At 35.6% G+C, this 144,179-nt stretch overlaps 4 protein-coding genes across 5 annotated transcripts; 2 read left to right on the forward strand and 2 right to left on the reverse strand.

Moving 5' to 3' along the window:
- Window positions 1-7,447: 7,447 nt before the first annotated feature.
- Window positions 7,448-50,001, forward strand: LOC131145933 (ER membrane protein complex subunit 7 homolog). The gene is made up of 7 exons (XM_058095106.1): window positions 7,448-7,695; window positions 33,664-33,732; window positions 34,560-34,617; window positions 47,465-47,527; window positions 47,608-47,724; window positions 47,818-47,926; window positions 49,675-50,001. Exons 1-7 carry the CDS (start codon window positions 7,448-7,450, stop codon window positions 49,764-49,766), a joined length of 756 nt encoding a protein of 251 aa, XP_057951089.1. The 3' UTR covers window positions 49,767-50,001.
- Window positions 50,002-62,511: 12,510 nt separating this feature from the next.
- LOC131146124 (probable calcium-binding protein CML15) lies at window positions 62,512-62,985 on the forward strand. Its single transcript, XM_058095477.1, has one exon. It carries the CDS (start codon window positions 62,512-62,514, stop codon window positions 62,983-62,985), a length of 474 nt encoding a protein of 157 aa, XP_057951460.1.
- Window positions 62,986-66,271: 3,286 nt separating this feature from the next.
- On the reverse strand, window positions 66,272-74,950 carry LOC131146125 (putative phospholipid-transporting ATPase 9). Of its 2 annotated transcripts, none has more exons than XM_058095478.1 (12): window positions 74,757-74,950; window positions 74,169-74,570; window positions 72,619-73,973; window positions 72,296-72,406; window positions 71,656-71,932; window positions 71,141-71,229; window positions 70,948-71,056; window positions 68,552-68,758; window positions 68,180-68,305; window positions 67,988-68,086; window positions 67,454-67,645; window positions 66,272-67,313 (listed from the first exon to the last, which is right to left on the reverse strand). In XM_058095478.1, exons 1-12 carry the CDS (start codon window positions 74,838-74,840, stop codon window positions 66,690-66,692), a joined length of 3,675 nt encoding a protein of 1,224 aa, XP_057951461.1. In that variant the 5' UTR covers window positions 74,841-74,950; the 3' UTR covers window positions 66,272-66,689. The 2 variants fall into 2 exon arrangements, with proteins under 2 accessions (XP_057951461.1, XP_057951462.1); XM_058095479.1 differs by lacking the exon at window positions 74,757-74,950 and having other exon boundaries at window positions 74,169-74,247; window positions 74,371-74,648.
- Window positions 74,951-87,751: 12,801 nt separating this feature from the next.
- Window positions 87,752-131,101, reverse strand: LOC131146126 (G patch domain-containing protein TGH). The gene is made up of 17 exons (XM_058095480.1): window positions 130,600-131,101; window positions 129,522-129,612; window positions 129,328-129,422; window positions 122,059-122,162; window positions 109,495-109,556; window positions 109,304-109,378; window positions 107,980-108,131; window positions 106,627-106,702; window positions 106,452-106,538; window positions 106,228-106,305; window positions 98,026-98,170; window positions 94,429-94,918; window positions 93,913-94,197; window positions 93,736-93,807; window positions 92,991-93,119; window positions 92,321-92,521; window positions 87,752-89,068 (listed from the first exon to the last, which is right to left on the reverse strand). Exons 1-17 carry the CDS (start codon window positions 130,732-130,734, stop codon window positions 88,295-88,297), a joined length of 3,051 nt encoding a protein of 1,016 aa, XP_057951463.1. The 5' UTR covers window positions 130,735-131,101; the 3' UTR covers window positions 87,752-88,294.
- Window positions 131,102-144,179: the final 13,078 nt, after the last annotated feature.

The following is a 144,179-nucleotide window of genomic DNA, read 5'->3' on the forward strand; positions in this document are numbered from 1 at the left end:
CTAAGTCAGACATATGGACACTACATGTTGATGGATCGTCCAACACTGCTAGAGGGGGAGCTGGATTCATCCTTTCAGCCCCGGACGGCAGTGAAACTCTTTTCGCACTAAAACTAGAGTTCACGGCAACCAACAACGATGCGGAGTATGAAGCTTTGTTAGCAGGTCTATGCTTGGCAGATCATTAGGGGTGACACAGATCAAGGTATTGAGTGTTTTCCAACTGGTGGTAGAGCAGCTGAAAGGAGAATTTGAGGCTAGAGATCAAAGAATGAAGAAATATCTCGCTAAGGCCCAAGAATAGGTGAAAAAGTTTGTTCAATTCAATATAAAACACGTACCAAAGGAAGAAAACAAAAAGGCCGATGCACTAGAGAAATTGGCCTCAACAATCGGTTTGGAATGGAAGGACGCTATTTATCTAGAGCGGATAGGGAAACCCTCATATGAGGAGGACAAAATTAACTCACTAGAATCTGAAATCTGCAAGGATGATTGGAGGGTACCTCCATTCCTATACCTTTAGGACGGATCCCTACCAAAGGACAACAAGGAAGCTCTGAAAGTGAGAAGGAAAGTAGCAAGACATATGCTGATAGGTCGGGAGCTATACGAATGATCCCTAACACTGCCCTACCTTCGTTGTCTAAACAATGAGGAAGGGAAATACGTACTAAGGGAAATCCATGAAGGAGTGTGCGGAAACCACCTTGCCAGTAGGGCCCTAGCCCACAAGGCCATGCGGTAGGGATTTTACTGACCCACAATGAAGAAAGACTCGATCAAACTCACCAAACAATGCGATAGGTGTCAAAGATGCGTAGTAGTACCACACGTACCCTCTAATCTACTCTCCCCTCTAACCAGTCCCTGCCTTTTCTCCCAGTGGGGAATAGACATCCTAGGACCTTTACCGCAGGCGACTAGTCAAAGAAAGTTTTTGTTGGTAGCAATTGACTATTTCACTAAGTGGGTAGAGGTCGAACCCCTAGCCACCATAACAGAGCAGAACATTACGCGCTTCATGTGGACATCAGTGGTTTGCCGTTTCGCAATCCCTTGGGTAATAGTTATAGACCATGGGAGGCAGTTCGACAACGAGCGCTTCAAAAAGTTATGTTTGGACCTATCTATTAAGCTCGTCTTCGCGTCAGTGGCGAACCCCCCGAGTAATGGATAGGTAGAGAACATGAATCGGATGATACTGCGTGGATTGAGGATGCGACTCGAATCTATGCAAGGTAGATGGGCAGAGGAACTCCCGCCCCTCATATGGGTATACCACACCACCAAGAGAGCGGCAATAGGGGAAACCCTTTTCATGCTTGTCTTTGGCACAGAAGCGGTCATCCCAGCAAAGGTAGGGATACCCTCCTGGTGAAGGCAATACTTTAACAAGCAGACCAACGACAAAGAGCTCAGATCAGAAATAGACCTGCTAGAAGAGAGACAGGATCAGGCGAGTCTAAAATTTGCAGCATACCAATAGAGAGTAGTAAAGTACTACAACAATCGCATCAGAGTACGGAATTTCCCGCCCGAAGACTTAGTCCTAAGGAAGACGTGGAACAACCCAACAGAGTCGGGGTCGCACAAGTTAAATCCAAACTAGGAGGGTTATACAGAGTCACAACAGAGATAAAGCCAGGGACATACAAGTTGGAGGATGTAGAGGGGGAAAAGATTAATAACACATGGAACTCGGATATGTTAAAAAAATACTATTCTTGAAAGTGCTTCTTACAGTGCAGTAATAAAGTACTAATTACAATAATTATACTACATCAATAAATTTTGAAAAATTTATATTACAAGTAAAGTTCCTACGAACTAGTTTGCTTTACTCCCCTCTCCAGCTTCCTCCTCCTCCCCTTCCTCATCCTCGTCTAGATCTTCCACGGATTCAGGACTCTCGTTCCCATACCCGTGTGAGCTCACACCGTCCAGCAGAAGGTTAAGGTGTTTGGTTTTGACCTGATCTCGACACCTCCTAAACCCCACCCGATAAGCCTTGGAGGTACCGATGACGAACTGGTTGGAGTCCTTGTACTCCTTTACTACGGTTCGGGAGGCAGTAGCAGCAGCGACAGCTTCTCTAGCAGGTAACTCCTCCCTACTTAGGCCACTCAACCTCAGCTTGCAGAGCCCGATCACGGATCTCAGCCTCATGAAGTTTGTTATGAGCAACAACGTACTTCTCCCTGGCATCCAAGGTCTGCCGGTACATCTTAGCAACCTTCTCCTCTTGGGCTAAACCCATCGTCGCCAGCTGAGGAGGAGGACAAAATACAGAACAGATAACAAAACAATGTATAAGGAGAAAAATAAACCAGTTGAAGAGTATACTTGGTATGAGGTGTGGCGGATCTTCACTGAAAGAGCATTCGGAAGAGTGCACTGAGCCTGCACAAAATCTTCAATGTGTATCGCCCAACGGAGAGAAGTGGCAGAACAAATCGGCTCATGAAAAAATGCTTCATTATGAGTCTAGGTGATCGGAGGAGAAGCAGCATTGATCTCATCAGTAAGGGCACTAGAATCACCTACAGCAGGTGCATCCCTTTAGGGGATTCCCCCTCAATCTCCCTTCTCTTCTTCCTACTCCTACTCACCCTTTGCTTCCTGGCTTCCCCCGTGAGAGATTCATATCTGTTGAAGTCCATATCTGCAAAGACAGGGAAATAAGAAGTAAAAACACCAAAAATAGAGATAATATCCGAACACATGTATAGAAATCAGAGGCGAGGTAAGACTTGGGGAAACGAGGCTAATCCCCCACTGCACGAGGACATGCTCTTGGAGCAACCCCTCGTGAGGGACAATCCCCTACTCACCAAGGGCTCATAGCTCTTTCAGGATGGCCTGCTCTTTGGGGGAAAGTCTTGTAAGAAGGTGGTGCATCTGAACTACAAAAGGAAAAGGGAAGAGAGGAAAAAAAGGTGAGTCAGCAGATAACCTCCTTGTAGCCCTGCAAAAGAAGGTGGATAAGGGATAGACAACGTTACCATCCAGAGGAGCAAACCAAACCAGAGAGCCTGTGTAGTTTAACTCCCCCGAGGCAAAGAAGTACCGGGACTTCTAGTTATGTATGGAAGAACTGCCCGACGAAAAAAGTTTATAACTTGGTAAAGAGTTGAAATAGTACAGCTCCTTCTTTACAGAATGCGTTCGTATTTGGAAACAACTCCTAAAGAAAGCAACTGTAGGCTGGTGGCCCAGGCGGAGCAGAAGGACGACAAAATAGGTGAGCGAGAGATAGGAGTTCGGAACAAGTTGGGAGGGTGCTCTTTGGTAAAAACCCAGTGCATTAGAGACAAAGGGGGGGGGAGACTAAGACCCAAATCTAAGTAATCTGTATGCAGGTAGAGCTCCTCTGAGCCCGGATCAAGGGCTGACTCAGAGACAGAGGGTAACCTAACAGTAGTACTCTGTGGTATAGAAAAAAAATAATGAACATTCTGTAGATCGAAGGGGGTGAGTTTGCAACGAGCATTCCTCACTGTAATAGGAACCCTCAAAGGTTGCGAAGAAGACTCCATCGGGAAAACAAAGCGTGAACCAAACAATACCTTTACAAACAGATCAAATGAGTAAGCACCCAGCAAAAACAAAGAGGGAAAGATGCCGAAGCAGATCAAAACAGAAAAATTTTGTACACAAACAACAAAGTCATCATATAAGAAAAGATCAAGCAGAAAAAGTGAAAGCAAGAACAGTGAAGAACATGAAGAATAACAAAACAAACATGTAATTGAAAGGAAGAGCGTACTTAATGACAAATAGGGGACCCTTTGGATTGAAGAAGAGAAGAGAATGAGGGAGTCCTTTGGACTGAAGATGAGTAGAGAATAAGGGAGTCTTCTTGCCTTATAAAGAGAGGATGGCACGAATCCCCAAGGCGGGAATCTCAAAAACTCTCATCTGGAGAAAAAAGATTGCGTTTCGAGGGAGAGAAAGGACACAGAGAATCCATGAACGTACAAAAAATCTCTGACATCTACACTACCGCAGCTTCTCGAGGACAAACGACACCTCGGAAGGACCACATCACTTCAGATGCAACGTCAGATCGACAACCCATAAATGAGAACATTTCATCTAAGCCACTTCTCAAGGTACGACGCATTTGAACATGCATTTATCAAACTTTAGCAGGATAGAAAGGATGGTGACGACCCCTCAAAAAAAGGAGTAGATAAAACCCCTAATAAATGAGCACGACTCATTAAGAATCAAGGGTCCAAAGAATGAGCACGACTCGGAAGGCAACTGCCTAGCAGATGAGCACGACTCATTAGGCAACAAAGGCCAAAAGGGCGAGCACAGCTCATAAGGTCAAAAATAGCCCAGCGGATGAGCACGACTCATCAGTCACAAATGCCAAACTGCCGAGCACAAATTGGAAGGCAACAGCCCAGCAGATGAGCACGACTCATTATGCAACAAAGGCCAAAAGGGCAAGCATGGCTCATAAGGCCAAAAACAGCCCAGCAGATGAGCACGACTCATTAAGCAATGAAGGCCAAAATGGTGAGCATGACTCGTAAGGCCAAAAACTGCTAAGCAGTGGAGCACGAATCACTAATCAAAAAGGCCCAGAGCCATGAATATCAGCCCGAAAAGTTCGACAAAATTCCCCGCGTGGAGCAGCTCGGACAGTTCGGCAAAATTCCCTCCATGGAGCAACTCGGACAACTCGGCAAAATTTCCCGCATGGAGCAGCTCAGACAGTTCGGCAAAATTCCCCACATGGAGCAGCTTGGACAGTTCGACAAAATTCCCTCCATGGAGCAGCTCGGACAACTCGGCAAAACAGCTCGACACAAGCTGCTCGGCAACTCGTTCAGTAAACCATGCCTAAAAAAAAAAAAAGAGGGAGCATTAAACCTTCTAAGACGAAAAATGTAGACAAAGCAATTATTTAAAATTCCGTCTAGAAATTTGAAACTGAGGGGGGGACAACTGATACGCCTAAAATAATCGCCAATGAGAACAGGTCAACACCTGTCTTACGCCTTCTTCGAGTCAAACATTCTAACGAGTGATCAGCTCCAACCTAATAAAGAGGAGGAGAGATCCACGCTAGCGGCTTAAATAGCCGAGTAATAGGCACAAGCACTTTATAACTGGGGAGTGATTCATGCCCCGCGCAATAAAGACGAACCAACCTACAGTCAACTCGAGCCCCTATAAGAAAGGATCTGGAGAAGAGGCCAAGGTAAGTCATTCAACACTATTCTACTATTGCATTCAACCTCTCTAAAAGCATTCCTCTTACTTAGGTATCGGAGTGATCTCCCGGAGTACACCTTGGGTCCTCCAAGCCTTTCTTTTCTTCCTCTTTTAGGTCAACGGAAGTCGAAGGAGCATCCCTGCAAATTTTACCCTACAACAGTCCTAATGCAATGTTTTTCTTTTACTTTTTTTTTTTCCTAAGGTAAGAAAAGATTTATTTAAAAATAAATAAATTTATTAAAGGAGCGATAAGCAAAAAATTTTAATCCTCCCAAGCGAAAAAGAAATACATAAGATGGGAAAGAATAAATTTAATCACTCTCCCAAATCTTGGAAGATATATAAAAACTCTTCGCAATCCAGATGCGATAATAAACAATTGGATCTAGTACAAAGGTACAAATTTGATAAACATTTATCAAACACCTTTGTGCCGGTGGAGTAATTATTTTCAAAGCATTCGTCATTACCATATGACTACATGTTCTCTGACACACCTTAGCCTATATCTACTTGCTAAAATGATAGTGCAAACAAATATGGTCCATGTTTTCACTTTTCTTTTTTACACAAGACACACATAGAAGTTATCCTCCAACCTCTTTTTTACAAATTATCCAAAGGATTTTGTTGGTTATTGCAAGCCAACCAAAAACACTAGCTTTGATGGAATGGAGGAATTTGAAAGAGCAAAACGCTTTCTCAACTTTTGAACTCAACCTCCACAACATGCATAGTGGAAGGCATGCGCACATAATTTTGTATCATTGCCAAAAATTACGAAATAAATTAAAATAGAAATTAGCAATCTATTTGTCAATATGTATTTTTAAAAGTAAAGCAAATTATAAGATAAATTAAGAAAATGTTCATTCTTTGTATTTTGTGTCAATAACAATTAAAAAAAATTAATAAACATGACAAAAATTCAAAAAAAATACAAATTAAAGTATTACAAAAAAAAAAAACTTATTGTAAAGAACATTATAATGAATTTTACTATTTTTAATAATTTTTAAAAATTTTAAAATTTTATTTTAGTTACATTTTAAATTCAAGTGGTCAATTTATTAAATTTTAATTAAAGATATAAATACCAAATTATTTAATCTAGTTGCGTGGCTTGCTTGCTTTTAAAAATTTCTCTTGATGATTGGCGGAATAACTTTACATGTCATAAGATGCTAATATTCACTTTCTTATAAGATTAATTGAGATTGTATATATTGTGTACATATTGTAGGGTTCATAAAATTTTTTTTTTTGGGTCTATTGAGGCCATTGATATCATGAAATGAAAACCAAAAGCCAACTAAAACTAAAAAAGACTAGCGAGTTCTTGTGAGCCTCCGTCACCGGACCCAAACAACGAATCTGAGAGAGGCCATGAAGCTTCGAATGAAAAATCTAAGAAATCACATAGAGCCTCAACAATAAAGGCTTCGGACCCTTTCCGTCTAAGTGGAAAGGACGCTATCAGAAGTTCTTCGCCAACGATGCTCGTTGCAACAATTTTGTGCCCCAGTTTTCGCTCGAGAATGCAAGCCTTCGTCGTCGGACCTGAACGGCGAATCTGATAGAGGCAACCTCCGGCGAATCTGTGCCCTAACTTTCCTCATGAGCAAAGGTACAGATTTCTTCCCCCATTTTTCTTCTTCTTTCTCTCTCTATTAGCATTTTGGGGATCTCACGAATTCCTCAAATATATATATATATATATATATAATTATTCATTTCTTCATGCTTACGTATATTATCTTGATTTTATTGTTAAAATAATTACATATATATATATATATATATATATATATAAAAGATAAGCATGAAGAAATGAATAATTACATATATATATATATATATAATTAAACTTTGCCTGGTTAGCTTGAATTCTTTTATATATATTGAGAATAGAGCCGAAACGGACGGTATGGGGAGAGGTGTAGAGAGAGTTGAAGGATGCGGAGGAAAAAGTGAAGGAATACTTAAAAACCTTGAAGGATGTAAAGAAAAACTTGAAGGATGCAAAGGAAAACGTGAAAAAAATGAAGGCCGAGGAGAAAGAGTTGAAGGTGAATATATTGAAGCTTGTGGAGGAAAATTTGAAAGTTGTGGAAAAAAAAATTGAAGGATGTGGGAAAAAATTTGGAAAACTTGAAGAATGTGAGAGAAAACTTGGAAAAATTGAAGAATATGGGAAAAAAAATTGGAAGACATGAAGAATGTGGGGGAAAAGTTGAAAAACTTGTATGTGGTTGTAGTCTTGGCAAACTCGAGGGTTGTGGAGAAAAACTTGAAGGATGCTGAGAAGAACTTGGAGAATACAAAGGAAAACTCAAAGGATGCGGAGAAAAACTTGAAGAATGCGGAGAAAAACTTGAAGAATGTGGATAAAAACTTGTTCAAATGCATGACGGTGGGGAAATGGGATGAAGTGGAGAAAATATACCGTGAAGAGCCTTTGTCTCCTTAGGCGAGAATCAACCAAAGTAGTGAAATCATGTTGCACATGTCGATATCAGGTGGCAAAGAAAGAGTGGCGCAAGAACTGCTTGAAATTGTAGCAAGGAGGGATAGTGGGGTATGGATCGAGTCGAACTTACGGTTGAGGAATGAGAAAGGGAATAACCCTCTCCATTTGGTGGCAATTAGGGGGAGTCTGAACTTGTGTCGCTGCACCAACAAGAATTTGAAATCCCAAGATCTATATATGGGTCTCCACAACAACAAAGGCGAAACCCCCTTCTTCCTGGCAGCCTCATATGGCCATAAAAATGCTTTTCTTTACCTCTAGTCATTGATTATTACCAATGACGAAAGCACTAGAAAGTCGATAGTCCTCCGCTATTCCTTTAAGGCTAACGGTGACACCATTAATTCTCCAATGTACTATTGTTGAAGACCACTTTGGTAATTTATATTTAATTCCTTTAATTTGACTTCAATGTTATTTCTTTTCTTTCTTTCTTTTTTATTATTGAAAAAAAAATCTTTAATTAGCTTGATCATATGATTCAAATTAATTAGTTTATATGTAGAATACTAAAATAGTTAGTGTTTTGATTCATTTATGGACAAATTTGGCATTTGAAATAATTCATTTGTACGATAAACTTGCTTTTTCTATGAATGAAAAAGAAGAGACTCCGCTTCATATTCTCGCCAAAAAGCCAAAGGCATTCAAAAGTAGTACTCCTCCCCATGGCCTTCTATTCAAAATATTTTATTCTTGTAAGAACCTCTCTCTCCTCACAATGCATGCATACTCATCATATTATTGTCAATATTAATTGTAAACTCAAATAAATGAGAGAAGGTCGAACAATCACTAGGTTAGTGTGTGTGCAGTGCGTGAGTTAGTGTGAGAATCACTCCTCTCATAGCTAAAATTCCATATTTGGAAATGATTTGCAGTGCATGCATTGTTAATGGGAGCGGCGGGTAGTTGCAATTTACAAAAGAAAAAGATATATTCTTACGAAATTTGGATTTGGATGATAAAAGCAACTTTGAAGCATTCAATCCAAACCCAATCGTTGCAGAGTATAATGTGCCTCGGATCACTTTTCCCCTTTGGAATCCTTCTAAAAGAGACGCTTACAAAAACATTGCAAGATATCCTCATTTCCCCTTTTGAGTGCCTAAGTGTTGGTGAAAAAGTGAGAAGGGTGGGGGGTTCACTTGTTTCAGCATATAATTGTTGTGAGATGAGGCAATCAGAAGATTTGGAGCATGTGTTAAATAAGGGAGACCTTGCTTCTGAGGTTTGGAGGAAGGTTTCAGTGGAGGTAGGTGTTCCTTTCCTTAGGCAATAAAGTTGGAAAGAAAGAGTCCAAATGTGGTTTAATAGGGCTTCCAGGTTCTCTCAACTGGGTTCATTGATGGGTTTGATTCCTTGTTTAGTAGTTTGGAGGCTATGGAGAAGGAGATGTGTGGTTAGAATGGGAGGAAAACTAGAGAGTAGTACTGATGTGTGGCTCTCCATTAAGTATTGGGTGGAGGTTTTGAGTAGGAACATGACAGAATTGGTTCAGTTAAAGGATGCTGATTTTTGGGTTTTGCAAAATCTAGAAGTGCAAATTGTTAATAAAGGAATTAAGACTATGCAAAGTGTGAGATGGCTAAAACCAAGGCAAGGAAGGTTGAAACTAAATTTAGATGGGTGCAGCCTAGGGAACCTAGGCTAGCGGGTGGTGGTGGCATCCTTAGAGACCATACATGTTCTTTTGTGATTGGTTTTTCAAATATTTTGATTCTTGTTCAAATAATGAAGCTGAATTAAGAGCTATGTTGGAAGGAATTAAGATTTGCAAACATTTGGGTTATACCTGTATCGATATTGAATGTGATTCGAATTTTGTAGTTAATTGGATAAGGGCCAGGAAGTGCTCCTTCTGGTATTTGTGGAATTTTTTAGAGCAGCTTATTGGTTTATTGGAGGGAGTAGATTTTTTGATAAATCATTGGTATAGAGAAGGGTACAAAGTGGAGATGTCTTGGCTTGACAAGGTGCTATGGGGAGGAATAGGTTGTTTACAAATAGTAGTCAACTCCCTAGAGTTAGCAATGATTTGTATAAATTAGAGAAGATGGGTACGACTTATATGAGGTATGTTTAGCTGATTTCCTTTTATTTTTTGTTTATGCTTTATGTTGTTTATCTTTTGTTTTGATTTGTTGTGTCAGGTTTGTTTTGTAGGTCCTGTTTTGTTTTGTTTTGTTTGGACTTGTAACTCAGTTTTTGGCTAGATGTTGGTGTTGTTCTTTGGGAGGTTTTTAACGTGTTGTCTTTTGTTATCTCTCATTGATTGTCTTGTAACCACAATATTCCTCCTCCAAAAGTGAGGGGTTATCAATAAACAAATGGAGGTGCCGCCCTTCTTTAAAAAAAAAAAAATGCTTGTCCAAAATAAAATAGGAAAAGAAATAAAAGAATACTTTTCAAAGAATAATATATATATATATAATAAAATATTAAAGAAATTTGGGTTTTAATTTCCCTCGAAACTGATAGATTACCTGGCCTTTACACATGTATTTTGGAGTTTTTTATTATTATCTTTTTTTTGTATTTATATTTAACATTTTTTGTTATAATTGGACTCCACAAAATAAGGTGTCAATAGTCTATATAAGATGCTATACTCTAACACTTCAGCACGCACTTATACTTTGCAAATTTCTACTATTAGCGCTATCCACTTGCCGCCAATAAAAGTCAGATCTGGTTCTAATAAATTTTGATTCAAAGAATTGCAAATGATTTCAATTAGTAGTACTCTTGGCCTCGTCTTAAATTTTTAATTCATGCCTTTTTGTTCTCACTGGTCTCTCCGCTTGCTTGCTCTTATTTGCTACTAAATTAACTCTTGATCTTTAAATTACATTGGATTTCTTCAATTTTGCTCGTTCTAATTTTTTTTTCCCACTAATTGCTCTTTTCTAATGACACTTCAAAACAAAATTTTAATGTGCGTAATTGAATCATGAGACTTGCCAAAAGATTAAAACACAATTTAAAAATTTGTGGACTTGCAATTCAATTCGTGTAATAAGATATTCAATAATATAATATACAGTTTTATTAATCTTAATATGAAGAAAATGATAGATTTGATAGTTGATAATATTTAGAACATCTTTCTATGCCATTTGGAAAGTTGAAATATGTTTAGCATGATTAAATGTTGATTTGCCGAAAAGTCAAAATGCAGACAAGAAATTGCCAATTTGCCATAGACCTCTTCTAACAATTTTATTATAATAATTAATGAGAAAATAATGTCATTTATATTTTTCTTTGTCCATATCTCAATTTTCAAAAATTCAAATTTAATGTTTAAAAGATACATCATTCATGGTGTATTTTTTCAAAAATTACACTTTTAATGCTCAAAATGTATGCGTGTAATACATTTTGTGCAAAATACCTAATTAATAAAAACTCAATTCTACCTAGTGAGGTTGAGAGAATAAAAATATGAAAGACCCTATTTAGGTGAATTGTTACTTTTAGACTTCCCAGCCTCAGGATTATATAATCTAGAGGGGGGGGGGGGTGAATAGACTCTTTTCACGGAATGTTTAGCGGCTTTCCTATTGGTTTTGGTCTATGCTTTATGTTGTTTATCTTTTATTTGTTTTGTTGCGTGATATTTGTTTTGTAGGTCCTTGTTTTGTTTTGACTTGTAATCCTATTTTGACTAGATGTTGGTGTTGTTATTTGGAAGGCCTTTAAAGTTTTTTCTTTTGTTTCCCACTTTGATTATCTTGTAACCACGGTATTCTTCCGTCAAAAGTGAGGGTTTATCAATAAATAAATGGAGGTGCCGCCCTTCTTTAAAGACAAAAAAAAAAAAGACTCTTTTCATGGAATTCGTATTTTTATACAAAATAGAATGTTTGCAAGATATAAGTAATTATATCACAATATATGAAATATAAATCACGCACAAGACATAAATAAAAGAGTGAAGGGAGATTATACTTAACATCGAAGATTTAATGTGGTTCGGCACCAAGCCTACGTCCATGCCTTAGCATCAAGCTAAGGATTCCACAATTTACTATAAGTACTCCTTCACCGGTGGAGCAAGCATTACAACTCGAGTACCAAATCCTAGACTCGAGAACAAATCCTTACTGTGCTCACTAAGAGCCTTCACTTTGGTTCATAACAAACTTTCACCAAACAGTTCACAAAGAACCTTACAAGAAGATGGAAATACAATACAATGCTCCTCAAATGAGCAAAATATAAATTACAACTCAAACCGCGCACTATTCTCTTAAGAATTGAATCAAACACAATAAGTGAGCAAGAGAGAATGGGCACATGTAATGAAAAACTAATATGCAATGTGATAGGTTTTGTATAAAATGATGTTTTTCACTAAGAATGATTAAAGACCTTCCAAACCATGTTAATACAAGTCTAATAGCTTGTATCTATACCCTAAGAGCCAAAGAAGTCATTAATTAGCCGTTGGGGGGAAGAAAAAATATTTTATTTGGTAAACTAGCCATTTTTCACCCGTTGGAGGAGTTTTACCCGTTAAACTCATTGACTAGTCCCCTACTCTCGTCAACCAGTCACACACTGCCACTCATCAACAAATCCCTTGTTTGCCCTAAATCAGAAAAAGTCATCAACATAAAAGTTGTGAGATTTTTTTCTTAATTTTCCAAGGACACCAAGATCGTCCTTTTTGGACTTTTCTAAGATTTTGTTAAATAAAGCTTGTCATGCCCTGAACCTTAAAATGGGACCCAGGGGTGAATTAAGTAACCTAACCTGTCTCTGTATCAATATAAACATACATGATACCATATACAAGAGGGTCCGACCCCATGGGGTAACGGATGCCCTATTTACATACATATAATACGTGTCCATACTCATCAATATACGCAGCGGAATACGGTCTTTCTATACATCAAACTATATCATACCAGAGTCTATACCATACAAGGTTATACATTCCCACAAGACTATACATACTACGGGTGTCTACAAAATCCATCATGACAACCTAGTTACAAAACTCGTACCTATCAGGTACTAGTAGTAGCTAAACACATCCCCCGCTTCCGAATTCTAGGATGCTAGTTTCGACTACCCGAAGGACCTGAAAAATATATGTATATATTCGGGGTGAGACACCTCTCAGTAAAGGAGAAAACTGGTTATATCAGTGTGTAGCATACCAGTGTCATTTTCATACTTCATAACACATACATACGATACAGTTTGAAACACATACGTACAGTTTCATAACAAGTTCCATACATTCCCATACAATTCCATACAGTTCCAGTATTTTCACAAAATCCATTCCAGTTTATACGGTACTCAAATACATACATACATACATATGGTCAGTGTCCTCACACTACTCACAACTGCACAAGTCACCTAGTCTCACAGCGGTTACGTTCCAACACATTAAACTACGAAGGTTTCCGACTCAGGCCCAATAGTGAATCCATTGCTACATATGCAACTACACAAGGTCACCTAGTCTAACCCCGATTACGTTACCATGTGCAAACTACGCTGCGTCAACCTAGGCCCACTATGGTCCGTCGCTACATTCGGTGACCAACCGAATCATACTGGTGATATTTCGCACCCCGGATATAGAGTCGGCCACTCTTGGTGATATTTCGCATTCTGGATATAGAGCCAGCCACTCTCGATGATATTTCGCACCTTGGATATAAAGCCAGCCACTTTCGGCGTATGGTAATTAGCCGCCCCTAGCCAATTCACAAAACCTAGAATCACTTTGGAACGCACGTCCCTATACATTTTAGCGTACGATAATAAACCGTCACATAGCTGTTTTTCACAAATAATTTGGAACAACATACATACAGACACATATACCACACTTATTTGGTTTACGGCAAATCATATCATGTACAATTTCAAGTATACAGTTTATGCAAATATTGATTACGGTCACCTCAATAATACAGTTTAAATAACATAAACGGTTTTCCACTCAAATAAGAGATGATACCCAAAATCCCCAATTTTTCCGAAAACTATAACCCAAAAATCCCGTTTTTTTACTTGATAGATTTCCCCAAATAAGTAGCCAAAACATACATATGATCGTAGCCTACAGACTTACCAATCCCAACTTCAAAAATGAACTGATATAAACAGAATCCCTTTACCTCAACCCAAAACCAAACCACGAACTTTACGGCCCTTAAAACTACAAACTGAGACTCCGAAATCTACAAATCACAATACTAAACATGCTTACGATCCATACTACTACACATATACCGAATTAGGAATGAAAATCGAGCCTTACCTCAATTTTGGCCCGAAACCTGAAAATGCTCGAACCGGGATTCCGATCCACAGAAGTTGTAGAGAATCCTTCCATGATCCTCGTGGTAACCTCGGATTTTCGATTCTATGAACGACCGGCGAGGAAATCTAGAGAGAGTTTAGAGAGAGAGAGAGAGAGAGAGAGAGAGAGAGAGAGAGAGAGACTTAGTGAAGAAGAAACCAAATATCCCCTTTTTAAGCCTTTGACCCGCCCGGTTTTCGTTGACGATAAGTACCTTCGTCGATGAAAAGTACAGGATTTCATCGCGGTTGTCAGCAGCCTCGTCGACGAAGTCTGATATTTAAACTTTTCCAGACCTCTCGGCTTCTCCTCGTCAACGAGCCTCTGAATTATGTCGACGAAAAGTCTACTGCTTTCGTCGACGAAATATGCAAAAATCCATTTTATATTTTTCCGGGTTCTTACAAAGCTCCTAACAAAATGAAGCATCTATATATATATATTTTGGTAGTACCACTACCAACCAAGTCTTCAATTTTATTAGAATACATTAATTTCTTTAATTTTTTTAGTTTTGAAATTAAGAGTTGGAAGATAGAAAATGCATATGATTTTATTTTCACATGTATAATTTAGAAAAAATAGAATATTCAAAACCTAAGGGTCTGTGTAGTTTTATAAAATAATTTTTATTTTTTTCATTTTAGTTTTCTAAAATTTACAAAAAAAAAAAAAACTAATTTTAATTTCTACAACATTTGTTTGAAATAATTTTGGCACTATTTCTCTATGAAAATATTTTTATTTTTTGTTTTTTATTTTTCAAATAATTACAAAAATGCTTCATTATTTTTAAATTTTTAAAATTTATATTAAAATTTTTAAAAATATAGCATCAAAATTTAGAACATAGACTTTAATTTATGTGTATCATTTACAAATTTTCTTCTAAATCCACACAAATCTAAACTCAAATTCCAAAATTCCATAATTTTAAATATTACCTTATATAAAATTCAAAAATTAGAAAACAAGTTGTCTATTAATTTAAAATGTGAAAATAAAAATTAAAAATTAATTTACAAACCCTTTGTTTTCTATATTTTTAATAATTTTTAAAAATTAAAAATAAATTAAAATTTTTAATTTTTAAAATGACCAAAAATTGAAGAAGGAAATTTCTGCCCTGGATGTAGGCCAATTTTTAGGCCGAACCACGTAAATGTGTTCTTGTGATTGTGTGATTGACATGTTTATATTTTGCTGGATTTATTGAGGCTTTGCTGAATATTGAATTGGTGAACATATATTTTTCTTGATCAAGCTTAGCACACACACACACGCGCGTTAAAATAAATAGGTTTAAGTGTGATTGTAGTTGATGCTTGGACAAAATAAAATTGTTATTGTGGTTTTTTTGAAATTAATTAAAATCTGAAAATAGAATTAGCAATCAGTTGAATTACACACAACAAGTGGTATCAGAGTCTGACTATATGATGGGGACCACTAGGTTAGAAATAGGAAAATTCACCGGAAAAAATGACTTTGGTTTGTGGAGGATTAAGATGCGTGCCATCTTGGTACAGCAGGGGCTTGAGGAGCCTCTTCTTGGAGAAAAGAAGGGAGCCTCCACTTCACAAGAGGGGAAACTAGGTTTACCCTCCGCTGACAAAGTGAAGCCCAAAATCCTCCAAAAGGCACATAGTGCCATTATCTTGTCCTTAGGAGACAAAGTGCTTAGAGAAGTTGCCAATGAGGATACAACAGCTAGAGTTTGGTCAAAACTAGAAAGTTTGTATATGACAAAATCCCTAGCAAATAGACTCCATAAGAAGACTAGACTCTACACCTTTAGAATGACCCCCGGAACATCGATTGATGAACATTTAGATGAATTTAATAAATTTTTTTTGGATCTTGCTAATATTGATATTAGTATATATTAAGAATACCAGACAATTCTTTTATTGAGTTCTCTTGACTCCACATATGAACATATTAAAGAAACTATGATGTATGGGAGAGAGAGGCTGACTTTAGAAGATGTGCAAGTCATTTTGCACTCTAGGGAATTGCACACTACGTTTGAGTCTAAATCAGGGTCAAGGGAAGGGTTAAATGTGAGAGGTAGGTCTAAAAAGAGGAATAAGAAAGGAAAAGACAAGAGGTCTAGATCAAAATCTAAGAGCAAGATACTAAAATGTTTTGCATGTCACAAGGAAGGACATTTTAAGAGGGACTGCCCTGAGAGGAAAAATGATGCAGATGCCACCACCTATGAATCAAAGGGTAAGGCAGCTATAGTTTTAGATGGGTATGATAGTGCGGAAGTGCTGAATGTCTCTGATAGAGATTCAGGAAAAGAATGGATATTAGATTCAGGATGTTCCTTCCACATGTGTCTATTGAAAAACTGGTTTGAGTCCTTTACATGCTTAGAAGGAGGTCATGTTATCCTAGGAAACAATAAGTCATGTAAAATACAGGGTATTGGGACTATGAGACTTCTAATGCATGATGGGATGGAAAGAGTAGTAAGAGTTGTGAGGTACATACCTGAGATAAAGAGAAACTTGATTTCTCTGGGTAGCTTAGATAAGAAAGGGTACACGTTTAAGTCTAAAGAAGGTAGCCTAAAAGTATGTAGAGGTTCACTAGTAGTGATGAAAGGGGTGCTAAAGAATGGGTTGTACACCTTAGTAGGAAAGACAGTGATTGGTGAGGCTTCACTTATCAATCATAGGATAGAAAATCAGGTTTCCCTGTAGCATAAGAGGTTAGGACATGTTAGCCAACAAGGCCTAAAGGAGCTAGAGAAACAGGGGCTCCTTGGAGATAGGAAACTTAAGGAATTGTCATTCTGTGAGGAGTGTGTCTTGGGTAAGTCTACTAGGGTTAGTTTTAAGAAGTCCACTCACACCACAAAACAGACTCTTGATTACATACATTCAGACTTGTGGGGGCCTGCTACGATTAGTTCTCATGGTGGTTCTAGGTATTTTTTGTCAATTATAGATGACTTTTTTAGGAAAGTATGAGTTTATATTTTAAAACATAAAAGTGATACTTTTGAAAAGTTTAAAGAATGGAAAACCTTAGTTGAAAATCAAGTTGGCAAACAAGTTAAAACACTGAGAACAGACAATGGATTAGAAAACTTGTCAAATAAATTTTTTGAATTTTGTAAAGCTAAGGGCATAGCTAGACATAGAACTGTTAGGGATACTCCCCAATAGAATGGATTAGCTAAAAGGATGAATATGACTATTATGAAAAGGGTAAGATGCATGTTAGCCACTTCAGGTTTGCCTAAGACCTTTTGGGCAGAGGTGGTGATCACTGTTGTATACCTTATTTATAGGTGTCCTTCCACAACTTTAAATTTTAAAACCCCTCAAGAAATTTGGTCAGGTAAGCCTACTGATTATCAGGGTTTAAAAGTTTTTGGGTGTGTAGCCTATGCCCACATTAGAACTGATAAATTAGAGCCTAAGGCTATGAAATGCATTTTTGTGGGATACTCAGAGGGGGTTAAAGGCTATAAGCTCTGGGTTATAGAACCTAAAAAAAAAATGTATTTTTAGCAGGGATGTAGTTTTTAATGAAACTAAAATTGGGGAAAAACCAAAAAATTCAGATGAAAGTGTTAGGCACTCTAATACTAGTGACCCGCGGCTTGAGGTGGGGCAACCCTCCACTTCTCATAGCCATTTAGAAACAGATGCTGTAGTTTTTTAAGAGCAAAACTTAGAAACAAAAACCTCTGAATTAAGTAAAACTTACCTTCTAGCACGGGATAGGGAGAGGAGGGTCATAAGACCTCCTCAAAGGTATGGGAAAGCTGATATGACAGCTTTTGCTCTTTCTGTTACTGAAACAGAAATTGAGGTAGAGTCTAGGACTTTTAGAGAGGTCATGGATAGAAAAGAGGTTGAAAAATGAATTCTTGCAATGCAAGAAGAAATGAAGTTTCTAAACAAGAATAAGACATAGGTGATGGTACCTAGACTGGAAAAACAGATACTCATAGGATCCAAGTGGATCTTTAAAAGGAAAGAGGGAATCCCTAGAGTTGAACCACCTAGGTATAAAGTTAGGTTAGTGGCTAAGGGATTTACACAAATGGAATGGGTAGACTATAATGAAATATTTTCCCCTGTTGTGAGGCATAGTTCTATTAGAATTCTATTATCCTTTGTTGTTGTACAGGACTTGCATTTGGAACAACTTGATGTTAAAACTGCTTTCTTGCATGGTACTTTAGAAGAAACAGTTTATATGCAACCTCCTAAGGGCTTTGATACGGAAAAGAAATCTTTATATGGGTTGAAACAATCACCTAGACAATGGTATAAACGATTTGATTCTTATATGATTCAAAATGATTTTTGTAGAAGCAATTATGATGGCTGTGTTTATTTTAAATTATGTGATAAATGTCATATATATTTGCTATTACATGTTGATGACATGTTGGTTGCTTGTCAAGACATGGATATGTTAAATCAAGTGAAGTGCATGCTTAAATATGAATTTGAAATGAAAGACTTAGGACCTGTTAAAAGGATACTTGGTATGGAAATAACTAGAGAAAGGAATAAAAAGTTTCTCTACTTGTCTCAAAAGTCTTATATTTCAAAGGTATTAAAAAGATTTGGAATGAGTCATATTAAATCTACTTCCATTCCTGTTGCACAACATGTTAAATTTTCTAGAAAATAGTGTCCTGAAACTGAAAATGAGTCACTATTTATGAATAGAATACCTTATGCTAGTATGGTTGGTAGTGTAATGTATGCTATGGTATGTTCTAGAGCTGATCTATCTTATGGTGGAAGTCAAATGAGTAGATTTATGAGCAAACCTAGAAAACCTAAAATCAAGTGAATAGAATACCTTATGCTAGTCACCTGATTGCATAATGTGTTAGGGCAGAGGGAAGTTACCTGTATGGGCGGGTAATCTTCCCTATTCTTAGGAATTTCACGGGTAAATATGTGTTGGAAATCATTGAATTTGAGAAATGGTTTTAAAGCCCATAAAAACTTATGTTGTATATCTATATGATTATGAAAATGCGTATATCAGTGTATTTTCTCAGATAAAATGATGATTTGAAAAGTAAAGTGTATTATAACTGAACTCATATGGTCATACACTATAAATAATCTATTCCTTCTTACCGAAATGTGTCTCACCCAAATTATCTAAATTTTTCAGGGAATAGGCATAGGACAGGTGATAGAGCTCCGTGATAATAGGGAGCTGGGACCCGGACTCATAGGGTAAGTTTTTGGACTAGGGGAGGTGTAATTTCCCCTAGAGTTGAGTTGTTTTTGAGTCGGTTATGGTGATATATATATATATATATATGTATGTATGTATGTTGATACTCTAAGTATTGTATTCTAACTGATATGTATATATTGCCTTCCGCTATTAGGTCGTATAATGAAATAACTTTTAACCTAGTACCCAATGCGGGTCGGGTCATATGAATGGTAATAAGGAGGTTGACGTGGCCGATTTATGGATGTTGTTGATGCCTAGTGAATATTTAATTTTTATTATTGTTAAAAAAAATTGGTGCAAAAATCGGGGCGCCACAGAATCAAACATAAGAGGAGAATCTGACATTTCATTTTTGATTCCATTGTACTCTAGATCTACTTTTGATTTTGATTCTAGCTGTGAACCAAACTGTACCTAATGTGTTTTTCACTAGCTTTATAGCTAATGGTTAGAATTTAATCTTTTAACATTTGTTTCACAATTACTACATTTTCTTAATTTAACTAAGTATGAAATAATCCCACATTTTTGTGTCACTCTCAAATAATAACTCAATTGGATTGTTAAACTAGTTAGTCAATGAACAAATAATAATTTCAATTGGATTACTATCATGTGTCTATTATTTATAATAGACAATAATGCACCACACATTTCCAAATTTTTTGTAATTATAATTAACATGGTACAATTTTTTTTTCTCATTCCCATCCTATGGTTGGGAGACTCCAACATCACAGTGTGAAAAGATTATACCATAATGCTCATCTCCAATTAAACTAGTATTTTCACACATTATGTCTCTTTTGCACAATTTAATTTTCTTTAGAAGACAAAAACCTATCAATAGTAATTAGAAATGTATACACCCACAACAATAGCAACAACAACAACAACAACAATAATAAAAAACCAAGCCTTAAGTTCCATTAGGTAGGATTAGATACATAAATTATTTTTCGTCAATTTACATGATCATAGGTGGTTTCCTCCAAGAATTGTACGGTTATTAAATTCTTACTTATTATCTCATTTCAAGATATCTTAGGTTTGTCCCTATCCATTTTATTGTCCCTTATCTTATATTATACAATACTATATAAATAAATACATGCATATACACGCACGCGCACACACACACATAGATATATATATTCACACACACACACACACACCCAAGGCCTAAAATTCATGTTTTGGATTTTGTTTTGTTTCTATGCTTCGAACATGTTTTGTTATAGCATAAATTTATTTTATGTTGTATTTTGTCCAAATCCAATACCTAAAGTCCATACTCCCAAATAGAAGATATGTAACGACCTGAAAATTCATACCATTTTATTTTTAATATACTACAAAATAATATACTCTGATACCCCTATAATATCTGCTATGACATCTCAAGCCCCAAGTGGACACTGAGGAAATTCCTATTCATAAAATAACATACCTATATAGCGGAAAACATAAAGTCATACATCCATATTTACAATACCAGAATCTAGTATTTTCACAAAATAATCATACATGATTACATCATCCCAGCATCATTTACCCAAAAACTTCTGAATGCTACTCAAAATACAATCTCTTGATAACACTTACCCAACAAACAGGGTAGTGTAGACGTCCTTTATACTTGTGAGCCTGATCTGCTCGCTTAATTGGATCACCTCAGTAAGACGAAATATGCTATTATTAGTGTGTGATAATTGAGTTTGTAAAAATAATTTACTGATAAATAACTGACCTGAGATATCATATAAAATATAATACTGCGTAACTCACACCTATGTGGCTTAAAATACATCTCTAATATCTAAGTTTTCTATTTAATCATACTACTAGTATTATAATATATTTGTTATGATCCTGTAAATATGTGTATATATATATATATATATATATATATATATAAATAATTGTGAAAACTACCCTAAAAATCTGTATGTCATGATTTAACCCCTCATGATAGGGTTATGCGGCTCGTAGGCAAGACTTAACTCTGGTTGGCCCACCAGGATAAGTCAGCTGATACTCTATCAATCCTCAGTCCAGCTTTACTGCAATCCATCCAAAGGCTCGATATTAGAATCTACCTTGTCAAACTGACCACCTCTACCTTGAATACTGGGAAGCCTGCAATCCTTCCAAAGGCTCGGTTGATGGAATCCATACACTATTTAAGATATGTGGTTGTACTCTGATCTGAAATAGTTATGGTACCGTGCTCTGAATAATGACTTGCATCTGATCCATCAGGGTCTGATACTGTATAATACTTATATATATAATTATCTTACTATTTTACCATGATTCTGATATAATTGAAATAACCATAATGTTGTATAAACTGATCTAAATAAATTGTAATAACTTAATATATGAGATATCTGAATAATTGAATTATCTGAATAACTGAAATATCTAATTAACTGAAATAACTGAATGTTATGGTTCTTAAATCTATATATCATGGTATTCTGAAAATGTTGAAAATATGGATTTTTGTACGTATACTGTAAATCATGGTATTCTAAAAACTGTATAAACTCTATATTGATCTAATATTAACTCATGCCACACAACTAAATAAATGAAAACCCCTGTACTGAAATCATGTATTTACTAATAATAAAAGTAATTTATAATTTGTAGAATTTTCCCTAAAACATATATATTTTACTAATAAAATTCCTAAAATTACTAGCATAGCATATTTCCCTTACATGGCTAACTGAACTCGCCTACTGATTCTAACTCACGTCCATGACGTTTATAATTACAAAATCTTAAAATTATACACACATATATTTTCCTATCAATCAACTGAATACCCAAAATAATTTTCATACTCATATTTCCTAAATCATAAACAATTCATCATCTTACCTGGATTCCTCGCAACACCCACTAGGTTCCTACAGTAAAAGCCCCAATACCCCGAATTCACAACACCCACATAAATCATCCCAAACACCAGTATAACAACATCTACTACTAAATATGGATTCAGAAAAACCTACAAACCAAATAACTCTTAAATAATCTACTTACCCTGATTTTAGGATGGTTTTCAAACTTCTCAAATCGAAATTCTACTCTGGTTAAGTTGTAGACAATCTCCCCAGGATCATTGTGGTTACTTTTGATTGTTGAACCGATGAAAAACGGAGCCGAAAATCTAGAAAGAAGTGAGAGAAATCGAAATCTAGTGTGTGTGTGTGTGTGTGAGAGAGAGAGAGAGAGAGAGAGAGAGAGAGAGAGAGAGGGAGAGGGAGAGAGAGAGAGAGAGAGAGAGAGAGAGAGAGAAAGAGAGAGAAAGAGAGAGAGAGAGAGAAAGAGAATAAGCTGAATTTTACATCAAAATTATGATTTTTGCGCTTATATAAAAGGTTGGCCACGTGGCCTCGTCGATGAGACACGTTGACTTGTCAACGAACAGAATAAGAGAATTTGTCGACGAAAGTGAAGAGCTCGTCGCTAAACCAAAAGGGTCTGAATTACCCCTCTCAATAACTCTTCGTCCACGAGGCTCTGTAACTCATCAACGAATCGCATATGGGAGTACGTCAACAAAACCAAGGCATTTGTCGACGATCCCTGCTTTACCTCCTTAAATTTTTCCTCTTTCCTCTTTATTTAACTACTATTATTTTCCAGGTCTTTACAAGATAAGTCATTTTCTTGTGAACTCCGAAATCCTTTTTGGTTTGGTGGCAATTGGGGTGCCCTTTATCTTCAATGCTTAAGTCAACCAGAGCATTAAAGATGAAGTTAGTTAATGCTTCAAGTTGTTCTTGGTTAGACTTATCTTCTTTTGGAGTTAATTCTCTACTTTTATAATAGATTCTCTTAAGTCATTTTTTTTAGTGACCCGAATAATTATAATAATTAAATAATATTAGAGAGGGAGGAAATAGAAATTGGAAGGGATAAAGAAAGGGGCAACAGGCATCGTCGACGAGGGTACATTTCGTCGACAAGAAAATACCGAGAGAGGGTTTTTGGTGATTCTGAATTTCATTGACGAGGAGAGAGTTCGTCGACGAGTCTTCTTCTTGGCCTCGTCGACGAGATAACGTGGCTCGTCAACGAAGGCCAGTGTATAAATAGTGGTTAAATGTGATTTTTTAGTCCATTTGTGCATAGGAATATCTCTCTCTCCCATCCTTCTGTTTTCCTCTCTTCTCTCTAAATTTTTGGGCCGGATTTATGCTAGTTTGACGATCTGAAGCCATCACGACACTCTTAGGAGAGTTCTCTTCAAATCTACTGGAGTTGATCGTCGGTGGGTTGAGTTCGGAATTCATCCCAGATCTAGGGTAAGACTTTCTACTCAATAGTTAACTTCTTGTCAGTTGTAGAAAGCGTAGTATGCATAGAAATACTGAAGTTTAGTTTTAGGAAATGTCATTTTCAGGGTGTCGAGCAGGGAACGCTACGAGTGTAAGAGTATTTCTCTTATGGGCTTTTCAGGAATCAAGTAAGGGGATAAACTAAGCTAGATGTTTTTATGAAAATTTTAAGTATGATTTTATAGCAATTGATTTTAGAGAAACATATATATATATGCATTATGTTAGGAAATACTATTGAAAACGATACTATGTTCTGATTATACAAAATACCCATTTTGTGTGGTATGAGTAGAAATTATTATGAAATACTATTTTCTGTGAATATGATAAAGATATGGATTGTTATAATGAAAAACTGGTGTATGGGCCGATATTTTTATATGGCGTACGGCCGAGCTATGTATAAAATTTTTCAGCGTACAAGCCGAGCTACGTATATGATTTGTTGGCGTACGGGCTATGTGTATAATTTACCAGCGTACGGGCTGAGCTATGATTTTGATTTGCCGGTGTACAAGCCGAGCCATGGATATGATTTGTTGGCGTATGGGCCGAGTTATGGTAAAATGTGAAATACCGGCATTCGGGCCGATGATTTTCATGATATACATATATATATATATATATATATATATATATATATGCAAAATGATATAATTGACTTGATAATTAATAGTATGAAATATCCATGTATCATAGTTTCAGTATATGATATATGTTATCAGAATCTGGTTGGCTTAGTTTAGGCTAGCATTTGCACGGTACCGATGCTATGTGTTCATGATTTATCATGATATTTGTGTTAATGTCGCTGTACGGAATGGTGTGAGATTGGATGCTCGATGTGGTTTTAAGAAGTGTGTGAGCGCCCCTAGTGTATAGACCAGGTCTGGCAAACCCATCAAACTTACATACTGTACTTTTGACTTGGCAGTGGTCGGCCAATCATTGTCAAGTCCCGCCTTCGGGCCACACAACCCAGTCATATGGGGGTAATACATGACAATAGCCAACTAACCTACCAGAATTGTTTTTGTATTATTATTTATATGAGATGAATTATGCTATGGAAACCATTATGTTCTACCATGTTTTGATTATACATGTTTTCCTAGAAATGATATATATATAGTTTGAAATTAGGATAGCTTCCCGAGAGAGGGGGGGTGAATTGGAATTTTAAAATTATTTCAATTTTAATTCTTTGTTTTATATCAACAAATACAAAAAGAAATTCAACCACAACCAATCAACAAGATAATCAAAATTTTGATCTTTGTGTCAATAGCCCTGTAATAAATTTTAAAGCACGCTGAATTTATATAAGCCCTGTGTTTATTCCAAACTCACAATTTTTCTTTGTGTTTAGCTTTTAAACAAACTTTCAGATTAATAAGTTTAGGATGATCAACCAACATAGTCCCTTTTGATTTCCGCAATCAATGTTGATCAAACCAAAACAAATTATCCTTTGGTCTATTTAACAACCATACACTCAGAATTAAAAATTTAAAGCATAGATGCAAGTTGCAAGTATTGCTAAAAAATAAAGAGCAAGGAAGAAAAGAGAGACACAAGGTTTTACGAGGTTCGACTTATACCCAGCCTACGTCCTCGCCTTTGGCAAACCACCAAAGGATTCACTAGTTTAGTTCCGTTGACGGGTGGAACAATACCGATTACAATCACTCCTTCTATTAGGCTAGAGCCTGCCTCTCCAAACGATATTCCATCATTTGGTCCAACGATTCTACAACCTTGAATTGTCTATAAACAAGAACCAATATAGAGAAGAATTTGTGTACAAGAAAACACTCTCACAGCAGAGTAGGTTAGTACAACATTTAGCACTATAATACTTCAAGGTAATTCAAATATAAAAGAATTTGAAGCTCAATACTGAATTTAAATCACCAAATATCTTTCAAGTATTGAAAGATTTAGACTTTGAACGCTTTACTTCGAAGTTTATATCAGCAGTAACTCAGTGGATGAAGATGGATGAACACAAGAGAATTTGAGAGCTTTTTAGAGAACTTTGATTGCTGGAATTTTCTTGGTGTCTAAAATCTTTGAAGTTTGGGGCTATTAAATAGAAGTTTAAAAGTAATTCCTTACCCCCAAAGTTTCCCTGAAGTAGTTTCCAAGTTTTTCAAAATAATAGTGTCCAAAAAATCCATTTATAAAATCTTCCCGTTGAGAGTTTTTAAGCCAACGTTCGAGTGACAGTCGCCTGTCATAGTAGAAACTCACAACACAGAACAATGACAGTCGCTTGGCATGACCACCCAGGCGCCTGGTTATATTCAGGTAGTCACCTAGCATGCTACTGTCTCTTTGAAAAAAATCTTTCATTTAATTTGGTAGGCACCTGCCACAATGAGGCAGTCGCCTGGCCTTTTTGTTAAAAAACTTTTCTTTTATTTTTAAAAACCCTTCTTTTCTATGATTTGAAAAACATATTTTAGGATTTTTCCAAAAATATATTTTTGAGTTTCTTTTGATTTTATGTGAGCTTCAATTCAGTTTATACTTGAAATTAACTTGAAGTACTTACATACAAATATCCTTAAAACTTTATTCCTTTGATCTTCAAGTACGTCCTTGTTCTTCCATCATCTTTGAGTTTCTGATCTTTTCTTTGAGCTTTCATCAAATTATCTTTAATTCTTATGCTCTTCAAGACTTTTCTTAATCCATAAACTCTATCATCCTTTTAAGTTTTGTTACTACCTTTAAGCTTTGTCTTTTTTCCTGAAAAACTTTCACTTAAACCATATTAAACACATCATGATTTGTTATCATCAAAATAAGAATTGTAAGCCTTGTTAGGCCAACATAGTTTTACTAGTTATGTTTATGATTATATGTTACCACAGAAATGTTCATGTTGCTACACACTAGTGTTAGTTTATTTCCCTTACTGAGAGGTGTCTCACCCCGAATTTCATAAACATTTCAGGAGCCCCTGATAGGAGAGCAGGTAAAGCTCCGCTGATATAGTTCTGTTGATCTGCCTTTTCTAAAGGGTAAGTTTTGGTGGGGACGGTTGAATTTTTGTGAAAAATGTCCCTAGGTCTTTCTTTTTGGGATGTATAAACTTATCTGGTATTGTGATGGATGGTTTTGTGTTTATGATATGATGATTTTATGTTTCCTGCTACTTAGGCTTCCATTATGTATTTTTGATATATCCCTGGTACCCACGGGCCCAGGTGGACTATGATCTGCTAGATTATTATATTATGGAAACATATATATATATATATATATATTATGGAAACTAAGCAGGTCGTTACAATTTTCCTACGAACTTTGGAGTCCTTTTCGATTAGAGGTTAGGTGGCAATTGTGAAAGCTCATTACTCCCTCTTCTATAGTTTATTGCACCTGCTATAACAAAAGATCACTTTTTGGATAGTGTTGGCATATTGTATGAATTGTATAGATGCTTTTTAAACTCTCTCATTTCTCATGTTAACATAGGTTGTCAAGAGCGGAACACTTCACACCTTATGCAGGGTCATGCAACACTAACTAAAGCACTCTTACTTAACTAGTCAGTTAAAGTATATTGTGGTTTACCACAAGAACACATTCACAATAATTGAATGCAAAATAAACGAAAAACAACAATCAATTCATGTAAGCAAATGAAAATAAACAGTAAACATTGAAGTGATGTATTCAATTAGTAACACCTCTGTAGGCAATGTGTGTTTAGCAAGGAAGGCAAGTAGGTTAAACACGTTTACAAATTCTAGTGAATTTTACAAGGTGGATGAACACTTAACTTCCCCTAAAGAGCTTTATATGCTATTTTAACTCTGGCAGTAGAAAACATAAATATAACTAAGACATACTCATACTTTACACTAAGACATAAATATACTCAAAGTATAAAACATATATTACTATTTACATGATCGTAACTCATCCCACATGTACAAGGTAAGTGATCATATATAAGCATAACACCCAAAACAAGCTTGGTTCATGACATTCTCCCCCACTTATAGGGTTGATGTCCTTATGGACTTTGAAACTAGGTATTCCTCAACTTTGATGTTGACATCTAGCTAATTTCTTCATCTCCAAGCAATTTCCACTTCACCAAGAACTCACGTCGCTTCTTCCTTGATGATGTTTGCTATTCGTTTATAAGGATTACTTCAACTTCTTTTATACCAAGTTTTGTTGTCCTTATTAAAGCTCTAGTTAACTGACTTTTTCTTGGATCCTCGGTCTAATTCCACATGTGACCCTTCTTTAGCAATTCCATTAATAAGGCAATTCTCCTCGAACATCCCTCTATGAACTTCCAACAGTATTTGATGAGTCCAAGAAAGGAACACAACTCTTTCATTGTCGTTAGGATCTTCAATCTTAAATAGTTATCACCTTCTCCATATTCATATGGATACAACTTTACTTGATTGTATAACTAAGGAATTTGATGATCTGCAAAGCAAAATAGCTTATTTCTTTCTTCACATAAAGGTTATTCTCCTTATGCCTATCAAACACCTTCCATAGATTCTCTTTATGTTCCTTTAAAGGGGAATTGTAGACAACAATGTCATCTATGTATACCATGACAAACTTATCGACATAGTAATGAAACATCTAATTCATCAAGGTGCAAAAATGTCACTAGCCCATTCATCAACCCAAAGGGCATCATCAAGAATTCATACACCCCATGCTCGTCATGCAAGTACTCTTCAACTTATCACCATATGTTATCCTCACTTAATAGTAGCCTAACCGCAAGTCACTTAAAAGTAACAACTCAATCTTATGCTCCATGCCCGATTATAAAGACAAGTTGTGAGGTAGTTCCTCTTGCATCACAACTTAATACTCATTCAATATAATTTGGATCATAGTAGGACCCACTCTTAGCCTAATTTCCCATGTACGACTAGTGTTGCAAGAAATTTCTACTCGCCCCTTCTCAAATTCTTCTTGAGTTGCATGGCTAAGATAAACTTCCCATCATCCACTTTCTTCGTAACAACTTGCACCATGCAAGGGTGTTCTCCTATAAGACAATAAAAACTAGCAAAATACATTGGTAATGCCTTAGTCTCTCTTAAGAGTTTCATCCCACACTTCTGCGAAACAAAGTTATAGGTAGCCCTAGCATCCACCAAACCATAGGTGCTCTTCCCATTGATTCGTAGATCCACAAATAGTAACCCTTTAACTTGTGAAACTTTAAGTTCTTTTTTCAACATCTCTAATGCTTTGAGTAATTGCATTGCACCCATTGGGTTTTCTTCCTCATCCTCATCAGATCCTTGTGCCCTCTCCCCCTTGCAAAGGGATGACTTATGAAGGCAATTATTGGCTTTTTGAGTCCGATCTCTGTTTTAATGTTGACAAACACAAGTGTCTCATGTGTGTGCCTAGTGTTTTGAACAGGTTTACAATTCAGAATGCACACACAAAAGAGGAAGATGGAATCCAGAAAGGACTTAAAGCTCGCACATACTGGCGTATTCCATGAAGAAAAGAGCACATAAGAAAGAAGACATTTGTTTATTTCAATTGTAATTGTATTTGGTTTTCATACTTTGGTCTGTAATAATGCATGCATCTGCATGATATGAATTGAATGCTTATATGACCTTAGACTGACCTTAGGGCTCCTACACTATACAAAACCTTTTCATAAAATGTTAAAATCTTAAAAAAGTTTTAACATAACTTTAGGGTCAAATTAGGGCTTACAAAGACTTTGGTTGACTGAAGATTTTTGGGTTTAATTTAAAAATTTGGTCAACCAAACCCCTCTAGTTATAATCAGCTCAATGGACTGAACACATCGTAGGCCGAAAGTCAAATGTTTGACTAAGCCTTGGATAACCGACCTTTGGTGTTATAAATGACTCAATCAACTGACCAAATAGGAAATCAAATCTTTGACTTGCCTTGGACGATTGACCCAAATTTGAGCTAATCTTCCACGATCGATCGAACCTTAAAACTGAATTTTTCTACCTACCTCAGCTGACCAAACTATCAGTTCAAAATACCCTCGGTCAATCGAACATATCATCTCAGCAAACTAAACCCCTAACTGGGCGACCGAAACCACGAAGCCCTGGGAAATCATCTGGTTCAGCCGACCGTCCATTGGCCACGATCGACCGAACTAGAAAGTTGCCTCTGAGCCATTATAAGTGTTTGGGTGACCGACCCTAGGCATCGAGTGACTGAACCTCTCGAGTTGCCAAATTTTTACCACATTTAATTAAGGTTATTTTTTAATTAAACAACATTAATCTTTTTCCAAAATGACTTTCGTGTCTCCAACGGTCATATTTTCCTAAAATTCTATAAATACCCCTTCATTTGCTTAGATTAGCAATTTTGATTAGCCATAATTTTCTCTCAAATTTATTTTAGATTTTCCTAATCAAGGTTCCCCCAAACCTATTTTTATTGCAAAAATCTTTTCATTGGGGGCAAATCTTTTCATAATCTCCAAACTCTCTTTGATTCCTTCTTTAAAAACATTTTTGAAGAGAGTATTTTTATTAGGCATTTATTTTTAGAGTGTGTGTATTGTAAAAACCTTTTCATGCATAAATCATAACTTCTCCAAATATCTTTTATTGCAAATTTTTGTTCAAGAAAACTTTTATTACATTTTGATCTTTGGATTTTTTATTGCATATTTAGTTCACATCAAAGATCATATATGTATTGTTTTTGAAAAAATATTTTTAGAGCAAAACCCTAAGGTCTCCTATAGTTTTTATTGAAATAAATTTTAGGAGAAAACTTTTATTAGGGGCCAAATCTTTGAAGCATTTTATCATATATATCTTTCTTCAAAGATTGGATTATTTGTTTTGAAAAAACACCCTTTCTTTACTGAGCATTATTTCATATCATATTAGTGCATTTTAGAGCTTTAATGTTATACATTTCTGCTTGTATTCGGAAGCATATTTATATGTACAAAAATATTTTTATTGTACCGGTTGGGTTTAGCTTGTAAATTGAACTAGGAAGTCTCAGCCCCGTAAGTGAGACCAGTTCGGTTCAACCCGAAAATTGAACTGGGATGTCTCCGCCCCATAAGAAAGACCAGTTGAGCTCAACTTGGTAATTGAGCTCGGGTTTACCTTGCCTCGTAAAGAGAGGTTGTAACATCTTCTACTCCACCTGTTTAAGTGAGTAAGGTTAGCGTGATCCTTTGGGGGTATGCCCAAAACGAGGACGTATGTTGGTTTGGTCGAACCTTGAAAATAAATATCATGTGTGTGTGTGTGTCTCTCTCTCTCTCTCTCCCCCCCCCTCCTATCTCATTTATTTTATGCACTTTAATTTTCATATGTGTATGTCTGTTCATTTATAGTTATAACTATTTGCATGCTCACATTTAAATTGAATAAGATACGTAGCACTTGTGTATGTTTGCGTTAATTGGTAAATCATTTTTCATACACACTTTAAATTAAAATGGGATATGTTGTGATGCACGTATGCAAATATATAATTTATAGTGAATGCCATATTTGCTTACTTGATTGATTAGGGGAATTGATAATTCTTAAACGGACCTGCATAATTCTATTATCATCTGGTTTAACCTAGGAAGAAATTTTTTATACCCAATTCACCCCCCCTCTTTGGATCACACCAAAGTTAACAGCAATCAACAACTCTGTGAGGGTCTCGACATAAGAAGCATGTTATCTTACCATTACTACTGGATGTGTCAAACCAACAAGACAATGAAGCTACTTTTGAAGTTGATGTCTTGATGTCAACTCCCCCACTTTTGGATGTGCCTTTCTAGAAAGACTTTCCATTATATCGACCTATGTCACTCTCTTTAGACATCGTGGAACTCTTTTCAGTGTAGTTAGTTAAACATTTTGTTATAGCTTGTATGGTACGCAAGTCTTGAACTCTTTGTTGATGAAGTTCGACCTTTGTCCACAATTCCAACCTTCAAGAAAGTAGCACAAGTTGTCTTTCGCTAACATGTCTCGGATATCCAATATCAAAGTAAAAAATTGTTTCACTAATCCCTAATTGTTCTAATGTGCTTAAGGTCTTACAGTTTTCGTTGAATATTGTACTCAAAATTCTCAACAAAGAATTGAGCCTTGAGATCTCTTTTCAAGTATGTCTAACAGTCAATTACACAATATCCATTTTCTATCTCATTGTATTTGGCACACCATCACAGTTTAGTGTCACCAATTAAGTACATTGTTGCCATGGATACTTTTGCCTCCTCTCGTCGCACGAAAGTATTGCTCCATGTAAAATAAGAACTTCTCAAATTACTTAGCACCACAAGCACCCCCATATGTTCAGGGTTCTAGCATCTTTGTTATTTCATACTCCATCCCTATAGAGCTAGAATTTCTTATAACATGAACCATTAGGTTCATCTTGACATTCATATCACTTATCTAAATCTGCAAAGCTTCTATTGTAGCATAAAAGTTCTCTAACATCTCCACTATAGAATCTTGCTAATGTTTTTGTGATCCCTCCAATGAATCAATGCGGTCTACAAGTTTATCGATCGCTATGGACATATTCTTGGCTATCTTAGCCTGTGCCTCTAGCACCTTAATTCTTTCGTTATTGGTTTTCTTGATCTCTTCTTAATAATGTTTCACACAATTTCACTATGATGACAACTGAATTCACGTAACAGTTAACTAAGCTTTGATGCCAATTGTCATGAGACAAACAGTTCACACCTTGTGAAGGGTCGTGCAACACTAGTTAGAGCATCCTTAGTTTTTACTAGTTAGTCAAAGCATACCGTGTTTTACCATATGAAGACATTCACAACAGTTGACTACAAAGTAAACAAAAGCAGTAAGCAATTTATGTAAGCAAATGACCAATATGTGCTAAATATTGAATCAGTATAATTCATTGACACCTTCGTAGGTAACATATGTTTAGTAAGGGAGAAAAGTAGGTTAAACACGTTTACAAAACTAGTTTAATAAGATTGATTAACACTCATCTTTTCCTTAAGAGCTTTATATGTTATTTTAAATCTCACATAAACATCAAAATGATCGAAAAGTCATTCTCCACTTTTACTAAAATATAAACATACTCAAATTATAGAACCTATATTATTTTTACATGATTATTACTCATCCGTTACACACAAGACAAACAGTCACATGCAAATATAATGTCCTGAACAAGCTTGACTTATGACATGTGGACATGTGTTTGCCTCTACTAAGCTTTTGCCACTTTATCTATCATATTTTAAACTCAATGCATTCTATTTTAGCATTTTAATTTTTTTAATTTTTCTTACAAATTTACAATGACCATATTACCCCAAACATCCCATTTATTTCTGAACCGTCCTACCCCGAGAACTCGTAAATTTTGAACCGCAACCTTGTTTACGGGCCGGCCCGTGCCCATTCACTCGTTGATTCGGACTCCCAAACGAAAGCAACAATTAACGAGCGCAGATAGAGAGAGTTCTTGAGGTTTCCAATATTTGATTCTGCCAATTCGTTTCCATGGCAACAATCAACGGAGCAAAACAGATCCTTTTCGCCTCACTTCTGCATTTCTTCTGCTTTTTTCTTCCTTCGGTTCTGGTAGTTTCATCTCCGTACGCTTTCTATTTCCCTCTCCCTATACATGGTTGTTCCAAAAACTTAATCATGTATTTCAAATCTATGTTTGTCGATGATTATTTGTTTGGATAGTGAGAAAATGCAGGAAAAAACAAAAAAAAATTAGAAGTTTGAGCGTTTGATATTTCATTAACTGGCGGAATTTTGAGTTTTCTTTAAACAGTTCAATGAGTTGAGATTCTACGTTTGATGCCCAATAATGTTCAAATTTTATTTTACTCTTTCCCTCTGTTCCCTATGCAATTCGATGGACGGTTACAGGAGTTTTGACATCATTTTTTTAATTTATTTTTAATTTTACTTCTGCAGGAATAGTGATGGTTATGCTATAAATGGTCGGGTGAAGATCGGGAGTATGTCTTTGTTGCTTTTCTCATTGTATTTTTTAGTTTAATTTTTATACTTAAACATAATTCATTCTTAAAATGCTGTAGTTTGGGGTGCGTGAATACATGTTACGGTGTTTGTACTTGAAACTTGATTAATTTTTTTCCTTTCTTTTATGTGAGGTTATTTTATTCTTAGGTTCTTAATTTGTATTTTTTAGGGAGGCGTATTGACTATTATCCAATCTGTATCTGTACCCAAATTTGGTTGAAATTCATTTTTAAAAAGGCTTAATTCATATATGAATTTAGCTTGCATTTAATTCAACTACTTAATTGTGTTCATAGTTAATTCAACTGAGTTTTGTGAGAAGGTGTATAGCTTATGTTAGTAGGTTTGAATCAATCCATTTGTCATCTTATGAGATTGAGGCACTTTGTTTTGGTTTTCGTGGAAATATGGCTCATAGAATGAAGCTTGCTTTATTTTTCTTCTTTTATTATAAATGTGTGTGTGTGTGTGTGTGTGTGTGTGTGTGTGTGTGAGAGAGAGAGAGAGAGAGAGAGAGAGAGAGAGAGAGAGAGAGAGAATTGAGACAGGGAGAGAGCTGGAAACTTGTCTTCTTTGTTAGGTAGTCATTCTTCAGTGGCTGAAACTTTTAATGTTGTGTCTTGTTGTGATGTACAAGTGTACAACTATTCATTGCATGTTTCTTTGCAAATTTATTGCTCCTAGCTTGTCTTTCTTCATACTGAACTTCAGTGAAATGAAGTTAGAACTTGTTACTTATTCACTATTTCTTTATTATTGATGACTTGATTTGGCAGGTACTGGGGAAAAAGGGTTTGGTTTTCCTGCAAAACTATCAAATGCTAAAGTTATACTCAATGGTGGCCAAAGGGTCACCTTTCTCCGGCCAGATGGATATTTTTCATTGTATCCTACTATTGTTTCCTTTTGCATTAGATTTCTTTGAAACTGATTCATTTCTCATTTGACATACTTCCCTTGAATGGTAAAACTCCGCCAGCCTCTACTCATTTTCTGATTCTTTACTTATTTGTACTTCCTTTTTTTTCCTCTCGGGCAAAAGAAAGGTAGGAGTGGAGATGAGTTTATGGAAAACCTCCTAGGCATGGCTATAGGAGCCCTTATTTGCTTGGAAACATTGCTATGCGAGGCTTAGACAAACATGTCTAGGCTAGACCTAGCCCCACCAAAGTCATTATTGTATGTAGTTGGAGGCATGAGACTGTAATTGTGTTTATTATAAAAATATTGGATTTCTAGCCATGTTATTCTTGAATTGAGACACATTAATTATAATCCTCTATGAAATCTAGGACTTAATCTCAACTTGTTTGACTTTTTATTAGACTATCTTCTCTAACATCCCTAAAATATGATTTGCTTTTTTTTTTTGACAATGAGTAATCATCCACATAGAACTTTGGGGTTAGGTAGGAATGTAGTTTATGCTATCTTGAAGAAATTTGCAATAAAGGAAGAGAGAGATAAATCTATGGATTGCTATATATGCACGTGTTTTACCAAAAGGTGTATCTTGCACTGTATAAATTTTGAACATTCACAATATGAATATTGATGAGGTGAAATTATTTGTCACTTGATCTTGGATCATGCTAAATCCCACGTGTAGAAGAGTTCACATTGAGGTGCTAAAGTTGAGCCTCTTAGCCTTAGAGTAACTTTATTTGTGATCTAATAGCTACCCTTTGAATCTAGAAAGCATACAAAATAGAATAAGGGTTTAGGTTTGAATGAATAGATGTATTTATTATTGTTTCCAATTCTAGATAGCCTAACTAATCAAATTAGAAGCCATTGCCTACTTCCGATGAATGTTTGAAAGTGCTACTTGGAGTGATGTGTCTTGAGCTAAATCTAGTCATGGTACAATTTGTAGGATTCATGACCTTCTATCTGCCAAACCACATGGCCACGAACAAATCCAAGGTTTTCTTTTAGAGGGGTTCACTTAGAATATATTTAATTATTTTTAAAATGCATAACGTTCATTTATATCACAATATAATTAAACTCATATCATATTATTAACCGAAATAATAAGCATTTAAAACAAATATGAATACTGAAGTTCTTTTACAATGCCTTTGACATTCAAGTGATGCTCGCTATTTCAAATCTCTTTCTTTCATTTAGTTTTCATTAACTAGCATTGGGGCACCTTGAAGTAAAAATAATTTTATCATACAAAACCATTTTTATACTTGTATACGACCTCTTAGTTGGGAAGTGATCGTCAATATAAAAAATATTTTTATTGAAATCATTAATAACTTTCCTCATAAAATGGTCCTAGGTTTAAAATCAATCATGAATTATGAGGATGTGACTTCCCAACCAAGTTGTTGAAGATTGTCTTGCAACTAATATTATACTAGAAAGAAAAAAAAAATTCAAATGTGTCCCAAAAGGATGCTTAGTATTTCAATAAAAGAGCGAAAAATTTAATAATTGTGAGAGACAAGAAATTCGGGATTTTGAGGCAAAATTGCAATAGATTAGGAAGGATTAGTTTGACACTAAGAGAGGAGGCCATTAGAGAAATAGATGATTTGAGGACCATTCTTTAATGCTTTGTAGTAGTATTTGGTTTGAAGGTTAATTTTGGGAGAGACAAGCTTATTCCCATTGGAGAGGAAGCAGATAAGAAACTTTTAGTCGGTGCTTTAGGGTGCGTGGTTGGAAGGCTTCTGTTGTATATTAGTCTTCTACTAGGCGCAAAATTCAAGAATGAAGGCATCTAGCACTTTGTTGTGGAGAGTTTAGAAAAAACTAATGGGATGGGAAGGGAATTACTTATCCAAGGGAGGTAGGTTCACTCTCTTCAAGGGTACTCCTTCTAACCTCTGTGTATTTTTTGCTTGGTGGCAAGAAAATTAGAGAATATCCATACAATATTTCTTTGGGTAGCACCAAGGAGACATTTGAATTCCACCTATTGAAGTGGGAAGTGGTGAAATAACCTTGCGATGAGCAATCTAACCAATCTTAAAGAAGAAGGGTTCTACCCATTGGTCTTTTGTAGAGAACATACAATGCAATCTTCTTGTGAAGGCCTTTTGTTTTGTTGTGCAGACCTTTCATTTTCAAAACTCCTTTCATCACTAGAGCTGTCAATTTCATCCTTAGATTGCTGATTGATTTTAATCTCTTGCTCCTCTAACATGATCAAATCTATTATCACCGTTTTGGTGGTCTTGATTACCCTTAGCTTGTGTAGCAAGCTGAATAATTGAGTAAGTTATTTAGCTTGTTCCTGCAACTCTCCAAACTGCTCAATAGTCACATATCTGCCTCTATTTCCTTTTCCACCCCTTCTTGCCAGGAACCCACGAGATCAAACTTGCTTTAATACCAATTTGGTGCAAATAGGTGTTGAAATAAAAGAAAAATTCACAAAGAAAGACGGAGGTTTGAGAATAGTACTTTAACAACCTTGGTTGACTCAAATAACAACTAAAACAACAACAATAAACCAAGTCTTAAGTCCCACCAGGTGAGGGTAGCTAAATGAATCCTTTTTTTCCAATTTACATGGTTGTGGACAATTTTCTAAAACTACCCTTGTGCATTTGGGCGCTGACATGGTGAGCCACTTCTAGCAGTTGCAACCCTCCTTTACTCGGAGTTGGACCAACTATATGTGAAAAGCTTTAAGACATTGAGTGCATCATAGATAGAGTTGACTCAAATAACAACTGAATCCTCAAAAGTGTTGTTTGGGAATTAGGTATCAACTCTATGAATCAGAATCAAAATGGTTGATTTTGACGATTCTAATTCCTAGCATTTTTTTTTATTTTTACCAAAATTTCATTCTGATTCCCATTCATGGAGGAATCAGATTGTCCCTTTAGCCCTCTTTTTGATTCGCACGTCTTACTCTATAATCAAAATTTTATTCCTATTGGAATTATAAAAAAATTTATAAATACAATATCAACCCCCTATATATATATGACACACACACAGACACACGCACACACACATTTATGAATTGAGATTTATGTACACATATGCATATATATATGACACACACACAGACACACGCACACACACATTTATGAATTTAGATTTATGTACATATGCATAAATATACAAGTATTTACATATTCATATATGTACATACATATTATAACACAATATGTTTTATTATAATTTAAAATTATATGATATTATTATGTATTTATAATGTATATTGCACAAATTGAAAAAATAATATATGAATATTATGATATTAAATATATTTTAAATATAAAAATATACTAATAAAATTTAATTTTAATCATCATCATTATTGTTAGATTACCACTTTACCTAAAAGTTTAGGCTATTAGGTTGTGAGCGAATAATGTATATTAAGCTTTAACAATCCCCCGCACATGCAGCCCAACAACACGTGGAGAGACAAACAATAGATAAATAACACCCATTACAAGAAATAAAATAACTTTTAAACACCAAAAAATAAATGTGGGCAACAAGACTAGAATTTTGGATCTCCTAGTAACCAGCTCTGATAGGATGTTAGATTACCACTTACCTAAAAGCTTAAGTTGTTGGGTTGTGAGTCAATAATGTATATCAAGCTTTTGAAAATTATAAATATAAAATATCATCATCCTCCTCGTCCTCCTCATCGTTATGATTATTATTAATTTTGGTAAATTATCAAATGAACCTTAAAATTAAAATAAAATATTATGCATTATTATTACTATAATTAATTGTAAATATATAATAAATATTAATAATATGTATTGTATTGCATCATAAAAAATATAGTGCTAATATTATGGCATGGTTCTTTTCATTATATTATTATTTTAAATTAAATAATATGTTGCATTATAATAATATAATATTGTGTATTATTATTCGTATATTTGATAAATTACATAATAATAAATTCTTCTTATTATTAAATATAAGAAAAAAGTTAATATTAACATATTTATAGAAAAATAGAATGATAAAAAAAAATATAAATGTAACATGCAAAGTATAACAAATAAAATAATGATAATGATATTAATATTAATTAATTATTATATAATAATTATTAATTTATGATATTATTATTTTATATTAAATTACATAAGGTTTTATATTATACAGTGTTTTAACTAACAAATTAGATCGAGTCCAATTCTAATGTTTGCATGTGTTGAACACTATAACTCAATTCTTATTTTGCTTTTATGTCAAACCACACGTAAGAGAGGAATTTTTCATTCCATTTTTTATTCTAGTGCATTCTAATTTCGATTCTAGTTGTGAACCATTTTTTCAAGGTGTTGACCTAGCCGACCCTCTTCCATTTTTCATTACACCTAGATGGTATAAGTGCTACATGTCGCTTGTTGGGGATGCCCCAACACATAACTGGTAAGGATACATATCATAGAAATTTGTCAAGTTTTATGCTGGCTGTTAGCTACGCAATGTAATCCTTGCTCTTTACTCAGGCTTGGGACCTACTAGGTGTGACAAGATTTAGGACATTGAGTGCCTCATAGGTGGAGCTTACTCAAATAACAACTGAATCTTCAAAAATAATAAAATATAATTGTTCTGAATTTTGAAGGGGAGCTTAGGCACAACATAAAATTGTCGCTGTGTAACTTGGAGGTTTCGGGCTCGAGGCGTGGAAACAGCCTTTTGCTACTATGGACCCATCATGGTCTGCCCCTTCCCTGAACCCTGTATACGTGGGAACTCTGGGAACCAGGCTGCCCTTTTATTATTGTTGTGAATTTTAGTCCAGCAAATAGGGCTATTTCTAGGCACAACCCCACTTTATCCTTAGTGTAGTACCCAATACAAGATGACACTATGCAGGGAATTAAGAAAACGAATGGGAAATATCAAGCCCAAGGCTAAATCAACATCTATTTTAAGTTACAGATGTAAGCACCTCATGTCTATGCTAGATCTAAACAACTACTTGATTTTGGCAATGATTTGTACTGGAATCAAAGAGTAATGGTGGCTTTTTCATGGCCTCTTGCTTTTAGCAGCTATAGAGGGATTGAAAGCCATTGCAGGGTTGAATCCTGAAAAGTCAAAGCCCAAGCACCTCCAAATCTTCAGAACCTTAGTTGAAGGCTCGTACTCATACCAACTTTGAGGCTTCCAAGAGAAGCCAACTCCGATTTTGCACATAATCCCTTTTAAAAACTACTTATCATTTAAAGCCCCTCCCATGACGGAAGTACCCTTGAATATTACAAAATAAACCCCAAAAGCAAATTTGACCCAAATAAACCCCAAAATTCAGAAATTACAGGAAGGCCCCTAGTACCCTTAAATAACAACACTTGATCACAGAAAATTACATAAACATTGCAAAGTTGCATTATTTGAACCACCCCCTTTTTTTAAATATCTTAGATGTTCATGCTGTATAGTTGTATGTTGATATTTTGTGTTTAAAAAATATGTTTTATTTTTTCTTCTATAAGTATTTATTCCTTTTCCATTATGAGCCATTTGGTTTAGGAATGCTACAATTTGATCCTTCTAGTTACATGAGGGCTCTAGCATATAAGCTACATTGCAGAGTGGCATTATTTGTTCGCCCCCTTCCCTCCCACCTGGGTCTTTTTAAAAAATATCTTAAATGTTCATGCTGTATAGTTGTTTGTTTGTTGATATTTTGTGTTAAAAAAATATGTTTCTTTTGTTTCTATATGTATTTAGTCCTTTTTCATTTTGAGCTTGGTTTAGGAATGCTACAATTTGAACACTTTTAGTTACATGAGGGCTCTAGCACATAAGCTACTTGTTGTTTTAGTAGTCTTGGACACTATTAGTTACTTGAAAATTTAAATTTATGAAAATAGCATATTGATGCTTTTTTATATTGATTATCTATTGCTCGTATCATTTGTTATTGAATTTATTTTTCTATCAAAAAAATATTGATTTTCTATTGTTAGTAGGATTGAATCTTATGATCCTTGATTGGATCCTGGCATCCTGCTAACACTTCTAGCAGTCCCATGTAGGATCTAGATTTTAAAAACCTTGGACCAGAGGAGGACCACTATTTTCAACCCTTTCATTAGATGTCATGATAGGTCTTGTAAGCTAGAGGTCAATGCAGTTGTGGATGTAGTGGTATAAATGATGTGTCTTTAGGTTGTTTTGGTTAGGTTGAACATTAAACTAGAACCACATCCCTAGGCCTCTAGCGTAGCATGAGTTAACAGATCCACTTTGCGAGTCAAAGAGATGTTTGGTGCCCATCCAGTTAGGGGACTATAGGGATAAGGTCTACTGTGATGTGTATGTCCAAGGGAACGAACACATTCTAAGTTCACACTGAAGTACTCTGGGAACAAGAAGTCACCGGAGGAGCCCATTCTCCATCCTTCTTTGACCTAATGCGTACTTGCTTCATTTGGTTGATCATATGAACATTAGCCCTATTTCCAATGTGGTGGATGCTTTGTATGCTACATAGCTTACTGTGGATGATGTTCGTGTGAGTGTTCCCCAGCTGCTAGAGTGGTATTTACAGTCACGCTCTCTGGGGTCAAGTTCCCTTTATTTGGGGGAGTATGATGGAGAACTGTCGTCGCCGTTTTCTTATTTGGCATACGTAATTCAGGCCTAGATTTAGGGAATTAAGATGCATGTATTAGACTTTGTTTGTAGTGTATTTTTATGTTATGTTAGGCTTAATTTGTAATTTTAGATCTAGTTAACTATAGGTATACATGCATTTTGTAGTTGTATTCCGGGATTAATTATCAACAGAATTTCCTTGCATTTTCTCCTCTCCCTATAACGTACAACAACTTCTTTTCTTCTTCCTCCTCTCCTCTCCTCTCCTCTTTCATGTCCTTTCTTTATTCTCTCTCTTCCTTTATTTGTACTGTCCAGCATCACAATCAAAGATTGTTGGTTCAACTTTATTTTTGGCTCAATGGGCAGCACTTTGTTAATGCCTGAATTGCTATTGACTATGTTGATCCCTACCACAAGTAATCTCAAGTACTTGTGCTGGCCTCCTTGTGGTTCCCTTAGCAAGTCTTTTGTGTACTTCTCATTTCTCAATAAAAAAAAAAGTGTTGTGTTAGATATTATTTAGATTGAATATTTAAGTAAAATCACAAGTAGAAAAGAAGAATGGGGGCAGAATTTTGGAAGATAAAAATAAATTGAAAATTTTAGGAGACTTTAATTTTTGTATATTTTGAAAATAACATGACACTTGAAATTGATAGAAGAAAATTGAAAATTTTAGGAGACTATAATTTTTATAATTTTGAAAATAACATGACACTTAAAATTTATTTATCTGACAAACATAAATTGGAAGGGCGAATGGAGGCAAGACGCACACATGCACGAGCAAACACGTATACTAGGTGGGACAGTGGGGCAAGTACCATTATTGCCTGCCCTCACCCTAGACCTGCCCCTACATGGAAGTAAGCCCTTAAAGTAGGTTTGAGAACAATGGATTCTAGCAGCTATGCATCATGAGCCACCATATTCTGTGGATATCCCTATGGTCAACAATCCTACAAGAAGCTCCATCACAGTATCGTTCTGATGGATCGAAGATAGCTTTTTTGAAATTTAAGTCTCTTGTCAGTGTAACATTTTCATTGTCATGGGAGCTATTCTAAAGTATGAAGTTCACAAGCTCTTTGGGAATGTTTTTTGGATGGAAAAAGAAATATATTAAGGTTAAAGAATATACATAGAGGATGGAAAATTCTCTAGGAAAATACAATATGAAAAGATAAAAATCAGGCTAAAGAGAGGTTCAAGCAATGAGGCTTCCATAGCACGGCAATGGCAATGAGAGAGAGCTTCGAGCACTAGTCAAGGGATTGTTTGGGATATTCCCATGACTAGGAATGCTTTTGATTGGGAACTTGATAACTCTTACATATTTTTTCAGCAATCTATAAAAATCATTGTCAGGCTAATTCTGAGGAGATCAAATGGGATTTTTGAGCAAAGATGCGAACTTCACTGTCAGCTCTTTCTACAAATACCTTAGTTCCCAAGCTGAGAGCAGCACTTTGGAAGCTGATCTGGAATATGGCAGTTCCCTCAAGGTTGCCTTTTTCACATGGGAAACTACTCTTGGAAGAATCGGTACCATGTACAATCTTCAGGAAAAAAGGTTTTTTCTCTTGCCAATAGATGCTTTTTATGCCTGGTGCAGGATGAATTGTTTGATCACATCCTGCATTGTTCATTGACCAAGAAATTATGAAACTTAGCCATCTCCATCATAAATCAGTAGTGAGTCACTTCAGCTACCGTGGAATATGAGCTGTGGGCTTGGAGAGGGACCAGATCAAATAAAGAAGGAAGAAAATCCCTCTCGATTACCCTCCTTGCTATTTTTTGGGCGGTGTGGAGAAAAAAGAATGGAAGAGCCTTTAAAAGAATTTTTCTCCTATTTCAGTCTGTCATGGACCAGTGGGTTTGCTATGATCTCTAGTTGGCATTATGGGCTGGTTGGAAGGGACCCCTTTGTGATCCATGATTTTCTTGACACTTTACAGTAAGAGATGTTTCTCTTTTGCCGTTTTCCTTTGTACTTGGGTCACATCCCCTTGATGCTTCTTTCTAATATAATGCTCTTTGCTGATTTGAAAAAAAAAAAAAAAAAAAAACAAAGATAAAAAGAAGGATAAAAATCAGGCTAACAAGGCCAACCAATTGCACTGAATATTTTAAGAAACTCTTGACATCAGGAGTCACATTTGAGCAAGATTAAGGGATTTGGAGATCTTTGTCCTTTAATATATTTTTAAATAATTTAGGATAATTAGATTTAATTATGTAATTTTCAGCATTTAGTGATATGCAATTTTAGGGTTTGTCTTATTTCCTAAATTTTGTTTCCTTACTTAGGGATGAAGGCTTGATGTGTAACCATGAGGGACAAATTGGAATATTAAGCACTAATGCTAATTGAGTTTATCTTCATTTTTTTCAACTCTTTTTCTTATTTTTCCCTCTTTGTTTCCTGTATCCTTCTCTTGTGCCAACTGCCAATTGGTCCTGCATCAATTTGGCATCAGAGCCTCATTTTGATCCCTCATCACAGCTTCATCACGGCCACTAGTTATGGTCACCAGTCACCTATGTATTCCACCATCTCAGACCAGCTGCCATCATTCCCCTGAGCCATTTATGCGGATCTTGTCATCCAGTCACTGCCCAAGCAGCAGCTACTCAAAAACCTTCCCATCCATCATTCATATATTAATACCTCTTCCCAATCCCTAGCCGAGCCCCAAGCTTCATTCATTAACACATCCAAACTCTGATTCCTCTCCTTCAAACAATTACATTGAAACACCAATCACCAAATAATACATCACATACTGAGGTCCTATTTTATTTGCTGTGCTGTGGGTGAGGACAGAAGAAGACAGTAAGTGGTTTAACAAAAAAAAAAAAAAAGAGAACATTGTCACTGGTGGCCGCTGAGAACAAAGCAGAGGTGGCAGATAGCAGGGAAAAAAAATGCTGCTGCTGCTGCATCACCACCAGCTTTGCCCTCGAGAAGAATCCCAACCAGCAGATCTTTCTTGTTGAATTTCAAATCGTCTGCTGGAATCTCCTTTCTCTTCAATCATGGGCCACAACCAGAGCACCAGCATCTTTGAAGCTTTACCAGCACTAGTTGCAGGACTGCAAGGTGTCTGCTGTGCATCTTCTCAATAGCAGATTCGTGGCTCTGCCATCTTCCATCTGCATGTGATATAGAGTGTGAGAACTTCCCGAATCCTTAACCTGTGTAAGACCCCATTCTCTTATTTCTCTTCTTTGAACCTTATTCAATTTTTGCATGTAACAACAAAGCCAGCTTTAAACCGCATGAGCCCAACCCAACTTTTTTTATAACTTAATCCACTTATATAAAACCCAAACTCAATCTGTTGACTGGCGCAACTCAAGCTGCAGTCAAAGCATGATTGACGCGGCTTTGATGCTATTTGATCCAGTTCAGTTTCATTAAAAAAAATATATTAAGGAAAAAGTAAAGGGAGGGATAATTAAAAAAAAAAGATAAAAAAAACTTTCTGACCAAGGACCAATTCAAATCCATTCAGTGAGATGTGCCTGAATTAAAGGTCTGAAGAGATATCCATGTCCTATTGGAGCAGACTAATTAAGAACACATATATTATTACTTTATTGACATAACTACTAGCCAGTTTAGATATGTGGACGTGGACATAGCAGTCAGCCAAATATTGTTAAAGCTCATAATGTGGTTGACTAAAAAGATTTAATTGTTGAAGAAGACAACGAGATGTACCTGGAGATGCTTAATGAGTTTGTTTCAAAACTGGAGCTGCAACCTGTCGTATTAGCAACAAGAACCAAGGGCATAAAGGACTTTGGAAGTTGGCATATAATGATATAAGCCATAGAATCCATTAAGGAACTTGAGAAGGTTGAAATTGCAAGATTAAGACATTCATGGAGTGCAGGAGGCTATTGAGTTCAAGGCTGAAATCATGAGTGAGATTGGATGTGGAATTTATCATTCCTGTAAGTTTTCTTCAATGAGTTTGTCCACTTGCATTCTTGCTTATTTTTGAAACTTTTGGATTATATGGCTCATTTGAAATTTTGTGCAATCCATCAAGTTGTCATCTTTCAAATGTCCCAATTTGAGGTCGAATTTTGTCCAATTAAGGATAATGACAAGGAACATCAGAAGGCCACATATGACCAAGATTAAGGGAATTGGAGCATGTAGTCACACCTTAGGATAATTAGATTTGATTTTGCAATTTGTAATTTTCAGCATTTAGTGATTTGCAATATGTGGTAATTAGGGATTTGCTATTATTTCTGAAATTATTTTTCTTTATTTACTATTAGGACAAAGCCTATATAAAGGCTTGATGTAACCATGAGAGGCAGAATGGAATATTGAGCATTGAACCCTAATTGAGTGTTGTCTTTATATATATTTTTTATTCTCTTTTAATTTCCTATCGTTTTCTATTAATTTCCTGTATCCTTCTCTTGTAACAATTGGGCCAAAGTCAAAACCACATTGCAAAACACCTTGTTAAGGAAGACCCCATCAAGAAAACTATCTTGTTCCCAATCAATCAATGGATGAAGCACAATCTCAAAAAATCTAGGAATTTCTCTTGATCTGAAGTACCCATAAAACTGGAAAACTGCAAACCACTACAAAATTCTTGTGTTCTTCTTGCCTACCAAAGCCTCTTAATCAATTGGCAAAAAAGTGTCCAAAGAATTAGGACAAACCCAACACTCTATGACCAAGCCTAGAACAATGAAGAAAACGATGGGAATGATCCTCATTGACATAACATATATTACACACATAAGGAGAAATAGCGAAGGAGGGCCTTGAATCAATGTAAGGTTGCTCCTTTGCAATCGGTTGGTCATGGGTTTGAGTCCTAGGAAACAGTATGCTGTGCACACTGTGATAACCGTCCCCCTACAAAGCGGGAAGCATTTTGGCCGGCGACATCCTTTTTATTAGAAGAAATAGCCATATCATGGTGTTACTTTTCTATGAAATTGTTGAAATTTCTGCCTTTTGTCACCATTGAAATAAAAAATGGCAGTCAGTTTCTGTCTTACAAAATTTCTGTTGAAATTTCCATGAAAGAAGTTTATTGAAATCTTGAAATTCTTGCAATTTGTCTAAATTTTAACTATAGAACAAAATTTTCTCAAGATTCAAATTTGAGATTCAAAACCCAAATTGTTATTTGTCTGATTGAGATTCAATAGCATTTAGACTTCTGAAATTGTATGAAAAATTAAACTTGGATATTAGGCACAGTATTTTTTAATCATTTATGTCTAAATCCCTCTATTTGTATATCATTTAATTGATTTACAAATTTCATTCATATTAATTGAATGTTTAATATCATTATTGTATCAGTTATTGCACCTTATACACAACATTTTATTTATAACATTTCAGCTCCAAATCTTGCATTATTTTGTCTATTTGTAGTTTGTGAAGTTTCATGAAATAATTCCATGCTTTCCTGCATATTTTTGTCATTTTTAAAAATCGAAATTGAAATTGACATTGAAATTTCCATACCTATGAAGTCTCAAAATTTTAGTTGACATCAAAATTTAAGATTTTGAACCATGTATGGTCTTCCAACCTGCAACTATTGTTGGTGTTAACTCTATTATTAATGACTTACACACAAAAGCATTTACCTTTAAAGGAATTTTAGCTTTCTACATACTTTTATCGAGGTGAAAAGAATGAGAAGACTGGGTTAGATGCGGAAAAAAAAAATATGTCCAAGAAAAATTCCAGAAGCATCCAAACACCAAATCTTAACATCCTGTTGTTAAGATTGCAACAAAGAAGTGAGGAAATCTCCTCTGTCTCTCTATCATAAGTACATCTGCTTAGTCTAGGATTGCTTGATCTTTGTTCTGATGTTTGGCACAAAATGTGAAAAAAACATTACCCAGCAAATCAGGCCATATGGAAAAAAATGATGATGCCTATAATTTAGGTTTTTAACTATAATTCAATTGTATTTTAGTAGACATCTGCCTATGTTTTCAAGCATTTGAATTTTATAAAAATCACCTATTTTTAAGCCATTGAGCAAATGCTTGTAAATAAAAACTGTTTTTCTCTTCCCATTGTATTTTCTGGGTGAAATGCCAGTTATAATTCTTAGGTGATTCATGATTCCTTAACACAAGCTAAAAGCCTTATGTGTCAGCTGGAACATATCTTATTGAAGTTGCTGCAATTGATTACTCCTTTTCGCCAGTGAGTTTACTCTATCCATGTATTTCTTTTGGTTATATATACTAGATGTTTTCTTATTGTGTTCTATGATTTACTTCCAGGTTCAAGTTGATGTCAGTGCCAGAAACCCTGGTAAGATTCAGGCCGCACTGGCAGAGAACAGGAAGGGCTTGACTGAGTTGGTTTTGGAGCCTTTGAGAGAAGAGCAATATTATGAGGTTTATTTTGGTTCTAATTTTTCCCTCCCACTTGACAATCTTTAGTTTTGAATTTTTATTTACTGTTGGCCCTGTTATTTTGTTTTTCTACAGATAAGGGAACCCTTCTCCATAATGTCAGTCCTGAAAAGCCCGATGGGTCTGATGATGGGATTCATGCTGATTGTTGTGTTCCTTATGCCCAAACTAATGGAGAATATTGGTAAAGTAGTCTATATTTCGTTCAGAAACATTGACACTTCTATTTGTAGCTCTTAGGCTTTGACTTGCTATAGTATGCCCCATTGAATTGGCTCTTCTTGATTTACAAGCCTTTTCACTGGTATGGGCTTTGCTAGAATCATGTTGTAAATTGCATATTGACTCACCTTGGGTCAATTTTAGTTGTTGATGCCCCCGGGGCAAAATATTTTGCACACTTAAAAGGAGTTCCCACATCAAGACCATTGAGACAAAGTTCTTTTGAGTTTTTTTTTTTTTTTTTTAAATATTTATTTTGCAACATCCCAAGATACACCAGTTTTGTGTTAAGCATACAAATCTCAATGATGACATATAGTTCAGTAATTTTCAGTTTATCTGAAGTGGCACAGACAGATGATTTTGCTGGAACTGACAACTGCCTCTGGTTCTGTGTTTGTGACCAAGAAATTTTTTCCAGGAGGATGATGGGTCTTAAAAATGATTATTAATGGATTTTGGTTACTGATCTGTGCTATTTTCTTAGTCGGCAATGAACTTGCACTATACATTTTTTTATTTAATTGTTTTTCACATTTTATGGAATGATACAGACTATATCTGGGTGGAGTGAACTCTGAAACTGTTTGACCTGTCGAATTGTTACCTTTCTGATTTGATCTCTCTGGCATCATCATGACTATATATTTATTGATAAGAGCATGACAATTTATTTGTAGTCATCAATTGTATTAAGAATGATCCTTCAATTATTCTTGGAATTCTAAAATTATTCTTAAAAAATCCCAAATGGCTCATCTTATTGAGGAGAATCCCTCCAAAGTCAAAAATCATTCTGAATAAATTCCAAATGTCTCTTATTTCTGACTCATTACTTCTTTGTAAGTCGTTTTCTAAAGTTTCTTAGATATTAAATTGGGGAATTTTATCATGGGAGTAGGTGTAACATCTATTCTTCAAAATTCAGCTTCTTGGTTGATTCTCAGACTCAAAAAGTAATTTTCAGATCCATCTAATCCTCAAATTGCAATTTCAAAATAGAGCACAGCTTATGCAGCACTCCTGGGCCAAAACTTATTCTATGGTTTTAATCATCTGCTCTAATCCCATGTTTGGGTTATTGGAGTTTTGTCCTTGGATTTAGATTTGTGTGGATTTGGATAAAATGCAATCAAAACTGTGCCAAGTTATGTCAAAATCAAAATTTGAGGCCTGAAATTGGTGATCATGGATGCAACCTAGGTTTTGCGTTCTTGTTCTTCGATATATTTCATTTCACGTGCTGCCATATAGAATAGATGGGTAGTCTTCCATTTCTCTGACTTGAGGGCCTTGCCACACTGCTTTGAAAGGTTGGTGTATAGTTACCTGGTGTCATGGGCTCAAGTTGCAGAAACAGCCTATGTGAAAGTTGCGTTGTATCGGCAGGTTCCTTGTACCCCAGCATTCTTTAGACCGCGTGCTTCTTTTTTACACAGACAATTGACGTTTATGTCTGACCCACCTCCAAAAACTAACTTGATGTACGTGGAAACATCTTACTGTTGTTGGATAGCCATGTGGCTGTTGTATTTGAGTTGGATGTCCATTCTTATTCCCATTACCACCCCACATTTGGGTTACTGTATTAGATGAATCCTGCAGATAAAATTTGTTAGTATTGCACCTCAATTTGACTGATATTAATCTGTTTTGCCTTTTGTTCCTCTATTAGACTCATCATATTAATCTGTTTTGTCTTGGTGACAGATACCATAAAAATGAAACGAGCACAGGAAGAAATGAGAAATCAAGGGGTTCCCACTCTGGCAGGCTTGATATCTGGAGCGGGGAGGAGTTAAAGATAACAGACAGAGCCACTTTAGATGGCTGAAGTGTAACTTCAGATGTATGAAGAATATCTTCAGTCAACTAAAGATTAAGTTAGTCTTCTGAAGATTTTGTTGAAGGTTTTCTAAAGAGGCAGAACCACCTTAGACGACTGAACCCGAAAGTTTAAATGTCTGAACACTATTAAATGAACATATTCTTGTGAGTTCTGAAATATTACCACTCAACCAAAAATATTAAGTTTCACTTGTTTGTTAGCATCCAAACAAGATTTTAAGCCTTGTAAGGCCAACACATTCCACAACCATAGTAACATAAAGAAAACAATAATAAAGGAAACGACACTAGGAATTACATGGTTCGGCAAAGTTTACATCCATAGGAGCAATCGACAAGAGATTTCACTATGAAGATCAAAGATTACACACTGCAATGATCTTCTCTCACTCTCTTACCCTCTCTCACTCTCTTACTTGTTAAAATATGATCAGAAAAACATATATAACAAGCCCTCGGAAGCTTCCCTCCTGTTAGAATTGGTGTATTCCCAATAGGGGAGTGAATTGGAAATTTAAAATTTATCTCCTAAGTTAAATGAAATATTCGTATAATACAACCTAGGGTCTTTATATGCAATTCCAAATGCGCCAATAATATAATGAGCAGAAATTTAAATCAAGCGCATCATTCACACCATAACATACAAGTGCGCTAAATATAAAGTGAATAAATATAAACAAGGCACACGATATGTTATCGAGGTTCAACCAACTGTGCCTACGTTTCCGCCTCTAGCTCACAAGCTCGAAGATTCCACTAATGGCTCACTTAACAGGTGGAGCAACACCTAATACAAACAAGTCAATTAGCACAGGGTCGACCTCAACCTTTACAACCAGGGCGGGCTGACCTCAACCTACACCTTCACAGGATGGTGCACCTAACTTTCTTAACCGAGTCTAAGTCAATCCGAGACTATTTTAAAGGGCTAGTCTACCTTTTCAGGATCGTGCCTGGAAATACAACAGATTTACTCAATCAATGAAATGGTACAGTGATTATGCTTTCATGTAAAGCAGATATGTACCTAGTTAAGCTCAATCACATACACCACCAAATGATTTAATATGTAAGCTCAATATGGTTTAATATATCAACTCTCAAATAAATATTTTCTATCGATGTAATCAGTGCGTGAGAGTACAATCAGTATAATCTTTGTATCACAAGATGTATTCAATCAAAGTGCTCAAACAAAGATGTCAGCCAATCCTTATACATATTTCAACTAGCAGATCTTCTCAATAGTATAAAGCTTAAGCAACGTATAAATTGGGTTTGCAAAAAGAATTTGAATCTCTGTAATCAGCAAAAGATATAACTCAATGAATATTGCTGCAACAAATATTTTTAACTCATAAACAAATATCTCTTCAAATATTCTTCAAGATAAAACACAATATATATTTGTAAATGATTTTGAAAATATTTTGCAACCAAAGTAATATAAGAGCTTCTCAAGATATTGCATCGAACATGCAATCTCAGAAGATCAAATGAAAGTCTTCTTAGGAGAGACTTATTAACAAAGTCTCCTAAGAATACTTAGGTTTGGCTCTCAAGAAAAAATTATATCAAACAATCACAAACCAAGTGAGAGCAAACCTTTAGAGCAATTAATCACTCAAAACAAACTTACGAAGGATTTTGGCAATAGTAGAAGGTAAGTGTGAGTGAATAGAGCTTAGAAATAAGTATTATGGGTTTTGGGAATTTCAGAGAATTTCTCTTATTCAAGATTTTTAATCCCATGCTAATTATTTCAAATGAGGGGGTATTTATAGACTTCCCCTGAAATATAACCGTTAAGGACATGGTTGGAATAATTATAAAATATTTAATGATATGTAATTATTTTCAACCTGTTTTACCCAGTTAACCACGGTAAAAAAATAGGTCCAACTCGAGAGCACCGGTCGACTAGGATAAGTTCAGCCGACTAGAGTTCTTGGAGTTCGGTCGACCGGGCCAAAAATGAACTGTCCATTCGGTCGACCGAACATGTATGTCCGAGGCGATTTTTCAATATTTCTGAGGTTCAGTCGACCAGGGTCAATTTGAACTAGACTGGTCGATCGATTGGACTGTTGGGTTCCCACACGTGGGAACTCAGTCAACCAGGTTGGTGCAATACAAAAATAACTCAATCGACCAAGAGGTCAAAAAGTTGACTTCATGGAGGTTCGGTTGATCAGGGTCAATTGAACTATAGAAGTTCGATTGATCGGATTGTGGTCAACTGGTTGACTCGAACCAAGTTCGGTCGACCGGGCTGAAAATATACTTGAAAGGTCAGTTAACTGAAGGTGCACCTTTTGTGCATTTCGGTCCTATTTCATTCAACAAGCACCCTATTCAAAATTCTAGTACATACATGGGCAATAGTGAGTGTTCTAGGGTCTTTTCTAAGTCCTTTGAAGACACCGAAAAAATCTAGCGCTGGTCGACCGAAGGGTGATCCCTAATGTCTTTCTAAAGTCATTTTCATTTTAAACTTACTTATTAAATCATGCAGGTGATGCATGCAATTATTACAAGCCATAGAACCTAATTACTATTGCAGACCCTTTGCATGAGAATGAAATATAATACAATAGAAATTGGGTCTTCAACTTCAATCTTCTCTTTGTGCATTATGATCTTTCAATTTGAGTTCCTGCACATAACCTCAAACACTCATTAAATATAATAAGTATTTGTCATTATCAAAACTGGGCGTGACCTATAAGGTCAACACCTCCGAATCCCCAACCGTCACATTGTTTACATTCAAAATTCAAATATTTTCTCGCAGCCCAAGCGCACTCTTCAACGAGTCTATTCTCTAATCAATGAGTCTTCTACTTTGAGATTTTCTAACTCTCTATATCTACTAGGCGACAAGCACAGGACACTCGTTGAGGAGTCTTCTATTGCTACCCTGCACCAAGAACACATCCATATGTTTTTCTCCCTTTGTTTACAAGCCTATGAAGTATAAAAGCCACATTATAAATAACAATCTCCACCATGGCGATTATATGCCCCTTAGGAGAACCCGAAAAACATGTCTGACTACTCCACCTTGAACTAAGAACGCTCGGTTAGGATTGTCTCCTTTCTAGCACTTGGAGAGATGCACCAAGTCCAAGAAATACTGCTTGAACTTGCCGATGGCAACTTTAGAATCTACCATCAACCCCAATACAGTTGTAGATGCAACACACGAAGACTTTGTCCTAGGCTTCCAATAATACCTTCCCACAACAGTAAACACAAAAGCTGCTACAAGTCTTATATCACCAAAACCCCCTGCATAGTCTTCAACAAAACTAACAAATAACGGTCAACTCTATTTCCTGTTGAAACACTCTACTACATAAACATGGAGGACCTTTGACATAACCCAAACATCACAACCCATCCTTGGGTACCGAACGGTAAAAATTTCATAACAATTCTCCACAAAACCTCCTTGAGATGGCAAACAAAGTCTCCCTACGGTCCTTCCACAAAGCCACTCTGAGATAACACCAATCTCCCTGTAGCCTTATTCACAAAACCACCTTGAGATAACACCAATCTCCCTGCAGTTTTTTTCCATGTGAATCAGCAAACCAAGACCTATCTTAGTCGTACCCAACACATTCATGTCAAAATTTTCAACAGAGTTTCCAACTAATTAGTCTCAGTCAAAGCATTTCTAGCCAATAACATGTTATTCACACACAACATATACATCACTCCACGGCATCCTGTCACCCTCTTCCAAACTGGAAGCCTCACCAACTCACTTGAGTAGTGATCTGATAGTACATGTGAGCCCACCATAATCCTGCTGGTCTCCCGAACTAAAAAACTTCCGGCAATATGAATTATGTCATCTCTGCCCTGAGTCTATTGCTCCACCTGCATCACACACCCATTCATACTGTGATACTGTTGACTCGAGATAAAACTCCCTGCACTTCTGCCCTGAGTCCCTAACTCTACCTAAATAACATGATTGTTGCTACTGCAGCTCTCTAGTACTTGTTTCTCTTCCTTTACCTGAGTACGCTGCCCCATGACTCTATCACCAAAAGTTATGTCCTAATCATCCCTTTGTTTTCCATAGGATCACTCAGCTTGCACCCACCTTTCTTATATCCCATAAAAGTGTACAGTCTGAAGATAACACCAAGCCTAGATCCTCAATCACTAGAATAGTGCTCCAGTGGACATCCACTCACAACCGAGTAGTCTACCGCAAAATCTACCCACATTTACCTAGAACTTTCCAATCTAGCGATACCTTTGGTGATCGGTCACACGAGAAACACGTCATACTCACTAACTTTGTTAATTTAGGTGTAATCCCAAGAGGGGGGTGAATTGGGTATTTTTAAATTTTTTAATGTTATTTACTACTTAATCCCTATTTTAATATTTAATGAATTAATTTTAGGGATTTGAAACTGATTCAAATAATTATCTCAATGAATTCTATTTTACCCAATTAATTATCAAGTGCGTGTGGGGTTATTCAACATACACACATGCAAGAAAAGTAATGAAATGTGGTACGAAAATTAAAAGGAGTAAATGAAGAGAGAAGGCAAACACAGTTTTTACGAGGTTCAGCCAACCCGGCCTACGTCCTCGTCTTGAGCAACCCACTCAAGGATTTCACTAAATCTCTGCTCCTTTAACCAGAATGGAGCTTCCTTTACATCCGCTGCTTACAAGAGGCACAGCTTCTTGCTCACCCGGTTCACAACTCGAACCGTGATTATAATATAGAATTTCAATTCTGCAAACCAACTCAATAGTGCTTCTAACAAAGTTAGTGAGTACAATTGAAAGCCTAACACATATCCATATGATGAAACTTGAAGCTCAGTATGTATGTAACATTGTAATCGTTATATGAATGATATGCTTTATGCACAATTTCCATTTTATCAAGGCTCCCAAAATAATGATATAAGTAAATGCTTTGGAGAAATTAGGGTTCTAGTTCAACTTACTAGATGCACGAATACCAAATGTGATCTTATTAAAAAATTTGTCTTAAATATTATAAAGATCTAGATCAAAAAGTTTTCTTCCATATATCCAAACACAATATGATCTTTGTAATATGTAAATATATATATGATATGAGTTCCAAAGATCAAAACACAATATGATCTTTGTAATACGTAATATGCACTCAGGATGTCTTCGCAACCTCCCTGCGAAAACGTGTCAGGAACAGGTGCTTCGTACGCCGACGGCTCAAATGACGATCCCGGATATTCATTAAAATCAACCGTAGACATAGCACGAACCTCCGCACTAACATCGAGGTGATGTGTTTATTCGGTGTCTTCACCGACTTCATCGAATTGCTTCGCATGCGCATCTAGTTGCCTAACTGCAATTACACCCATTTGAGGAATGGTCTCAACATATAATTGCACCATTAAACATGTCTCACAGATGCAGTGTGCATCCAATACAATACGCAGCCCATAATCATTAGATATGGGAACAACTTCGTAGAAGGTTGTATTATTTAACCCTCGCAAAGGGTATCTTGCGGTCACCCGCAATGCATATTGATTTGGATCAATATGCAAATATTTATATATCTTCGTATATAATTTATTTAATTTACACCTAGGGCCAATTTGAATAGGTCGAACCGGCGAACTACTATACCTAACACCATTTAATCCGGTTATGATGTCCCCCCCCCCCCCATATATAATAATACCATCACCGAAGCACTGTTTAAACTTCCTACCATTTAGATCGGCGATCAGGAAATAAAAAAACCAATGCAAAACAAAATTGTATGTATAAGTGATATGTGTTACTTATAGCTTAACAAAATAAATACTTTAGGTTTATTTCACCTTTCAAACTGATTATAACAATACTCAAATGATTAATCACCTATTCACTTTTATCGATATTATTCAAATATCCAAACGAATTTAACAATAAATGACAAGGAACATATAAATAGAACAAGTCATTCACATGTTTTTGCGTGTTTGTATTCTCTTAATTTGACACGTGCTTTCGTTTGTATGCCCTTTCTAAAATAAGTTCACCACTTGTTGATTAGCTTTTCATGTTCCATAAGACTCTAATATGAGCTTTGTTGAGAAGAATAACACCTAAATAAGATCAATTTTATGTAGATGTCTTTTAAAGGAGGCAACCTAGTAAATCTTCTGGCTTAATATCTTAAAATTGCGTTAAGAGATCTTCCAACCTATTATGAACTATGAAGATAAATCTCTTTCTTTTAGCTATTAACGAGTACACAATTGCACTTCCTTTAAACATTTTGGACAAAGTTAAAATGTCATTGCTCTCTTTCTTTGGTATTTGAAAACTGCCACCTCCTTGGTAAAAGTAAAATTTTCACTCTAAGTATTTTTAAGGTGCAAGTATTCCCATGACTATCATGAATTACATGCCTACCATATGATCAAGGTCTTCCCATAAGTATGTCACACATGATAACTTCACCATCTCTTAAGAATCAATACTCCCATGACTCCCACCATCCATGACAAGTATGCAAACTTTCGTAAACAAGCCTCTCAACTAGCTAGAAAAAATAATAATAATTATTCCCAATTCTCTTAATTTATTTTATCCATAAAGCATACCACAAGCCTATAAGTTTTATTGATTTAATACTTTTGAAATTGTTTAATTTATTGGAATATCGATTTTATCATATTCTATTTCATGATAGAATAATAGAAACTTTTACAATACTACTCCTACAAGTTTGAAGCATAGATTAATACTAAAAACTTTTAAAAAGAAGATATGCAAATAATAAAATTCGAGATCATAGATAATGGAGGGGAGGGCAATAATTGGAAAGGAGGGATAAAAGGGAAGGATACAAGGCACAAGATACTCAATAAAAGTCTTAATCAAAATGCTATGCTAATACAAGGCACAAGATACTCAATATTTGTTTAGTTTAATAATCTTAACATTATGCTCAAATTCATAAAATTATTCACAAAGATATTTCAATATGCTCAATTTTTTTCAATCACAAGATATTCAATCAATCTTAATAGCAAGTTCAATTTCCATAAGCTCAACAAACACACCAAACCATTGAATATGCTTAACAAAACATCATATATCCAATATGCTCAATCAAGAAATGATATTTATTCTTATGCACAGGAGGCATATTCATATACCAATATGTTTATATCTAATATTTATATATTTAGTATTATTGTGTATGTTATTTAACATTAGATAAGTAGTATGTATATATATGTATGTATTTTATGTCACGCCCCAAACCCGGAAATGGGACCCAGAGGTGAATTTAGTAACCTAACCTGTCTCTGTATCAATTTAAACATACTTGATACAATACAAATAAGAGGGTCTGACCCCATGGGGTACACGGTTGCCCTATATATATACTTATACCAATCCATACTCATCATATACGCAGCGGAATATGGTCTTTTATACATAAACAAGATCATACCAGAGTCTATACAAACTAGGACATACATTCCTATAATACCCCAGGTGTCTACAAAAACCATCACAACAACCTGGATACCAAAACTTGTACCTAAAAGGTACTAGCAGTAGCTACGACACCCTTTGCTTCCCGACGCTAGGATACTACTTATCGCTACCTGAAGGTCCTGAAAATATTGTAAGTACATTCAAGGTGAGACACCTCTCAATAAGGAAGAAAACAGTTTATATCAGTGTGTGGCATACCATTGTCATTTTACATACTTCATAACACTATACATACGATACAATTTGAAACAATTCGTACAGTTTCATACAAATACATACGGTTCCAGTATTTTCACAAAACCATTCCAGTTCATACGATACCAAACATACATACATACATACATACATACGATCAGTGTCGTCACACTAGTTCGCAACTACACTAGATCACCTCATCTCACAACGATTACATTGCTACATACGTAACTACGCTGCAACGATCAAGGCCCAATGGTAAATCCATTGCCTCATACGCAAGTACACAAGGTCACCTAATCTCACAGAAATTACATTACTACACATGCAACTACAAAGATCTACGAGTTAGGCCTAATAGTGATTACATTGCTACATGCGCAACTACACAAGGTCGCCTAGTCTCACCACGATTATATTGCCACATGCAAAACTACGCTGCGACGACCTAGGCCCACAGTGAATCCATTGCTTCATACGATGTAGCATATAGCTCACACCACTTCGGTGACCAACCGAAATTAGACTGGTGATATTTCACACCCTCGGATATAGAGTCGGACACTCTTGCCTACGATAGTTAACCGATCCATGGCACAGCGTACGGTAATTAGCAGCCACATAGCTGTTTTGGCATACGATAATTAGCCGCCACTATCCGATTTCAAAAAACCTGGAATCATTTTGGAACTCGCGTCCCTATACATTTCAGCGTACAGTAATTAGCCGCCACATAACTGTTTTACAAATACCTGGAACAATTTCATACATCCATACATACCACACTTATTTGGTTTACGAAAAATCATATCAATTACAATTTCAAGTATATAGTTTATGCAAATATGGATTACAGTCATCTCAATAATACAGTTTTAAAAAAACAAACGGTTTTCCAAACAAAGTAGAGATGATACCTGAAATCCCCACTTTTCCCGAAAAACTGTAACCCGAAAATCATGTAGTTTTACCTGATAGATTTTCCAAAGTAAGTAGTCATAACATACATATGATCGTAGTCTACAAGCTTACCGATCCTGATTTTGAAAATGGACTGATATAAACAGAATCTCCTTACCTTAACCCAAAAACCAACTACGAACTCTACGGTCCTCAAAACTATGAACTGAGACTCCGAAACCTACAAACCATAGTTAAAACATACTTACAATTCGTACTACTATACATATACTGAATCAGAAACAAAAACCGAATCTTACCTAAATTTTGGCCTGAAACTCAAAATCGCTCCAAACGAGATTCCAATGCACTAGAAATGTAGAGAATCTGTCACTGATCCTCGCAATAACTTTGAATTTACAATTCAGGCGACAAACGGCGAAGTAATTGAGGAGAGAAAGAGAGAGAGAGAGAGAGAGAGAGAGAGGAAAGCCAAAACTTAGCAATGAAGCAAGCCCAAAAGATCTTTTATAAGCCTTTAACCGGGAGGATTTCATCGACAAATTGGTGTCTTCGTCGACGAGGTCTTCAGGGATTTCGTCGACGAGACGGTAATTTCATCGACGAACCCTGATATTTAAATTTTTCCAAACCTCTCGACCTTTTCTTGTCGACGAGCCTCTGAATTTCGTCGACGAGTTCTTCATTAGCTTCGTCGACGAATTATAGTTTCATCGACAAAGTTTGTACAACTTCCACTTTTACCCCTCTTAACAAAATAAACTCATATATCACGTTTTGGGTTCTTACATTTTAGTATGTTAATATATGTATTATACGTATAGGTACGCATATTAGCAAATATATATATATATATATATATATATATATATTTCTATTATTATTATTATTATTATTATTATTATTATTATTATTATTATTATTATATGTATGCATTTATATGTATTTATGTAAATGTTTATATATATGCATATATATTATATGTAAACAGTAATATGTATAAGTGTATTATATGTATAGGTACGCATATTAGCATATATATATATATATATATATATATATTTCTATTATTATTATTATTATTATTATTATTATTATTATATGTATGCATTTATATGTATTTATGTAAATGTTTATATATATGCATATATATTATATGTAATCAGTAATATGTATAAGTGTATTATATGTATAGGTACACATATTAACATATATATATATATTTATTATTATTATTATTATTATTATTATTATTATTATTATATGTATGCATTTATATGTATTTATGTAAATGTTTATATATATGCATATATATTATATGTAAATAGTAATATGTATAAGTGTCTGTTATATATATCATATAAGTACATACAAAAAAATTTCAGCACTCTAAACAAAAAAAATTACATGTTTTGGGCAGTATCATAAAAAAAAAAAATTCAAATACAAAAATACAAATACTAACCTTAAAGAAAAGTGCTTCCGAACGAAGCTTTCAGCACTCTAAACTCAATCAACTCCAATTATCAAACAAGTTTTCGATCAAACAAAATTAATTTCAAAATTTATGAACCAAACATTGAGAATGTGTCTTACCCCATCTTGAGTTTATATACACACGCCCTCAACGATTTGAACCCCACTCGTGGCAACGGTCACCTACGCAAACATCCGAAGTCCTTCAACGGTAACCTGCAGCCCTACTCCTCCCCATCTGTAAATAGGTACTGCTCTGTTCGCGCATGGAATGTGGAAGAACAATTGAGTTTAGGCTGAAGCAAATCTCGCTGGTTCATCCAGCAAAATTTGCCACACTTCGATAGCCGGGTGGATGGGCATTTCGAATCCGAAGCAAATCTCGCTACTCCAAGTAGCGAGATTTGTCACGCGTCAAACGGCGGGTGGCCTAGCATTTAAGTATCCGAAGCAAATCTCGCTGGATGAACCAGTGAGATTTGCCACGCATCGACACGAGCCCTTCTTTCAAAAGTAAATCTCGCTACTTGGAGTAGCAAGAATACGTCAAAGTCATTTTGGGAAATATTTCCCAGAAAGGGGTATTATTTAATATATATTTTTTAAAAAAAGATAATCTGGGAAAAAACTCCAAAGCAAGATCTCCCACTACAAAAGCCTTTTGTTTTGCCCCGACAATGTTAACTGTGCATTGTACTATTGATGTTGCAATAACTATGTTGTAAGTATTTCTCAATATCACTTCTTCGAGTAGGTCCATGTGGGCAAATAAGTTTTCAATCTTTCCGAAGATGATCCCAATCTATGTTGGAGCTATCACTTCAAAATCAAAATGCCATTTTGAATGCGTTTTGTGTGCAGTTGATAGTTTGTGCATGCTTCTATATGCCCAAAAAACTATTAGGAGGTTGTTTATCCATCTTCCTACTATATTGTCTTTCTAGCTTTCATCTATTGCAATTGAGACTCGGTCTCTTTGTCACCCCACATGATAAATTATTTGTAGCATGGATTCCCTTCTCAGTTTCTTTAGCATGTCTTGTTTGCAAGTGTTGCTGGGTAGTTGTGGTTTTTTTTTTTTTGGAGAGATATATGACCTAAAGGCCAAGTATAGAGCCATGGCTTTATAGAAGAAGGCTATAGTCCAAGCTGGATATAGCAAGCCATTAAGCAAACCCTGACTGATATATAAAAGGCCACCAAGGACTTTCCATCTAAGGATAAGGGGAAATTTCACTGGTCACTACTGGAAAAATTGTTTCAAGAAGAGAACCAAGATTATCCCAATCCCTTCACTTATGCCAAGACCACCAAGGAATTTTCCTTATCTCTATCTTTCCCTTGCAATTATGATATCGTACCACAAAAATATTTTTTGTTTTGCCTTTGACAAGGTTATATTTGGCTATATTGCATTGTTGATATTGCAATAACCATGTTACAGATGTTTCTCATCCATTCTTTGAGTAGGTCCAAGTAAGAAAATAAATTGTCATGACTTTTTTTTTTAGAATATGATATAATATGAATGAATGAGAACCCAATCATATCTCTATTGGAACTACTATTGTCTCAAAATCAAAAAGTCATACTGAAAAGTATTTTGTGTGTTGATAGCTTGTGCACAGTTCTATATGCCCATAAAATTGCTAACAGCTTGTTTATCCACCTTCCTAGTATCCATCCTAGTCAAGTTCTTAGTACAACGACAATATAACTTCGTTGGCTACCTCAGTTTGGCCACTGTCAAAATGGTATCTCATTGAGGTGAATCACAATAATATATCAAACTCCTTGTAAACGTCCAAAAACTAGTCACTGACAAATTGGTACATGGTTCATCACCAAGACCTTTGTTTTCAAACTTTTGGCGACAAGTTTAAATTTCTTTACTCGAAGATGCTCTTAGTAGTAAAATTCAATTGGTCTCTAAAAATTTATCACTAAAGAGTAGTTTTTAATACACGATGATATCTTCTAGTTGGTGAGTTCCAAATATTTAAGCAGTCTTTATAAAATTTGTCCCTAAAGAGTAGTAGTCTTTAATATATGATGACACCTTTTAATTGGTGGATTCTGAATTTCACACTAAACTTTCTTTTTGAAGTATGTCTTGCCAAAAAAATACAACGTAGGAGAAATAAAGCTATAATAATAACAAATAAATCAACTGACGCGTTGTGACATGCATGAAAACAAATGCAACCCTCCCACCCGTAACTAACCGTAGCTTACGCCGTCTTTTCAACTGCCAAACCGAACACCAAGAAACACCAAAAGAGCATGGTTATGTTTCTTCACGCGGGATTTAAAATTAACCAATCACACATATAAATCAATTAAAATTGCGTCAAACCCACAATATTAGAATCCACGCCCTCAAATTAAACAAAACCAATTCTCTTCAATCTCCTCTTCACAACCTTCACCATCATCAACTTTCTTCTCCCTCTTGCTGGTACTAAAATTTTTCTCTATCTTCTTTGAAAGAAAAAACAAAATTATACATTGAAAAGCAGCTACGTACTTTATCTAGACAACACAGAAAACCTCCATTGATTAATTTGCATGGAGGTGATCGAAACCAACCAGCTCAACCATCTCAAAGACATATTCTCCCGATTCGACATGGACTCCGACGGCAGCCTCACGCAGTTGGAGCTCGCCGCCCTCCTCCGATCGATCGGCCTCAAGCTTTCCGGCGACCAAATCCACGTCCTCCTTGCCAACATCGACACCAACGGCAACGGCTCCGTCGAGTTCGACGAGCTCGCCGGCGCCATTTTGCCGGAAGAGACCCTCATGAATCAAGACCAGTTGCTGGGAGTCTTCAACATTTTCGACCGCGACGGCAACGGGTACATCACGGCGGTGGAGCTCGCCGGGTCCATGGCCAAAATGGGTCAGCCGGTGACGTACCGGGAGCTCGTGGAGATGATCCGGGAGGCCGACACCGACGGCGACGGTGTCATTAGCTTCCACGAATTCGCCTGCATCATGGGGAGGTCCGCCGTGGATTTTCTAGGGCCGGCGTTTTCATGAACGGGATGTCGCGACGGGGTACGCGGCGGTTGCGGCGGCGGGGTTGGGGGTTAGGACGCGCGTGGAAAACAGTTGTATTTTCCTTTTTCTAAATTTTTCGCATAATTACAAAATATCCCTTTATTTTTAAGTTTTTTAAATTTATATAAAAATTTAGAATATTTTTTAGTATTTTCTAAATTTTTTATATAAATTTTAAAAAATTAAAAAATACCGTGTACTTTTGTAATTATTTATAAATTTAGAAATAAAAAATAAATTATTTTTCTCTATCACAAGTCCACAATAAAGAGCCTTTTTTTTTTTTTTTTTGGTAAAAGAGGGTGACACCTCCTAAACTTTATTAGAAAACCCTTCACTTATGGCGGAAGAAAACCGTGATTTCAATTTTGAGACTTTGAGATAATAAAAACAAAATTCGAAGACCCTAAAACTAACTTAATCAACATAAACCAAACCAAAAAACCAAATACCAACAACCAAAAAAAAAAAAAAAAAACTAAGAAACTAAACCACTAAAAGTGTAATAATACAAAACATCATGATCGCAAAGAAGGAAAATCCAACAAGTCCAATCGAATCATTCCCCTAACTTACTGAAGGAGATCATCTTGGCAACTATATGATCGAGAAATACCAGATTCACCCTATTTGACAAAGAATTCTGCAATTTTAATCGCCTCCTTGTAAACATGTTCCACTTTGAACTGTATGCATCTTAATGCTAGCATAAGTTCTTCCCACGATTTTCATAAGTTCCAAACCGAGCACTTCTCAGAATTTATCTACTGGACCAACAAAGTAGAGTCACATGCAATCTCCACTTGTTCAAATCCGAGATCTTTGCACGGATTAATCCCTAAAATAATTGCCTTCAATTTAGCTATGTTATTTGTTCCATAACCCAATAATGAGGAAAAAGTTGCTTTAAATAAACATTTTTCATCTCTTATCACGCCTCCACCACCACAATTCCCTGGGTTACCTCTACAGTTCCCATCCACATTCAACTTAACCCAACCTATCCCAGGTTTACACCATCTGACTATACGAGGAAGTCGAACCCCCACATTTTTTACTTGAATATCCAAAGCACGAAGGACTGCAATATCCGTGCAAGAAGCAGGTACACATTTATTTAACTTGTCTGAAATGGATCTCAACCAATATTTAATATCAAGCCACACAGTTTTCACCGAATCATGAATTGATTCCATCCTGACTCTACATCGATAAGTCCAGAGTCTCCAAATGATGAAACTAGGTATAAGACCTACCATAATACTTAACTGTGAGGCCCGTCTTGCACAACTAAACCAGACATTAACTTTGCCTTTCCATGTACTTGTTGCCATACAATTAACACCCAACGCCACTGCTGCTTTTTTCCATACCTCTTGAGCAAAAGATCCGGTGCAAAACACATGGTCTAGAGATTCAATCTTGACATTTGAACAACAATCACATCAAGAGGCCATATGGACACCTACTTCTTTAATACGAGTATCAACCGAAAGACAAGCGAACCAAGACTTCCACATACAAATTGACACCCTTTTTGGCAACATAGGATGCTAGATCCATTTTGCAACTAAGAAGTCCTCTTTATGCTCCCTTATAATTTCTCAAGCACTTGCCGTGGTGAATTTCTCATTTGTTGAAGGTTCCCAAATTACTGTATCTAAACCCTCCTTGCAAGAAATAGCAAAGTTCATTACTTCCTCAGCTTGATCTCACCCAACAGTTCCACTAATAAATCAACATTCCACCCATCTCTATCCCAACAATCTCGGGTTCGAAGCTTATGGTTACTGATTTCCTGAACCTTAGCATAAAGGGGTCCGGAGGCTAACCAACGATCAAACCAGAAAGAAGCCGACCCTTCTTTAATTCGAACATGGACATGCTCTAAAACTTCAGGAATCACACGAACAATCGATCTCCAAAATCTGGTTCCTTTTTCTAGTTTCACTTCTCTCAAGTGGTGTTTCTTGTACAAATACTTGGTTTTAAAGAATTGAGTCCACAGATTATCCATAGTTAACAATCTCCACACAAACTTCATATGCAATGATTTTTTTACCTCCTCCAAATCCCTAACACCCAAACCACCCTCACAAACAGGCTTACATATATTAGACCAGGAACACCAATTCCTTTTCCTTTTGTCATTTACTCCACTCCAAAAAAAATTTGATAACATAGAATTTATCTTTTTGAAGACAACTAAAGAGGCTTTTGATTACTACATTTATCATACTTTGGGCTCCTAATTTTTACTAATTTATTAGACTAATTTGATTATAGGTTTGGAAACATAATTTTTGAACCTTCAATTTAGATTTGATTAGATTTAGATAAAATTTAATATAATTTTATATTATATTTAATTTAATTTAAACCCAAATAAATCCAAATCCAAGGATGAGGACTTTTGAGTTCTTAATCATCACCAATGGGAGGTTGAGATTCATTTGTTCTGGAAAATTAGAGTAGGGATTTGATAAATAAATAAAAAGATGGAGAAATATATAATAACCTACTTGATGTAGGAATGAACTTCTTTTTGTTTATTTTTATTGATATTTTTCTTTATTAAAAATTGCACTTCTATTTAATTTTGATCTACCTTCTTATTCCATACTCTCTTTTTTTTCAAGATTCAAACTTAAAATCTCTAACATAAAAGTTATAAATTTTATCGTCTTTGATTTTTCTGAATCCATCAGAGGCCAGAATTAAACTTCACAATTGAAGGTAATGCATCTATTCTTTTACACCTTTTATTGTCATTAGAATTTGAAACCTCGAATGTGAAATTTTCAAACCTTCCCCGTTCAAACATGTTTAGGAGTCTCCCAATAAGCTTGAAGGGTCTAATTAAGGCCACTTTCCAACAATTTAGCTTTTAGTTACTTCTTCTTTGTGATTATTACCAACAAAGCAATACATTATCTAAATCAGGGATGCATAGTCCATGCTTTTATTAATGGAGTAAAATTGAGAGAATATATTTTGATTATTCCGCTCGTGAGTTGTCCACATTGAAAAAATAGAATAGAAGATAGGTACTGATATACATGGTTGTGCCCAAGAACCAATAAATTGAAGCTTTTGGATTAAGTTAGTAGTCATATAGTACACTCCCCAAATTCTATCAACATATTAGCATTTATTTAAGAGGCTAGCAGGAAAAACTTGCAAAACTATTTGAAGGGATATGGCTTTTTTTTTTTCCCTTCTGCATTCTTTTTCTAAGAAATATATAGATGGAAAGAAGAAGAAAAAACAGAAAAACATTAATATATCATAATAAAGGTCTTGGGGAAGACAAAATTGCAGCTGCAGCTTCAATGCAGTTGAGAATTGAAAGAATTCATACAGACTAAACCTCAATTATGTTTTATAATACACTTCAGGCATGCCTTAATTCTCCAAGAAAAGAAAAATGAATAGAAACTCCAAGGCCTCAAAGCCACCACAATACCAAAATAATCATTGTGCAGCTTTTATTGCCTACTTTAACAATTAATTGAAATTGACAACGTTCTAGCCATGATCCACGTTTAGAGAGAATGGCTGCACCAGCTGGAGTACAATCTCCATATCCAAGGTGCCGGTGAAAGACCAGTTGCATTAGATGTATACTCATGGAGATTAGATATGGCTCTTCTACAAAACTTTGCACATCTCTTCATGTATTATCATGAGGCTTCGATCTCTTTTGAGCTTTTGCTTCTTGCTTCCAAGCGTGCTGTATAGCCCACCGCGGTGGGTGACGATCTCTGTCGCACCATTTGGCAATACTCGGGGTCATCAGATTGCTCATCAGCTCTGATCCATTGAATCATCTCATGATACATTGGAAAAAACCGCATTTGAATGGCGATGTAAACGAAGGAGGGAAGGAGAGTGGAGATCAAAACGAAGAGAGTGAGCAGCCAGTAGGACGGGGCGGAGGAACAGGCTTCAATGAATACCTGGTAGGCTGTAGTCGATATGTCAGAGTTCATGGCACCATAGGCCAGAAGGAATAGGTACCACAGCAGAATGCCTCCCCAGATGAACAAATGTTGTATATATGTGAAGTAGTTAATTGATAATGCCATTTGACAATTCACAACCCAAACGACGCAAGTGTACATTGTCGCTCCAAGGATTTCCATGCCAACAACCTCCCCACCCTTACGAAAGGCTTGATGCTCGGTTGTGCAAACGCAGAAAAAGAAGATTAAGGTGGCACTTAACACCCCATTAAATGCCCAGCCTAGGATTCGAATCCAGCTGAATAAAACATTTTGCACACCTTCTTGGTACAACAGCGGGAACTGTGAGATGAAAAGAATGAAGCAGTTGAGATATCATGCGAATGGTAGTAACCTTGGGGTTTCTCAATTTCAGCTAATTGTCTCAATGAAATTTTGATTGGTTTGAAGCAATGAATTAATGTAAGAATGTAGCACCATACATTTAAGCAAAACTGCGAGGAAACATCCTGGTCGAACACTCCCAACGCAATCACAGGAAGCGAAGTGAAGAAAACGTTATATAGCGATAAGTACCAATCGTTGTATGCAGCTTGCCCGGAGAATGAGGCATATGCCTCAAAGAAGAAGAGAGTAAAGCCAAATGCGATGTTCTTGTAAAAGAAATAGCATATCTGCCCAAGATAGAGAGCAGAAAACATCAACTATCTCAATTTATTTGTTTTGGTATGGGTGCTTGATACTTGTGTTAGTAAGTTCGCAGAAGAAAGATCAGGGTTTTCTAGATATATAATTTTTTAAGCCTTACATCCAAATTACAACTTCCATGAAGACCAAAAACATTTCAAGAATTCAATATTCGATTATAACCAGGTCTCAAATTAACGTTAAGCGTTGATTGTAATCCGAGCCCTTCACCCATAAAATAAACAGTCTCCAATTGCATAGCAGGAAATTTAAGGAAAAGATATTCACAAGACTCAATGTTCCCTATAGGAACCACACTACCAACTTACCATTGATGAGATCCGTCGGTAACACCAATGTCCATGCACAAGTAGCAAACGCTCCAAAAATCGAAATTGTGCAATCGCAATATCACTAGACATGACTGCCTGAAATCTTGGAAGTATATGTCAAGAAAGAGAATGAAGGATGACATATATGCATGAAGATGCAACAAACCTTTTGAGTTGTGGAGCATTTACCTGCATTCCTTCGGCTCCACTGATACCAATTCCGATGTCTGCTTCCTGAAGCATTCCGACATCATTTGCCCCATCCCCAATTGCTAATGTTGTCTTACCTATTCTAATCTTAACCAGTCTTGTAACCTGCTATGCAAAAATCAAATAAAAAATCTCACCCGGTTATGAACTTAGACTGAAATAGGAATAAAATTACAAAAGAAAAAACCCACGAGGATGTTTGGATGCTTGTTTTTGTTATCTCTTTTATGAAATGTTTTAAGGAACAGGCTTTCTTATATGAGCTAATATTTAATCTGTTACACAGCTTACAGCATTTATTACATACCATCAAAACACCTGACTTGAAAAGAGGAAAACTGCGCGACTCACAAGTGCTTTCTGTTTAGGCGAAGAGCGACAGCAAATTACGGATGCACAGCCAATGGCAAGCTCTAGAAACATGTCTTTGACATCATCCTCAATGGCATAAGTCAGAGATTTTCCATCAATGATCAAAGCCAATGCCTCTGAACTTTGACTTGATGTAAGCAGTGTCTTTGCCTCGTTTATCTGATGGACGACGCTTGCCTTTGATGCCTACAGAATCAGCAACATCCCATGAATCTTGCAAGTCATAAGCTAGTGTTATATTTCCCAAGTCATTTCAGACATCCTAATTTGGAACTTTATGGTTGATGAATTAAGAAAGACACTCTTGTTTCAAGCATTTTTGGATTCCCATGATTTCTGCATTTTGGATGTTCAAGATGATTAAAATATCATTCAGCATCAGCACCCATGCTACATTTTTCTTTTTTTTGGAGTTCATTGTCTTGGGAATTAACAAATCATTCTTCATGCTAGCTAAACAGGTTGCAGAAAGAAATTGATACAAACATTACAATCATAGTATATTTGGAGAAAAATGCTTCAGGAGTAACTTTGAAAAACATGTCAGCGTATGATTGCATGAAGGAGGCGGATGAATGGATAGGAAAATAGTTTACAAACATGACAGACCTCTCTAAACTGCTGCTAATGAATATCAGAAACACTCCAGCTCAAGAAACTCCAACCTCAAAATATCTTATATGATATCAAGCTGATATTTTGACCTGCACTTTATTTCTTAATTGGAACACATTCATCTATTAACTAAATTTTCCTTAATTTAATTAATATTTGAAATCTGTCAAGCAGTAAGTAATTTCAGAAAGGAAAGAAAAAGAAGAGGAAACAGAATCTGGGAGCTTGAGTCAGAAAAGAATAATGAAGATGGAAAAAAAAATATCTGAAAGCATTAGGAAACCTGTAGAGCACTTTATGAGAATACGAAATATCTGACTATAAATACCAATAAAATGCATTAGTAGTGGAATGCTCCACTGATTGGTAAAAAGTTATTAAAAGAAGGAAAGTCAAAAAAAAAACAATAGCTTCATCAATTTATTCCAAGAATTGTGTTTCTTCTCTCTATATTCTATACGCAGTTAAACATGACATAAAACTATGAGAACTTTGCCATGTTAACATGTTGTTTATGGTATGGCTCTTATCCTTGGGGTTCATAAACAAAAGGAAGGAAAAACATATGGATGCTTCTTGGTGTGGTGTAGCAGCAGGGACTTGTCGACGAGTGCCCTGTGCTCGTCAATGAGCGGGCTTCTTTGACTCGTCGACGAATCCCCTATTATCGTCAACGAGTGCGCCTGGGCTGCGAGAAGAAATTCAAATTTTAAATTTGAATGTTGTGGTGGTTGGGTAATTGGAGGGAAACCTCCAAAGGAAAGTCTATTTATCCCTATCTGAGAGTATTGTGAGAGATGAGAGAGATCTTTGTGAAGTATATTGTGTATTTTCAAATTTCTTAGTGAAATTTTTGTGCCGATTGCTTCCGTAGATGTAGGTTTTTCCGAACCATGTACATCTTGTTGTTGTGCTTGTTATTTCATGTTTTCTGGTTGAATTTTATTTGCTTGTTGCGTTTTTATTCCGCTGTGCATCCTATATCCGATCCATTATTATTACAACATAACAAAATGGTGGGAAGCTTCTTTGTAATGTTTTAGGTTATGTTTAGTTCGCAGAATAGCTATTCATGGAATAAGATGATGTATAGTGAAAATTTTCAGAATTTAGGTAATAATCATTCCTTGTATACTTCTTATCATTTCATTGAACATGCAATAAGAAAGAAATAGACATTCCCATGGTTAAATTTTTGAATTGGTATTCCTTATTCATTCCTAGTTATGGACGAATAAAAAGTTTCACACTGTTATTTGCTTTATGTTAAAAACATAATTTCTTACATAACTGATTATAACTAACCTATCATGACTAATCTATTCTTAGGAATAGGATTCCAAAAACCAAACATAACCCTAAAAGTGGTAGATAAAACATCATATTTGCATATCATTAAGGACAATGGAGAACAGTCCCTGCTGGAAAAGGTTTATCGATAGATTTTTCATATTCATCAAGTTAGATTAGGAAACAGGCGTTTAAGAAAAGATGTGTCCACCTAAAAATGGATTTCTAATAATTCTACTCAGTAAAATACGTCCATAGCTGTGCAGTACAGAGAGAGCACTAGTTAGGCAATTCTTATTTGAAATAGGGAGGGATTATGTTTATGCGGTTTACAGTACAGAAATTGATAACGTTGCATTGTCATTTTCTTCCCAGACATTATCATAAAATTGCAATGTGATGTATCATAACCTTTCAGCTAGTCACATAATTCTACTAAAAGCAAAACAGAAATTTAACTTAAAACTTACCTCAGCCAGAGCAGACTCGTCACCCGCTTTTTCCAATGCTTTAATTCCTGGAGCCTCAGAGTTTATAATTATTTGCTTCATTTCTTGTCTAAGCAAACTACATGCAAAACTGCAAAATTGAACATAAGGTAAGACAAGTGGACAAAAGGCTTCAGAAGGAAACGATAATTAAATTGATATCGATAAACCACACCCAATATTAATAGCAGTCTCCATCTTATCACCAGTCAAAACCCATATTTTGATTCCAGCTTGTGCAAGTTTGTCAATGCATTCAGGAACCTATACAGCAGAAAGAATACGCATCAAGAAAAGATCCTTCAGACTGTTGATACCTGGACACTATGCAAAAAAGAAAGAAACCATTCTGTTTAGCATAGCACTGAAATTATTCTTTTTCCCTTACGGCTAAACTTGAAACAAGACTAACATAGCATGAGGATTTCAAGAAACGGATTGTTTCAATATTCAGAACCAGTTTTGCTGATGAGCTTTTCTTTTGCTATGATTCAATATAAGAAGACCAAGATATATACAGCTTTAAAATACCAATATATATATATATAGCTTTAAAAGACTAAGAACTACAAAAGGAATGTGAAAATGACTAGAAGACCAATACATTGCTTTAAAGTTTAAAAGACCATGCAAAAGGGAATTTTTTCACATGGTATCCAAGTACCATTTCCTCAAATCTGTAATACCCACCCCATTTTGAAGTTTATCTTCAACAGCTGTGGCCCCAAGAAGAATCAGACCTCTCTCAATCTTTTCTGCCACATCATCAATCATTTCCACACGATCTGCACTCAGTGAGTTCTTGGCCTGAGTGAATTCCTCATTAAATACAATGTATTCTTCTTCATCAAGCTCACGATATGCAAGCACTAAAGTCCTCAAACCAGCATCAGCATACTCATTGATGTGCTCCTTAGTATTCTTTTCAAACTCCCTTCCATTTTTTGCAAGTTTCTCAAACATGACACTGCTTGTAAGACAACACAATTAGCAATAAACAAAGAAGAAGATATTACTGGAAATAGTTTCACAGCTGATGAATCTATCCATGCATTATCATTTTTCTTTGTGAAGTTTATGAGTGGTGAGTACAAGGATTCTAATGAAAACCAAGCCCATACGTATTGCCATTCCTTGTCTATTTTATGGTTGTGAAGACACCCATCTCTCAGAGTGACATGGGTAGAACTAGGTTTCCAAATGCACAAGTCAACCAACCACTTGCATGGTGGTATGGGATTCAGCTCCTAAAGATGGAGCCAAGTTGAAAAGAAAACCAAACTTAGGTTATAACTTCATAATCTTTGAGTTGATGTTTCATTTTACAAACCTGTCAGCGCCCTTACAAAGTAGTAGTAGCTTTCCTTCTTCATTGCGCACAATCACAGACATTCGCTTTCTTGAGCTACTGAACTCTACAATATTTAAGAGTTTGTACAATCTACAAAAACAGAAAAGTACATTTAACACTCTGAAGTTTCAACAATAACTTAAGCAGAACATAACAAATTATATAGAAACAAGCTAGTAGAAGCTATAATCAATACACATACCTAACAAAAAGGCAGTAGCATACAAGAAAGGACAACAAGAATTTCAAGCAATAATTGGGACTCTAAACATATTGAGGATTCCTCAGTCTAAGAAAGTTACCTTTGAACTTTCCTGCCAGCCACAGGATCTAGTTCGTGCAGTGAGATGCTAGTTTGAGTTCTCTCATAAAATTCAAACCCAAGCTCTCTAGCTGCAATTACGAATGCTGCCTCATCTGGTGATTCAGCTTCATATGAAACTCTTCCTGTTTCTTCTTCCACTTCAGGTATGGCAGTGTGGCAAATAGCCAGTAACCGGAGGAACTTCTGGATTACGTCTGAGTGAGGCTCATTAACCCAATTACCATTGACGATCCTCTCATCCATAAAATTAAACCCTTTAATAAGTGGCTTTGTCTCAGAAATGCTCTCAACATTGCTCTCTTCCTCTATCAGAACATCTTCGGCTAAAGGTGACCCTTTTCTCCTAGCCATTGCTCGTTCAATTTCTGTAATTCCGCGGCCATAAGCTGTCCCAGCCACAGAAAACTTGATAAATTCCATTGAGTTGCATGTCAAAGTTCCTGTTTTATCAGAAAGTATTGTGTCAACTTGGCCAAGTTCCTCGTTCAAATTTGAGGTTCGAGCCCGTGCTGGCTTGTCAGCTTCATCATAGTACATGTGAATATCCTGGTTGATAAAAGTACTCTGAAGAACTTTGACAATTTCAATTGACACATACAAGGAAATGGGGATTAGGTACCCATACAACATAAGAGCAGTCAGAAAATGCAAAATTGCTGCAATTGGTGCTCTTTTTGGATCATAATAAATAGTAGTTTCATCTGGTCTAAGATACCATCTTGTCATCCTGCCATTTTCTAGGTCCTCCCTAGTTGCAATCCCAAAGAAAATTGACCCAATAAAAGATATAAAAACTAAAACAAAAAATAAGAAATAGACAATTTTATCTGTTCTTCTCTCTATCTTGCTTCTCTTCGATGGTGGTGCTGTTGAATTTTGAATGACTTTTGTATCGTGACCTGTGAAGATAACCACCCCAAAAATGTAATCCGTATTCCGTAACTTGGAGTCTCTTAACAGAAGCTGCTGAGGTGTGAGAGGGTACTGTTGCTCTTCAAGCTCCAAACTTCCAACAAAAGAGTATAGATTTGCATTTGGGTCTTCGCATCTTATGATGGCTTTGAAAGCCGGGAAGCTAGGTTCGTCTTGTAAATTTGAAGTTACATCCAGTGCTTGTTTTAGTTTCAAATTAGTCTCTCCATCAAGGTTCGTGGTCTCAACATAGCAAATTGCATCCTCGTAACTTGACGATAGCAGTATGAGATCAGCCGGAAAAAACTCGTCCTTTTCCACCTTCACAGTGTCTCCAACTCGCAAGTCCCTCCATTTAGAATAATCGAAAATGCCATCACCTCGATGAACTTTAACCTTTCTGTTGTTCACCTCAATATCCTAGTAATATTTTCATTGGTCAATTATAAAGATGCACACATATGGAGACAGTCAAAAGGTAACAATGAAGTGTTCATCATATACAAACTGTTTTCAAAGCTGTAAAAAAAAGCAACGACAATACCCAGAGAATTGCATCTAGAGTAGTACTGACAAATATGAATATGAAGAAACAAAATCACAAAATCCCATTACCTGCCTTTTTCTCCTCCAATCCTCCAGGATTTCTTTCCCCATTGTCACTCCAATCACCACAACAAGAGGTAGCACACAGCTGAAGGCCGAGTAAGGAGACAGTGGGGTGAAGGACAGCAACGCAGAGATGAGAAAATATACATTGGCAACGCGCCTGAACTGCTCAAACAAGGATTTGGGGAGGAATGTAGCAAAAGTATACTTTGTAGTTTGGACATAATTGCCTTCATAGCCGAGGAGACCAGCCTCCAAGCATTCGGGATCGTTGCAGAAGACTACCCTGGAGAAGCCAGGCCCTCCAATCAGAGAATGTTCACCATTGAATGATACTTTCCCACCTGAGAAGGCATGGATTCTGCTGAAATGCTGCTTTCTTCTTCTGTGACTTGCCATTCTGTGCAACTAGCATCCAACACCCAAATTCTACAGACAAATCAAGATAAACCCAAAAAAGAAACTACGCAAAGAGAAAGAAAATTGCTTCTTAGAACAAAAACCCTGAAACCAGCCAATCCAAAATTCAATGTCTCCTTGAATTTGGGTAGAATTCACCCTGTTCTTACTAGATTACTAATATTATTTTCGTACCTCAAGGAGCAGGTGTTGAAGCTCTGGACCTAGAAAACGACTCTGACTTGTAGCTGAACGTAGTACATCACCCAAAACGTGCATACTAGTTTCAACTACTAGACCAACAGACAGAGGGAGAGAGAGAGAGAGAGAGAGAGAGCAGAGCACAGCAGAAAGCTAATAAATTAATGAAGATAACTCTTTTATTGGATACAAAAGAATTGGAAAGTGCGGCAGTTCTAATTAAACTAGAAAGTCAGCACCGAATGGTCAATACCTATAACTGAAAGATCTTACCCACAGAAAGTAGAGTGCAATTTTGCAGTCCATACTCACAAAGTGGAATGGTAAGAACTCTCTCTCTCTCTCTCTCTCTCTCTCTCTCTCTAGAAAGGTGGAAGCACATGCCCACAATATTTAAATACTTAAATCATTTGTGGGAATTGTAAGGATTTGAAATCTACCAATCATAAAATACCATATTAGCAATGTAATTTTAAAATATTTGAGTAATTTCAGAAAATTTTAAAGTAAACAGTTAATTATTTTATTCAAAATCATTCAATATTATATGATATGATTAGTTGTCTAAAATACGGCGTGTTTAAATTATCTAACTCACTAATTTTGCATGCAATTGAGATGCATGGTTGGCATGGATTCCAATGATGTAGGTTCCGCATCACTTGAGTAGGTTCAAATATTGATACAACATTATGTATTTTGACTCAAAATCTCACATAAAGAAATCTCTTTACAAGTATTTTTCTTTATTTTATGAATATTAAATGACAAGTTTAGACTTTCAACTTTACAAGTTAAAAAAAAAAAAAATCACTATTTCATTGAAAAATCAAGGGGTAAAATTATCATTTCACACATATAAAAAATAAATATGGAGTGTAGTTTTTGGAGTGTTAATAGTACTTTTTTAATAAAAAAAATTATGTTCTTTAAAGCGTATGTTTTTATTTATTTTAAAATTAAAGTATATTTTTTTAAGATTAATTGATTTGATTCAATCAATCGGATATTAATCCAAATTATCAATTAACCAACCAAAATGATTCAGTTTCATCTCAATTATTTAAAGAAGCAAGAAGTCATTTTAAGTGTTTGGTTTAACTAGCAAAGTCATGCTTACCTTACAATTTCCTTTTCCATTGAAGCTCATATTTTTCTTATTTGACATGGAATAATGTCACGAGAGTGCTTACCCTGTATTTTTTCTTATACACTCTTAGAAGACTCAGAGTTTTAACTTAACCTTAACCCACTCAAATTACAAATCAATAAATTAAAGAAATAGAAGGATGTGATGCATGAAGAATAATATTGGTTTCTTTAATTTGTTTGAATGCTTACGAATAAAATTTCCATCCTATTTCTACTACTCCATCTCCCTAACCAATGGAGATCCATTTGGTCCAATGGTTTACAATGAGCATCAAGAGTGCTCCAATTGAAAATATGTGCTACCTTATTAACTAGCTATAATGATTACATTTTTTAGATGTTTCTCAAAGAACTCTCTAGAAATTATAAATAATTGCATATGCTAGATCTTTCTCTAAGAAAATTCTAAAGATAAATCTACTTAAATGTCCACATAAGCATTTGCATGGAGCCACGTCACCTACGAGTAGACAAGTTGTGACATTCTTTCCCAGCTATTCTGTCGACGTCCTCATTATTAACTTTTCTTGGAAATTGGTTATTTTATTCTTCCACTACCACAAAGAGTTTTCATGTTCCCAATTTGCTTCACTATCAGGTCGTCCCTTCCACTTAACCAAGTACTATACATAGATTTATATGATTCGTTGTTTAGGAATGGCCTAATGAGCAAGGACGCAATCCACTTTCTTGTTGTAAGAAGTAGTTATGGATGTGGGGGGCCTCTTTGAATACCCTAGGCTTTGATCTTCCATATCGGCATGATATGAGTTGGGCATTCTCGCTTGAAAAATAGGACGGATCCTTAGCTTTAATGGTAGTTTCAATTGGAAGGTTGTCTTAATTACCACCCAGTTGAATGATTGGAAAAAGGTCCTTTTTGTCTCTTTACCAACTCCTTGTGTAACATCTTGAATGCTCTAGTTTGTTGGGAGATAAGTTTCACTAAGACAAGGTCTCCTTGACATTCCATGTGTTGTAGTTGTTTCTTATTTCACCATTTCTTCATCTTCTTAGTTGCCTTGGCCAAAAATGATTTGGTTATGTCAGTTTATCCATCGCATTTTCAAATTTGCAAGATGCTAAACCATTGCCCATGTACCCTTTGGCAATGGTATAAGCTGTCATTGGTTGTTGTCATAGTGCTCCAATGTATCAACTCATTTTTTTTGTAATTGTAAGAGAATTAAGCAATGTCAAGCAACTTTGCGCAATCCTTCTGGTTAGCACTCACATAGTGAATAAAGAATTCACCTTTTCCACTTGGCCATTACTTTTCGAATGAAAGCTTGCAAAGAAGCTAAGATTTGAACCAACCAGTCAGAAAAACTCCATCCTATCACTCCTAAATCTTCCAACCCCATCACTTGCTATAGTAATGCAAACTTCCTAGTACCTAAACACATGCCTAAAGAATAGATAACTTGCTGTTTTCTATACATTTCATAAAGCGTAGGACTAAACACCCCATACTTGTAAAATCTATCCACCACCACCATGATAGTAGCATACCCTTTGGAATTAGGTAGGCAATTAAGAGATGAAATGCAATAACCCCAAAAAGGGATATAGAAGATTGGTGGATTGATTCGCAATATATATATATATATATATATATATATATATATATATATATTTATTAATAAAGTATATTATTATTATTATTATTATTATTATTATTATTATTATTATTATTATTATTATACTTCATTCAGGAATGATCCTGAAGGAAGGAAAGAAGAAAAAAATCTTTTTTTCTTTGCAGGAAGATTCCTGCGCCACCAGACCCCCCCCCCCCCACAGCTCTCTCTCTCTCTCCTCGATTTCATGGTGGATTTTCACCCGATCAAAAATCGGAAGATACCGCTGGACTTCATTCTCCGCTGCCGTCATTTCTACCAGAGCGGATCGGTGATAGGAGCAGCGTAGATGTATCTTCTGGGGTAAGCCAATTTTTCCTTTTTCTTTAATTTCTTGCAAATTATAAGTCCGATTGACGAACGGACACCACCACGAGAATCTAGGGATGATTCTCTACAAGTCTAGTAGGACGGAATTCTCGTGGGGTCGTCGTGGGCAAAACCCCAAATCTGGGGTATGAGGGTTATTAAGGGGTTTATTTTTAATTAATTAGGATTAATTTAGAAATGTCAAAATATTAAGCATCTGGAGTTGAAGTAGAATTTTCAGAATTTAGGGTCTAGGTGAGCGTCGTGGGTGTAATTTTGGGCCCCATAGGCACAATTCAGAAAATTAAGTGGGTGTGTTAAATATTAGTTTAAATGTTAATTTGGGGTGTATGGAGCCTAGGGAAGGCTAGATGGGTAGTATTTTGGGGAAATGAATTAATTAATTTGAAAAAAATGCAAATTACAAGAATTGAATTTTAGGCGCCAAAGGCGTGGGATTTGGGTTCTAACGAGACTCTTAGTAAGTCAGGTAAAGGGAAAAATATATATTAAACTAGAATTTTTACGAATTTAATGAAAAATAAATTATGTTATATGCACGTGTATATGTTTCGGTATGAATTTAAAATGTCAACTATTTAAATTATGTTTTTTCGAGTTTAGAGCTGTTTATTAGATACGTATATGTGAAAATGAACTGATGAAAGTGGAAAAATATTTTCAGGGTAATTATGTAAGAAATGAAAGGTATTTTTAGTATATAAACATTAAATGTTGGTTAGTTTATTTTACAGGCAGTGTATGAATTTTATTGTTAAATTATGTGGCATGAGTAAATGTAAGTTATGTGCAAATATATGTTAAATGTATGAGATGCAAGTTAAGTAAGTAATGCATTGTGAATAAAATATAATATGGACTATGTTGTTTGTGTGTGTTAATGCAATCATGTAAACAGTTGAAAAATATTGGGTAAAACAGTTGAAAGATGTTGGATAAAACAGCTGAAAGATGCTGGGTAAATGTGTAACAGTTAAAAAATGTTGAGTAAAACAGTTGAAAGATACTGGGTAAATGTATGATAGCTGAAAAATGTTGGGTAAAATAGCTGAAAGATGCTAGGTATTAAATGAAATGAAATGAAAAAAGAAATGAATGAAATGGAAATGAAATATGAAATGTGAATAATGTAAAATGGGAAAGAGTCACTTAAAGTGAAATGAAGTGTAATGTTAAAGTTATGAACATGAACGTAGGTGAATGGTTGAACAATGACAGAAAGAATAATGTATTATGGTATTAGCAGTATTTATGCTAGTAGAACATGTTACGTTTGGGTGAGGCAAACTCTTCGTCCGAGAGCTTGTTGAGAAAGGCGAGTGCCCTGGTTGTATCAAGTGTAGCAGTAGGCTGCATAACGTGTTAGGGCAAAGGGAAACTACTTGTATGAGCAGGTAGATTTCCCTATTCTTGGGAGTCTTCGCCGGTAAACTTTTGTATGAATTGTGTGAGTACGAGATCAATTTATCACTTGAGGGCTTATTAAGTAAGGTGAGTGCCCCGGTATGCTTTAGTTGTGACCTTTGGGTTGACAAATGTATCAGAGCAGAGGGGTGCTACTTGTATGGGTGGGTAATCACCCCTATCCTTGGGTAATCTTGTGGGTAAAATATCTTGCACGTGTTTGAATAGGATCAGAAAATGATTTCAAAAATTATGTTAAAGATTTACAAATGTTAAATATTATGTTGATTATAAACTCATGTTGGTCACACACTATTTTAATATATTGTTTCTTCCCTTACTGAGATGTGTCTCACCCGAATATGAACTAGTCTTTTTCAGGACCTCCACGAGATCGAGCTTAGAGAGCTCGAGCTGTTATAGCACCTTTAAGGAAAAGGGTATAATTTTGATGTTTTTGGGAATGTAAATATTTTATGTATTATGTTTAAGTCTTCTGAGTGATGGATGGTTGTGAAACATACTGATATTTGGGGATTATGTTTTGGAGATATGTATTTATGTGAATACAGGTGGATGTATGATGTATGTTAGAATGTAGATGGATGTAGAAAATTTTGGTGTTGTATTTGTTGAAAGATTTTAGTTATGTTTTCCGCTGCATAAATGATATTAGAATGTGGATTATTAGGTAAATGAATTGATTAGTAGCACTCCGGGCTAACTTAGGGGGTCGGGGCGTTACATGAAATTCATAGAAATGCTTTCCCAAATTTGTTTAGGTATAGGCAAAGGCTTTAACAGTCCTAAGGGTTGGTGTTGCTCCACCTTATCTTGTTAGCACACAAAACAAGTTCATGCATGATCCCTTATCTTTTGACAATAATAATAATGCTTTATAAGTCCAAGTATTTGAAGAATCCCTAGATGTCCAACCCATTTGGAGACATGACACTTCTTAAGGATCTTTTTTCTCAAGTTTCCTATTTACCCACTTAGGCATATAGATATGAATCCCTTTAGTGAATAGATAGACCATTTTTAGCCAAAAACACTATGTCTTCCCATATTTGACATGGTCACCCATGGTATTAGGTAGAAAGGGCATTGTTGGCTTATAAAATCTTGTTTTGATGATTATTAGCCTTGGTGTATTCTCAAGAGGGGGGTGAATTGGGTATTTAAAAAATTAATCCCCTAAGTTCAACTAATCTAGCAAGCAGTATTTCACAAACCTAGGATCTTTCAATGTATCCACAATCTCAATCAAAAATTTAAACGATAAACATAAAATACAGGTGCAGAAAATAAATTGCAGAAAATAAAATCAACACCAGATATGTTATCGAGATTCAGCCAACTGTGCCTACATCCCCGCCTCTAACTTGTAAGCCCAAGGTTTCCACTAAAGCTCACTTAACGAGTGGAGCGACACCGATTACAACCAGGTCAATTAGCACAGGGCTGACCTCAACCTTTACAAATTCTCCTTGCGGGGTGGTGAAAGTCCTAAGTCAAATTCACAAGGTTGACCCCAACCTGATCCTTCTGAACTAGATCAAACCCCCTCAAGCCACGCCTGGAAATACAAACAGATAAAGCTTTTTCGTACAATAAAAAGTGCTTCTAATACAAGCAGATTTGTACCAATGGCAATCAATCAAATACACATCAACAATATAGGAACTGTAGTCATGTGAATATTTGTGCAAACAATATTCAACAAGATATTATCACCAGAATGTTCAAGAGTGTTCAAAACAAGTTATATCTTTGAAACAAATTAATATCAAATCTCAATGTTCAATCAAAGTTTTAAAGATGCTTAATCAAATATTCAAACTAACTCAAAATATTTTCCTTCAATGTAATAAGCTCAAGAGTACGTTGAAAAATATTATAGCTTGTAGAAAATATTTTTGCTCAACAAAAATCAAAGATATGGGAGTCTTGCAACAACTATGCAAAGACCCCTAAGCTTGCTAGTCTATCCCAATAAAAGATTTATAATATGAAATCAGTGAGATAAAACTTAGTCATACTCCCCAAAAATAATATCAAAAATTGATCAAGCAAATGGGAGTTTTAGCACTATCTAGCAATTACAAGCACACTCACTAAGCTCTTACAATACCAAGATGTATCAAAGAAATGAGTATTTGAGAGTATTTGAGCAAAGTAGGATTTTTGGAGTTGAGAGGATTCTTGGCTAATGATTTTTCTAATTACATGCTAATCCTCACAAATGAGCCTATATTTATAGACAAGGTAAAAAGTATAACCGTTTGGGACCTTCAAGGTATTATAAGAAAAGTTCTAAAATGCTTAGGAAATATTAATCCCAAATTAACCCATGTTTACCTCAGGTAAAATAATTTTAACACGAGAAGGTTCGAGCGGCTGAATCAAGGTTCGGTCATCCAAATAGACTTATTTTTTTAAAACTCTTTAAAATAGTTCGGCAACCCGAGTCCTAGTTCGGTAGCCCGAACAAAAGTCAGTAGCATTTGTTTGTAGTTTCGAGTGCCCAATCAGTGGGTCGGTAGCCTGAACTCAGAGGTTCGATCGCCCGGGCCTATTCTTTAACTATTTTCCTCATTAGCTCGAGTTGGTGAAGGGTCCCTTTCGGAGGGTTCAAGTGCCCGAGGAAGATATGTTCAAAATGTGTTCAGTCTCCTGAGAGCTAGGTCAATTGTTGACTTTTCAACAATTCGGGAGCCCGAAAAGTTTTGAACTCCTAGGATTCGGTCGCCTGAGCTCTCTCAAACTTCCCTATAATGTTCAATTCAGTTTATATTCAACACTCATGAATTTTGTATGATATATGTGCATGAGTGTTGGGACCTAAAGTCATACTAGGGTCTTACTAAGCTTACAATATATCCTACATGCATGATATGCTGCGATTATTACAAACCCATTTGAAATGAAATTATTAAAGACCCAAAATATATTAAAACAATTAATGAATATGTCGGGTCTTCACTTCTTTTCAGGTTGCCGCATGTCATTATATGAACTTGCCAATGAGAACCTGCACACAAACTTGGCAACTATTAAATACCAGAGTATTTGTCATTATCAAAACCGGGTATGGCCTATAGGGTCAACAATGATAACAAATGAGAGGAACTTAACATATTTGGTTAAGTAATGTTATTTCATGACTCAGGTAGGAGAATACAAGGTCAAGTGTTCACAAGGATCATTGAAAGCTTATACTCCAAAGAAAGATGATGAAATGAAGTTTATAGAATATTAAGGCATGGATTCAAAGATGATCTAATAAAGCTTGAAGATAAGATGGAGTCAAAGAAAGAAAAGCATGAAGACTTAAGTGTTTAGAATGTCAAAGTTTTAAGAAGTCTTTATGTAAGTACTTCAAAGAATTTCAATATGGATGCATGAAGCTCTTTAGGGGATAAAATGGACTTAGAGACCTTATTTTAAAAACCCTGAAAAATATATTTTAAATGTAAGAAAGTAAGAAAGTCAAGGGTTTTTATAAACTAAACAGAAAAATAGGAATTTTGTCTGTCCAGGCGACTGAAGTCAAAGCTCAGGCACCTGAAAAATTTCCTCAGGCGATTGAAGATTTTCTTGATAGAATTATGAAGAGGTAGTGTAGCTTTAGGCGACTGAAGTTGGACCTCGGGCACCTAACCATGTTTTCAACAGAAAAACAAAATAATGGGATGAAGGCTTAGGCGACTGAACCTTGTAACAGCTATTTTTTAACAGCTAATAAAAGTTTTTAAAAGTGGTTGCTTGGGCACCAAACTTTCTATAAACTTAGGAAACACTCCAAGTCACTTGGGGAACACGAAATAGACTTGTAAATTACCCCCCAAGGCTAAAGATTAATTACACTAAGAAAATACAGCAATCAAGCTTTCTTATTCTCAAAACTCCAAGTTCTCTTAAAGCTCTCTTGTGCAATAAATTTCTGAGTTTCACTACTAAGGTTTGCTGTGAATATCTCACAAAAATTTTGAGTCTACTCCTAATTCTTTCAACCTAGAAAGAAGACTTACGGTGATATCTTCTTGAGTTTCATCTTTCCATATTGTGATTTTAATTGAAGTATATAAATTTCACTTGTACTAATCTACTCTTTTGAGAGTGTCTTTGTACACCAATATTTGTTTCTTATTTTGTAGACGGTTCAGGTTCTTGAATTATTGTTAGACCGAGTGTGGGATATCGCTTAGAGAGACGCACTCTAGCCTATTGAAGGAGTGACCAAGTGTGGGGTATCTCTTGGAGAGGGCGCTCTGCTCTTAAGAAGGCTTGTAGCGGTTTGTTCCGCCCGGAAAGGAACGGTATAGTGGAATCCTTAGGTGGTATTGGCCTAAGGTGAGGACGTAGGCTGGGTATAAGTCGAACCTCGTAAAACTCTCGCCTCACTCTCTTCCGTACTCTCATTTAATTTCCTGTTTATATTAACTGCGTGGTTGGATTTTAATTTTTGATCATATATACTACGTGGATTGGAAATTAAATAAACAAAGGTTTAATTTGGTTTTGGGATTACGAAAAACGAAAGGGAGTATGTTGGCTGATCAATATAAATTGCAGAAACCTTAAAGGGAGTACTTTGATTGGTTAACACATAAGACTAATAACTGAAAGTTTATTTAAATTCTGAGTTTTTGGAAGATTGTTGAATGTTTGATTTGTGGTTTGCATTGAGAAAATAGGTCCATAAATACAGGACTTATTATTAGCAAGCATTCATTCTCAAACTCAACTTTGAATTACTTAAATGCTGAAACTTGGAAACATTGCTGAGATTGTGTTATTGTGAATGTTGACTCTATGAGTCCAATCCTGTTTTAATAATGACAAATCACTTGGTATTTGATTTGTGCATTGAGATTGTGAACAGGAACAATATTTAGCATGCACGGAAGGTTAGAAAGTCATGGAAGCCATGAAGATTAAAGTATATACATCTTGGCACAATCCATGGAACTAAAAGAGTAGAAGAATGAAGATGCAAGCACCAAGTTCAAGATCGTCATGGGAATGGGTATTTAGAACTGAATGTATTTACATATTTCATATGATTTAATTGGAAGCTCAAAATGTACCCTTAACTGATCTTAGGACTCATGCATCTCATGAAAATCTTTTAGGGGTTATTCATTGACTTAGAGACTCTATTTAAACCCCCGAAAAATGTTTTATGAAGAAGCAAAGCAAGAAAGCAAAAATAATTTTTGAAAAAAAAAAAAAAACTGAAATTGGACTGCCCAGACGACTGAGGATTACCCTTAGACGTCTGAAGATGCAACTTTAGACAACTGAAGTTTTACTTCAGATGTCTGAAGAATTTCTTCAGAAGACTGAAGAATAAGTTCAGTCATCTGAAGAATAAATTGCTGAAGCACAAAACAAGCAGAACACCTTCAGACGTCTAAACCTTAAGTTCAGTCGTCTGAAGCAGGGACTTCAGAAGTTTGAACCTCAACTTTAGACGTCTGACTCTGTGTCCAGTTCAATTTTTTCGAAACTTTAAGGAACATCAAACGTCTGAACCTTAGACCTCAGTCGTCTGAACTTGCGGGAAGTTTAAAAATTTAATCTTTAACAAGAAAACGTGTGGGTTTTACACTTGATCAATTTGATCCAACTGTCAGGACTTATCCTAAGGCCAAGTTTACCTATATAATCAATCTCTAAACCCTAGTGCCCCAACTTTTGGAATAGAATTAAGAGACTTGAACATATTGCAATACGATTACCTGCACTCCAACTTTTACTTAATCAAGTTTGGGCAAATTATCTCAGCAAAACGAAGGGATTTCATTTACACATCTTGATAGAAAGCTTTGGTGATTGAGGTTTGGTAAACAAGGGATTGGTTTGCATTTTGAATATATAGATATCTTGAAGATATTTCATATCTCATACTCATACATCTATTACTCTTATTGGAAAAAAAAAAATCCTTGTGTTGTTACATATAAATTTATTTGTGAAAGGATTTTCTAAACATCGAATATTTGGTGATCTTTAAGTTCTTATTTTCATTCAAAGACTCAATACTTTGTTATTGTGAAATCTACCTGATTGAAAAGTATAAAGGTTCTCAATATACATTTGTGAGAAATATTGTTGTGACAAGTAGTGTTTAAATCTTTGTAATACTCAAAGTATTTTATTTATTCAAAGATTCAACTTCACAAATTATTTGATAGTAAGGACTTAGATCTTCATAATATTCAAGACCAATTTTTTAATAAGATCACATTATGTATTCTTGCATCTAATAAGTTGAACTAAAACCCTAAGTTCTCCAAAGCATTTACTTATATAATTATTTTAGGAGATTTGATCAAAGGGAAATTTAGTGAAACATATCATTCACATAACATTTACATCGTTACATATATACTGAACTTCAAGTGTTATCATATGGATATGTGTTAGGTTTTCCATTGTACTCACTAACTTTGTTAGAAGTAATATTGAGTTGTTTTGCAGATTTGAAATTCTATATTATAATCACGATTCAGATTGTGAATCGGGTGAGAAGGAAGTTGTACCTCTTGTAAGCAGCGGATGTAAGGGAAGCTCCGTCCCAGTTAAAGGAGTAGGGATTTAGTGGAATCCTTGAGTGGGTTACTCAAGGCGATGACGTAGGCCGGGTTGGCTGAACTTCGTAAAAATTGTGTTTGCCTTCTCTCTCCCTTTCCTCCTTTTAATTTTCGCAATGCATTTCATTACCTATCTCGCATGTGTGTATGTTGAATAACCCCACACGCACTTGATAATTAATTGGGTAAAATCGAATTTATTGAGATAATAATTTGAATCAATTTCAAACCTCTGCAATTAATTTATTAAATATAGAAATAGGAATTAAGTGGTAAATAATCTTAAAGAATTTTAAAATACCCAATTCACCCCCCTCTTAGGATTACACTTGAATTAACAATGAATCTTATCTTGGTTACTTTGATTGAATTGGTTTGTTGGATAATTGCTGAAAGAATTCTTGACTAATCCATAAAGCATTCAAAGTAAGCATACTCATTTATTAAGGTTAATAACTAATTTAATCTTCCGATGTACTTATTATTGTTAATAAATTTTACATGTGTAATTGTTAAAATTAAAGAGGATTGAGAAAGAGTTTAATAAAAATGATTTAAAAAAAAATTTTAAATCTCAATTCATCCCCCCCCCCTCGCCCCTCTCTTGGGAATAACCTTCCTTTTCGGGCATGGTGATGATTTTGAGTGGATTGCGGAAGGAACTATGGTAAACTTAGATGTCACTATAACATTGTGGCAAATCCAAGCAATTGTCAATGTGCCATTCTTGGCCCAACAATGTGTGATTCTTCATATCTAAGATGGTTGCTTATGCTAGAGTAAGAATGTGACGAAAAGATTATATCTTCGAAGGTAATACAAGGTGAACGTCTTACCATCCCTGATGTTCTTTTGGAGACTAGGTGAGCAGCTTAACGAGTGCTCAAGGTTGAGCTCTTAACATTCTTGAGGGGTATCTTGAGCTTCCATGTGGTAATGGAAGCTCCAAACACAACTCATTAGAGAATGAGGCTACACTCACCCTCAACCTAAAAGACATTCACCCATGTTGACCCTTGGTATAAAGCAAGTCATCTTATACCCAATTAGACTATTGGAGGGTGTTGAGATTTTTATCTCAATTAATGTATGACATCATTTCCCTAAACTTCGAACTTGTGGGTGGTTAAGGACAAGTTCATTTACACAAAGTTTATACTATAAGAATAAGAGTCACAGCTTATGGAATATGAGTTCAATGCTCTAAATGTTCAAGTGATGGTTCCTAGGTGACCTCCTTTGTTAGGACAAGAGGTGTTTTTTTTTTTTTTTGGGTTAGGACAAGAGTTGTTATGTTGACTTTGACTACTAAGATGGATGCGTTAGGATTTCTTGTCGATGCACCGGTTTTAACCTTATTATTCATCCCAACTCCATTGTGAACAGCAATCTACAAATATAAATCAGACCTCCAAACTCCAAATCCATCCTTTGATTTTGCACTCTAAAACACACCGAAAAAAAACCCCCAAAACAGAAACCCCAAAGCGGCAATACCATTTACAAGGAAAAATAAAACAAATAAGACTAATTAAGCCTCTGCAATTGAAATGATTGTTCAAGATGTATCATGTGGCAGGGTATCAAAAACTTATTTTATGTTTGAAAGCCTAAAATTCAAAATTAAAAGACCTCCCTAAGAGGAGGGTCTCGCAACCCTACCCCTATTTTAAAATTTATAGAAAAATATATTAAATTTTATTTAAATTAACATAAATTTAAGTATATATTTTAAAATCCATGCTTTGAAACCCAGCTTCCAACCTCTATGAATTTGTGGGTTCAAAAAATTTACACATGTTATTTTGCATATCTCAACAAATTTAATCAAACTAAAGGGAGATGAAAAGGGAGTAAGATAGAGATGAAAAGATGTAGACATTCTCTTTTAATGCAATTCTACATTGCATTTTACATAACATTGAAAAAGACTACAATTGAGGAACAACAAAATGTATATGATGAATGTAAATAGGAAGACACAAGGCAAGACATATGGGAGTCTTTTCTCCTAATATATGTGTGTGTGTATATATACATATAATAGATACGGCGGGGTGTTGCAATCACCACCGCTCAAACCTAGCAAGCACAGCACAGAGCTTTGCGGGCATGGACCACGTTGGCACTCCCCACAGCATTTCTCGTGTCTCCATTGTTGAGTTGCAGCAGCAGAATCATTTAAACAGGCCATATATGTACATCCTTTGTGTCGACCACCCTGGTGCTAAGAGACGAAAAGAAGCAACCCCACCAACTCAACTACAGCAGTGGCAGCCGCTTGAGCAGTAAGCAAACTTTTCAGACCTTCCCATTGAATGATGATTCCATTATGATCATTTCTAATTTGAGATCTAATTGATATTTTCCAATTGGAATGGAGCTTTATGGAAACCAAATTTCCTTAGTCCCTCCATTTCCGTTTCTCCCTTCCAGTTTCTGTACGTTCTTTTCCTGTACCATGATGAGAGGATCTATTGGGAGAGTCCCTCCTTTCACGCTTATGATGGTGCTTTGAGTGTCTTCGGCTGCTGCTACTTCCCCGAAAAGATTCTTTCTTTCTCCCTTTTGAATGGTATTGATCTTGATAATCACCAGACAAATCACTTTCTGAACTACTGCTTTTTCGCCGATGTCGTGAAGAATGTTTTCTACTCCTTTCATCTTCTGATGAAGAACTTTTGGTTCGATTTTTGTGGTGGTGTGTGTGTTTTTTAGCCCTTCTAACTTCAAGACCCATATTGCCCTGCTTAGGTTTATTAGACTTATTTTTATAAGAATCAAACTCCATTTTGCCACCACTTCTGTTTGGGGATCCATCTGCATGCACGATCTCTGCATGGTGTGGTTGGCCAAGTGACAATCCCTGAATCATGGGGGTTCCACTAACCAGACTCTGTGTGGATGAATCCTTACTATCAGTTGGTAGGATGGTAGTATCTCCTCCGTTGGCATTGATGCTTTCCTTCTTAGGAGCTGGCGCCTTGGCTTTGTTTACCGAGTATGGCACATCAGGGGGGACCTCTAAGCCTAATTCTTTACCCAAGGACTGCAAGAAATCACCTGCTATAAGACGGTTTAGCGTTGCATTAGCAGCTTCAACCTTCCTTTGTGGATCCCCCACCTCGTCGGGACTAGATTTTTCCTCTTCATCATCTGAATCGTCAGAGAAAATAGCCTGCACAAAGTGGACTATCACTACCTCAAAAAATAATAATAATAATAATAATTCAAAAGCATACCAACGTAAAGCATGCTTATATAAGAAATCATTTTTTGCATACAAATTGTAAAGTCACTAGAAAGCAGAGAATGTGTCACTATAAATTAATGTGCAGATGGAAGATTACAAGAAAAAAGAACCAATAAATATTTAGTATAATCCAAAACAAGTCGCAAGAGAGCAGTGCTGAAAATGCTTTCAGTATATAACTAAATTACCCTATGCTAGGAAATATAAAGAGATGCCTCAGAATCAAAAGATTTAACAAAAGCAAGGTAAATTACCATATCTGTAGTACCTCAATTTTAGTGAACTTGTACATACTACAGAATTGTTACGATTGATTACCATGTGATTCTTAAGAGCAAGTCTTTAGTTATATTGGCTTAATCCTTGATAAAGATAGAAATCAAGATGAATTTCCCATTAGTATGGAATAAATAAGTGAGAAGGCAATTTGGGGCTGTCATTAAATTCATATTATTGACTAAAACAGAGAAAATTTTACATGATAGCATGACTACTGTGCTTTGAGAAATTTCACATGGCAGCACCCATGATTTTCTTTTGTTTAGAAACAAATGCTTGAATGGGGCTAAATAAAATCAGGATTAATTTAGAAGCATATCCTTACAATGAGTGCAAATAAAATAATTATGTAGACAGATTAAGTGTAAAATGGCCAAAGATAATTTAGACAAGAATAAACATAAGATAGCACCAACAGAGCACAATATGAGCCAGATGAGATGGTTCATCAGATCAAATGACTCAACAATAAAGATCACATTGCAAAGGACTATAAAAGACAATAGTTTAATCTGGGTTCAGATAGCAGTCACACAGAAACGGAGAGTGAGGAGGAAGCCAGATAGAAACTATGACCAAGAATGATGAACTCCGGCAATACTCTTTCATTGCCAGTTCCACACTTCCACAATAAAGTGGAAAAATTTCCGCCAATCAACAATTGATACTGTTAAATCAAAAGTTCAATGATGGATGAGTCATTTCCTTTCCCCAACAGGCTAGAAGTGCCTCTTGAATATATGGCCTCAGCTATCCAAACCTAAACTACATCATGTTCTGTTATTCCTAAAAATGTATCTGACCAAGTTAATAGACTGGTTAGGAAATTTTGGTGGGGACACACTGAGAAGGGCGAAGGAGGAGGTGTGGGGTGGATATGGAAGCATTCAAGCTGGTCTCGTTACAAAACTATGAAGGCTCATTCAAAATCCATCACCTCTAGCAGCTTCAGTCTGAAGGTCAAATACGGCAGCAAGTCAGGCCTTCGTTTTTATAGTGCTAGACCTTGCTCTTGGTTCTGAAAAGGCTTAAGTTAAATCTAAAGGTATTTTAGAAAGAAGCCTCCACTGGGTGTGGGAGCTGGGAATTAAATTAGTTTCTGGGATAGAACCCTGGATCCATTCAAACACAACATCTAGAATTTACATTAGGAAACCATTTAACTCTCCTTTGATCTGGGTTGTGATTTTATTAACAGTGCTTGTAGGGAAAGGAATCAGGAAAGGATTGTGCATTGACTGCCCCCTTCCCTTGAGGAAGTCATTGCTCGGGTTCCTCTCAGTTGTGTCTCTTCAGATCCATTCAGAAGATGCGTGCATTTAGAAATATGATAGGTTTGGGATATAGAATGTATCTGGCTATTGAGTAGCCTTGGACTTCATGGTAAAAAATGGAACTGGCAGGGTATTGACATCGTGAGCTGTTTCTCCTGCACTATGAACTGTATCAAGAAATTAAAAGTCATCCGTATAAAACATTTTATTTGGAAGCGCTGCCACGACACCATTTTGATGGAAGAACTGCTCCCTAGAAGGAACCTGAACAGCAGCTCCCATTTGTGCCTTTTGCAACTCAGAGGGGAAGACCATTGAACATCTTTTCCTAACATGTAACTAGCTCAAAAGGGTCTTGTTTGCTCACAAATATTGCTGTAAATTCAGCCCAACCGGGACAGCTTTTGCAACTAGTTCTTTCATTTTAGGCAAACAGCTCTGGAGAACTCTAGGGGAACATTTTAGTATTCAAAGTATGATCTTGTGGGCAATTCAGAAGGAGAGGAATGCTATCACTTTCAGCAATCGAAGGCAACTAACCTTTTTGTGGGACCTTTTTTTTGGATAGCTCATGGTCCTCGAACTCAAACTACTGCTTTGGTGGCTCCTACCATTTGGATCTGTTACTGGATTTTTTAGTAATTTAGCATTATTAATACATTATTGCTATGTTAGTAAGCGTAAGAGTATTATGGTCATTACAATCTGCTTGACAAATATTATAAAAGAGAGAGAGACCTATCGTTGTGATTAGGTCTTCCAATTTACCCAATTTTTCAATAAGATCAATCACGAAGCATGGAGGGATGTGCTGGTGACTGGACATGCAGTGATTCCGCTGTCATGGCAGCAATCGTAGGAGCTTTAGCTGCCCTGTGTTTCACAAGGAAAGTGGGTGCAGATAAGGTCATGCTGTAGACTAGTGTGGCTCTTCTCTATGGCTAATCCTTCCTTTCAAGGAATTCCTTCAGCTGATAGCTGCATTCTCCTTTGTTCTACCTTCTATCCTAGATGTAAAAAAACTATGGCTCACCCAACACCTATTTAGTCTCACGACATGTTTATTAAGAGATGCCAAGAAGTGGCCCAACCTCCTAGGTTGTTGGCTATGAGGCTTGCTTAGTTTAAACATTTTTCTGTTGCTTATCTTCTTAAATAATAAGTCTTAAAATAAATAATAATAAAATATAAAAAAAAAAAGGAGAAGCGATCTCTTGAGAAGACAACCAATACCCATCTCCATCTAGAAGGGCGAGGAGGAAGAATACTATAAACCATTATAACTCACATAATCATAAATTTTTAAAAACTTAAATTGAACAAAAGATCAAAATGGGCTTGTGTAGCTGGGCCTATATAGCCAATGCTTTGTTAAGATGATATAATATATAACAAAATGGAATAATCATATATAATTGATTCCAACTAGTTAAGCTAGGCTTTGTACCCATGCCACCACACAAATGCCCAGTGAGAAAACAAAATAGTAAGACATCCAATAAGATATAAAGCAAATGAAAATCCATGTCCAATGTGACAAATTCAAATATTAAAAACCCATCTAATAACCATCAGTTGAAAAATAAAAGAATATGAAACATAGTTTGGCAGAATAAGCATTTACTTTGTAGAGATCAACTGGTCTCTCCACATTTTCAACTTCCAAATTGACTTCTTCCTTCTCAGCTACTTCCTTGTTTATATCGGATTGAGACACATCCAATGGCCCTCCATCTGCAGTTTCTTTGAATTCAGTGGCTTTCATTGAATCCTCTGTGAGCATGAATGTGTCCATCTTGCTCCTCATTCGGGGAGGTGGACGTGGCTGTAAATGGAAAGATTGTATATCCTGAGTTAGTGTAATTAACAGAAACATCTAAGAAAAGATTTCACATAACAGCTTTCACAATCAACTCAATGATTTGGAAATGCACTTTATATGCATTCAAGAATTAGAAAACAACAGCAAGTTGCTAGCTACCTCATGCATGCAAGCATAGAGCCAGATAATGAAACTATCCCATTGCAAGATCAATAATTCCAACAGAATTTCCAAGGACATCTTCACTGGAAATGAGCAAGAATAATCTAGAAGAATTCTATCAAGGTTTGATAGCCTGAATTGACTAGTTTGATATTTTTGGCTCATTTGGTGATATGCAAATGGGTTCTAGCCATGCTAGTAAAAAATTGAAAAGTACAACTTAAAAAAAAAAAAAAAAACATACAATGAAATTTTAATTTTTGAAAGTTTAGACAGAATGTAAGCAAGAGACTTCAGAATATAAGAGTACCTTCCCCATATAAGGATCAACAATATTGAAGCGCTTGCACAGAATAGGCGCAGGTTGCCACTGAAACACTTCACGTTTTGGGTAAATTTTCCTTGTTGTCAGACCTTCAGCCTGAGAAACTTTATCTCGCTGTGTTCAAGCATTAAGAGAACAACTCAAGTCCAATGCTATAGAGTTCCAAATGAAAATTATTACTTTCAGAAAGACCAGTGTTTTAAAAGACAAAGGTATAAGGCGAGGTGTTTTAACACTTAAGAGACGAGGCATAAGCCATAAGGCGCTGGGGAGAAAGCCTTTATAAAACTATGTAAATAAATCACATAAATTTTAAAACTTAAGAAAAAATTAAGAATATCAAAATATAATGTACAAAAAAAGTCAAATATAATTTGCAAACTAGTTGTCGAGCATTCAAAGTTATTTTGTAAACATTTGAGGTCCAAGAGTTTTAGAAATCAACTGAAAATACGACGTTCCTTTTACTTAAACATGGACTTAAAATTTTCTAGCAATTTTAACTTCAGAAGCACACAACCAAAATGAGTAAGCCTCAACTAAAAAGGTGCAAAAGGTGTGCCTTTTGTACAAATATGTAAGCCTCATGGTGTCATGCGTCAGCCATTTTAGTATTTGGTATTTTAGATTGAGCCTCAAGGCATTTTATGCATGCCATGCGTATGTTTGAGACGAGCCTTGATTGAGCACATTGAGAAAGACCAATTGATGGAAAACTCCTGATAAATACCTCTACTCCACCAGATGTAAACTGCATCCCTGCAGTAACTGATATCCCCGTAAACTGAGTAACTTTATCTTGCTGTGTTCAAAGATTAAGAGAACTTGAGTCCAATGCGATAGAGTTGCAAATCAAAATTATTACTTTCAGAAAGACCAACAAAGGAAAACACCTCATGATAAATACCTCTACTCCACCAGATGTAAACTGCATCCCTGCAGTTGCTGACATCCCCATAGATTGTTCGATAGAAAGATAACTTTCCTTGTCCCATTTCCCTCTATTCATTGCCTCTACAGCAGCCTCAAAGTCCAATCTCTCACGAGCACGAGCAGCCTCTGACATATTACTAGCCCCAGAAGACAATGTAGTGCGAAGCCCTCCCTGATACTTCTCCTTAAGAAACTGCTCGAATCTTTCCTGCTTTGCAGGATCATCTTTGAAAGGTTTTGCGACTTCTGGGAACTCATTCTAGATTCCAAAGGAAAACAATAAATAACTAAGTAGAAATTTCTTTTTTATACACAAAATTTTAGAACCCAACTTTTGTTTTTACGTTTATAGGAACAAACCCAGTAAAACATGAAATGAAAATTACATCAAACTCCAACGTGAAAAGGAAGCATATTAATTCATTTCAATATAGACTAAAAACATACATAAAAAATAAATAAATAAATAAATAAATAAAAAGGTACTCACATGTGATGCAGGTTTAGTAAACGTATCTGAAAGATTGAGTTGCAGCTGAAGCAATCCAGCAGAAGCAACAGATGAGCTTGACTCTTTGGGACTTCTTCCAAGAGGCCTTTCTCCTAAAATTTTGCCACGGGTTTCTGCTGTTAATTTCTGCATGCACTGAAATGATTTCCCATCTACTTGTATCTTAGTTTGATCAGTACGCTTTTTTCGCTCCTCCCACAGCTTTCTTGTATAATATTCATGGCCATTACCCCCAGTCAGAAAACAAAATAACGGATTTGATTGATTTTTTTCCCTGGAGAGGTCCTCAAATAATTTCCCACACCGAGCTACTAAGCTTGCAACCCCCTCAATCAAAACTTTCAGATTATTATCACCAGGGGGAGGAACCTCAGGAGGACCAAGATCCGCAAATTTGTTATCAGTCTCAAGAGAAGCAGGAAATTTGTGGTGGGGTACAAAATCCTTTGGAATTACAGGAGGGTCAAATCTAAATAAAAATTCAAAAATTAGTAGCAAGTCATACGAAAAAAATAATAATAATAATAATAAACAAAGGAGCTTAAATTAAACAAAAATGTACAAAAAAAAATCAATATTCAAATTTATGACTGCCTGCCCCTTGACTCACTCAAAAATGCAACAAATACAAACATTTGACTTTAATAGCTGTACTCATCAATGTTTTAAAAGGCTCAACTGAGGCTCGCCTTAAGGCAAGGCATGCCCAAAATGCCTTGAGGCATAGCCCACAGTACAAATACAGAATCCTGGAAAAGCAAACATATTACGCAATGAAGCTGGTCCATTTGTACGAAGGTGCACTAGTTATGCCTTTTTAGTTGAGGCTTACCTAATTTGGGTGTGTGAATTTAAGTTAGATTTAGTTTGAAAATTTTAATCAAGTGCTTATGCACAAGGAATGTCCCAATCTGAGTAGATGTATAAAACTGTTGACACTCAACTTTTTCCAAAACAATTAAAATTGCATTTTAGATCATGAAAATAATTTGAACACAAATGTTATGGTTATCTCTTGGCTGATTTACTTAATGAAGTCATGTTAGGATTTTTAGAACTGCCAAGTGCCAACTAGTTGCAATTTAATTTTTAAATTTTATCTGTAATTTTCGTTTTTCTTTACTTTTTTTTCAATAATAAAATAAGATATATTAAGGTAGAGAATGTACAACCAAGGCAAGGATACTAATTCCTCAAAAATACAAAAAAACAAACTATAAAAGAAAAAATAAAAAATAAAAACAGAACGAAAAATAGAAAATAACAACAGCTAATATCAGCAGAGAAATCCCCTCTTTAAACCCTTCCCATCATAGTTCACTGAACATTTCAAATTAGCTGATTCCCTCTTACCCTTTTTCACCCTAGACTTGCCACCATCAAGCCTAACTTCATTACCAACTTGATCAAACAACATGATGCCCAAGTCACCAAAAACCTCTACGAGTTTCAACACCCTTCTCAAGAATTTTGTCTTGAACAGGAGAGGCAAAATTCCATCCTTCACCATTTTAACTTCTTTGGGACCTCCTCTTTAAACGGATTAATACCTTATAAACTTGTAATGGAGGAGGCGGCACGTAAGTTAAATCTCCAAGACTATCAATGGAAGAATTGGAGGAATATCCACACTGTTCCCTAATATGGTCCAATAATAGACCTTTTTTTCAAAATCACTACTCCCTCTGTTGTCCTCATCTGAAACATCTCCCATCTCTTACTTTCCTTGCTCAAAAATTTGCCCTCTCATCAATTGGCTCCTCCCGTATACTTAATATCCCTTTAGAATCCCTCTTTATAATTTTATGTGTTTTCTCACTAGAAAACTCTCGCTTATCTTCAACATATTTCCTCCCTTCAAAACCCATTTACATTTCCTTACAATGAGCATACCACTCCTCAAGTTATTCAAATAGACTCCCTTTCCAACTTGATTTCCCACCGAACCAAAAATGAAATCCTGATTCTCAAAATCACAAGAATTAAAATTCTTAAAACCAAACTCCTCCCTTACTATCCTAGAGCTCCCCCTAGTGTCATTTTCCTCCAGCCGAGGAGAAACGGCATCCCTATCAGGCCTTGCTCCTTCCATCTCCTGCACTTTACCTTTATCCAAACATCCCTCATCATGGCCATCAAAGATGTTATTACAAAATACCAGATCATCTTGTACACCATTAGGAGATGGAAGCTGTTTGATTTGTTGCTGCTTCGAAGGGCGATGACACCCCCCCAGGGTATTCTCCTTAGTCGTAGATGAAGAGACTCCCTAAACACAGGCTCCCTTATGTTCAAGGAACTGTAGAAACTCTTGGGCCTTCTTGGTTGAGTGGCCTTTCTGCTCTTCTGATGAAGCTTCCCACCAGCCAAGCCCAGTTTTAAATCAAAAGACAGCTTTTAGGCCTCCTTAACCAATAGGCCCAATACAGAGTTCAATAGGCTTGGCTCTTATTATTTTCAAACAACTGACCCAAATCAATGTTAATTGATAGCAGGCCAGGCCCAAACCACTCTTATCTTCTTCAACCGATCTTCCACCCAAGAAACCCTAGCCGCATCACTCTTCATCTTGCAGTGTTCCACATGAGAAACCCTAGCCGCCTCTGTTTTCAACTGCTCAGTCAGCAACGTAGCCTTCAACATCGTCGGTTGTTCTTGAGAAGCTAACTGAATGAACTCCTCTTGTGACCTTCCCCTGCAACGAGCACAAACCATTTCTGGTATATTCTTAGCAACCAATCTACCTTCACCCCTGCCTACGCTTCTAGCAACAACCTCACTCCAAGAGCGATTTCCTTTGATCTTTTTGCTGTCTGCTCCATTCAAGCTTCCGACAATAACTCTCCAAACCAGCAAAGGCATCCCCAAACCGAGACCATCCTTATCTTTTCAGCCATTTAGGAACAAAGATGGAATACTTATTTCCCTTCCATCCTTGTCCTAATTCCAAGAGTTTCCCTGACCTAGTGGCATGAATCCCCATCGAACAATCAACATAACCCACCCTGAATCTTCGAAATCACTTGCCCAAACTACCAACAATATCTGAGAACTGCTGAGAAAACCATAAAGCTGCTCTTGCAGAGAGTCAAGCCCAACGATTTCATTTTCTATTCTTCTCAAGAACAAACAAAGCTCCAACCTTCCCAACCTTATCCAGCCTCAAATCAAAGGATTTCCCTTCAATCTGGATAGAGAGAACCCCCACCATCACACCTAACTAATAAAATGAAATAGACGCAAGAGAGAGAAGAGAGATGAAAAGGAAAATGCACAAGAAAGAAGACCATCATGAGAGTTTGTGCCATCCATCACGAGGATCCTGGAATAACTTTTGGTGTTTTCGATAAACGTTGAAAGCCGTTGAAGATTCTTTACCTTTAAAAATATATTTAATTTATACATATTTTTATGTAAAACATAAAAAATTCAAAAGGTTTATACCTCAATGCCTTGAGGCCTTCACCTTTCAAACTGTTGGTAATTATTGATCAATAAAACAACACAAGTAGTGACCACTAATATGAGACAACTGCTTCAACTTAAGTATGCAAAAAAGCTACTAAAAGCAATTACCTTTCTAGCTGGTAGTCAGAACTTGATGCAACTTTAAAACCAGGCAAAATACCCTTTTCCTTCCCAGCCAACCTTTGCTTATGATCAGAACTCAATCTTAAAGGCTCTTCAATCTCTTGTACATATGTATCCTCATAGTCATAGCCTGAACAAGAAGTTCACTTAGAACATGCAAGATAACAAGATATTGAACTTTGATTAATTCGCTAAATGACATTGTACAGACAGAATGTTGCGCAACATCATGGAGAGATAAGTTCATTCGCAAAAGTGGTATCAAAACTTAAGAGGTCAACACGTATTTTTCTCCCAAAAACAAATAATTAATTTTCTAAACCAAGATGACACTAAGCGCATAGCCATTCTCTCATTGTTTTCAGATGACAGCAAACATTCTATAAAAAAAATTGATGAAGCACAGCCACCCCTTTCGTCCTTCAAAAGCCCTCACAGACTGCAATGGAGACAAAGTGCAAGTACCTAACAGTTTCATTTTGACTTTCTATCGAGCAAACTGGGACCTCCTCGTGCAAGACATAAACAGAAATTTTGATTATTTTCACAGAAAAGGCAGATTAGTGGGCAGCATTGCCCAGCTAACCAAAAAGGCATGGGCCTATAGCATCAAGGACTCTTGCCCTATCAGCATTTGTGAGTAGTATCTATAAGATCTTATCCAAAGTCCAAGCTACAAAGCTCAAGAAAGCAATTCTGGGAAGTTATTAGCCAGCAACAACATGCTTTTGTAGCAGGCAGGCAGATCAGGGATGCAGCCCTTGTTAAATTTGAAGTTGTAGATGCCCACATCAAGGCAATGGAAAGAGGAGTGTTTTGCAAGTTTAGCATGGAAAAATCTTTTGACCATGTGAGTTGGGATTTCCTCCACATTATCAAAAGAATGGATTTTGGGGAACGTTGGTGTAAAAGGATCCAATACTGTGTTACCCTCATCAAGAGCATCTCTCAAACCTCCCGGTCCATTATATATCCCTCTTCCCCCTCCCTTGCTCAGTTTCCTAGAGATGGGATAGCATTCAAAAATATTTCCTTTGGGGAAGCATGGGGGATTTAAAATACCATCTTGTCAAATGGGGGTTGTTGAGCAACCTATTTAAAGTGAAGGCTTGGGGTTAAAGTCCCTCTTCACACTTTCAACGAACCCTCCTTGGAAAATGGCTTTGTAGGTTCATGAAGGAGAAAGACCATTTTTGGAGAAAAATCATTGCTTCAAACTATGGTCTTGACCACGATGCTTGGACCCCTAAAGAAATTAAAGGATTATATGGTGTTAAGAGTTTGGAGTTTCATCAGATGAGGCTGGGTAGATGTTTTCTCTCTCATGAAATTGACATGAGAAGGTGTGTCCCTTCTCCCCTTAGCACAAGGATTCCTTCTATATTCAGCTTAGCCTGTGATTCTGAGACAAAGAATCTCTAATTTAGTAATCACCTCCAACTTTCAGCCAATGGGGTTTCAAGGAACATTCCCTTGGTGAAGAATGCCTATGATTGGGAGATTGATCACCTTGTGACAAAACAGCTGCTTGGGATTCAGCTTCTGCTACAGGAATCTCACTTCACTGCAGCAGCCAGGAGCAGGTTCCTCTAGAAGCCTATCTGAAAAACCGCTGCCACTCTAAAGGTAGCATTTTTTTTTTTTTTTCGGCATGAAAAACAACTCTTTGGAGTCCAAATCCTTACAATAGACAACCTGCCAAAAAGGAGGCTGTTAGTCAACAGATGTTTTTATGCATTGAAAATGCTGAGACAATTCAGCATATCCTATTCATTTGTTCTTGGACCAGAAATCTTTAGGATCTGCACTGATCAGGCTGCAGTGAGCTATTGCCAGAACATTGGAAGAAGTATGGCCTTAGAAAGGCATTCGCTCAACAAGGAAAGACGGATTCCCCTTACCGTTTTGGGTTATGTGGAGTGAGAAATAGACAAGCACTCAAAGGATCAACTACGCCCTTACATATTATCAAGGATAGATGGACTAATACTTTTAACTAGTTAGTATGGTGGCTTCTTTTTTATACACTCATACAATTTGGATATTAGCATTCTGCTAGGAATGTGATTCTGAATTTGTTAATGATAACCAAACGACAGAATGGGAAGTTGGGAACTGGGGCCTGAATTGATTACATGTGGTTCGTCAACAAACAAAACACCATGTTAGTCTTTGTTCAATTATTTTTCCCCAAAGTTTAATTGTTTGAATCACACCTTTTATTCCATACAAAATATCACAATTATGAATCTCTTTTGTTTGTGTGTGCGCACGCGCATGTATAAGTACGAAAAATGCTTTTTTTCCCACTTAATTGTTTTCTTAGTCATTATAATCTTGTTAAAGAACCAGACAACCAAATCACTCCATCGTCTCCAGAGCTTTTCCAAACTTCAACAAGAGATACCATATACTCTACAACTTCTCCACTTTTGGTCTTTCCTAATGCATATTTCACTTCACTTGCTCTAAGTTTAGGATGTATCTTTCAATTTTTAGTTTTTTCTTCATTTGTAGATCCTAAATTTAGGCTTTTCATCATTGTTATTAACAAGCTAATTAAAAAAGTTTTCCATCCTTGCTTCATATTTTCTTCTTTAACTACAAACTGTTGTCCTCAATTTCAATACATTTGTGGGTCTTTACTTGTTTTCCTAGCCCTAGCAAGCTTTTATATTCCTTACTCCCTACTTTTGTTTAGTAAGGTATACTTTTTATCATATTATCTTCCAGAATGTTATTTATACTATATATAAAACTACGAACGGCTTAAATCATTTTTTTGACAAAAAGATCCTTTATCTTTTATAAGTAAGACAAAACAATAATTTAAAAAGAATTAAACTCAAATGAAATTAGGCCAATTACACTTAAAAAGTTTATTTTATATATTTTACACTTTGGACCTAAAGAATAATCACATGTTTGGTTAAAAAAATAAAATAAAAGTAAAACTATCATAAATATGAAAAAAATGAATGTATATCTTTTAAAAATGTAGAACAGATAAATCTTTGCATCTTCTAAAACTATTGTAAAGTTTTTAGATATCATTCAAATGAGCAATAATTTGATTACTAGAAAGATAGATATTAGGAATGAAACTAAGTCCTAGAAGTACTCTTCAAATAACAAAGGTCAAACTTATTTGAAATTAGAAGAAACTCATTAATTGAACATTAAGTACACAAAAAAAACATTTGTAAATATTTTAGTTAATAAATCCTAATTTATATAACTAGTTAGGTAGTGACAAAATTATTTAATTATGCTTATGAGTCTTCTAGTACCACTTTAGTATGATTAAACATTTTTTTAATATTCTATAAATCAAAAACATGACACATAGACACACGATACAAAAAGTTGATATATTCCTATTAAAAACTAAACCAAATTAGATAAATTCGCATTTAGCAATAGCATTTACAAGATTTTAGCTAATGCATTACTATTTATATAAATGGTTAGCTACTGATACATATACGAACTATGCATCAAATAATTGAATCATGCTCATGGGTCTTCTTCTACCACTTTAGCATGTAAATTAAACATTATTTCAATATTCTATAAATCAGAAGTGTGACTGAAACACATGATAGAAAGAGTTAAATTATCAAGCTACAGTAAAATGCCTAATTTCATTCAAATGAATAATAACTTAACTTCTGAAAGATAAATGTTAAACATAAATATAGACCTAAAAAATCAACCATACTTGAATTAGAAGAAACTCACCAGTTTTCAAAAAATAAAAAATGGCAGATATAAATATCAACCGTACTCATCTGTCACGTACTTATCAAACTTATAGCAGAGTTGCAACAAAATCTTGTTTGATTATGTAATTTAAATTTATAGTTAAATAACCTAACCATATATAAGAATTTATTATTTTCTGTTGATGATTGTACAAGTGGCATCACATAACAAGCACCCTAAAATGGATCAAATTAGTGAACCAAACATACCCTCTGCGAATTGCCCAACAGGCCACATAGCACCCCATCCTTGACCCTAAACATCCCCATTCCATTTCCACGCAACAATGGCCTTTACTTGTATGTGAGAAAAGGAATGCCATCACTCATGACATGCCAAGAAGAGAGAAGACTTCCTCCCCATCCTTGACCCCAAACATCCCCATTCCAATTCCACGCAACTATGCCTTTACTTGTCTGGGAAAAGGAATGTCATCATACAAGACACACCAGGCAAACCGAAGACTCTCCCTTCCTCCCTCCGCCCCCCCCCCCCCCTCTTCTCTCCATCTCTCTCTCTCTCTCTCTGGCACACAAGGCCACGTAACACCACATTCCATTTCCACGCAACTATGCGCTTTAGTGTCCATGAGGAAAACAAAGGGTTGGCATCACCACATGATCTCTCTCTCACACATCCCATTTCCAAGCAACTATTGCCTCTAGTTGTCCTTGGAAAAAAAAAGGGATGGCATCACACATGACATGCCTTTACACAGGAAGACATCCCACCATGATCCCAAAGATCCCCATCCCATGCAACCATAGGCCCTCTCTCCCTCCCTCCCTCTTCCTCAGCCACTACACATCACAAAGTTGGGCACCTTAGACCTCGATGCAATTTTTCAAATAGAAAGAAGCCCCTCATTATCTCCAACTGTTGTAATTTTTGGACAGTAAAGTGCTGTTAAAGGCCACTAATTGCCCACCAAAAAAAAAAAAAATCTTTCATATAAAGCAGAAACACAAAGAAAAAAAAAAGGTACAATGAGGCATCGACATTGGTGACTCGAGCAAATTTGAAACAATTAGTCACGAATCAAGAAGCAAATTATGGTTCAAGGACCATTTGATTATATATTAGAAGTTTGGAGCACAACAGTAGCAACTATGACAATCTGGGGAAAAATTAGAGTTGTACAAAAAATAATAGCTGGATTTCCAGATTCAAGGAAGCAAGAATTGTCAACCTTGGAAACTACTGAAATTCATTAGATGAAAACAGAACTGTTAAGGACTTGAAGAAAAGAGGGTTGGATATAAATTTCGACTACCAAAGTCCACCGAACAAAAAAAAAGATGGTTTTTTCTGAATGTTTAATAACAGAGCTTGAACAAATGAGGATATAGAAACAACACCAACTATTGGACAGACAGCTATAAGCAGATGTATAATACAGATCAAAATGTTGAGCAACTAAGAAGTAAGAGACAACAAGTACAAAAGTTAGGGCCCGTCTGAATACAGTAAGTTGCATTATGCATATTCTGTATTCAAAAAATGCATTTTTGATAATCAACTTTGAGTTTAGTTTTCTAAAAATGAAACTAGAGAATTTATTTGGATAATTCAAAAATATTTTTTTCTCTTATGTTTTTCAGGAGGCTGGCCTCAGCATTAGGTGGGGGTGCTGGTGGCAGTCAGTGACTCAATAGTAGGTTGTGGTTTGGCAGTGGCAGTGGCAGTGGCAGGTGATAGAGAAACAGAGGTGGGTGGTGGTGGCCGACGATGGCAGCGGCTGTTGATGAGCAACAGTGGGTCATGGTGGTTGCAACAATGGTTAATTGTTTAGAGTCACGGATGTGTAGTAAGGAGACCTTGGACTTAAAGGTTCATTCAGGCTCCAACCATGCAAGGCATCTTTTATAGGACAAAACAAGCCAAAGCAAACAATCCTCACTGAAGTTGGGCCCAATACCATTACATTTGGTATCAGAACCACCCCAGGGTACTATCATGTGGATAGATCCTACACAAAGGTATGGGCCACTCTAACAAAGGAATCAGAGATTGAACTAGAGAGCATGTATGGTCCTACATTGGATGTGTATTCGGGAGATCTCCGGCTAGTAAGGTTGGGTCAGACTCCAACTATATGAGGCGCCTTTTATAGGACAAAACCATAAGGCTGAAAGGCCAAACAGGACAATACCTCACTGAAGTTGGGCCCAAGACTGTTAAACTAATGACAGGAGTGGTGATTGGTAGCAGGGTGTGGTGGTGTGATGAGAGGTGATGACTGATGAGAGGCGGTGGCAAACAAAGGTGGGTAGCGGCTGGTGGTAGTGATGGTGTTGAATGGCGGCCAATGGTGGTCGTGGTGATGGGCAGTGGTGCATGGTAGTGCGGTTGGAAGTATTGGGAGGTGGTGAAATGTAATAAGAATGGGTTCAGAGTTTTGGATTGTATCATGATTCACAAAAAAAGATTATTTCAGGATACAATACTAAAAACAGGTTTGTACAAATGACTAAAAAACAAACACATTTTTTTTGTACTTCTCGTTCCCTTGTTTTTGGACACTGTTAACTAAACAGGCCCTAAGTTCAATAAAATTGAGAATGTTAAGATGGATAAGCAGTAAAACTCTGAAAGATAAAGTACAGAATAAATGCAAAGGATTTCAGTTCTATATTTTAAGTTTATTAGAGACTGGTTGGTATTGTTTTTGTTTCTAGTTTTGTTGCTATTCAGCAACAGGTTAAGACAACGCATTTGTTTGTGTTGTTGGATTTCTATTTCTGTTGTCAGCTTTTTGCAAAGATTAAAAACCATATCTTATGAAATTGTGGTGGCAACATGTTGCTACAATACTTTAATATCCAAAATTAATTTTTGTAGATTAAATCATTCAATGCAATCTATACAAAATTTTTAACTAAAATCAAAAAATAAAATGACCATGTGAAATGAAAATATAATTAAAATTAAAAATACACATAAAATTTCTAAAATTTTGAAAAAAAAAATATCATTCAAAAATTCATTTTTACCATTTTTCAATAATCATATAAATTATAAAATAGGATTGTTCTTAGAGAATATACAAGTGAGTCTAAATATAAATTATTATAATTAATTTCTATTTTATTATACTTTTTTACAATTTATTATATTGCATTTTTATTATTAATCATTTTTACTGTCATTTGATTCAACCACAAAGACGACCATGAGTTCAATTAGGTTTCTAATTTGTTTTAGTTCTAGATATATTAACCAAACAAGTTAGTAGCTTTCCCTTTCTAGTTCTTGTTACTGATTTTCAGTTTTTCATGATTTTGTGTCCATAATTTTTTAAGTACCAAGTGCCCCATTAGTTTTTTGTCTGCTATTTGTTTGGCTTCTATTTTCTTATTGCAGTTTTTCCCCTGAATGCGTCTTGTGTGTGTGCGAGTTTTTTTTTTTTCTTTTTTCTTTTTTTTTTTTTGCCAAAAACATTTCTTATTGTTCAAAAAACCACGCTCATATTAAGTTGGGAGTAACACTTATGTCAAGTTTGGTTTGTGGATTGGAATGACATAGGAAAGGAATCGAATGAAACTTTGAATGGGGAGCATGAAGAATTCAAGTAACAAATTCGATTCCATTCCATTCCTACGTACCAAACATGTAATTATGAGATATACAAGGAAAGGGTGATTACAATGGTACAGGCAATTGCTAGTGCACTAGAGAAAGAGTGATTTACTATTAGACTTGTAACAGATTACTTGAGAACACTCCAACTTTCAAAGGACACCGTCCAAAATTAAGCAGAATTAGTAGAAAAGATTCATGTAACCAATCCTAACTAGCTAGACAAGGTAATGCTGCCGTTATTGTTGTTGTAGGTGTTTCCTTGACAACCGATAAAAATGCTTTCCAAACAAACACTGCTTCAATAGATTCATCTAAAAAAGTAGATACCCCCCCCCCCCCCAACACTCCCGGAGCCTCCAAAGATGGAATGGGCAAGACATCAACTACACTATATTTACTAAGAGAAATGAACACCTAAGATGGACAAGGCCTGGCATAGAAAAATGAAACAAAATAAAACTATGTGATCATGAAATAGAAAGAAAAACGAATTAATATGCACCAGGCAGCATGACATAATGGTCCAAGATTTAGAGCTAATTAAAGGTTCTGGTCTCAACCGCTTCCAAGCTTTGGTACCCAGTAACATCATCAGAAGTTTGTGTTCACATTATTGGAATGAAAGTTGATAATCTCAGAGATAACAAAAAGATGCTACAACCCAAATTAACCTAATAAGATAAACTTCAACAATAAAGAAATTACATGTGTATTTACAGAATATTGCCATGCATATAATGAAATTCTTTTATTAACACCCATAGAACTCAACAAACAATATCATTATCATCAAGACTCATAACTCTCTGCTAATTTCAGCCAGGTCATAACAATACTCACTAGTGGCATACACGTCCTCATCTTCAGCATCAAGTTCTTCAAGTGCTCCAATGCCAAAACCAGGAGCAACATTTCCTGCTGATGAAATCAAGTCAATGAGATAAATCTAGAAACTTAGCTCCAAATCCATGAAAGCAAATAAAAGCAACCAAATAAAGATAGACCTGAAATTATACAATCAAAATAGACATGTAAAGAAATTTGAATAAGATTATATATCTTACACTTGAAAGAAAAAAGATTTTCTTTCGTAAGAAAAGCTTCTTTATATCTCATTTCCTTATTCCCTGCTGTTCGTGATCTTTTCTTTTCTGAAAATAGGTCCATCAATATGCAATGGTGTTACCAACATACAAATCATCTAGCAACAACCAAACTCATTTCAAGACAATAACCCACCCCTAAACTCAGGAGCATGCTTGAAAGGATCGTAACCTAAACCATGCAAGTCTTGTTTTGGGTTGAGTACATAAACCTGAAATGAAAATATGGAAGACAGTTTGAACTTTATCAGGCATTATGGTGAAAAATGAAAATTATAAAACATTTGGAAGATCAACTTAGAAATGCAAATTACTAAATGGATTGGACTATAAATAATAAAAGAAAAAAAATATTTTTTTTAGTGCAAAAATAATATATTAAGACAGAGAAAAAGGAGAATTACAGCCTAAGAGAGGACAAGAGATCCTCAAAAGAATAAAACTAAAGAAAACAAGAGGAAAAGCAAGAAAGGAAAAAAAAAGTTAAAAATCTTTAAAAAGAAATAAACTAGCTAACCCTAATTAAGAAAACCTCTCTTTAAGGCCCTTCCCTACACAATTAATAGAGCAATATAGTTTTTCCAGTTCCTGCTGACCTTTAGATGCTTTTCTCCTAGCCCCATCCAACCGAACTTCATTCCTTTCACAATCTCCCAACCACAAACCCACTTCATCTAAAAGATTTTGTGCAACCACATCCTGCGCACTAACCTCCTCCACAAGAGAAGGTAATAACCCATTCCTACTTTCAATTATTCAAGCCCAATCTACATCCAAGCCTCCTTCATCAAAAATAGAAATATCCTCCAAACCTTCTAACAGAGGAGGCACATAGGAAAGAACCCCAGGTGCATCAGAAGAGTCAGGCACATAATGCATTTTTTCACAAATCTCATCCAACAAATAACCACTATTATAAGAAAAATAATTATCATACACTGTCCTTGTCCAAGATATCTTCTCATTTTTTTTTTTCCTTCCAAAAATGATTTCCTGCTTTATCAAAATCAGAAGAAGAGCAATTCTGAGATTACACAACCTCCCTCATCTATTTTCAAAAGCTTACCACGCTGAAAAAAGGATGGTATCAGAATGAAATTGACCAACAAAAGCACTAGCACCTCAACAAAGGTTCCATGGACTTAAGAATGCAGAGCATTCTTTTATATTGTCAAGTCCATGTAACTTGCATGACAAACAAGTGCAACTGTGAAAAGAAAATTTTCAAAAGATTTTATTCTTTAGTCCATGGAAACTTCTACAATGTGCAATGCCAACATGGGAAGAAAATCAATAAAAAATCCTTCTAAGTTCTCACGTCCGTCGAGCCTTTCTTGAGATACTAGTGTTTTTTCATATAGAAAATTACAGAGAATAGAGATAATCATTGTATATCTATCGTTTTTCATTTATGAAGAATTCCATTGCCAACTTAAGAAACAATGTACAATTGACTCAATTCACAGGACCAAGGTGGATCATCGCTAACCGGTGTGCTTTGTGAAGACTGAACATCATCCTTAGCAGGCAGCTCCAGATCATTTACAAGGTCACTCTTAACATGCTCAGAATCAACAAGCTCTGCCGTTGCATCATCAGAAGAAAGTGCTAGAAAGGCTTTTCTAGCTTCTCTACGAGCATCTGTTAGTAAATTGCAACAAAAAAAAAACTGGAGATGATTTCAAATTGACAAAAAAAAAATTCAAAAAATATATATGTAAAAACAAAAAAGGGAGCTCACTAGTTGAAGGAAATTTGATTAAGATCAATTAAATTTTTGGATGAATATATAAAAAAAACATGCATTTATAAGAAAAATAAGGATTAAATATAAACATAGAAAACTGACATTGTTATTTCCCATATTAGTTTGTTTAATGGCTTGTACATTTGGACATGTACAGTTGTAGATTTTGCAGATTTCTACTTTCTAGTCGCTTTTAAGTATTTTTGTAAATGGGCAGTTGCCTCTTGGTGCCCTTACATGACTATTTCTTTCTTTTTCTGCACGAAAAAAAAAAAAAAAACACATAGAAGTCCCAAAAGAGAACATGTATATACCCAACAGATAACACCAGAAAGTGATAGGTAAAATGTCTGAATATTAAACTCTTCTGCACATTCAAAATATATGGGACCACCAGGCTAATATGGTTATTGTCAAACTCAGAAACAAGTGAGAGCACACACAGAACACACATTTCCCTAGCTGGAAAAGAGTTTAACAGTTGTTTACAGGGGGAAATTTCCTGGAGTATTTCAAAAATTTTTGGAAATTATTGTAAAATGTTTCAGAAAATATAGAAGAAAAAACCATCAACTGTGTGATAGAAAGTATCTCAAAGCAACAAATGTTCGTACTCAGGAATATTACAAAAATAAACAAAAAAACCTGCTGTGATAATGCACTATGCTCACACAATTGCATGCCAAATCTGAAGGTAATACAACACAATTATTTTTTGAAAAATAAAGATTAAAAAATTCAAAACAGACTAAAATATAGCACCATACACCTTCTGATTTCAGGTACTCTGCATATGTAAAATGCATACACCATACTCCACATACCATTTATATCCAAACTTTCATATAGGATGAGTTAATGCCATGTCCCACCATACCATACATAGATCCACACATTCACTGCATTCTCACATTCAAGTTCAGACACAAAGCTCCCTTAAAAAAAAATAAAGATTCCAAACAATGCAACAGAAGAATAACAGACGACACAAAGGACAGTAGGACAAGGATGGTAAGACATTACGACTCAGATAAAATGCAAGATGGTTAATAAGGAAGAAACATACCATACAGTGAATTGGTATGTGAATTCCTAATTGAACGACCATGCCGCCATCCCATCTTCAGCAGCAATTTCACACCTAATCAAGGAATGTGTTGGAGACATTAAAAAAAATAAGGACGAATAACAAATACAACAATGATGACCACAGAAATGACATAGAAAACACTGTTTTACAAATCAGCTAAAACAAACCAATGGATTCTGCGGCTGGAAGGACCAGTTCATTGGGCACAGGTCCAGGAATCACTGATGGCCTGCAATGTTACAAACACACACACATCCCCCGGCCCCCCCCCCCCCAACAAAAAAAAAAATATTAAAATAGGCACACTTTCTCAAACCAGGAAGGAACATACATACAGAGCTGAAAAAAAAAAAGAATCAAGAACACAAAATATATAAATAAATAAATAATAATAATAATAATAATAATAATAATAATAAAGAAGGATTTCAAGAAAATAATAGTACAGTGCAGCAGTCATTTTTGTATTTAGATCACAAAGTTTGAACCCAGAATCTCTCTTACCACACCACAACCCTCTACAGTTCTACCACCTGAGCCAAAAAGCCCCAAAAGCTCATGTGTTTTGCACTCTAGATGTGATTCACATTAGCTCATGAAAATATCTATTCTATATATGTTTGTTTTCCAATTTCCCTCAAGTAAATTGGACTTAAAAGACAACTTCTAATTTACATCAAAACAGGGAGATCTTGCAGTAGATTGGTAGCATGACTAGATTGAAGGAGGACCCTCTTTCTGAGGATTTGGATAGAATAGTTCAACTATTGAATGAGTTTGATCAGGTTCTTTAGAGGGAAGAAATCAGTTAGAGTCTTGGAAGAAAAAAACAAGTACATTAAAATGGATTGCGGAAGGGGACTGTAATACTTGGTTTTCCATAGGTTGGGGTAACGGTAGGAGAAGCATGTGAAATTTTGAAGCTTTATGAAACTCCTTACTGAGGAGGAGAATGGTAGACCTATGATTGAAGGCTTAGGATTGATGTATGATTCCCAAGGATCATACTAATGTATGATTCCCAAGGATCATACTAATGCTATTTGGTTAAAGACACCTGATGCGGGACAGAATCAAGGATCTGTAGCCAAGGGAGAGATGAGAACAAACTGAAAAGTGGAAGGAGAAGCAAGAAGAGAGGAGATACAAGGGGAAATGACACATTGATAAGGTGTCACCCCATTTCTCATCCTACATCAATTTTCTCCTTTCAAAAATAACTCAACTCCGTCCAGTTGGTAAGGTACCAAGGGATCCATCACCATGAATGGAATCATCTGGCTTCATAAGAAAGGAACCAGCAATATGCTTCAACTTGGTGAGTGGAACAGCTCGAGATGGCATCAGCTTATACCTCTTCTTCTCAATGGAGAAGAATAAGAATTCTCATATCCATCATGCTTAACCTCCCTATCAAATATCTAAGGATGGCCCAAAAGGGTACAACAAATTTTGCAAGGAAGGATAACACATTGCACTACTTCACAATAGAACCAATCTTGAAGGTACTATTAGAATATCACTTTACCTAAAAGCTTAAGCTGTTAGGTTCCAGTCCAATGATGTATATCAAGCTTTAAAAGTCCCCTACACATGCAGCCCAACAGCACATTTAGAGATAAACACACAATAAATAAAACCCATTCCAAGGAATACAATAATTTTTTTAAAAGCAACACAATAAACGCGAGCAACAAGGCTAGAACCCAAGACCTCATGGTAACCAACTCCAGTACCATGTTAGAATACAACTTTACCTAAAAACTTAAACTGTTAGTTGTGGGCCAACAATTGTTAGTTGTGGGCCAACAATGTATATCAAGCTTTAACAGGTACAAGCAACAATCATGGACCTTCAAGTTGGTATTGTTCACCCAAGCAATATTGTATCGATCTTGATGAGGTTCAACATCCAAATTTAACTTTGACTATAAAGTCAAAACCAAATTACAATTCTACTTCTGACCAATCACCTAAGTTTGAAGGGTGTGGGACCGCCTCCAATCATCTTTTTCTTCAACCTTGTGAGAAGAGAACATATGTTGAAGAACTAAACTGATTTTCATGTTGCCATCATCATCTAAGTCACTTGGAATTTCTATTTCAGCTTCAACTACTTCAATGCCATCTTCTTTTTCTTTTATTGCAACAATCATGACTTGGTTAGGACATTGTGCAGCTCAATGCCTAAAACCTTGAATTTAACGCATTTAATTGATGGTTGGCTCTTAGAATTTGTTCCAGAATGCTCAGGAGTCTCCCAAGGATTATTAGTCTAAACCCCTCTCCCTAATTGTTCAATTGTCTTCTCTCGCACAATTGCAACAGTACTCTTTTTCAACTAAAAGGTTAATGTAGCTCTAGGAGGATTATGCTGCATATCCTCCTCAATATGAGTGGCAACCTGGACTCATAGTAATAAGATGGCTGGCTTCAACCATGTCCCGTACAAAGCTATCATCACATCTTTTCATTCTATGTTAGCACGAATAGCCAAACGATAGAATCTACCAGTGTACTGTGTCTCTATCTTTTCTTTTTGCTTCAAATCAAAGAGTTAAATACGAACACATTGTTGATGATTTGGAGGCACAAATCACTCCTGCATGGCCCACTTCATCTCAACCCACGTTGTAATCTCACTATATCTCCTTCTAAATATCTCCTATTGTGCAATCCATCATATTCGAGCAGTTCCCTTCAATTTTGATTCAGCCACATACAACTTTCTAGCATCATTCTTGTCATACCATCCAAAATAATACTCCAGATACCAGATCATCAAATTCATCAAAGGAACCATCACCATTAAAATCTGAGACATAGTTTAATTCCCTTGCTCAAATGATCATTTCTGCCTTCTCACAACTCAAAAGCATGAGGGACAGCAGCTATACCACCTTCTTGTTTGGTAGGAAAATCCATGGGCCTTTTACCTAAGGCTGCAACTTCGATTGTTGGCCTATTCAAATTATAATAGTAATCTCCAAGGCATTCTCCATGTTTTGTAACCCACCCCCCCCCCCCCCAACCAGATAACAATTCCACCTTTGCAGATAACTCAACAATAGTCACCATGTTGCAATTATATATCACAAAGAAACCTCAAAAAATTTGCTAACGATCCTCAATCTATTCTTGCAAACCAAAAATATGATTCCCAATTTTCAAGAACTATGTTCGGTTCACCTTTGATCTTGAGCATGAAATGAAACATTCATTTAGGAAATCCCAAAAATGCAGCAATAAAACCTGATTTTTTATGCTAGCAGTGACAATTTTCTAGCTTTTCGTATCAAATTAACGCGCGTGCTTGCAATATATCATGCCCACAATCAAAATATCATGCTACATATCAAAATATCATGGAAAAAACCCAAAATATCATGGCTGGATCAATTTATCGTCAAACTGGAAAATAATGGGCAGACTGGCAGGTTTCCTCACATGCGTCACCAGCACATGGGGCATGTGAACCTCTGACGATGAAATTTTGGGCAAAGGTAGATCAGGAGATGGGAATTGCAATGGAGGTGATGATGTGCAGAAATAATCCCAGGAAATTAGGGATTGCAGAGCAACAGCAGGAAAATTTTGTCTGGCAGATGGGACTTCATCAGTGAAGATAAAATTTCAGGGGAAAGGGTTTTGAGGCATTCTGTTTTCAATAGTACGCGTGATGTTGTAAAATTTTGGCTGGAAATTAGGGTTTGGATTTGAGGGGCACGACTGTAATTGGCTGGAAGTTACAGATGAATAGTGCTTCAGGTTTCTGTGATTTTCCTGCAGATTCTGAACTTCTAGTTGGGATTACTGGTTCGAAGCAAAGTTGGCAATCATTGGAAGTGATTTGCACTGATTTTGGTGTAGGACAGAAAGTAGAATTCAGGAATCAGTGAGAGATAAAGAGGGAAACTGAACAGGAATTCCGGAATTCAGAAACGGAGAGAGATGAGGGATAATTGAGGAAGAGAGACAGAAAGAATTGAAAGAAGGAAGAAGAAATAAGAAGGGAGAGGGAGGGAAAATGATAATAGAGACTGCTGCAGGTAGAACAGGTAACATAGAAGAAATTAAAGACAGGTAAGAGTTATTAGACAGAACAGAAAAGAGATGGGCAGGCGGAGAAGGGAGAACAAAAGGAAGAAGAAGGGATTGGAAGGAAAGTGGGGAACTGAAAATGGAAGAACGGAAGTCATCGTTGAGCTCTGATGCCAAATGATGCAGGGCAGTACCAAGAATCTGCAGCCAAAGGGAGAGATTAGAAGAAATTGAAGAAAGTGAGGGGAAGAGAGAATGGAGGAGATAGAAGGAGAATTTGTACATTCACTTTCAATTCAAATTCAGCAATAACCACCTCCTACATGGCTTTCACACACTATCCTCCAACACATGAAATCACACATATACACCTAAAACTACAAGAACTTACAACCACACCACTAAAATACACAAATATTACAAACAAGCCCCCAAACACATAATCCTACTACAAGAAAACTAAACACACACACACACCAAAAAAGAACAACTTACTAACCAAGCACATTTGGGTTTAGGACCCAATGATCGATTGACCCTCTTCTTTGACACAGGCCTCCAAATTGGGAGGAAATTATCCATCCATATACCTGCTTCTCGTAGAAATTGAGGGGGGTGTCGTTTGATATGGAAGGAGTGAGGAGTCTATGGCCTGATTTTTTTTTTTTTGGGGGGGGTGGGGGGGGGGGGGGAGAAGAATGTAAGAGTGACTATATTAGCCTAGCAGGAAATTACAAAGCATATAAAAAGAATACACACCAGAACCAAAAAGGAGAACAGATAACAAATCTGAACAATACTACATAAAGGTTCCACAGCATCTTCCTTGAACATCGAGGCAAATTCTCTGAATAGCAAAGATGGCCACTTCTAGCTCACCATATGTTTATTTTGTCATCGTTTCCACCTTTTCTCAGGTTCACGAGGCATTGCAAATCCCTTCCCCAGCTGAAATAGATGTTATCAATATGAAAGGAGCCGAAAACTCCATTATAAACTTCAGTTGAAAATACCTTCCCCAGCTGAAATAGATGTTATCAATATGAAAGGAGCCGAAAACTCCATTATAAACTTCAGTTGAAAATGAACAGTCAAAAAAGAGGTGGTTCGTGCTCTCATCTCCATTGTTGCGAAGTATACAAACTCTGTTTGTAGTCCCCCCCCCCCCCCCCCCCATAAATTCTATCCAAAGTAGAGGATCTATCATTAATGGCAAGCCAGCAGAAAAAATAATGCCTTGGGATGTTTGTCTTAAACCAGATAATACCCCACCACTGAACTTCAGCCTTTGAATCTCTGATCTGGTTGCAAGATGGGGAAATGAAAAATTACCTGAAGATTTTACGATCCATAGAATTTGATCTTCAGTGTTTACAGTTAGGAAGGCCTTCTGTTTGAGTAATTATTTCTGCTATTCTTGAATTTCTCCTTGGCCAATTCCATCTTTGATATTTTATAATATCGGAAACCTTAGCATTCTGGTATAGCCAAAAATCAGCACAAATACCAGCACCATAGCCACAAATAAAGGGCTTTGGGGATGCCAATTATCATAGAAGAGATAAGGCATTTCCCCATTACCAATTTTGTGTTTTATGCAACTATAAGCGGCCTCCCTTGCTTTTAAGATTTTTCTCCAAGTCCAAGAAGCACTTGGAAGAGGCTTAATTGCCCATAAACTTATATTTTTAAGCTTGAAAACAGAAAACCGTCTCATCTGAAGAGCATCAGAGAAGCTGCAGATTTTCCGAATTAACTTGATTGCTGAAGCCAGGTTCCAATCTGATAAGAGTTTAATGCCCAGTCATCCTTCCTAAAGAGGTCTGCAGACCTTATTCCAACCCACTTTGCAACCAGATGTATTCCATTCATTGTCCTTCCACAAGAATAACTAAATCTTCTTTCAATCTCTGGATTACTGATTTTTGGAGGAGGAGAGAAGAACCCCAGTAAGCTTCAATGCTTAGAAGAACTGATTTGATTAATTGGAGCCTTCCAGAACAGGACAAATGCCTTTAAGTCAAATTGTAGATTGTAGCAGTGATCTTGTCAATTAGGATATTACAATCTTCCTTGCTTATCCTCTTAGTGACAAGAGGTAAACCTGAATGCTTAACAGGCAAGGCACCTTTAGGGATACTCAGAACCCGAGAGATTTTTAAAACTTCAGAAGGAGATATGCTACAGCAAAACCATTCAGATTTTGCAGGGTTGCATTTCAAATGATGTAAAGCATAAAAGAGGTCCAAAGCAAATTTAATATAAGTAACAGAACTTGAGTATCCATGAGCAACGATAAGCAGATCATCAGCAAAGCTTAGATTTGTGATTTTCAAAGAGCTTCATTTGCTATGAAAAGTAAAGTTACCTCTTTCAGCAGCTCTTAGTAATATTCTTGAGAAGATTTCCATAACCATCTCAAATAGATTGGGAGATAAAGGATCTCCCTGAAAAACACCTTTCTTTCCTTTCAAATGCCCTTCAAGAGAGCCATGGATGACAATAGAAAAAGAGTGAGAGCATATGCATTCCTCAATCCAGTTAATAAAATTCAATGGAGTGCCAATACTACACAGAATCTAGAGCCTGATTTTACATGGCATTTTTTCAAGATTGTTGCTAAGTGGTGAACTGTGATCCTATAAAGTGGTTAATAAGTTTTAAAACAAATGGTATGGTTGGGAGGCACATTTATTCTAGTGTTCCTAAGAAGGATAGTTTTATTTAGACCAGAGATTCTAGTTATCAGTTTGTTTTTTGTTTTTAGAAAATCTTGACTAATGTTCTTTCTAGTAAGCTTTGTGGAGTGTTGACTGATACGGTGATACCCACTCTGATACTCAATGTTTTTATCACAGGTCATCAAATTTTGGATATAATTTTGGTGGCTAGTGAGGTCATAGATGATGCTTGAAGGAGTGATAGAAAAGTGATGTTTTAAATTAGTCTTTGAAAAGGCAGATGATCGTGCTTGTTGGAAGTTCTTTGATAGGATCTTGGAAAAGGAATGATTTTTGGGGTACATGGATGAATTGGACTAGAGGCTGCCTTCATCTGTGTCACGGTCCGAATTTTTCACACCGTTGTGAAGGGCCGTGCGGCGCTAGCTAAAGCACTCTTGCTTAACTAGCCAGCCTATTGTTTACCAACATTCATCCACGAAGCACTTTCATTAACATTCAATCAGATAGCAGCGGAAATAATAATCAATTCATGAAAGCCGTGGCAACCAAGCAGTAAATATTGAAGCAAACGTAATTCATTAACAAATCCTCCGTTGACATGTTGTACTTAGCGAGCGAGGCAAGTAGGCTAAGCACGTTGACAATTGCTAGTGAGTTTTACAATGATTGATGAACACTCACCCTCCCCTAAAGAGGTTTTTATGTAATTATCATCCTGCCACTAGGAAACATCAAAGTGACCGAGGAGTCATACTGCCTTATTTGGCTTACAAAGACTCTACTAGCAGAAATTAACCCTACACTAGTATTTACATGATGGAAACCCATCCCAAGCACACGAGATAAGCGGTCATAGGCAAGCATAATGCCCTGAACAAGCTTAGCCCGTGACAATCTGCAGTGTTTTCTGTCAGTCAATGGAGAGACCAATTATTGGGTTAAAGCTCAACGGGTGTTAGGCAAAGAGGATCCCTTATTACTTTCTTTTCACTCCAGTGGCGTATGTGTTCAGTTGGATGATGAGTAGAGAGGGGTGAAGATGCATGCAGTGCAAGGGATTTGTATGACCTGTAAGATGTGTCTATTTCTCACTTACAGTTTGCAAACAATACCATTTGTTCCACTCCAGAGACTTTGGTGTAGTTTCTCTAATTTGTGAGTATTTTGCATATCTTTGAGAAAGTCTATGGATTGAAGATTAATTTGTCCAGGAGTATAAATCCAGTATTTTTACCCATAAAGATTTGGTGACAGGGTGTAGTGCTCAAAATTGACCTCTTAGGCATTTCCTTGAATAGTAATCTGCATGGTTTTAAAACCCAGACTGGGACCGGCCGGTCCGACCTGGTTCAACCGAAACCAGTGATAAGGCTGGTCCAGTCAATGCCCCAAAACCAGATTTAATGCAAACTGGTATTAACCCGGCTGACCCAGTAATATAACCGGACCAACCTGGCCAGAACCAAAGTCAGCTGTGGGTCAACCCAGCACCTCACCAAGAAAAAAGGTAATGTGAAAACAGTTTGCAAACAATACCATTTGTTCCACACCAGAGACTTTGGTGTAGTTTCTCTAATTTGCTGAGTATTTTGCATATCTTTGAGAAAGTCTATGGATTGAAGATTAATTTGTCAAGGAGTATAAATCCAGTATTTTTACCCATAAAGCTTTGGTGGCAGGGTGTAGTGCTCAAAATTGACCTCTTAGGCATTTCCCTGAATAGTAATCTGCATGGTTTTAAAACCCAGATTGGGACCGGCCGGTCCAACCTGGTTCAACCGAAACCAGTGATAAGGCTGGTCCAGTCAATGCCCCAAAACCAGATTTAATGCAAACTGGTATTAACCCAGCTGACCCAGTAATATAACCGGACCAACCTGGCCAGAACCAAAGTCAGCTGTGGGTCAACCCAGCACCTCACCAAGAAAAAAGGTAATGTGAAAAGAGTGGTAAAATATAGTCCCCACCTGACTTGAACCTGGGACACACGCCACACACCATTCTTTCAACTATGAGCTACCACCATGCCCACTTCACTTTGTTGGATCTCTTCCAAGTATTATATTATGTTATATATATATCCCACACCAAATTAAACAAATGGTTAATTGAATCTAAACATTTTCTACAATTTGTTTCAAAAAAAAAAACTTTGAATCCCCTCATAATATTTTATAACAATAATTAACAGATATAATAATTAATAAGTTTCAAGATTTTTTTTTTTTGAACTCCTCCTAATATTTATAACAATAAATATAAGAAACCTCTATTTTTTCACGTAAGACATATTAGTAAATCTAACTAGCTAATAGGTTATATGGCCATTATTTCTGAAATATTTTAAATTAGTGCAATAATATTTTTTATATATAATATATATAATGTCATGCTGACATACCAGTTCAACCAGCGGTCAGACCGGCGCCACTTCGACTGGCCTGACAGACCCAGGGCCTTTTCCGGGTTGAACACTGGTAAAGGTTTTAAAATTATGGTAATCTGCCATTTCTTTTTGGGAATAGTGGTTGAGAAGGCTTCTTGGAGGTCAGAAGGATGGAAAGGTTCCTACTTTACATTACGGGGTTGGGTTACTTCAGTTGAGGCCTGTTTTCCTCTATTCTTTTGCATAATTAGTTTCTATTCACAATAGCTATGCAAATAGCCAATCAGTTAAAGAAGATGATGAGGGATTTCTTATGGTCCAGTCTAAGCCATACTCAAAAGATCATCTAGCTGGGTTGGAGACTGACTGCAGATCTAAGAGAGGATTGGACCTTGGCAAGCTGGTGTCAAAGAACATTTCCTTAGTAGGGAAGTGGTATGGTGATTCCCTTAGAATCCGACTCCCAGTGGCATAAGGTAATTCATATCAATCATTGGCCTCAACTAAATAAGAGGGATGCTATTCCTGAACCTTGGTTGAATGCTGGGGAGGCTAGCCCTTGAAATTTTGTTTCTCAGGTTTCACATCTTTTCTTCCTCAGGTAAGGTATTAAGTTGCTATTGTGTATTGACAAGAAGGTTTGATTTTGAGAGGATTCTTCGGTTGAGGAAGGTCCTTTCTTTCAAGCTTTTTCACTGTCTTTCATCTATCGAGTCTCCATGATGCTCCTATTGTAGATTGTTTCCTGCCAAAATTCCCTCTAAGATTAAGGCTTTTATTTGGTTGGGCGTTCATCATAGAGTTAACACCAACAATCTGTTGCAGAGTTGGAGACCTTGAAAGACTTTATCTACAGATGTTTGCACTCATTGTTTTGATTTTTCCTGCCTCTCATCTTTTCTTGCATTGTTCTTTCTCTTGGAGGGTTTAGATTCTGGAATAAACTGTATGGCTCTTTTGCAGAGAGCTGCGTTTTCCGAAAATCAGTGGAGAATCTGTTGGCTATTTCCTTTACAGCATTTGGTGCTAGAGATGGTTCGGCTTTGTGGAGCTGTGGGTTGTTTGCTGTTCTGTCAAGTGTTTGGTTGAAATGGGGAACTGATATCTTTACAAGGAAGAATAAGACTCGGTGTATGCTTTGGGATAGGATTCAGTATATGGCCTTGTTATGGGCTTTTGCTGCAGGTTGTTTTAAGGGAGTGCATTTTTCAGATTTAAAACGTGACTGTATAGCTGTGTTATTTTGATTGCAATTTTTTCCTCTTTTTCATTTTCTAGGATTTCTTATGCTCATTTTTGTTCATTGATTCTTTCTTACCGAAATGTGTTAGTCTTTCTATTAAAAAAAACATATATTTTTTTTAAAATTTGAATGAGAGGAAACCAGTGATCTTATTTTACCATTGAGTACTTTCATCTCCTTTCATTTTTCAGTGGGGAGATAGAAAATATTTTGGGTTTTGGACTCTTCCCATAATTTTTCCTTGCAAACTGTTTTTTTCCTGTCCCTCACATGTTCCCAACAATACTCCTTTCCATGTATATACCTCTATTTGGAATTCTAAAGCCACGTTTAGTTTGCGAATAGAATAAGGTGTTAAATGGAATAGCAATTGCATAGGATATGATAGTTTACAATAGAAAAGGTGGTGCAATTCTCTAAAGCAATTTCTTCTATAGAAAAAGAATATTTATTAGAATAAGAAAATGTACAATGAAAAGGGCAACAAATCCACATAAATAAGGGAAAACAAAAAAATAAATACAATCAGCTCAATGAAGCCTTCCAATCGCACTCAACATCATCAAAACAACTACCCTTAAAACAGCCTGCACTAAACCTCAAAGAAATGTCAAATACTGCCACCTGTCCCAGAGCAAAGGTAAAACAATTTCTTTCCAGATAAAATACGAAAATACTGCTATAACCAAATCCCCGACAAACCAGCAAGTAATACACACCATCACAAAGTACCACCGTCCTTACTCCCCCAGTCTCTCGGAATCCTGCAAAAGAAATACTCAATAGCTCTTCCACCAACTTCAGGCACGCACGAACCTAGGTCTATTCCACATGCCCAAGTAAATGAACAGGGAAAAAATGAAAACAGCCTCCAAACTTTTACAACACAGAAAACACACATCATGGGACAAAGTTTTGAAAGCACTATTCTCCGTAGCAGACTAGCAGATTGTTGGTGTAAACTAAGGACCACCGAACAAACAAGTACTTTAGATCTTAGAAAGGGACTTTGGCTTCCCAAATACAACAATGAAGGGGCAACGAGGCATCACCCCTGATAAGGTGACAAACAAAGGATGTACAGGAATATTCACCAGAAGAATCCAAAACCCACATTCTTAATTAAACCCCCCCCCCCCCCCAAATTAGAGATATGACAACCCTCCAACATGACAGCCAAAGAAGAAAGCTCCTCCATCTCCCTATCATTCAAATCCCTCCCCAAATGAAAGTCCCAAGAAAAAAAAATCGCCATCCAAAGTTAGAAAGGATGGAAAAATTTATTCCAACTAACAAGGACTGACTAATCCCAAATTTTACTAGGGAATGTCTATTCCTATCCTATTCTCTGATGGTTGGAATAACACTAGCTTTGCATGGTCACTTGCCATAGAATGGTACCCTCTTTTTTTAGTAAATTATTACATCCCTATACATTAAATATTTCACTCCCATTCCATCCATTCTATGCACCAAATGTAACACAAGATTTTACCCAAAATCAAGGCTTCCATGTGAACAACAGACCTTGAAGACTTAATACTGACAAACTCCTTCAGAGGAGAAGGCCAAATAAAGATTTGACCCTTGATGTGTATATTCTTTGTAATCAAAATGGTGAGGGTGCCACTCATTTTTAATTTGTTCCTCTTCATGAGGAATTTGGAACACGTTTGCTGTTTTTGGAGAGCAGCGGGTTTGTCCTTCACCTTTGGAGGAATTGTGTTTGCTTTCTTTTAGAGGTTTTTGTAAAGGGAAGGGGAAGAAGGTGCTCTGGTGAAATCATGCGTTTGCCATGATTTGGTGTATTTGGTCACAGTGCAATGCTAGAATCTTTAAGGATTATGCTCTTTCTGGTGATTATTTATCTTTAAGGATTATGCACTTTCTGGTGATTAGTTGCCGTGTACAGTGGCCTCCTTGGCATCAGCTTCAGCAAATGGCTTCTCAAAAGGAACTTTTTGGCTGATTTGCAAGGGGACTGATCGGCTGTTCTTCATTAGTTATTCAGGAGTCCTTTTTTCATTGATGAACCTCATGACTTCTTTTTATTCTTTTTGCATTTTCTTTGAATAATGTCTCATCCTCTATTTGTGTATTTTTTTTTCTTCCTTATTAATATGTTAGCTGCCCATCCAAAAAAATTGTCAAAAGAATACCTCAAAAACTTTGGCTTAGAATGGAAGAAATTGCAAAACAAACTTCCACTCCATGATCAGCAGACATAACTATGTGCATCACAATAATATCATTATTTACTGACCAGTGCAACAGGGAATTGGAAAAAGGTAAAATATCAGAGTAGTTGTTTTCAACTTCAATTCTGCTGCAAATAATCTCATATCAATAAATACACATCATAAGCACTTGGAATGACCTCTTCTCTTGTTCCTTCTCAGCTTGTTTACGAGCTATTTCTGCAGCAGTAAATCCAAATGTATCAAACTGGGATGATGTCCCCAAGGAATGGCCTTCCAATTCCTAAAATACAGAAGAACGGGATATCAGATAACTGGAATAACAATTCTGCAGTCAGAATAACCACCACCACTAACAACCACCAACAATGCGGCATTCTATTAAGAAATCTAACACACTAAAAACATTTGTTACATCCATCAATACATGTGCCAACCATACAAAAATCTGAAACAATGTCGAGGTCACTGTTTTCCTTTTGTAAGTCAATGAAATAAAAGCAATAATCAGGAGAACATTCAAAATAGAAACAAATATTCATCTTTCAAAAAAAAATAATAACAATAACTAGAAACAAATGGTTTGAGTGCTTCAAATCAAATTATCTTTTCAATAACACGATCATCAATGCAAATTCATAAGTAGTGAACAGGGAATGCATATTTTATTGAAGAAGAAGAAAAATCATACACTATTGACTCATAGAAGCACGACCAAACCTCATCACAGAAAGGGATAAAACACTAATTCAAAATCAGCTCATCTCTTCAAAACTGATCACTGAATTACATTGAGAATATTTAAATAGGGCTATTGCTTGAGGATAAAGAATCCTACTTCTAAAACTAGGAAACAAATTTCAATCCTAAGGAAATCTCCTAAAGTAAAAAAAGTAAGGGAAATTTTCCAATAAAATAAAAGTAGGATCTTGCTAAATGAAGTGAGATATGGCATCCCCCTGTCTCTAAGTTGCAGCAGAGAAACACCTATGGGTGGGGTCTAGATCATAGCTTCAAAAGAGTTCAACCACAAACGACAAGAGGATCTAAAAGCTGAAGAAGGATTTCAATTGCAAAGAACAACTGCATCTCCATGAGTAACGACTGCACATCATATCTCATAAAACTGACAATAATGCTCAACGAATCATAAATCATGTGGTTTTGGAACTGCCAAGGTCATCCAACAATAATATCACATGTATTCAGGTCACAAACTGGAACGGACAACATGTCGAACTGTAAATCAATCAACACAATACAAGAAGTAACAGCTGCAAAATGAGATCAAATACCACGTAAGGGGATGTGACAGCATTGTATTAGAGGTAGCTCAAGCTGGTGAACAACTCAACAAGAAGAGATTCATGGAAGCTCCTATATCAACAATAGCGTGAATCTGCTATTGTTTCCCATTATGCACAACAATACCTGTTCGATAGAACAACACTGCATTCAATTTAGGAAAATCTAGGACCTTTTCCTGACACACGCTGAAATGCAATCATCACAATCATAAGCCTCAAATACTCATAACCATCAGAACTTCCATACTCAGCTGCATTACAAACTTGGTTTTCCACAGTAACCAGTGCCATAGCCTCTGGAGTGTGAATATGGTCTAGGTAATTTCTAATCATCACAATCATAAATCTTATTGAAGTCCATTTTAAAAATTCAACACTCATCAACCTTCTACACTCATTCGGGCATCTCATTAATAAATTGTAATCAAGAGTCAAGACCACATCTAAAATATACCATTCACAAACACCATTTGAATGATAGAAATGATATTCTAGAGGGATCCATGAAGCCCTTAAAAACAAATATAAACTATAATCTTATAAATGCTACTCTCTCTCTCTCTCTCTCTCTCTCTCTCTGAGGAAGCATAGCTATGAAGGGAAAGTATAACACACAGTAGCCAGAAAACACTAACACCCTAGCAAACTATGTATCTCTCTCTCTCTCTCTCTCTCTCTCTCTCTCTCTCTGAGAGGAAGCAAAGCTATGAAGGGAAAGTATAACACATAGTTGCCAGAAAACGCTAACACCCTAGCAAATTGTCTCTCTCTCTCTCTCTCTCTCTCTCTCTCTCTCTCTCTCTCTCTCTCTCTCAGCAAAGCTATGAAGGGAAAGTACAACTCATAGTTGCCATAAAACGCTAACACCCTAGCAAACTATGCATCACTGTGAACATTCCAGAACATGGTACATTTTCATTATGAAATGCTATATCTAACAATCCAAAGTCTCTCTCTCAAAGCTATTAAGGGAAAGTACAACTCATAGTTGCCGGAAAACGCAAACACCCTAGCAAACTATGTATCACTATGAACATTCCAAAACATGGTACATTTTCATTATGAAATGCTATATCTAACAATCCAAAGTTCTCTCTCTCCCTCTCTCTTAGAAATGATATTCTAGAGGGGTCCATGCAGCCCTTAAAAACAACTATAATTATAATCTTATAAATGATAGTTCTCTCTCTCTCTCTCTCTCTCTCTCTCTCTCTCTCTCTCAAAGAGGGAGCAAAGCAATGAAGGGAAAGTACAACTCATACTCGCCAGAAAACGCTAACAATCTAGCAAACTATGTATCACTACGAACATTCCATAACATGGTACATTTTCATTATGTAATCTCTCTCTCTCTCTCTCTCTCTCTCTCTGGAAGCAAAGCTATGAAGGGAAAGTACAACTCATAGTTGCCAGAAAACGCTATATCACTACGAACATTCCAAAACATGGTACATTTTCATTATGAAAAGCTATCTCTCTCTCTCTCTCTATATGAAGGGAACGTACAACTCATAGTTGCCAAAAAACGATAATACAAACTATGTAACACTATGAACATTCCAGAACATGGTACATTTTCATTATGAAATGCTATATCTAACAATCCAAAGTTTTAATTCAATATTTGTCACATAACATAACTTTTTGTGTGCTAAAAGTGAGAAATCATCACATTTTAATTCTATTTCAGTCATTATTAATCTATTTCACAGCAGAAAATATTTGTCACATAACATAGCATTCATTTTTTCGTCGCCCCGAAGAGACGCGTTGTGTTGGCACCCGGGTACGGTGTCAAATATGCGAGGGTTCCTACATCATTCTGGATGTGAGCAGGTAAAGACGTTAGTTCAAGAAACTAGGATTAGATTAACAACTTGGAATATAGGGACACTTATGGGTAAAAACATGGAAATTGTGGAAACAATGACCAGAAGAAAAATTAATATAATTTGTCTTCAAGAAACTAAAAGGGTGGGGGAGAAAGCTAGAGAAATTGATAAATCAGGATTTAAACTTTGGTACACTGGAAAAGAAAAACATAAGCATGGAGTAGGAATCATTATAGAAAAAAACTTAAAAGATAGCTTTGTTGATGTAAATAGAGTAGGGGATACAATTATAAAACTCAAGCATGTATTTGGACAAGAGACAATAAATATCATTAGTGCTTATGCTCCTCAAGTCGGCTTAGCAGAAAATCTTAAGAGACAATTTTGGGAAGATATGGATAGTAATATACAAGGCATACCAGGGACTGAGAAAATATTTATACGAGGAAATCTGAATGGACACATTGAAAAGGATAATAAAAATTATGAGAGGGTACATAAAGGATATGGATATGGAGACAAAAATGAGTTTAGGGAGATGATCTTAGACTTTGCTGTGTCATATGAATTTAGTATAATGAATACTTGTTTTAAGAAGAGAGAAGAATACTTAATAACCTTTTAAAGTGGACAAAATAGTAGTAAAATATATTTTTTTAACTAGGAGGGTAGATCGTTTATCATGCAAGGATTGTAAAGTTATTCCAGGTGAAAGCCTAACCACACAACATAGAGTCTTAGTGTTAGATATATGCATTAAAAAATGGAAGAAAAATGATAAAATACACCAGTGTAAGAGAACTAGGTGATGAAACCTAAAAGGAGAAAATATAATAAAATTTAAAGATAAAATGATCAAAGATGACAATTGGACTATAGAGGATGGGATTGATACAAATACTCTTTGGAGTAGATTAGCTAGCTCTATTAAAAAGATAACAAAAGAGATTTTAGGTGAATCAAGGGAAAGATTCTTGAATAGCAAAGAAAGTTGGTGGTGGGATAAAGACGTACAAAAAGCCATTAAGACAAAAAGAATTTGGTATGAAACATGACAAAAATGTAGAAACAGGGATAACTTTGAAAAATATAAGGAGGCAAGAAAAGATGCAAAAAAGTTCGTTAGTGAAGCTAAATACAAATCATCTAATAGTTTGTATGATAAATTAGATACAAAGCAAGGGGAAGGAGATATATTTAAAATTGCTAAAGCTAGAGAAAGGGAGAGTAAGGACTTAGGAAATATAAAATGTATAAAAAGTGAGGATAACATTGTCTTGGTTAAGGACGAAGACATTAAAGAAAGATGGCAAAGTTATTATTTTAGTAAGTTGTTTAATGAAAACCAAATAGAAGGCTTAAACTTAGAACTGTCAAATGAGGAAAAGACTAAAAATATGAAATTTATTTGCAAAATTCGAGTTAACGAAGTTAAGTTTGCACTAAAAAAGATGAAAAATGGGAAAACTATGGGACCAGATAACATCCCAATTGAAGTTTGGAAATGCTTAAGTGATAACGGAATTATATGGTTAACTAATTTATTTAATACAATTATAAAAACTAAGAAAATGTCAGATGAATAGAGGAAAAGTACTTTAATACCTATATACAAAAATAAAGGAGATATTCAAAATTGTAATAACTATCGTGGAATTAAACTTATGAGTCATACGATGAAACTATAGGAAAGGGTAGTTGAACAAAGATTAAGGTTAGAAACGAAGGTCTCAGAAAATCAATTTAGTTTTATGCCTAGGAGATCTAAAACAGAAGCTATATATCTTTTAAAAAGATTAATGGAAAAGTTTAGGGAAAAGAAGAGGGACTTGCATATGATATTTATTGACCTTGAGAAAGCATATGAAAGGATACCTAGGGAAGTTCTATGATGGGTTTTAGAAAAAAAGGGTGTATGTAGTAGGTATACTAATGTCATTAAGGATATGTACAATGAAGTAATGACTAATGTAAGGACTATAGATGGAGAAACTAGAGAATTTCCAATCACCATAAGTGTACATCAAGGGTCTGTTTTGAGTCCTTATCTTTTTACTTTAGTAATGGACCAATTGACTAAGAGTATTCAAAAGGAGGTTCCATGGTGTATGTTGTTTGCAAATGATATTGTATTAATTGACGAAACTAAGGACGGAGTAGAGGCTGAGTTAGAATTATAGAGAGAAGCTTTGGAATCTAAAGATTTTAGGATAAGTAGAAATAAGACAGAATATATGAAATGTAATTTTAGTAATGATAGGAGGAATATTGGAGACAAAGTTAAACTTGATGATGAAGAAATAAATAGCACTTGTAGATTTTGATACCTTGGATCTATTATGCAAGCTAAAGAAGAAATTGAAGATGATGTAATGCATAGAGTTAAAGCAGGTTGGGTAAAATGAAAAAAGTGCTTTAAGTGTGCTTTGTGATAGTAAATACCCTTAAAATTGAAAGAAAACTTTTATAGGACATCTATAAGACCAGCTATGCTATATGGATCGAAATGTTAGGCGACAAAAAAACATAATATCCAAAAAGTAAAAGTTATCAAGATGAGAATGTTTAGATGGATGAGTGGTACAACATTAAAAGATAAATTAAGGAATGAACATATTCGTGGTAAGTTAGGTGTAGCTCCTATAAAAGATAAGATAAGGGAAGGACGACTCAGATGGTATGGACACTTGCAACGTAGACCACATAGTGTACCAGTGAGTGAGTTAGTTATTGTGGAGGACAGTAGAAGGGGTAGGGGTAGACCTAAAATAACTTGGGATGAGATAGTGAGTAAGGATTTAATATCCCTAAATTTGTCAAAAGAAATGGTCCATGATCGCATAAATTGGCAGAAAATGATTCATATAGCCGACCCCACCTAGTGGGACTTAAGGCTTGGTTTTGTTGTTGTTGTTTTATAGCAGAAAATATCTACTAGATTTAAAGACACCTCACCACCCTTTCCAAAATATACAAGTGTGGTTACACTTTTTTTTCACTGATATTTTACTTTTGTATACCTCTAACATCCCACATTTTAGAGCATGTGCCATACTACAATTTTGTTCCCATTCCACAAATCAAAATGATCCGCCTTCTGGGTAACATTGGTATAACTATTACCAGCACAATAAAGTGCAATTCACAAGAGGGGAAAAACACATAAAAATTTTCTATTAAAAAGTGATCTTGCTAAATGAGCATGTTTAACAACCACATTAAATAGACTGAGCTTGATTTAATTTTACTAAAACATATATTACTAAATCAGAAGCATGTTTTAAAATATTATCAATGCCAATTGTATGTTTTCTTCTTTTCTTTTTTTTTTTTTTTTTGAAAAAGAATTTTATCAAGCAAGTACAAGAAGTTAAAAAACTAGAGAACAAGATATCCTCCAACAATATAAAAAATAAAAAATAAAAATTGCAAGAGAGTTACCCCCAATCTCTTTGCAAATTAGTCAAATAAAACCCCCAGAACATTCCGGAGACTAAAGACTAACAGGAAAAAAGAGAAACCACTCTATACTGTAACAGAGAAGAAGGCATGAGTGCATGATCTTCAAAAATTCTAGCCTTCATTTCCATCAACATGTGGGTGTGGGTTTAGAAAGGATTAAGAGGATAAGCCCAGTCTAATATAGTTAACAGAATGGAATCAGTCGATTGAGGTTTTCCAGCCTGCATCTGATGATCTCTAATATTAATATTCACTGGGAAAACACATAAAAATTATAACACAGTAATTAGATCTTCCACCCCATCTATACCTTTAATTACCATAGAGTGGTCACCTCTTAAATCCTAAAGTATTTCTTTCTAATATTATAATAAGAATGTTCTTTAAGAAGCAAAATACCAATTTTATACAAACATAAATATAATATAGACATTCTATAGAATATGAATAAACAATACAATATATTGACTATTAATACATGATATGCATATGCTACAGAATATGCGCACATGCTATACAATCATGCATGCTATATAATATACACATACGACATATATCATATAACACATGCACACATATTGTGAATTAAGCAAAGATCTTTCTATTCATACCAGTGCTCAACAGAAGATATACGAAAAAACAAGAAACAAAAAACTAAACACCGCCCATGTCAACATAAATATATCTGATACGGTAAAAAGAAGATGATCTATCTAAATCCAGGATAGAAGGTTACAAATGGACTTGCACAGAAGTTATAATTCTACTTTCTTGGTTGAAGCTCAAAATGTCAAAATAAATCTTAAAATCACATTGTCACAGAAGTGCATAAATAAAAACAACATACAGCCTTCTCATCGTCATCTAAGAAGTTCAAAATACTCTGCTGTTTGACTTCAGCTCTGTTTTTCCGGGATGATGTAAATGACTGTGGAGCCCATCCTGCAATACATTTGTTTCACAAAATATAATAAAGATGCAGGCCTTCCAGAATTAAAAAATTAATGAACCATTTTAATTAAAATGTGAGTAAAATTGCACCCTCTTTAGAGCCCACAGTGTTGTAGTAACCCGCCGAAAAGCCTCCAGTAAATGCTCCATGGAATCTTCTACGTCCTTCTTCATCTATAACCTGAAGTCTCAAGAGGATAAAAGCAGTAAATATTTAATAACTAACTCAATGACTGCTTGAAGGAAACTGTAAATATCAGCTTGTTCATAAGCATGGTGAATTCATAATAGCACAAAAGCATCAGCAAACACATGCAATGGTTAATTCATAAACATACTAAATTCATGTTGGCACAAGAGCATAATCAATCATTTATTCATATGCCTTCTTTCACACATTAAATCAGAACCAATCTTATCTAATAGCATTTCAATTTTTAACCAATTCAAAAATCTTTTAAAATTCAATATGCATAACCTGGATTGCCCCTCCCTTATCTTGTCTTTGACTGGTGATATACCTAGTTTATTGCATATAACCTTATATGTTCATTCCTTAATTTATTCTTCAATGTTATGTCACTCATCCACCTTAACATTCAGATTTCGGCTACTTTTAATTTTTATACACATTATTATTCCTTAGTTGCCCAAAACTCTGATCCCTAAAGCATGGCTGACCTTATAGATAAAAAAGGATTTATGTAGTTGACCCCACCTAGTGGGACTTAAGGCTTGTTCTTGTTGTTGTTGTTGTATGCATAACATGGATTAGACTATTAATTCAAATATTTAAACAGTGATGGATATCATAATACCTTTCAATGGATTTAATTTGCAACATTTTCCTAACTTTACAAGTCATTTTTCCGTATAATCCTCAGTTTGGCTTGCCAAGAAAACATAGTAGTAGTAATAATAATAATAATAATAATAATAATAATAAACACAAACAAACACACACACACACACACAAAATTCATTAACTGAAACAGGAAACTAAAAAGGGAACTGAATACAAGTCCAAACTACTGGAGGCTCCGCTGAAACGGTTTTGCCCATTTTTCTCAAAGAAAAAACATCATAGAGCATAATAATCAAAATTTCCCATGTTTCACAGAAACCAAGCAAAAAAAATTGGCTGTGAACGTGTGAAGATATTTTCAACCTCTTGCTTCCAAGGAGGAAGGCTTCGCAAGTTTCCAGCAGACTCTGCAAGGGCTTTCTTTTTGCGGCTGGTGATATCTTCCTCTCGCTCAATCGGCGTTCCATAGAACACGTAATCTTCTTCGTCCGCATCCATCGTTCTTGTAATTAGAGAATGAAAATGAACCTCTTAAAGATATAAAGAATAAAATAGCGTGAGGGTAACTTAAAACCCTAGAAAATCTACAGAAGAGATTGAACGACGGGAAATGCTCTGATTATTTGGGTTTCCGAGCATGATTGCTGCGAACGAAATATATTGCAACAAGCTGAGAAACCCTTCGTCCACGGGGAAAGAGAGAGAGAGCAGTGCAGGCGTGTAGCGGTGCCTTTGGGCGTGCCCGCTGCGTGCGGGTGTGGGTCGGGTCGCTTGCTCCGGAATTCTCATGTCTGTCCGTGCCATTTCTTTAAGGGCATGTTTGGATTTCCAAACTGGACAACAGAACAACAATGGGCGTTTGCGAGAGGAGTTCAACAATCGAACCACCCATATAAGGGTGGCAACACGCTTCGGAACTCAATGAGTAGCCCCTTATCTATCTATTTAAATTGAATTCGAATTTAGTAGAAGGTAATGTATTTATAAATGGAACGATTCGAACCCAATCCATTTAATAAAAGGATTATATATATACATATATATATATATATAATATTAATTAAAAAGATGTACTATTTTCTATATTTTATATTTTTTGTTAAGATATTAATACATAAATAAAAGAGTTGTTTTTTAATAAAAAAATGTCTCTTTATATGAAATATTTTTAAAAATTAAAAATAAATAAATTATATTTTTAAACGGATTCTTAACACATACCAGTTTATTAAATAGACAATTTTTTGTTTATATCATCAATTAGTAAACGAGTCAACTCGAACTCAAACTTGTTTAACCCCTAACCATTTACAACACGCCTAAACCCGACCTCTAACCCGTTCTGCTACCCCTACACGCATCCAATCCAACCTACTCAAATCAAACCAACCCAAAAAATCAATTTCAAATGATTTATGAGTCAGTGGTCTCCTATTTTATATAATATGATCATGAATCGATTTGCAAGTTTAGCATTTAATCTACTTGACCAATCTAAATTTTGTGTGTGTGTGTGTGTATATATATATTATTGGATGGACATGTGCATTTGGAATGTTTTAATTTAAATGTTTCTAATTTATGTCTGTTTTAGTAATGCTTTTGGATATGATATTTTAGTCATTTTCAAAGATAATTGACATATTTTTTATTTTTTGATTTTATATTGTTAATGATAATTGTGTTAGAAAATAGACATAATATTTTTTTATTAGTTTCGAAACCTTCTTTATATTGTATTATTAATGTGAAATTAAAAATTAAGAAGTACTTCAGTTGTTATTGATACTAAGACATTAATACTACTATTTTTTTTTTATAAGAAGTCTAAAAATTTAATATGTTTAACTTGAATAACATTAGTTTAAGTAGTGTTTTTAATATAACATATGTCATAATGTTTGATAAAAATCTCCGCAAATATTTCTTTGTGTTTTTTTTTTTTTTATTACTTTGCTTTAAAACAAGTAAAATTGTCAACACAAATTAACACACCCAATATTCAAATGGATCCAAACCGACCCATACTACATTCTCAGTTTTTCAACTTAAGATTAGCTATTGAAAACGCTTACAGATTGGTACGAATAAGTCATGCACGGTACCTGAATATTCATGAACACTCTAAAAACTTTTAGCTCACTAAACTTTCATAGTGGCCCCACTTTCACATTCACATAAATAAATTCACCAAGAAAGGATATGAATTTATTAAGAGATAAACTCAATCTCACAATCATTGCAAGTATATTATTTCAACATCATAGGAATGATCAAAATAAATAACAGTGCTCACCAAACACTCAATGATTTGTTATCGTTCATTAAACCTAATTCAAAGGATCTCCAATCACATAAGTTGGGTTGTTATCATTAGCAGTTTATATTAAGAGTTTAAGACACATAATTCTCGATGTTTATTTTCTATTAGTTTTTTAACTAATCCTTTAGCTAAAGAACTCATTAATTAATAATTGCTTCTCAAATCTCATATTCTGATAGTATTGGAACTAGCTACTCCCATATTTTTGTGATCACACTAACATTTGCCCAATTTGACTATTCAATTAGCTTAGGTTAGTCCACAAATATACTAATAAAAACCAATATCATGACTATGTGTCTATTATTTACTTGGACAATGTACTGTAAAATTAAACATCTATGTGCATTATTATTATACTTGAATTAACTTTCCTATGTCATTTAAGGCTTGTAAATTTAAGTGACTTCAGCACCACACTACTTTTCTCATGCAAATAATGTGTCTTGTTTATACATATGTTACTTTGTAAAAACGTTAACAATAATTATCAAGCATATTTAGGCACCATCGTTTATTTCACATATAAATGAAATATCAAAATATTTTAATTAATTGTTTTATGCCAACATAATATAGATGCATTTGTAAGTAATCAAATAAATACTTAGATATTTTAATAGCTCTCTTGCCCTATTCTACTATTATTTTGAATATTGAACTCTCGTAACTTAATCTCCAATTATATGAACAATCATGTAGAGAATTTTAAAAAGTAATTTCAACCCATCTTAAAAAGAAAAAGAAAACAAAAATCCTATCAATACATACCAAGAGAAGACATCATAAAATAAATGATGTCATTGAATTTGGTTGCTTTAAAAAGATGATAATTTAATATGAAAATTATATTCTGAAAATCATGTAGCATATTCAAGATTTACAAATAAGATAATATAATAACCTCAAATTTAAGTATCAAAATTTAAATCTTTAAACAATTGAATAAATAAATGGAGTCATGCTTATTGCAAAATATAAAGTAATACCAACAATTCAAACCAACCTTAATGGAATTGAATTTTTTTTTTAGAAATTTTTTATAAATGCAATTTATTTATTTTTTATTTCTAAATATAGATAATAGAACTCAGCTTTAAAACTGTTGGAAATATAATCGAAGGAAAAAATATTTACTAATAAAATTAAGATTAAGACCTATTTCGCACCTACAAAGGACATTTTTCAATGCATATAGTCACTGCATGCACAACCTCCAAATTACTCAACAAGCTTGATTTTGTGTGCACTCAGAAACACCAAAGTTATAAAGAGATGTAGTATCACTTAGTTACCTAAAAAAATATAAATTTCAAGAAATAGTAGAAGATAAAGTTTTAAAGAAGAAAAATTGTTTCTTAAAATGAAACTTGGTCACAATTTATATAGGTAAAATTAAGTATAACTTCTAGCATCATAAATGCGAAACCATTAAAGTAATAGTTAATATTTTTAAAACATTTAAAATAATATATTAAATTTAATGTATACTTAACTAAAATAAAATCGATGACTATTATATAATATTTATTAAATAGATACTTTTTTAATTCAAAACATCCAACATAATACCAACATTAGCTTCTTGCTAATCTGACAAGATCAGATCGGTTGGAATTTTAAGCTCAACCTAACTCAACCCGGCCCATGAACACTCCTAGCATTCGTAGATGTGCGCAAATTATCAAAAATTGAACCAAAATAAATCATTTCACACTACCATTCGACTTTTTTATTACAATTTTTAGTTTCCCATATCAATTTCGATTTCAGTATTTAAAGTAAAATAATTGAAAAAAAAATGTAGATGTTGCATTTAGAAGCATCAATTTTGGGCCTTAAATTTTGATTTGGATGGATTTGGACAATTTTTTATAAAAAAAAGTTGTATTATACATCAAACTCAAATTTACACAAATCTAAATCCAAGGTCTCTCTCAAACATAGAGAAAATACGTCAAATTCAAATTTACACAATTCTAAATCAAAGGTCTCTTCCAAATACAGGAAAATGTTTTTTATTTAAATTTGAAATTTATGTTTTTTTTTTTTACCTATCTTTGTTATTTGTTTTAAATTTTAAAAATATTTGTTATGGACGATAAATTATAGTTATCTGCAAGGAATAGACAAGAAGATCTCTTAAAGATGTAACTAGAGAGAATTAAAGAGGAGATTACTAGAAGATATGTGACTCTTAACAAAAGGGGGGAGGGTAAAGGAATATTAACTTTTTGTAACTTCCTTATAATTAGGAGATGTTGTTTTGTTGAGTCATATCCCGTTTTGAAAATGACAAATCACAGCATCTCATATGTGTGCTAAGTGTATGAAAAAGTTTATATTTCTATAAGCACAAATGACAGATAAAAAATGGAAGTCGTGAAGCACTTAAACGCGCACACCATTCGACATATTCCTTAGATTATTAAAGAGCAGAAGCTTGAAGACCTTTTGTTTATTTTTCATTTGTAATATTTAATAGGTTTTAAATTGTGCATGCATTTCTTATGATTTGAAATTGAAGCTCACCAACAACCTTAAATTGACCTTAAGAACCCAAGATTTTCATGAAAACCTTTTATTTACAAAGTTAAACTATTACCAAAAGGTTTAAAATGTTTTTGAAGTCAAAACAAGGGTAAAACTCAATTTTACAAAGGGGTTAATTGACCAGCTGTTAAAGCTCAGTCGATCGGATAGTGTAAATGGCCAAATTTATAAAACTCAAATTTACAAAGGTCCGGCAGACCAAATAAGACAAATAGGCATAAAACTCAAATTTACAAAGGCCCGGCAGACCAAAGCAAAAGCCCGGTCGATCGGACTTCATGCGAATGATGATCCGACAGATCAGATCATTGGCTCGGCAGACTGAACCATGCTAAAAAGGAAATCTCGCTTTGGTCGGTTGGTTGGACCCTGGGTCAGTCGACTGGACCTCTCGAGCTGAAGCCATTTTGAGTTCCCAAAGGTCATAAAATTTTGAAATAAATTATTATTAAAATGCCCAATAGTCATATAACGGTCATATTTCATATTTGCCTATAAATATCCTGCGAATTAACTTGGAGAAGGTTAGAGATTGTTATTGAAAATATATTTGATCATTCTTCGATTATTGTTTATATTTTATACTCTTTTTGAAGATCAAATTCTTATTTCTCCAACTTTCATTTTTGAAAAATACTTTTTGGAGAAAAATTTTTAAGGGGTTTCTGGAAAAGGCTTGAACTTATATTCATATTCATATATATTCCTTGAAGGCCTTTTTATTCTTATGATATTTTCAAAGATCAAATTTCTCCTATACTCTTCATTTTGAAAAATCAATTTTGAGAAAATCTTTGAGTTATTTTTGGAGAGCTTTGAGCATATATCCATTCATATATTTTTGCTTGAAAAGCTTCTCATTCTTGATATTACAAAGGTCAATCTTGAGGAAAATCATTTTCCATACTCTCATCTTTTCTTGAAAAATTCTTTTGAGAGGAAAACCCTAACTCTACTGAGCTTCAAATTTAAAATCATTTAAGAGTGCATATGGTTTTTTCTATTGTACAAATTAACTTTTATTTAAGCATTTCAATTGTACACAATTTTTTTTTTAAAACAAGCCCTTCGCAGTTCGGGTTGTGAGCTGTGGCCAAGTGAGGGAACATCATTTGGAGAGGTGGCTCCTCCTAGAAGGAGTGGTTTACGATGTGATCCATACTGAGCGAGGGTACATTTCTCAGAGAGGCATCTTCGTCTATAAGGAAGGAATACACTTTGGATTGTGAACCGTACTAAGCATGGGGTATCTCTTGGAGAGGTTGGTCCGCCTAAAAGGACTGGTGTAACGGGAGGCTCCACTTGATTTGAAGAACTGGTTTAGTGGAAATCTTTGAGGGGTTTGCTCAAGGCGAAGACATAGGTGGGTATAGTTAAACATCGTTAAAATCTCGGTGTCACTCACTCACTCACTCTCTCTCTCTCTCTCTCTCTCTCTCTCTCTCTCTCTCTCTCTCTCTCTTATCTCATTTTATATTTTCGCACGTGTATGTTTGTTTATTTATTGTTGTGATTGTTTGACATGCACGTTTTGATTGAGATATTATCAGTGAATTAGTAAATTAATAAGCAAAAGTTTTTAAAAATCCAATTCATCCCCTCCCTCTTGGATTAAATCATTCCTCACATTTAGTATCAGAGTCAAGTTGCAATAAGTTTAACCACTTTTGTAAAAGATTGCATGGCTCATTTTGGTGTATCTCTGCTTTGTGAGGGTCGTTCCTTTACAAGATCTCCAATGTTTTATGGTGTAGATTACACTACTTGGAAACAAATGATGATTATTTGTAGAGACCCAAACTAAGAAAATAAAGGAAAATAAATAGAAGAAAAGGGAAGGAAAAGCAAGAAAAATGAATGGAGATGGTTTGGTACAGGACCAAACCGTTGACGGTTTGAGGCCATATTAGAAAACCGTCAACAGTTACAACAATCGAGAGCGTTTTAAGTACCAAACTGTCGACGGTTTCGTCAAGCCCAAAAAAATCGTCAACAGTTTCCCGCGGGATAGCTCACCTATAAATAGGGTTCAACTCATTTCTTTTTTATAAAAACTTAAAGTCTCTCTCTCTCTCTCTCTCTCTCTCTCTCTCTCTCTCTCTCTCTCTCTCTCTCTCTCTCTCTTTTTCTTTCTTTCTCTCTTTCTCTCTCTTGCATCTCTCTCTCTTCCGAGGCTTCTCGGGATCCACTCTCACCCTCCGAACGCCTTTCTCTTCTCTCTCAGCTCGCCGACTTACTTCTTGCGGTGAGTTAAGGAATCCAGGGTTTTCATCTCCCGATCGTTTTAGACATATCTTCAGGATCAAGTTAGGGGAATAGATTATGTTAGGAATTTTTATAAATTAACCGATTAAATTGTAATATGAGATTACATTAATTATATACATGTTTTTCTGAATATTCTATCATATCAAAATTGAATTTTGTATTATTATTATTATTATTATTATTAGTTGATTAAAGTGGCGTTTGTGAGCCTGGGAATTTTATAATAATTGTATTTCAAAGTTTAACCTATTGAATTAAAGTATTTAATTCCTCGATTATTGTAGTGGATTTTCTGAATGATTTGACCAATTAAAATTATTGGTTTTGTTTATTATGCGTATTTTGTAAAGAATTAAAGTTAGTAGGGTTGATTATATCTTAATTTTTCCTTTAAATCCATATTCTGAGTTAAATAAATGGTGGAGATAATTAAACCTGTATTTTCGGTAAAATAAATATTGGGTATAAAATGACCTGTTTTCGAGTAGTTTATATAATTATGAGAAACACTCAAATTGTGTGGCATCAGAAAAAATTTTATTGCTTAATTAAAGTTATGAGTTTATGGTTTGATATAATGATATATTGGAAATGTGTTGATAAAATATTATTTTCTGGAATGGTTGAAAATAATGCATGTATAGTAAATAATTATGGTGGTGTATAGACCACGAGTATTGTTAAATTGCAATGTATGGTTTAAGAATTACGATAGACCATAGATCGCTCGGTACCGCAGCTACAGTAATGAAGAGCTTAGTGCAACTACACGTCTCACGGAGAGTGTTGGTATTGAATAGTCGAGTGGTCTAGTGAAGTGTAGAGTTCCCACCTGGAGTCTAGACCAACTATGGGATGACTATTCATACTAGAAGACATACAGTATAGTTGACTTAGTTCAGTGGCAGACCAGCCAGGGCTAAGTCCAGCCTAAGGGCCGTACAATCCATCACGGGGGGAAGCATGTCGTTTATCCTTTCAGGGGTGAGATCTTATATTCATATTTGTAGATTTAACCAGAGTATAATGGAGTTGAGTATATGAAAATAGAGCATATGAAAACAGAGTATAACAAAGCAGCGTATTCCAGAGGTTACAATTCATAGAGTATAGTAGCAAAGTATTTACAGTATACAACTTATAGTTGCAAAAGTATTAATAGCTTACAGTTTATAGTATTTATATAGGTGTGAGTTATAATTTGCATGAGAAAGTTATTTATAGTAAAGTATTAAATGTATTTTATACTATGACATTACATGTGATTGGGGCGAAGTAAACTTTCCGCCCGAGGGCTTACTGAGTGAGGCGGGTGCCCCGATAGGTATCAATTATAGCCACGCCCAAGTTAAATGGGTAAGGTTATATAAGGTATCAGAGCAAAGGGGCGTCACATGTTACAGGCTTGTAATCTCCCCAATTCTCGGGAACTCTTGCTTATAAATAATGATGTAGGTGTAAGTATAGTTTATAGATGTATTAACAGTTGTTATTATTGATTAACAAATGATTATATTTTGTATACACTAAACTCATGATAGTCACACACTGATAATAATTTATTTCGTCTTATTGAGAAGTATATCACCCCAATATACAACTCGTCTTTTTTAGAACCTTTTCATGGTCGATCTTAGAAAGCTCTAGAGCAGGGTTGATAGTATAACATAGCGTGAGTGGCTGTAGAAACTTATATGTATTTTCGTTATGTTTTATAGTTTTGTTTATATAATATGGTGGAATGGATATACCCTTTTTGGTTGTATAGGTACTTTGGTATTTTAATTGAGGAGGTATTATTAATTCCATTGCGTGCATGATGATTGTGGTATCAGAGATAGGTGGAAGGAGCACATAACACCCCAGACCCCACTTGCGGGTTAGGAGCGTTACATTATTTTTATTTAAACTGTTGATTGGAGGGCTTGGAAAGTAATTGATCAAGGGAACTATATCCCAATGAAAATTGTTCAAAATGTAGAGTTTCCTAAATTTGAAAATAAAATGAATGAGCATGATATAAATTTATTACAAATCAATACTAGTGCCATGAACATATTATATTGTGCTTTAGATACTAATGTTTTTAAGGAAATCATGGCATGTCAAAGTGCTAAAGATATTTGGGAGGAACTCGAAAAGAGATATGGAGAGACCAAAAAGGGTAACCACCACTATAGATGCTTCAAGCTCAAATGATCACGAAGGAGAAAATCACTACCTAATTACTTTAATCGACGATGCGCATTCCTCTCCTTCTACTTCTTTAAATGATTCCTTTGATATATATTGTGATACATCTAGTAGTGAATCATGTAATGAATCTGATGATGATGGCATGCCTACTTATGAGGAATTACAAAAAGAATATATTAGAACTCATAAGATTCCTGATAAGATAAATAAACAACATACTTTGTTGAGAATCAAAAATGAAAAGGTGGAAAAAGAGTTAGAAAATCTAAGATCCTAAATTTCTATTGAAAAATAAAAGGATCTTCATATTTTTGAACTTGATTGCAATATAAATAAAATGGCCAAAGAATTTGTAAGATTATAAGCAAATTGCAAGGGCATAAAAGATTCAGAAATAATAAAGCCTTGAAAATAAAATAGAGGAACAATCTAAGATCATCTATACATTTACTAAGGACAAAGAAAATTTTGACAAGCTCATAGGATCATAGAAGATGACCTTAGATAAGGAGGGCATAGGATATATTGGGATTGAAAATAAGAAGAGAAAGAACCTCTACATGGGGTACTTTATAAAAGCCTCAAAATTCTATGCATATACCTCCTCTAGTGCCTATGCTCACACCACATGCTTCGAATGTAAAAAGAAGGATCATACCAAATTTGATTGTCCATTCAAAAGAAAAGGTGTGAAAATTAAACAAGTATGGGGAGTAAAAGAAACGTCAGGTTCTAGCCCGCCAAGACTCAAAGAAAAATGGGTTCCAAAACAAGTCCCATTGTTCCCATCTTAGATCTTAGGTTTAAGAACTAAATTGTGCCTTTCACTCAATAAGTTTATTTCATTGAAGGGATACTAATTGAAAATTTTGGTCAATTTAGTGTAAGCATAAAATGCCAAATATTACTCATTGAAAACTTAAATTATCTTGGCTTAAGGAGTTTGATGCTTAAAAGAGGTGAAAAAGGGGCAAAATATTAAAATTTGTGAAGCCCAATCGACTGGGACATAAGGCCTAGTCGACCAGACCTCTTAGGGCACAATCTTATGAAGAGCCCAGCCGACCGGACCAAGGCCTGTCGACCAAAACTCTCTGTTTGCCCTTTTTATGCCTTCTGGACACTTAGTCGACCGGACCAATTCTCTAGTCGATCAACTAGTGGAATTTGAACTGATCGCTAAGAGCTAGTAGACCAGACTCTTTCTCCAATTGACCGGATAGAGAGAAAAATGCCATGTTTTAATGCATAGCCAATCGGCTGAGACATTACCCAGTCGACCAGATCATCAGGGTATATAAAGTTCATGTGCCCAAGAGCCTCATTTTTTCATCCCGTTTGAGAGAAAAACCTTTTTTTTCATGTTCTCTCTCAAATCTTGACCTTTTTACTACTCAAATCTTCATTTTCATCATGCTAAGGGCCGAGAAGAGGAAAGCGACTCAAGTGACCGGAGAAACCTCCAGAAAATGGTTCATCTCCACGAATGAGAGAATGTGGTATGAAACCCAGTTTTGGACAAAGGATGCTCTTATCAGTCAAGTTCTCGATTTCACGTTCTTGGAGCAATATTTTAAGAACATTTTAGACATGTTTAGGTTTTAGGGGTGGTACCAGTTCATTGCTTTCCAGCCTAGGGGTGTGTACCCTACCCTAGTTTGGTTATTTTATTCAAACCTAGGGCACAACGATAGAGTATATTACTCTCGAGTCCTAGAGGAACCCCTTAGGTTTGGTGCCGACCTCTTTGCTGAGACCTTCGAAATTGAGCGAGGAGAGTTCACCTATCCTGACAAGACTACATGGATTAATGAACAGGGCTTCACTACCAAAGCCTTTGTTAACTGGGTCCAGGAACACCCAGTAGTGAACCTCAACCATACCCCTGCCTACATCTCCTTCACCCTAGAAGCCAAAATCATCCACCACCTAATATTCTACAACATCCTACCCAAGAGTGGGTCTAGGGTGTATGTGTCCTACCTAGACTGCTTCATCATGTGGTGCCTTATCATGGGGAAGAAAGTGGAATCGCCTAACTTAATCATAAAGTGGATGTTCATAAAGACCACTACGCACAAGATTATTATGTCATACGAGGACATTTTGATTAGGGTCTTTGTGAGGTTAGGAGTCACAAAGGAAGGTCAATCACTGCTAGTGAAGAGGAAGGCCACCGACATACTCTCCTCCAATACAGTGAAATAAATAGGGTACGAGCTAGTTGGGAATATCTAGTTACCACAGGTTTCATTATAGAGGAGGATAGGAGAGTAGCCTAGTGCTCCACAGGACCAACCCTCACAGCTAGTGCAGTTGTCTAATGCCGAGATTATGGCAGCCATTGAGAGACTCTCCATGTCTTTCAATGAGTTTAGGGAATCCATAGTAAAATTCATGGAATCCATAGACACTTGCCTCACCTCTATGCAAAGAGAATTCAAAGAACTTGCAATTGCTACTGAAAATAGATTCATTGACATTCAAAATGACTACACTAAATTGCAAGACATTGTGCAGACCAACTTCACCGTGATTAATGACTGCTTCAATGACTTGTAAGGGAAGTGTCCTATGGATATCAGTAGCAACGAGGAAGGGTCATTTGATGGAGGACGCAATGATGGAGAGGATTAGACTGCACATCTGGGGGGGAGCAATTTTTGTGCTTATTTTTAGCTAATAAAACAATTTGATCTTTCTTTTGTCTATAATAACTGAATATCTTTACCTGTTTATGTGTTTTATCTTTTGAGCACAACACTACATTGACTATCCATTCTTGCTTAACATTTATATTATCTGATGGATGGTTTATATCTTTAGCATGAATTGTTATTGAGCTATACTAGAATGCATGTTGTTTAAACTGAATGTCATCTGCATGGCTGATGCAGAATCTTGTGAACTGCATGCTGGTAGTTGTTTAAGTTGTTGTATGCTTGAATTGAGTGTCATCTACATGGCTGATGCAGATTTGTGAATTGCATGCTATAGAAACGACTAGGATTTGGTGCATGTGTTTGTGAACTACTAAATGGAAAAATGAACTATTTACAAACAACATGCCACCCAAATTTTGTTAAAAATGAATTTTCTTAAATGCTCTAAATTATATACTCATTTTATGGAAAATCAAATCATATGGACTCATATGCATCATATTGTTTTTGTTTTTGAGTCCTGAGTTTGTTCTGAATACCTTAAACATTATATCTTGTTTTTATGGAATCATAAGTTGATATGGATAGTTATTGTGATATATGAACACCTTGCAGGACTTAATTTTAACTTTCTAATGCATGTATATTCTATAGAAATTTTTTTTATTGGTTGGATAAAATGCCATAATCAATGTCCAACAAAAATAGGTTAAAGACTCAAACTGTTGCTTATACTGTTTAATATTTAATGAATTCTCACAATTGGTATTAGTATAAGTGATAAACTGTATCTAAGCTCGTATTCAAATAAAAAGGGGGAACTTTTGAACTCAAAATTCTATCTTCTTTCGCTGACCCAATTTTTGGCTTAGATCTGTATTGAGATTACCGTGGCACATGTATTTAAGCATAATGATTCTCTTGAAAATATTAAATGGAAATATACTGCTTAGCCACAATTTTTTTTTTCAGGATTAGCCATATGATCTTGCATTAAATTGTCTAATATTTAGGATTTATATGGTTGCATTTTTTGGTTAAATTATGAAATGTTCTTTTCTTAAATGTTTACCAAAAAAATGTATACTTGCTTGACATTAGTGTTGAAGATTTTTTTGCAAGCAGAGTCCCTTGCACTTATTGATAATATCAAAAGGGAAATATTTTTACAAAATGAAATTTTTGTGGCAAGAAATGAACTTATAAAAGATAAATCTTATATCTTGCTTTTCGCTTAAAGGCACTCATGACATGCACTTTTTGGTATCTAAAATTCAATTTCTATCGTGAAATTTTTAAAACTTAAGGGTTCTATTATTTAAATGATCTTCTTAACAAATGAGAAATTTTTAGCCCTTTTGTTGATGACAAAAGGGGGAAAAGGTTTATGAGCAAAATTATTAATTGGCATCCTCCTGTCCTTTTGTTATTCACAAATTGGAAAATGATAGACATGATACTTATTGCAAAATTGAAATCATTTATGTATCATGTGACATTGCATTTTAACTAAATATTTTTTCAAAGTTAGCCTCAATACAACGCACACATTGAACCAAATTGAACTTAAATTCTTAACTTGAAAATTCAGAAGTCTTCATGCTTGAATATGCTTGAATTATATTGTCTATTTGTAGCGATCCTAGAAAAATAAAAAAATAATAATTAATTTTAAGTAATTAATTAATTAATAAGAATGATTAATTAAATAATATAATAATATATATATATAATATAATATAATAATATTATAATATATAATAAGTTAACATTAGGAAGCTTAAAGAAGCTTCCTGATTCAATTCCAATTGAAGACTCCCCCCCAATCTCTGCAATTCGTCTCTCTCTCCCTTCTCAAATTCATTTTCTCTCACCTCACTCTCTCTCTTTCTCTCTCTAAAATTTTTTTTCCATCTCTCCGCTAAATTGAAAAACGAACA

The sequence above is a fragment of the Malania oleifera genome, chromosome 13 (assembly GCF_029873635.1).
Source record: "Malania oleifera isolate guangnan ecotype guangnan chromosome 13, ASM2987363v1, whole genome shotgun sequence".
NCBI lineage: Eukaryota > Viridiplantae > Streptophyta > Magnoliopsida > Santalales > Ximeniaceae > Malania > Malania oleifera.

Excerpts from the sequence above, each read along its gene's own strand:
- LOC131145933 (XM_058095106.1), top strand. The coding sequence starts at position 7,448 with ATGAAGAATGTGGGGGAAAAGTTGAAAAACTTGTATGTGGTTGTAGTC. Across the intron at positions 7,696-33,663 it reads ATATACCGTGAAGAGCCTTT|GAATAGTGATGGTTATGCTA; the intron begins GTCTCCTTAGGC and ends TTACTTCTGCAG. Across the intron at positions 47,927-49,674 it reads CAAACTAATGGAGAATATTG|ATACCATAAAAATGAAACGA; the intron begins GTAAAGTAGTCT and ends TCTTGGTGACAG.
- LOC131146124 (XM_058095477.1), top strand. The coding sequence starts at position 62,512 with ATGGAGGTGATCGAAACCAACCAGCTCAACCATCTCAAAGACATATTC.
- LOC131146125 (XM_058095478.1), bottom strand. The coding sequence starts at position 74,840 with ATGCACGTTTTGGGTGATGTACTACGTTCAGCTACAAGTCAGAGTCGT. Across the intron at positions 74,571-74,756 it reads TTCAACACCTGCTCCTTGAG|TTGCACAGAATGGCAAGTCA; the intron begins GTACGAAAATAA and ends GTTGGATGCTAG. Across the intron at positions 71,057-71,140 it reads GAGACTGCTATTAATATTGG|TTTTGCATGTAGTTTGCTTA; the intron begins GTGTGGTTTATC and ends TCAATTTTGCAG.
- LOC131146126 (XM_058095480.1), bottom strand. The coding sequence starts at position 130,734 with ATGGATGCGGACGAAGAAGATTACGTGTTCTATGGAACGCCGATTGAG. Across the intron at positions 129,423-129,521 it reads CACTGTGGGCTCTAAAGAGG|GATGGGCTCCACAGTCATTT; the intron begins GTGCAATTTTAC and ends AATGTATTGCAG. Across the intron at positions 93,808-93,912 it reads TTACATCTGGTGGAGTAGAG|CAAGATAAAGTTACTCAGTT; the intron begins GTATTTATCATG and ends CTTTGAACACAG.